General features: G+C 39.0%; 2 protein-coding genes across 7 annotated transcripts; both read left to right on the top strand.

The window, feature by feature from the left end:
• Nucleotides 1–7801: 7801 nt before the first annotated feature.
• sesn2 (sestrin 2) lies at nt 7802–21276 on the top strand. 2 transcript variants are annotated; one of them, XM_057827270.1, is made up of 11 exons: nt 7802–8647; nt 10160–10225; nt 10395–10583; nt 13990–14172; nt 14259–14486; nt 17705–17837; nt 17962–18077; nt 18156–18239; nt 18336–18442; nt 20784–20928; nt 21013–21276. In XM_057827270.1, the coding sequence occupies exons 1-11, from the start codon at nt 8330–8332 to the stop codon at nt 21097–21099; spliced, it is 1656 nt and encodes a 551-aa protein (XP_057683253.1). In that variant the 5' UTR covers nt 7802–8329; the 3' UTR covers nt 21100–21276. The 2 variants fall into 2 exon arrangements, with proteins under 2 accessions (XP_057683253.1, XP_057683255.1); XM_057827272.1 differs by lacking the exon at nt 7802–8647 and adding an exon at nt 9404–9468.
• Nucleotides 21277–21433: 157 nt separating this feature from the next.
• On the top strand, nt 21434–98089 carry yrk (Yes-related kinase). 5 transcript variants are annotated; one of them, XM_057827267.1, is made up of 13 exons: nt 21733–21838; nt 51518–51564; nt 57905–58179; nt 63330–63432; nt 63505–63603; nt 63671–63774; nt 69671–69820; nt 70039–70203; nt 84894–85073; nt 90217–90293; nt 90361–90514; nt 93142–93273; nt 97387–98089. In XM_057827267.1, the coding sequence occupies exons 3-13, from the start codon at nt 57936–57938 to the stop codon at nt 97593–97595; spliced, it is 1617 nt and encodes a 538-aa protein (XP_057683250.1). In that variant the 5' UTR covers nt 21733–21838; nt 51518–51564; nt 57905–57935; the 3' UTR covers nt 97596–98089. The 5 variants fall into 5 exon arrangements, with proteins under 5 accessions (XP_057683247.1, XP_057683248.1, XP_057683250.1 ...); XM_057827269.1 differs by having other exon boundaries at nt 21821–21838; nt 51518–51598; XM_057827268.1 differs by lacking the exon at nt 21733–21838 and adding an exon at nt 37032–41220.
• The last annotated feature ends 8930 nt before the right edge of the window (nt 98090–107019 follow it).

The following is a 107019-nucleotide window of genomic DNA, read 5'->3' on the forward strand; positions in this document are numbered from 1 at the left end:
CAGTAGTACGTATTCGTTATTTTTCATGTGTCGAAAATGCAGCCAGAATTAGCTTGGCGCGGCAGCCCTGTTTGATGCTGCGTGTGTCAGTGACGCTATTCCAGCAAACCCAAAAACAAGCACTCCAAACGCAAGGCGTAAATTCTTCAATTTATTGATCTCTCAAATCGTGGTAACTGAAATATACCAAAAGAATACATTTAAAACGTTGTACACTCGTATTTTTCCACATGTGAGTAGCTTCAACAGTTTAGCTTCATGAAAAAGTTCGTCAAAAACAAAACACACATTTTCCTTTCAAATTCAATACACAAAGTTACTAAAAACTTACAAAGACGAATGATAGGCAAGGCTTAGCTATGACAGCAACTTCATTGAGGTTAATCACAGCCGCTGAGAGAGAAACAAGTTTGTATGCGGGGAGGAAAAAAAAAAGCGCGTCAAAGATCGCTAATTGCGAGAGATGATCTTGTACTAAGCACAAATTCACATTCGCTGGAGGAGGTAAAGTATCACTCCCAATTGTTTTTAGATGAATGCATTTTCCAGCATATTGAATTTAGTGAGTAATGGTTTTCGTTTTCATATTTTGTGGTATGACAAAGTTACTGCCGTTCGTTGCAGCTTGCGTTGAACACTGCCGGAGCGTCCGGTGAAAAAATAGCTCCCGTTAAGGTAGCGTCAAGCTTTTGTATTTAACGGTAATATAAAAGCAGTGTTGTCAATAACGCGGTATCGTAATGCGTAACTAATCTGATTACTTTCTTTCAGTAAAGAACAATCTAACGCGTTCATTTTTCTAAATCAGTAATCTGAGTAAAATTACTTTCCTTGATGCCTGTGCGTTACTATTTTGTTATTGCCGCATAATGTGTGTAGAATGAAGAATACTGTAGTCATGGGAGTGACATCACATGTCACATTTTTTAATCGGGGATGGAACAAAAAGGGTCTCGTGTATTACCATGATGCGTGAGCGCTGGGAGTTTGCGGCCAAAACAACATAGCCTTGCTACCTCACCAGGATGCAATGAAATAGGCAGGAGATATACTACAAACGGCTGCATTTGCACACTGGAAACACAGCCATTACTTCACATTTTTGTCCAGTAAAGATAACAAAAATATCCCCGTGCGCTGCAAACTTTGCGCTGGCTCAAAAAGACTGTCCACCGCTATAAGCATCCAATTCAAGCACCACTTGGAATTACAGCACAATAGGTAACACGACAGCCAGGACTTTTTGATACTGCTCGTGCTCAATCCTCGGTTCAAGCTCAGTTGTTGTTGAGGGTTTTGAAAGCTTAGGTTTAAAGAAATTCTAAATATCCATCTTGCCTCCTCAGCTGTAGTTTTGGCTAAGCAATGCAAACGGCTGTCTCTAAGGTTCTATAGTCACATGATCTGTTCGAAAAATAATTTGGACCCATTATGAAATACTTTGAAGGATTCCTGTTCATTTTATTCATTTGTTTTGTTTGTTTTATTGCTCTAAAACTTTTATAGACAACATTTTAAGGGCCATATTCAATGGTCTTTATTTTAAAGGGGAAGTTCAGAATTTTTTACATTAGGCTTAATCTTTGAGTTAGCCGGGGTTTAATTAGTCATTGGAAATGATTTGAACAAATTCTGTGCAGTTTGACAGTTATTTGTTAGTTTCAGGGCTCCGGAGTGGCTAAGCTAGCGCGAGTCAATGGTGGTTGAAATCAACTCCTTCAACTAATTAAACCCCCGTTAACTCGAATATTAAGCCTTATGTAAAAAATTAAAATGGTCAAATTCGCCACATGTAGGACGTTTTGCCGACGGCGGACATTTTGTGCAGAACGCCGGAACATATTTCCTCCACACCTTTCTCACCTTTTTAACCCCTGACCCATTTTCATGCCTGTCTCTGGTGTCCTACGACCAGTGTTGTCAGTAACTGTAATCAGATTACTTTCTTTCAGTAACGAGCAATCTAACGCGTTAGTTTTTCCAAGCCAGTAATCTGATTAAAGTTAGTTTCCTCAGTAACTGTGCGTTACTATTTTGTTTTAGCCTCATACTGTATGTAGAATGAAGAATACTGTAGTCATGTCCGAAGAGCATTTGAATAGAAAATACCGCATTTGAGTTTGGGAGTGACATCACATCTCACGTTTTCTCATCGGAAAAAAACGGGTCACGTGCAGTACCATGCTGTATGCGCGCCGTCTGCCACATAGCCTGGCTACAGGATGCTAACAGTAAAGGACCCGGAGAGATACAACAAACGGCTGCATTTGCTCACTAGAGATACAGCCATTACTTCACATATCCGTCCAGTAAAGATGACAAAAATATCTCTGTGCGTTGCAAACTCTGCGCTGGCTCAGATGGACTGTCGACCGCTATAGACCCTACCCACCGACGTCACAAAATCACGTGATCGCTGTATTGTTCCGCCCCATTGTCCGTCATTTTGTGTCTGTATTATCAATGGTCTCAATTGATCGAGCAATTTATAATGACTACGTGACGTCACAACTCCGCCCTCCTGACTGGTGCCGCCCAATTGTCCGTCAACACATCGTGTTTACCTGTTACGGCTACGTACATTCGTCCTATTTACGGCGTGTTTTTCTGCTCGTTAACATTAATAATCAAAATGGTGAAGGCGTGTGTGGCGGTCGGTTGCAATAACAGAGAAGATTGACAGAGAGACTTGAAGTTCTACCGGATTCCGAGAGACCCGGAGAGAAGAGAGCGAGATGGGCTGCTGCAATTCGACGAGAAAACTGGGCTCCAAACAATTACCACAGATTATGTAGTAGTCATTTTATATCTGGTAAGATGCATTTAATATATATTTAGAGGGTTTTGGGCTGACAACCACAATTAAGATCATTGCTAGGCTAATCGCCGAAAACATACACGTATGTATGTAGTGAGAGTGTTATCGCTAAACCATATAAACATTAAAAGCCCTAGCTCCATTGACAAATGACATGAAATACATTAGACTTGACAATGGATGTTAGCAAGAGCAAAAGATTTTGAATTGAAAATTTCGTAACTCACCTTCCCGAGCACAAGATTCCTGCCGAATTTTCGTGTACGAGGACCTGTTTCACCCAACCAGCAACGTAGCATTTATAAGCCTCCAAGCTCTTAAAGTTTTTCAAACTTTCATGAGAATAGGCTGATTTTGTGTGGACAAGATAGTTGTAAATATCAGGGTCAGGCAAAGACGGCGAAGACAGCGGGTCGAAAAACATCGATTTAGTCATCAAATATGGATCTGGCGAATGGATAAACTGAAGCTTTTCCACATAACGCCTTTTATGCAACGCATCCAGTGAGTTTACGGCATTCGAAAGCACCGGGTCTTCCATGAAATGCATCATAAATTGCTCGATCAATTGAAACCATTGATAATACAGACACAAAATGACGGACAATGGGGCGGAACAATACAGCGATCACGTGATTTTGTGACTTCGGTGGGTAGGGTCTATATTCGGCTCGAGCGTTTACGTCACAGCAGCACGGGATCGTGCGAGATTTGCGACAACGCAGCCATTTCGGAAGCACGTCTGCATCACGGGACATTTAAACTTAATGGCAAATACAATTCAACTACAAGTGCCAAAGATGGAAAAATGTAGGGAAAACTTGCCAGTTCGATACAGAGACAAACTTGTTACCACGGCGAAGGACAGATATGTGAGCAATTTTAAGGATGTGAACAATGTTGACCCTCACGAGCAAGCCGAACACAAATGGAATAAAGATGTCGACAAGCTTCCACCACTACGCGAAATGGACATCATGCTGTATTTAGTGTTTGGTGTATGTTACTACACTCATCAGCAATTCCGAAACCACAAATCGCTACAAAGCTACGAACAGTTTTGCTGCGGATGGGTGCAGGATCTGCACATTATGACCATAGCAAACGGCAACACCATCTTTCTAGCAAAGGTAGGCAATGTGTGTTTACATTAGTCTGTGACCACGGATGTACAAATTTTTTGTTGCAGAAAATGTAGCCTGTGTACAAATTCTTTGCCACTCTCTCACGTCAAAATTTACAGCTTTTTCATTTAGCAACGACAGGAATTATGTCTTATGAAGACAATGCACATGTATGCATGCTAGTTGTTTAGCTGTAGCTATAGACCCTACCCACGTGACGTCACAACTCCTTCCTCCTGACTGGTGCCGCCCAATTGTCCGTCAACACATCATGTTTACCTGTTACGGCTACGTACATTCCTCCTATTTACGACGTGTTTTTCTGCTCGTTAACATTAATAATCAAAATGGTGAAGGCGTGTGTGGCGGTCGGTTGCAATAACAGAGAAGATAGACGGAGAAGACGGAGAGACTTGAAGTTCTACCGGATTCCGAGAGACCCGGAGAGAAGAGAGCGAGATGGGCTGCTGCAATTCGACGAGAAAACTGGGCTCCAAACGATTACCACAGATTATGTAGTAGTCATTTTATATCTGGTAAGATGCATTTAATATATATTTAGAGGGTTTTGGGCTGACAACCACAATTAAGATCATTGCTAGGCTAATCGCCGACAACATACACGTATGTATGTAGTGAGAGTGCTATCGCTAAACCATATAAACATTAAAAGCCCTAACTCCATTGACAAACGACATGAAATACATTAGACTTGACAATGGATGTTAGCAATAACAAAAGATTTTGAATTGAAAATTTCGTAACTCACCTTTCCAAGCACAAGATAGTTTCCTGCCGAATTTTCGTGGACGAGGACCTGTTTCACCCAACCAGCAACGAAGTATTTATAAGCCTCCAAGCTCTTAAAGTTTTTCAAACTTTCGTGAGAATAGGCTGATTTTGTGTGGACAAGATAGTTGTACGTATCAGGGTAGCTAGCAGATGTCAGGCAAACACGGCGGAGACAGCGGGTCGAAAAACATTGATTTAGGCATCAAATATGGATCTGGCGAATAGATAAACTGAAGCTTTTCCACATATCGCCTTTTATGCAACGCATCAAGTGAGTTTACGGCATCCGAAAGCACCGGGTCTTCCATGAAATGCATTATAAATTGCTCGATCAATTGAGACCATTGATAATACAGACACAAAATGACAGACAAGGGGGCGGAACCATACAGCGAGCACATGTTTTTGTGACGTCGGTGGGTAGGGTCTATAGCTAACAACAGGCCGATTTAGGGCATAAAGTTACTGAAATTTGCGTAAACAAACGAAATTAACTTACCGGAGTGGAAGTGCATAGAGCAAACTGTGTGTAACTGGAGAATCAAACGTTATGTCCTTCCTTCTGATCGAGGCCACCCATGCCATTCTTTGACGTTTGGTCAGTTCAGATATGACCTTTCCCTCGCCTTTTCTCCATTCTCGACATCCAATTCAACAAGGAAGGACTTGGAATTTCAGCACAACGCGTAGCGAAAAAAACTCACAACAAGACGACAGGTGACGAGACAGCCAGCAACTAGCCTCTATAATATGTGTAATTATGTACATTTTATAGTTAGAGTTTGTAATCGTAGGCGGAGTTTTACATTTGTGGGACTGGGGGGAGAAGCATGGTGAAGACTGAAACGAAAGTCAAAAGTTTGGACACACTTCATAATTTTTGCGTTTGCGTATATATTTTCACTGCTAAAACAGGGTTTGTATTCTACATTCTTCAAAGTATCCACCTTTGAGGTGTCTCCAAACTTTTGGCCAATACTGTACAGTATATATATACTGTATATATACAGTGGGGAGAACAAGTATTTGATACATTGCCAAGACAGTGTATCAAATACTTGTTCTCCCCACTGTATACACACACACACACACACACACACACACACACACACACACACACACACACACACACACACACACACACATCTTGATACTGTTCGAGTTCAATCAGCTGTTCAAGTTGTTGTTGGTAGCGTTTGAAAGCTTAGGTTTCAAGAAATTCTAAATATCCATCTTGCCTCCTCTGGTGTAGTTTTGGCTAAGCAAAGAATAGTCTCAAGGTGCTAGTCACATGATCCGTTCGAAAAATGATTTTGACCCATTATGAAAACTGTACGTTGTAGGATTTTTGTTCATTTCATAAATTTTTGTTGTTTTATTGCTTTACAACTTTTATACACAACATTTTAATGGCTAGGTCTTTATTTCAAAGGGGAAGTTCAGAATTTTTTACATTGGGCTTCATCTTGGAGTTAGCGGGGATTTAATTAGTCGTTGGACTTTATTTAAACACATTTCGTGCAGTTTGTCAGTTATTTGTTAGTTTTAAGGCTCCAGGATGGCTAAGCTAGGGCGAGTCAATGGTGGTTGAAATCAACTCCATCGACTAATTAAACCCCCGCTAACTCAAAGATGAAGCCTTATGTGAAAAACTCAATTACACGTGATGAAATGTTTGTTATTTTTATGTTGAGGCAGCAAAAGGAGAAAAATTGGTAAAAAGTAACTGATAAGTTACTTTTAAAGTAACTTAGTTACTTTGATAATAAAGTAATCAGTAAAGTAACTAGATTACTTTTTTGAAGTGTAATCAGTAATTAAATTACTTTTTTAAGTAATCCGCGACAACACTGCCTATGCCAGCTCTTTGGTCTTGGCCATAGTGGAGTTTGGAGTGTGACTGACTGAGTTGTGGACAATTGTCTTTTATACCGATCATGAGTTAAAACAGGTGCCATTAATACAGGTAACGAGTGGAGCCTCGTTAGAAGAAGTTAGACCTCTTTGACAGGCAGAAATCTTGCTTGTTTGTAAGTGACCAATTCTTTAAAAACCAAACAATGTGATTTTGTGTTTTTTTTTTTTTTTTCCCACATTCCGTCTCTCATGGTTGAGGTTTACCCATGTTGACAATTACAGGCCTCTCTAATCTTTTCAAGTAGGAGAACTTGCACAATTGGTGGTTGACTAAATACTTATTTGCCCCCACTGTACCTCACTTTTTCTCACGGCACAAATTGTTCTGGTTTGCATATTAACCCTCACGAGTCTAATGATCAAGCTAACGTGATCAGTCACATGGCGTCTTAAAAGTGCTGTCAACAAAGCTCGAAAGTGAGGACTTTATTCTTCCAGTTTTTTATTTGGCACCAATATACCAAAGTAAACCGGAGATATGATCGTTTTAATTTGATGGTCAAAATGTCTTTATCCATGCATGTCTGCGCACTCCACACTAGAGGGCACTCATGCATGACGTTGCACTTAGTAAATATGTATTTTCTTGTATTTTGGTGAAGTGTTAATTGTCCAGTTATGAATTAGGCAGGACAGATACATATTCTAGTTTAAAAAATTATAGATATATTAAAATTAATTGCTGATAATTATTGTTTTTCTACGTGATTATGGCTTATTTCACTCAAATGTGGACCTAATTAATTTTGAGTCAAATAATAATCATAATAAAAATTACTTTTCACATCCAAAAAAGAACTAAAGGGTGACTGTTATCGGAAGCGTGCCTGTTTTTTCAGCAAGTTGGGAACCCTACGTAGTGGTGGAGGGTAATGAAGGATAATCATTTCTAATATCCACACAAATGTAAGCGCTTTACTGTTTTCTGACGATTTTAACCATTCTAAACCAACAACCGCTGGCTAGTGTAATGCTTTGAAATACTAGTATATAAAGGTATGGTAAAGTTAAATTAGCACGTGTCGTTAACTTTTCAGAAACATCAGTGTTTACACGTACACTTTTATTCTGGAAAGTTCCAGGCAGGTCACAGTGACGTCACTAGCGAGCGCTGGAAAGCGACAGCTGAGTGAAACAGAAAAAAAAAAAAAAAAGCAGAGTGAAACAGGCAATTTGAGTTAGTTTCTTCGGCGTCAAATTATCTCTAAAACACCTTAGTTATATATATATTCCCCCCCCCCTTTTATTCATTTTCCAATTTGTTAGTTTAGGCCCCTCTTCGGGCTTTAAATCAGCCGGTCCACCACAGAATTTAACGGGATTTTTTCGTCATTCTTTCACGTTTAAAAATACTTTTTTAAAAGAGCATCACTGGTTAGCTTCATTAGCTTAGCCTAGCTTAGCTTAGTTTAGCTTAGCCCGGCTGGCCGTAAGTCAGTTTTGCTCCGGGGATGCGCGGAGGGATATCAACCTTGCGTCAACGTTGTCCACCGCCGCCGGTGGTAATCATTAACGAAACCGGGGGTTACGAAGTACACTGTGACTGAACCCGGTGCGGAGCACAATATCCGGCACAGACGTTTCGAGACCAACGAGAGCCCCTTACGGTTGTGCGGAGCTATCGGCGGCTAGCCAGCCAAGCTGCTCGCTCGACTACCAGAAAGCTGCACGGCGCCAAATGGCCAGCGACACCGAAAACGGCTTCAGCTGCCGGGCAAACGGAGACAGCGCGCCGGGGCCGTTGTCCGACCCCGGGGACGGCGTTGGAGGCAGACCAAGCATGAAGACTCTCGCGCGGCTGTGTAGTAGGGACGAGGAGGAGCGGGCGGCGGCTCTGGAGGAGCTCAGCCGAGGGGTTCTGGTGTGTCTGGGTTTGGACCGGCCCGGTTCGACTCGGCTGGGGAAAGAGACGCTTTTGTATTTGCTCAGGCTTGCCCGCTCGTGTCCGTTGAGGGAAGTTCGAGCCCGGGCCAACGAGCTGCTGAGGGCCGCCCAGGTGAGTTCACCTTCCCGGGTAAAAATATAGGACCACAAAATGTCAACTAGTTGAGATTAAATTACAAAATGGTCTGAAAAGTATTAGTTTAATTTTAGTTTTGTTAAAATAATAATAATAAAAATACCTGTAGACATTTCAAACATTAATAAAATGGAAAAAAATGTTTAAATTTATGCCAATTTATTGTCATAAATGCATTGCTAACCACACAGAACATTTAATTTACCGTTTAATAAGAGTTTGGCACGTCAAATTACGATTTACTCGTGTTGAAATCAAATGTGGGGACTATTTTTGAACTACAGAACAATTAAAATATGTGACTGTTTAAATGTAAGGCATATGAGCATGTTTGCCATTTTACAGTGTTAGAAGACCAAACAACTATATCCATTTGATACAAAACGGGATCATTTTGACACTCTTATCATAACAAAAGGAGAAACATAACCAAAAATGAAGAGCACTTGACACTCCAGCTAAAAGTTTAGACTTTGACTTTTTTTTTTTTTTTCAACATAATGACCATCAGACTAATCAATGAAGTTTCCCAGATTAAAAATAAATTCTAAGGTCCATAGTTTCTGATGGTTTCATCAGACGTAAGGAGGTGATGCAAGACTCCTGAGGTGAGTGCCACGCCCCCTTTTGGTCACGCGTGCCACTGGCCACGCCCCCCTTTGGTCATTGCTCGCTCACTTCCCTGTGCAGCGAGGTTCACGCCCCCACCAACTCTAGATTATTTCTGACAAACAAGCTGCACTTTTCATTTATGTTACAAGAAGTAACACGGAAGGACTTTTCCGATGGAAATGTCGGTGAGTTTTTTTTCATTCATTTTTTTTTTTTTTAATTTATTTTGAACCATTTAAACGTTGTGTGCCAGCCCATCTGATAGGAAACATAACCAGTTTTTAAAAGCAAAACAAACAATATTCAATGCGTCATTTAATTTATTTAAATGTGTATTAACATTCTAAAGTCATTTTAAGATGGAAAAAAACGGTGAGGTGCATTGACAAGTGCTAGTAGCCTCCAAGAAAAGTATACAATTTTTCTCTTTTTGCTATGTTAAAAAAAAAGGTGTTATTACAATGTTTTTTTTTTTTTTTTTGCTTGATATGACTGAATAGAGAACCCACTCTGGGGCAAAAACATTCTCATTAGGGATTAGTTCCCTCTTGCTTTACATATCCGGTCAAAATATACAAATAGTAATACTTTAAATATAGTTAGAATTAGCTTTACCTAAGTCAAACACGAACTCACTTTTAGGACATGTTTGTGTCACTAAACTCCACATAAACAAGTCAATAGACTTGCCTGGACTTTAATACACGTTGTCTTAATTGACCCAAAACAAGACTGACTTTGGCATGACTCATTTTGATGCGTTAGCACTTTCACAATAACTCTTCCCCATCGTCTATGTTGTCGAGTCACTAATTCACCGCAATTTCCTAACTCTACATTTTTAACCTGGCAATTTTGCATCCCTTTCATCGACAGGAGCAAGGGATTGAAGTTCCTCGGGCGCTGGCTTCCGGTCCCAGTGCCTTTATTCCTGCTAAACAGGCAAGTTGTCTCCATTCTCGCTAAATTTGGGGAGTTTTTACACACTGTAAAATTGCGGTTGCGAGTGACTCATTTGAGGCTTGAAGAAATGTGTCAGCAAATGTCCGCCTTTCCCAAAAATTCCATGAACTGTTCTCATTTTAGGAAGTAACACCTGCTCTGGTTTTAGATATTGAAAGACGGGCCGGACCAGGACATCCTGATCGAGTCTTTCCTGTCGCTGGGCCGCGTGGACCATGTTACCATGGTGATGGCACTGCACCCCGCCTACCTCAGCTGCTTCCTGAGGACCCAGCATGCCTTGTTGGAGATGGACGGACCCCTGCCTCGACATTGGAGACACTACATCGCCATCATGGTGAGAAATGCTTCACCCTTAATTAGAGGTTGAAGGAATCTGACCCTCTAGCCAGACTGCTGGAATCGCGCCAGCCGAACCGCCGGACACGCGCTGGCGCAGCTCCAACGACCCGGGCCGCGAGATACCGACAATCCAGCCAGAAGGCCAAACTCCGCGTGTTCACCTTAGTCTTATCCCCTTGTACTGACTCCATTTTGAAAGGTTTAAAGAAGGCTCACTGAAAACAAGTTCACAATTTATTCAGGTCATCAGCGATCAAAATGACAAGGCGAAACAGAAATACTCAGACGGGGAGGCAAGGTCACCCTATTACACGACAGCAAAAGGTTCCAGAGAAAAAAATGACAACACTTAGTTAAACATTCGGTCTTTTGAAGGCTCTCGCTGGGCGGCCCGTGGTCAGGAAGTGGTCAGGGTGTGTTTAAGATTATTGTCTGTTTGTGGATTGGACAGGAGGATTCGGGAGTTACTGTTGTCAAGGCAACGAGGGTTGTGGATTTTGCCACCTCAGGGTCAAAGGGGCTCTTGGAGTCTTGTCAGACGTGTTATCAGTTGGCTATCGGGCGTTCTCCGGTGTTCCTTGTGTTGAGACAGGGCGTCCCGCCATTTGTTCTGGACTGTCTGGGAGAACTGATTGCGAGAGTTGGTGGTGCAGAAGTTGGCTTGTCAGCGTCAATCTTGCTCAGTAAGTTGCATGACGCACACGTTGGGCTTCCGTGATAAGAAGGCGTTGTTTTATGCCCTATAATCTTGGTGTTTTCCCTAAACTATGGTATAAGTGCTATTTATTGTATATTGGGTGTGTTAGAGTAATTCAAAAGGTCGATCGGTGAATTCGAGAAAAGATACCAATCTCTGATTGATTATATTAAGTGTGTTAGAGTAATGCAAACAGACGGTGCCCACAAGAAAAGGTTGCCTGGTACACCAGACTCAACGCTGTTCCAGCTATTGAGTCTGGCCACCATTCCCACGGATACAATTTCCAGGGCGGAGCAAGCCACAGCAAACAGACAGCGGAGTGGACCAATCAGCAATGGGCAGACGTGACGTTATTAACTGACGACGGAAGCACGAGGGACTTGCGCGCGGACGTAAACATACGAAGAGAGCGGAGTTAATTCAACATGGCTAGCGCGAGACAGACTATTGTCAATGACTCGTGTCGATGTGTTTTCGGTAACTTAAAACAGAATTTACCGCGGATTGGAACATGTTCTCGGTTATCCTGTTGACCATCTGTGTTGTGGAGACGACTTTCGACGCGCAAGAGTGACGTTGCTCGTGAAGAACACGTCACGCAAATAAACGAATCTGATTTGTCGATTGATTTTGTACCTGCTCGAAAAGGCCGTTAATGGGATGGTTCCCAGACTATTTCTCTCAGTGTTTGAAAAATACAGGGAGAATAGTTTGGCAGAGCCAGGCAAAAGAAAAGGTACTATCCCCTTCAGGGTGTGACCGTATTTCAGATGCAACGATTAATCGATTAACTCGAGTATTCGATTAGAAAAAAATATTCGAATTAAATTCTGTTGCTTCGATTATTTGTTTAATTAAAGTGGCGTTGTAATGGTTTATTTTGAAAGTGTTTGCATTTAGTTTGATTGATTAGGGAGGATACACTGCCCCCTGGTCTGCCTCTTTTCACATGGCTGAATCCAACTGCTCCCTGTTAAGACCAACGTAAGTTTTTGTTTGAGCTAATGTTTTTTAATGCATTCATAATTTAGTTTATAGCCATTTTTTGTGGGAATATGGGTCTGTACCATTTGTTAAGAGCATTGTAAAAAAAAAACTGCATTTTATAGAATTTAAGCTAGCAGACCTTTTCTATGTAAGTTAGCCAATTGTTCTTTTGTTGTACATAGATCAGCATTTAAAAATAAATATATACCGTTTGAGGCTCAGCTCAGGTATTTAAATTTTTCATGTTCCTTATCCGATTCCTCGATTATTCGAACTAACTAGTCCATCGATTAATCGACTACTAAAATATTCGATAGCTGCAGCCTTAGACAACATATCGAAAAAGTGATACTGTATATCACGATACTTTGTAGCCCAAAAGTTCGATATGATCCCACCTAGAATTGATATTTGTTTTTGAAAAGGTGTCACTGTTAAAAAGAAGAAAAAAGGAACAAAAGGTTGCTCCCAAAATCTTCTATAAGAATAGTGTCTGTCTACTTCAGTCCAATGGCACTGAAACCAGAGCGTTCACAGCCAGTCTTTCGTGGGTATTTACAGTTCACTTCCTATTTATTTGAGGACATTCTTGAGTCACTTCCTTTTCAGTAACACCAAATCAACAGGAAGTGACCTGTAAATGCCCAAAATCAGCAGGAAGTGACCCATAAATGACCTAAAAGAAAAAGGAAGTGACTGAAAATCAACATGAAATGACGTTAAATGCCCCAAAAACTAGCTGATTGCCTGGCATTGGCTGCCACAGACAGCCATAGACGTCCAATCCCTTGGAAGTGGGAGGGGTGACAGCGACTGAACATCAAATGACAAACAGATTGGATGTCTACTAATGATAAATTCATTCCAATTAACAGCAGAAGGATTAAAACAGCTTGTTTTTCCTTTTCTTTAGTTGTTTTGTACAATATCGCAGTGGTGGATGAAGTACTTGGGTAAAGTGTTGAGGTGGTTGCAGCTCAACGTTGCATTCGTAGAAAGAATTGACGGAGAATAAGTTGTCTTTTAGCCAAAACTTGGCGTGTTTAATTTCCATCGACATGCGGATACATCCTCTCTCATTGCTGTCTTCACAGGCAATCCCACAAATCAAAGTAATCAAAGTCAAACACAAAGAAGTAATAAAAGTAGCACTTTAGACAATTAAGTCCCATCCTGCCATCTTGTGGCGAAAAGATAATACGTCAATAATAACAAGCAATAGGAACATTATTTCAACATCAACTGAGGACACATTTATGAATACAAAACATTTCCTCCACCATTTCTCTCAACATAAAGATATAAGTATCTCAGGAAAAAAATTACTCAAGTACAAAAGTACTTGTAATAAATGTATTATCTCCCGATGCAAAAATGTAGTAGCGATCCTTCGTTTTTTGCGGTTAATGGGGACCAGATAAGATGATAATAATGATAAGAGAAGAACCGTGAAGTAGCGCCCCCCCCCAAAAAAAATATATACTATATACAAGTACATACAGTATATATATATATATATATATAATATTTGGTAGAGAAGAAAAAAATACATAAAAACCTGGCGTCCACATATGTGGATATCACATTTTGGGGCACGTGTTAATTTACTGTATATTTTATTAATGACCAAAAATTGTCACTTGCCCTATAAGGGGTTTAAAAGAAACATCAACCCAAGCACTCCTGATGCAATTCAACCGGTTTGTCCCCTCAGGCCGCTGCGCGCCATCACTGCTCCTACGTGGTTCAGCAGCACAGCGCCAGCTTCCTGCAGGCCGGAGGAGATGAAAGCTGGCTGAGCGGACTGCAGAACGCCCCCGCCAAACTGAGGAGCCTGAACGCCCTCAACAAGCTGTTGGCCCACAGACCTTGGCTCATAACACAGCTCCACATCCAGGTCTGTGTTTTGCCTTTAAATTTAAAAGATTTAAAGTTTGTAGAGCTTTGTTTTTCAAATCCATGAATATGTTCTGTCCTTCACAGGAGTTGGTGTACCCAGGCGCCGAGCTGCGCTGGTCGCTGGCCGAGCTGATCCACGCCGTCATCCTGATGGCTCACGCCCACGCACTCTCATCTTTCGTGTGGGGCTGCGGTCTCAACCCTGAGGCGGACCACGTTGGCGGCCACACCTTTCGGCCGCCTTCACCCGGACACCCCACCCGTAGTCCTCGCAGCCCCCACAGCCCCGCGTGTGAGGACGGACGGCAAGAGGTATGAATTTACTAGGGATTGATACAAATGACTGAAAACAGAAAGAGCAAAAAATAAATTGCATTTGGGGACTAGGCATGTCCCGGTATGAGATTCTGACTGAATGATAACAAAGAGCATACGACATGAGAAAAAAAAAGTCTTAAATAGCATTATTATGTGAATTAGAATCATATTTTGAAAGAATTCGACTATATACAACAATTTAGGAAAGCGCAGATGAGGAGAAATTAGTCTTTTAATCTGCCGGTTAGCCACGCCTACCATTATAGGGGTCTAGCGTCGCCAACAGGTGGATGACGTCAGCAGGAGACTGGGCTCATCGGTTTTACTATTCAGCCCATTGAGGGGGAATTATTCAGAACGAGGAAAACGCGACGGAGAGAGCCGCGAAATGTCATTGTTTCAGTCTCTCTACTCCAATATTTTTACAGGATATTCTTTTTATCCAAGTATTTTCCCCAATTGCTAAATAAATGGCATGGTCATGCAAATAACAGTCTTGTGCTAAATTGAATATGAAATAATAAAAATGCACTTATTCAGGACGACATGGCAAAATTACTCCATAATGGTCAAAACTGTCAACTTCACCTTTACTGCCACACCTCCCGAACGATATTTTGTGACACCTAAATCGGACGTATGTCATTTCCCTTCCCCGGCTTCGGAGAATGTAAACAAACCAAGGGGCGTGACAGCTAGCCGACATGCTAACTGGAACCGAGTGATGTTTCAAAGTCTTCAAAGCGGAAAATTACACATAATTATCCTGGATTATTCGACATGACGACTAGGTTGTCAATTGTCTTCGCGGATCAGCAAACCGCCCGGCGGAGAGCAATTTACTGTTCGTTCACCGGAGGAGGGCGGCTGCAGTTGTTGTGCAGCTAACGAGCAGCTAATGTGCACGATGAGAGCTTTTTACATGCCTATCAATGATCAAACGTAAGTAGTCCTTTATTTAAAGAAAGTTTGTAGTGTTTACTTTGTAATCGTTGTATTAATATTTGACATAATACAAAACAAGATTTTTCCTCACTCCCATGTAAGTCCAATAGTTCCGCAGTAGTAGGGCTTGGCCAATATCCACGGTGAATGGGAACCTTTTGAAACTCCAAAAAGGCGCACACGCCTCTCCCTCATAAAGCAAGATTTTTCTGCAGCCGTTTGGCTGGCGTGATGCGAAAAATAAGTTGAATCCCTAGTCCTCATACACAACAGTACAGCTGTTTAGTGAAGAGGACGCCTTCACCCGTACATGTCACAGCGCCCTCCTCCGCAATGCGAGACCGAAGCCGGAAGTCACTCATTTTCATGGTGCGGGATTAAAAAAACTAAATAAATATAGCGATCGCTTCCACACACATCCAAGCGGTCCATATCATTCAGGAGCATAAAATACCGCGTGTATTATGAAATAAACATGCTTTTTCGTGTCACATGCACTTTAAACCAAAATATCACGTTATTGCAATTACAGCTCCAAAATGTGTTACTTTTAGATATCTTGGTTTTAAAAAAAAAAAAGCAATCCATTGAACTGGATTTTTATTTTTCAAAACACATTAACAATTTGGCACATATGTATTTTGTTAAAATTTTAAAAATTAGAAAATATTCTAAATTAAAATAAATGCAGTCCTTTTGGTGAGCCTAAACCCACAGCCACAGCTCAACATTATTACTATCAGAAAAAAAAAAGTTATTTTCCATAAAAAGCATGTGTGTATCACTCGTATCATGTTTACATGATGGACTCCAGTTCTTCACACTATTCTGTGGTAAACTTTAGGCCTTTTAACTGAAAACCGAAAATGAAATTTGAGCTATTTTCGGCCGAATTTTCGGTCACAGCTGTAGTATTTTAATTTAGTGTTGCACCGACAACCATTTTTTTTGGGTCCGACACCGATACCTGGCTGTGCAGTATCGGCCGATACGATACCATTCCGATACCACTCTGTTTGCAAAAAATATATATGAATATACTGTATATGTATGTATAAGGGATGCAACGATACAGTCAAGTCACCGTTCGGTACGATTTTCGATACAATTCAATACATTTAATGCTCTGAAACAAAATACAACAGTTTATTTTTTTTGCTAACAAGCAAATATAACAATGCCATCATATAAACAAGCATTTTAGTGCATAATATTTATGTGCTAACTTCTTACTGAGCTGAAGAAAATTTTGATAAAAGTGCTGAGAACAATCTTTACTGTTTGTAATGTGAGGTGTGGCATACTGTTGATTGCTGCAGCTCTCTTAGCACCTATATTTACCACATGAGCAAAACATCCTTTTCGTGGTCCCGAGTCCATCACGTACTGAATTAACAGTATTTGCAGCATTATCTGTAGTCACTGGTATGGATTGATTTGGCCAGCTTAACTTCCATTCAGTCATGGCAGTTTTTAATTCATCAATGTAGTATTTGGGCTACACGTCACTCTGGGCTCACGCAGCTAACGGCATTGGCATCTAACGTAGTACATCTAGGTTGCTATATAATGATATCTAGTGTGTGCACGCAAGAGCTGGCATGGGATGTAATGTAGCACATCTAGGTTGCTATTTGATGACATCTAGTGTGTACGCGTGAGTGTTTTCCTGGAAATAAGAAAGTTGGCATACGTCACAGAAGTCGCTTCTGCTCATTACTGCACAACACCAGCATATGACAATCGACTTTTATAAACAGGACGAGTTTGAACTATGGCGCTCTTAATTTGCCACTCATCATGAAACTGTGAGTTTGCTTAATGTCACACGGTCTTAACCTTTCTTATCCCAACATTGTCTCAACAGCAGACGCTAGTAAACATTTGCTAACAGATTGTAAATGCCATGTTTGAATGGGCAGCGTAACATCGCGGATTTGCGTTTTTGTGAACACATTTATTACTGAAGGTGAATGTGTTCATTTCATTTGGTAAATTAGAGACAAAATCATGTCATGTCATTTCATGCATAGGGATTTGGGAATTTAGCTCACTTAGGGACGACAGTACAGTTGCGTTCAAGTGATGCCAGTAGATGGTATCGGCGCCCTAAATGTTGGTACTCGTTGATACCGATACCACCAATTCGGGCCGGATCGGCACCCCCTGCCGATACTGGTATCGGTATCGGTGCAACTTTATTTTTATTGTCCTCAAAAGTAGTTTAGTTTATTCCAAATGGGCTGATTATTGAAATTCTGTTGCAGGTGGACGGCGCTGTGGAAGTGGAGGTGCTGATGAAGAGGATGGTGGAGCTGCAGGAGCAGCAAGAAGAAGAATGTACACAAGAGGAGATGGTCACGCGCTTTGAGAGGGAGCGCAGCGAAAGCATCCCTACTGGTACTTCCTCGCCTTCTGTTACACATGAACAAATACAAATGAAGCCAAGTAGCGGATCGAGAATTGACCCCTGTGGGACTCCACGTAAAATTTGTCTCATTTTACATTTGCGCTTTGGCCGTAGCGGTGGTACGAGGGGCGCCCCCGGAGAGGCTCCTTCACTTGATGGAGGATCCGAACTTCAGATACGAAGACTTTGCACCCAGAGGAGAGCAGGCTCCGCCCACCATGAGAGCCCAGGTGGTGGCCTGTTATTTTTTAATCTAGATGACATCCAATGTGGTTTTTCGCTTGACGTGGCATCGTTGTTGTACGCAGGACTACTCGTGGGAGGACCACGGCTACTCGCTGGTCAACAGACTGCTGCCAGATATGGGGCAACTACTGGACGAGAAATTCCAGGTACCTTCTTCTCACCCCACCCAACCTTAAAATGTTTACTGAAAATATTGTTTGTTGTGTGGTCATAATAAAATGGGGCTGATTTTGTGTTTTGAGGTGGTGAGCAACCTGACCTATCACAGGATGGCTATGCACGAGGGCGTTGACACCCACACGCTGAGGAAAGCCTTGTGGAACTACATTCATTGTCTTTATGGAATAAGGTTGTTCATTTTTTTATGAATTTCAACCTGTTTTGTTGTACAGCTTAGACAAGCAGAATGCAAAGTCTCGATTCCTTTTAGTGTTGGAACAGTTGCCTGCCTTTAGAGGGTTTAAATTTAAATTTTGGCAAGAAAGTCGATGCATGATTGACCTTTTACGGGGCACACAAAATGATGTGGTGACACGAATGTGTCCCCCGGGCTGCCAGTTTGACACCTCTGGTTCGGGGAGACAGGAAAAAAAACATGGGGAATACAGCCATACAAAAACATGATTGAATATACAGTGGTACCTCAACATACTATCGCTTCGACACGTGATCTTTTCGACATCCGACATAAAATTTGACTCGCCATTTGTTTCTACATCCGATGACATGCTCGAAATACGACGACATGACAGCACTGCAGACGGACGCACGGCTGATTTTCTTCTGAGACAAGTCAACACAGGTTTCAAAAAGGTTGGTACAAGTTGTGAAACAAGGAAAAAGGTAACGCTTACCATGAAAATGAAGATGCAAATTATAGAAAAATATGAGCGTGGGGTGCGCATCTGTGATCTGGCTCAACAATACATCTCCATGGTCCTCCTCTGACCACCGTTCGCCAATCTTACTTAAGTCGACAATTATTTTTGTGGTGAAATCGCCAGCTTCGTCAGTTTTTTAATCATTTATTTCAGAATTTACCCAACACAAATTGCAGACTGTCCGCCGCAGTTGACAGTGTTCTCAAGAAACATTGAAAGCAAAAGTAAACTCAATTGCACCGCTCCCGCTCTCTGTCACGTCATTCATTTTCAGGTACAGAAAAAAAAATTCTGCCACATTAGAACCCGATTCGTTACATTATTAGAGGAATTATTTTTATTATTCCGATTTTTATTCAGAATTTATTTGTTTTGCTATGTGTAATTGCCATTTGTAATAGTACAAGCACTATTTCTTAAGGATTTAGTGTAGGTTTTAGGGCTGAAGAACGAATAAATGGAATCATAATGTATTCTTATGGGAAAATCCTGCTCGACATACGACCATTTCGAATTACAAACAAGGTCCTGGAACGAATTAACTTATGTGGAGGTACCACTGTATATGCATATGATACTTGCAGAGGTGGACAGAGCAGCCAAACACTTTACTCAAGTGTAGCATTACTTCCAAGTAATATTACAAAAGTAAAAGTAGTCAACCAAAAAAATTTACGCGAGTATAAGTAAAAAAAGTATTTGTTGAAAAGAATACTGGTACTCATTGAGTAACATTGTGAGTAACTGCTTACAATGTCAAGATTTTTTAAAAATGTTTTTTTCTCAGCACAACTTAATCTACAGTATATGAACTGTTATTATTATTATACTGTATTATAATATAGTGGTACCCAATCTTTTTTGCACCACAGACTGGTGTGATGTGGGCCTTTTTTCACGGACCAGCAATGTGTGGTAGAAAATTACAGTAAATATGAAATAACACGACGGGGCTTAAAACGAACATTAAGTACAGGAAACATTTAACTCACTGTATGCTGAATCAACCTATTTTTTAACAGTGGCTTCTCTTAAAACCTGACGGGAAATATTCTTGGTCACAGGCATAATAATGTTCTTCACCGATCGTGTAAAGTTTCTGGGCTTTAGCAATATGCCATGAGGTATCATACTCTCGGTGCATTCGCTTTTGTTGCCTCATTTGCTGGCTTTTAGCCACATATTATGCAGAATGGTCTGGCTCAGCAAGTAGCCTTTTCCCTGTTTAAAAAAAAAAAAAAGCTGTCTAAAGACGTCGTCGCCCGCAGTACACAGCAAACAGCAGCTAACGTTACTGTTTACATTGACTGACACTGAGATTTGCAAACACCCCAGTAATGGCGGCCAACCACTAGAGGGAGAATCTTCTCGGATTAGTCAAGAGGCACAGGCCAGATTGCCGTCGTTAATTTCTCGGTCCGGTAGCGGATCGGTACTGATCCCTGGCCCGGTGGTTGAGAATCCCTGCCTGAGCCAATTGCATGACCGTATTATGTCAAAAAGATGACACAAAAATCATCAAACGCAGACCAGAACACTATGACTATGAACCCTTACCCATCCAAAGAGCATGAGTGCCCAGTCTAGTGGAATAAAAACCTTGTTCTCTCTGAATGGTGTAATGGAAGTCAGGCGCTTAATTTTGTAACAGCTCATTCGGGGAACTGGTAGTGTAGCCCAAAGTAGCGGAGTAAGAGTAGTGTTTCTTCTTCACAAATCTACTGAAGTGAAAGTATAAAGTGTTGTGTGGTAAAACTAAGACCTAAACCAGCGTATGGAGGGATCAACCTGTCGCGTTTCACGGCACAGATACGACGACTACGACTACGGTAGCGTCAACGTCCTGCTGGAGCGATCCTTGAAGGTTTTTGTCAAAACGATGGCCTGCCATCCCGAGCAGACCACCGCGCGCATCTATCACGCTTTCTGGAGGCACTTCAGGCACTCGGAGAAGGTACACTCGCACAACTGTTTTTCTTCTGACTTGTATGAAGTTAGCATACCATAGCGGGACGCAACAAGCATGTTTGTTTTTCAGGTCCACGCCAACCTCATCGTGTTGGAGGCTCGCCTGCAGGCGGCGCTGTTGTACACGCTGCGAGCCATCACCCACTATATGAGATGACCACCCAATAATACCTGAATGTTTGCGGATACTGAGCCAGCTGTGTTATTCTTCTTCAAAATGTTCTTTCTCCTCGCAGCCAATGCTTGTATTTTACATATCTTGTATTTCAGTGTTAATCATGTCCCAGCGACATGCCTAGATTCATATTTAAAGTTTTTTTTTTTTTTTTTTTTTTGCACCAAAAGTCCATTTCGAGTTGGCAGAGTCTCCAGTTGAGTCTCCCGTTCTGAATGTTTTTGTTTTTGGACAGCCTTTGTTGATGGCGCTCTTCGTCAAACACGACTACTTTACGCTCACTCCACCTCTCGTGTCCTTAAACACACTTTGCGGACTGAGATTAAAAGAAAATGACCCAAAAATACCCTTGTATTTTTTTATTCAATAAAGTGGCTTGACACCAAATGAAAAGTGCTTGCTGTAATAGTTGAACGGCCGCTAGAGGGAGACAAAGTCCAAGAAACGAGTCGGAATTTTCAACTGCTTTTAATCCACTTCCAATCAAGCAATAAATGCTTTTATCGTGTCGTCAGCAGCCCTCAGAGCCCATCATTGCTCATTCCTCAAATGTTGCGCAAAAACTGAATGCTAGTGGCGCCATCTCCCCTCAGGCTGGTGTGCGTGAGTGCGTGCGCGCTCCAGGGTGGGCTGGACCGCTACTTGGTCGTCTTCCGGTCCAGCACGTCCAAAAGTTAGGCAGCAAGTGGACACCCGGCTTCAAACACGACAGCGTCCACTGGTAAGTCCATAAATTTGCCATTTCTGTCTTTTGAATTATTTTAAATTCATTCCAAATGCTTGTTTTAGATTTTCGGGAAACCTCATGAAGCCCTTGCATAACAGTCCAAATGAGAATTTGCTGTTTCCTGTCTTGTTTGGTGGACTGCAATTTTTTTGTTAATTGTTTTACCTTTGATTGAAGTCAAGTATTATGTTGATAGGACGTTTCCAAACATGCAGTCATGTTCTAAATCTATGGGAAAGATTATTAAATTTAGTTTTATTAAGTTTAGAATTCAAGTATTAACTCATTGACTCCATTGGCGGTGATCATTCGCTGCCAGCCCCTCCCAGTTGAAATGAATCTATCGCCGTCAATTGGCGGTGAAAACATGACAAAATTAAGTTTATGTATAAAAACTATTTAAAAGTAAAGAAAATGTGAATATTCGGTTCATTTTATTTGTTAGAATATAGAATTGTGTCAAAGATATACCAAAAAGGAAAACGGTAAATAAATAATATAGTTAAATTTTTTTTAAAAAAAATCCCTTTTTGATTGTATATTATTATTCCATATTTATTTTTTTAAATCTATTTTTCCAGTCACATAATCATAAATATGCTTGTTTTTTTTCAAAATATTTTCAAAAAATATATTGTTTTTTAAATTTTAATATATTTATTTTTTTTTGTTTTTGTTTTTGAATAAACAAAAAATGAATGTGTTATTTGGTACAATATGCATGTGTATTTTTTATTTAAAAAAACGAAACATTTCAATAAATTCTTTAATATTTTCGATTTGAAAAATGTATTACTTCATATAGAATTGTATTAAATATAAAGGAAAACGGCAAATAAGACTAAATTTTTTAAAAATTGCTAAAACAGTAAAATTTCATTTTCATTTAATATTTTTTAAGTTTTTTAAAAAGGAAATAAGGGGCAAAGTTTTTTCATGCGTTTAATCTTAAATTCCAAAAATCTCTAATTTTAAATTGACTTGAGTGTTTTGTTTAAAAATAAATATTGTGAATATATAAACTAAAGAAAAATGAAGTATTTAATTTGACAACGCATTTGTAATTTTTATCTAAAAACCAAAAATTTGAAAATATTTTATAAATATTTCAGTTTTACTAAATATTTTAAATGTAAAAAAAATATTTCCTTAATATATATATATATATATATATATATATATATATATATATAATATATAATTGTCTTAAATACACAAAAAAGGAAAGCTTTAAGACTAATAATTTTTTTTTTTTTTTAACATATTTTGTTAAAGTTAAACGGTGAAAAAGCCTTTTTATATTTTTGATTTATTATTTTGTATTTTTTTTTAAAAACAATATGGGGCAGTTTTTTCACTCTTCATCATAAATGCTATATAAAAAGAGGAAAATATGTGTTTTTTAAAATTACATATTCTTTATTTTCTACTGAATTGTAGTGTTTTGTTTAAAACATAACATTGTGAATATATAAACAATAGAAAATTTTATTTTATTTGATACAATATGCATCTATTTTCATTTTTTAAAAACGTCAGAAATTTTTAAGTTTTGGAAAATATTTTTGATGAATTGCAATACTAATCAGTGAACAGTCGCTTCTCAAAATAGTAATTGTTTGCAACCCTAATGGCCAAAAAGGAGCTGTTTATATTCCCAAAATGTGTGTTTACGCATATCAGTGAGTCACTTCAGAATGCTGACAAGAAGACAAAAAAGGAAGTTGAAAAGAAGTGAGAACACCCACCCTCAATTTGTATTGAAAGTTGAAAGGTGAAGCAGGGATGGGTCGCTTCTGAATCACTTCTGTCGGAATTCAACTCCCCCGCAGGAAGCCCTCCGAGACGGCGCGCGTCGCTCTCTTGGAATTTTTCCATCGCGGAAAGGAATTACTGTTTTTGCTCATCCCGGTGTTTCCTGGGAAATCAGGTGGATGTCACACCTGTGCAAGGGGGAGAGGGTATTTGTCTGCCGGTTTCCGTGGCAACCAGCTGTCGGAATGTTAAAGCAAGGGGGGGAGTGTGACGACACGGTGCGGAAACGCGGCTTTTCCTTTCCACCTCCCTTCCTCCCCCTTGACCGTGTACCTTCTGTGCGAATGTGTAAGACTTCCCATTGTCCTATCATCCTGCACAGCCGCTTTCGGCATCCTGTGGGGGCTTCCTGGGAATGTGCCCGTGTGGCCAGGCACCACAAAGCGAGGTTCAAAAAGAGGAAATGCACAGCAGAAGAAGAACTTGCTGTGCGAAAGTATACGACGACTTGGTAGTGTTCTTAAGAATTGGCTTTGTCTGTTTTGAGAATTCCCCAGTGAAAGCAGCTTATCTGCACAGTTGTCCATGCAGGAAAAGGGTGTGTCGCTCTGATTTGCTTCTTTGGCAAGCATGGTTGAGCAGAGCAAGCACACGAGCTGATGTTTCGTAATACTCTAGTAAGATGATGACGAAATAGTCGCACTGTACCAAAAATGGTATGGTGTTGTAACCATGGACATCGCCTGACATAGTTCCTGGGGCATTTGCCCCAGTATTGATCTGCAGTGCCCCAGTATAAATTTCACCCGCTAAAAAAAAACCCTTTGGAGTTTTAAGTCTACATGGCATAATCTAAAGAATGTGCCTATTTAATATGATTCATAGACTTCATAATGTATTGACAGGGCGTGGGGCCGATTCAAACGTAAAACAGTCTGGATTCTTTGTTTGAAGCAACAACAACAACAACAACAAAACAAGCAGTGAGCATTTATTTTATGTAAATATTGCGAACTATGATGCTAGTCAGTAAGAAAATTAGCGGCCGCCTAAGGTAAACAAAGCTTTTTCCATTGAAAATTCTTGTGAATAAATGCTTAAGTCCCTGAATTCTTTTTATATATATATATGGATGTAAAACGGTCTCAATTCTTGGTTAAAAGCAAATAAACGTGCAGTTAGCATTTATTTTGTGTAAATATTACGAACTATGATGCTAGTCAGTAAGCAAATTAGCGGCTGCCATATGTAAACAAAGAGCTTTTTCCGTTGAAAATTCTTGTGAATAAATGCTTAAATCCCTGAATTCTTGATAGATATGGACGTAAAACAGTCTGGATTCTTGGTTTGAAGCAGCAACAACAACAACAACAAAAAAACAAGCAGTGAGCATTTATTTTATGTAAATATTGCGAACTATGATGCTAGTCAGTAAGAAAATTAGCGGCCGCCTAATGTAAACAAAGCTTTTTCCATGGAAAATTCTTGTGAATAAATGCTTAAGTCCCTGAATTCTTTATATATATATATATGTATGGATGTAAAACAGTCTCAATTCTTGGTTAAAAGCAAATAAACGTGCAGTTAGCATTTATTTTGTGTAAATATTACGAACTATGATGCTAGTCAGTAAGCAAATTAGCGGCTGCCATATGTAAACGAGCTTTTTCCGTTGAAAATTCTTGTGAATAAATGCTTAAATCCCTGAATTCTTGATAGATATGGACGTAAAACAGTCTGGATTCTTGGTTTAAAGCAAAAAAAAAAAAAAAAGCAGTTAGCATTTATTTTATGTAAATATTGCGAACCATGATGCTAGTCAGTAAGAAAATTAGCGGCTGCCTGATGTCAACAAAGTTTTTTCCATTGAAAATTCTTGTCAATAAATGCTTAAGTCCCTGAATTCTTCATATATATGGACATAAAACAGTCTTAATTCTTGGTTAAAAGCAAATAAACGTGCAGTTAGCATTTATTTCGTGTAAATATTACGAACTATGATGCTAGTCAGTAGGCAAATTAGCGGCTGCCAAATGCAAACAAAGAGCTTTTTCCCTTGAAAATTCTTGTAAATAAATGCTTAAATCCCTGAATTCTTGATAGATATGGACGTAAAACAGTCTGGATTTTTGGCTTAAAGCAAAAAAAAACAAAAAACAAGCAGTTAGCATTTATTTTATGTAAATATTACGAACTATGATGCTCGTCAGTAAGAAAATTAGCGGCCGTCTAATGTACGTAAACAAAGCTTTTTCCATTGAACGTTCTTGTGAATAAATGCTTAAGTCCCTGAATTCTTCATAGATATGGACGTTAAACAGTCTTGATTCTTGGTTAAAAGCAAAAAAAAAAAAAAAAAAAAAAAAAAAGTGCAGTTAGCATTTATTTTACGTAAATAGTGTGAACTATGATGCTAGTTGGTAAGCAAATTAGCGGACGTCATATCACAAAGAGCTTTTTCCGCTGAAAATTCTTGTGAATAAATGCTTAAATCCCTGAATTCCTTATAGATATGGACGTAAAACAGTCTCGATTGTTGGTTAAAAGCAAAAAAAAAAAAACACGTGCAGGTCGGATTTATTTTACGTAAATATGTCGAAGTACGATGCTAGTCTGTCAGTCAGTAGCCACGTTTACATGGAGCCAAATATTCCAATTACAATCGGTTTAGATGTTCAAACCGAATAAATGTGTTCCATATAAACACCTCATTCGGAATGAACAGGCCCAAACCGAATGGAATTTCATTCCGTTTCACAGGGGTGGAATATTCCTTTTCCCAAACCGATTAGAAGTAAAATTATATCATGTAAACAGGGAAGCGGAATGGTGTCTGGTTGCGTTCTTTCTGCACATGCTCCGTACTGACATGGTGACGTCACTTGGTGACTTAAGTAACGTCACTTGCAACATGGCTTCCAAGCACAGCGCACCTAATTGGAGTCCGGCGGAAAGATTGTATTTAATTCAAACTTTAAAAGAATTGAATATAATTGCTCGCTTAGACGGGCGTAAAACGAGGAACAGTGAACTATTTAAAAAGTTCACGAGAGGTTACACGAAGCCGGAATAGACCGGAGCGTTGACCAGATTAGAAACCGGTGGAAAACGCTGAAAACCGGCTACTACAAGGCAAAAGAGCAAAACAGCAGAAGCGGATACGACCCCACAAACACAACAAGTGGGTTAAAGTTAAAACAGCAGCACTCTGACGATCGATCTCCATGTTTTGCAACGTGACGCTTTGTTTTGATAAATCTGCGCATGTCAGACGGCAGTTGTCAAACGTCCTTTCGGAATAAAGGCAGACACATGTAAACGCTGGATCGGAATAGATGAAGTGACATGTAAACAGCTGATCTGAAATTTCCATTCGGAATGATTTGAATCGGTATGAATAAAAGTCAGCATGTAAACGTGGCTAGTGTGGCGGCCGCCATATGTAAACAGAGCTTTTCCGTTGAAAATTCTTATGAATAAATGCTTAAATCCCTGAATTCTTGATAGATATGGACATAAGACAGTCTCGATTCTTGGTTAAAAGCAAAAACAAAACGGTCAGTTAGCATTTGTTTTACGTAAATATGTCGAATGTGCTGCTTGTCTGTTAGTCACTGTGGCGCCTCCCTTAGTACAACAAAGAGCTTTTTGCGTTGACAATTTTTGTGAATAAATGCTTCAATCCCTGAATTCTTTATAGATATGGACGTAAAACTGTCTCGACTCATGGTTAAAAGAAAAAAACGGGCAGTTTGCAGTTATTTTACGTAAATATTGCGAGGTATAATGCCATTGCGAAGTAAAATCCCAGTGATTTTTTTCAAATCAAAAGTTTCAAAATGCAGGCTTGGTGCGAAAAATATAATAATTAACCTGAATCCTCGAACAAATCACTCCTGAGACAATCCTTCCTGTTTGTATGCAGTACGGCTTTCGTACTTTTTCAACCTAAATCCGGTGTTAGATCGCCTGTGGCCGAAAAGTGTCATTGCATGTAATTGTCTTTCCTATATATGATTTTAAAATTAAGAGTTTTCCGGTAAAATATTGTCTTGTAATGTTGTAAAGCAATAAAATAACAAAAATGATATTTTTATATTGGGTCAAAATTATTTTTCGAACAGATCATGTGACTAGCACCTTAGACAGTCATTTGATTTGCTTTGCCAAAACCACTCGAAGAGGCAAAATGGATATGTGTAATTTTTTCAAACCTAAGCTCTCAAAAGCGACAACAACTACTGAGCAAGAAACAAGGATTCAAACTGTGGACCATGAAACGCCAACGAGCACTGCCAAAATGGTGAGCGGAGTTTCAATTTGCCCCACCAAAGACGCTAATTGTACAACAGCGGTGCCTTGCCAGTGTAGTTACCCCAGTCAAAAATTGTATCCCCTGGCCGCGGGAGCGCACACACACATTATTATTATTTTTTTTCTTATTATGAATTATGTCGACTTATACAATTAATTGAAGCTAGAAAAGAACCACAGTTATATATTTTGGACAACAATCTTATTATACTGGAGAAACTCCATACAGGACTTTAATTACAGTCATAACAGTTATCGGTCATCCTACACGTAAAGTAAAACTTTTTTTTTTTTTTTTTTTTACATTCAGTACGCATGTTACGTTATACGACAGAAGAATGTTTTAAAACCTCGTAGGTAACTACATCACCAAAACAGGGAAATCAAGCAAATCTGTGCGGCGTAGTGGCTCCCCCCAGGGGATACAATTTTTGACAGGGGTAACTACATTGGCACGACACTAGCGGGCTTATCGTTTTCAATGGATGACGATCTTCGCGAAAAGTATAGCTTTCCTAAGCAGCCTGATTTAGAATTCCCCTCAAGAATGATGAGAAACAAAAAACCGCTCATTTTCAACTTAATATTATAAATATTCGTGTTAATTCGTGTCAAGTTAATTTTATTGCAAGAAAATAGTTCTGATGTGTTGTGAAGTCATATTGCGGGATAAAAGCATTGCTACACAGAAGAGTAGCCTATTTCAATGATCCAACGATAAAGTGTATCACAAAAGTGAGTACACCCCTCGCATTTCTGCAGATATTTACCTATACAGTATCTTTTGATGGGACAACACTGACAAAATGACACTTTGACACAATGAAAAGTAGTCTGTGTGCAGCTTATACTGGACTGTCTCAGAAAATTAGAATACACAATATTCTAATTTTTTGAGACAGTCCTGTGTATATATACAGGACTGGAAATTAGAATACACAATATTCTAATTTCCTGACTGTCTCAGGAAATTAGAATATTGTGTATTCTAATTTCCTGAGACAGTCCTGTATATATACACAGGACTGTCTCAGGAAATTAGAATATTGTGTATTCTAATTTCCTGAGACAGTCCTGTATATATACACAGGACTGTCTCAAAAAATTAGAATATTGTGTATTCTAATTTTCTGAGACAGTCCAGTATAATAGAGTTCATTTATTTTCCCCTCAAAATAACTCAAAATATAGCAATTAATATCTAAACCCCTGGCAACAAAAGTGAGTACACCCCAAATAAACTATACGTACATCCCTAAATATCCAAATTGAGTACTGCTCGTCATTTTCCCTCCAAAATGTCATGTGACTCGTTACAGGAGTACTGTCAGCATTGCTGCAGAGTTTGAAGAGGTGGGGGGTCAGCCTGTTAGTGCTGAGACCATACGCCGCACTCGACATCAAATTGGTGTGCATGGGTGTCACCCCAGGAGGAAGCCTCTTCTGAAGACGGTATACGAGATAGCCTGCCTGTCTCATCAAACCATAGGACATGGTTCCAGTAATCCATGTGCTTTGTTGACATTTGTCTTCAGCAAACTGTTTGCCGGCTTTCTAGTTCTGCATTGTGTTCATTTAGGCGTGTTAAGAAAAAAGAACGTATTCTGTTCCGCTCTAATGCATGATGGGAAGTTGGGCAACCATGACTGTCAATAGTGGCTTCAAATGGTATATAGTATGTTCTGCGTGGTGTTCAGTTAGGCGTGTTAAGAAAAAGATCGTCTCTTGCTCCGCCTAAATGCATGATGGGAAGTTGGGCAACCATGACTATTAGTAGCGGCTGCCAAAGCTTAAGCCAATAAAAGGCGTGGTCCAATGAACGCCTGTGTCCACTCGCATTTCTCTGCCATTTCGCTCTCAATGTGATAAAACGCCGTCATCGTAAACTATTTGAGGCAACGCATGAACGGGTCATTCCGTGCAAGCGTAAATTGCGTCAAATATTTTAACGTGATTCAGTTAAAAAATTAATTACTGCCCGTCAACGCGATGAATTTGACAGCCTTAATCGTGATATTTTGCATCCCAAAAAGGCCTTACAGAGAGAGGCCTGTAATCAATGTCAACATGGGTAAACCTCAACCATGAGAGACAGAATGTGAAAAAAAAAAACAGAAAATCACACTGTTTGATTTTTAAAGAATTTATTTGCAAATCATGGTGGAAAATAAGTATTTGGTCAATACCAAAAGTTCGTCTCAATACTTTGTTATGTACCCTTTGTTGGCAATAACGGTTGCCAAACGTTTTCTGTAAGCCTTCACAAGCTTTTCACACACTGTTGCTGGTATTTTGGCCCATTCCTCCATGCAGATCTCCTCTAGAGCAGTGATGTTTTGGGGCTGTCGTTGGGCAACACGGACTTTCAACTCCCTCCACAGATTTTCTATGGGGTTGAGATCTGGAGACTGGCTAGGCCTCCACTAGTCATTCACTAGGTCCCCCCGTGTGGTTCTTGGATTTCTGCTCACCGTTCATGTCATCATTTTGACACCACGGGGTGAGATCTTGCATGGAGCCCCAGATCGAGGGAGATTATCAGCGGTCTTGCATGTCTTCCGTTTTCTAATAATTGCTCCCACAATTGATTTCTTTACACCAAGTGTTTTACCTATTGCAGATTCAGTCTTCTCAGCCTGGTGCAGGTCTACAATTTTGTCTTTGGTGTCCTTCGACAGCTCTTTGGTCTTGGCCATACTGGAGTTTGGAGTGTGACTGACTGAAGTTGTGGACAGGTGTCTTTTATACCGATAATGAGTTAACAGGTGCCATTAATACAGGTAACGAGTGGAGCCTTGTTAGACCTCGTTAGAAGAAGTTAGACCTCTTTGACAGCCAGAAATCTTGCTTGTTTGTAGGTGACCAAATACTTATTTTTCACTCTAATTTGGAAATAAATTCTTTAAAAATCAAACAATGTGATTTTCTGTTGGTTTTTTTTCCCGACATTCTGTCTCTTATGGTTGAGGTTTACCCATGTTGACAATTACAGGCCTCTCTAATCTTTTGAAGTAGGAGAACTTGCACAATTGGTGGTTGACTAAATACATATTTGCCCCACTGTATATATGCTCATGGCTAGAATAGTGATGTCATTTTAAAAAGGTGTCTACGTTGCCACCAAAATCTTTGACCTTAACCCCTTAATGCCTGCAACATGAAGCAGTTGTCAGAGAATCCCAAAACTTAAAAAATAAGGTCCTGATTGTTTTTTTTTTTCAAATTTGTAGAAAAAGAAAAATCAAAATGAATATGTGTAATAAGCGCTCTAATATCTATAACCCTAGCTAAATCCAGATTTTTTTCTCTCATGGAACCTGCAGATGCATGTGTTGACTTGCATCCATCTTTTTTTTTTTTTAATTTCAAAATTCTAAATTAGTCTCAAAATAATGTAATTCTGAGTGTATCAAATGTGATTCACTAGGCTAGAAATGGTTAATAGTGTCTCAATTAACCCAATGGTTGCCATTGACGACGCTCGATGCACAATCCATTAAGATTGGGAAGAGCGAATGAACGTTCGTTCATTCGAAACCAGAGCATTCACAGTCTCGCTTTCCGATCTTCGGGGCATTTACAGGTCACTTTCTGTTAATTTTAGCACATTTACAGGTCACCTCCTGTAGAGTTTGAGTCACTGCCTATTCATTTGGGAGCTTCCTGGGTCACTTCCTGTTCTGTAACCCAAAATCAACAGGAAGTGACCCATAAAATGTCCCAAAATCAACCAGAAGCCTCAAATGGCGCAGAATTACCTCATTGCCTGGCTTTGGATGCCACTGACGGCCACAGAAGTGAGAGGGGCCCGTTTGAAATGGGAAAAGTTCATTCGCTGCTACCCTCCCAGTTCAAATGGATTGGACAGTGATAAACTTACAGCAGAAGGATGAAGCTTGCTAAATGTTGTTTTTCCTGTTCATCAGTTATTTTGAAGAATATCCTAGAATGATTTCCTAACTAATGTATCAATTATCGTTGTATCACCATATCGTTAGATCATCGTAATCGTGAGCTTTGTATCACAAACCGTATCATGAGATACCAAAGGGCTCCCATCCCTAGTGATATTTCCCCATTCCTGTCCAGACAAAGTAGAGCAGCAGAGGTGAAGAAGTTAATGAGCATGAGCAGAGGTGAATTGAGTATCAACAAGAGATGTCCCAATTTTGATTTTGACTACTGATGGCTGAAAAATAAAAAGAAGTCACTTTTTTTTTTTTTTTACAGAAACTTGTATTTTGGTTTGATTATACAGTGGGGCAAATAAGTATTTAGTCAACCACCAATTGTGCAAGTTCTCCTACTTGAAAAGATTAGAGAGGCCTGTAATTGTCAACATGGGTAAACCTCAACCATGAGAGACAGAATGTGGAAAAAAAAAACAGAAAATCACATTGTTTGATTTTTAAAGAATTTATTTCCAAATTAGAGTGGAAAATAAAGTATTTGGTCACCTACAAACAAGCAAGATTTCTGGCTGTCAAAGAGGTCTAACTTCTTCTAACGGGGTTCTCACGAGGTCTAACGAAGCTCCACTCGTTACCTGTATTAATGGCACCTGTTTTAACTCATTATCGGTATAAAAGACACCTGTCCACAACTTCAGTCAGTCACACTCCAAACTCCACTATGGCCAAGACCAAAGAGCTGTCGAAGGACACCAGAGACAAAATTGTAGACCTGCACCAGGCTGGGAAGACTGAATCTGCAATAGGTAAAACGCTTGGTGTAAAGAAATCAACTGTGGGAGCAATTATTAGAAAATGGAAGACATACAAGACCACTGATAATCTCCCTCGATCTGGTGCTCCATGCAAGATCTCACCCCGTGGCGTCAAAATGATAACAAGAACGGTGAGCAAATATCCCAGAACCACACGGGGGGACCTAGTGAATGACCTACAGAGAGCTGGGACCACAGTAACAAAGGCTACTGTCAGTAACACAATGCGCCGCCAAGGACTCAAATCCTGCACTGCCAGACGTGTCCCCCTGCTGAAGAAAGTACACGTCCAGGCCCGTCTGCGGTTCGCTAGAGAGCATTTGGATGATCCAGAAGAGGACTAGGAGAATGTGTTATGGTCAGATGAAACCAAAATAAAACTTTTTGGTAGAAACACAGGTTCTCGTGTTTGGAGGAGAAGGAATACTGAATTGCATCCGAAGAACACCATTCCCACTGTGAAGCATAGGGGTGGAAACATTATGCTTTGGGGCTGTTTTTCTGCAAAGGGACCATGACGATTGATCTGTGTAAAGGAAAGAATGAATGGGGCCATGTATGAAGAGATTTTGAGTGAAAATCTCCTTCCATCAGCAAGGGTATTGAAGATGAGACGTGGTTGGGTCTTTCAGCATGACAATGATCCCAAACACACAGCCACGGCAACAAAGGAGTGGCTTTGTAAGAAGCATTTCAAGATCCTGGAGTGGCCTAGCCAGTCTCCAGATCTCAACCCCATAGAAAATCTGTGGAGGGAGTTGAAAGTCCGTGTTGCCCAATAACAGCCCCAAAACATCACTGCTCTAGAGGAGATCTACATGGAGGGATGGGCCAAAATACCAGCAACAGTGTGTGAAAAGCTTGTGAAGAGTTACAGAAAACTTTTGGCCTCCGTTATTGCCAACAAAGGGTACCTAACAAAGTATTAAGATGAACTTTTGGTATTGACCAAATACTTATTTTCCACCATGATTTGCAAATAAATTCTTTAAAAATCAAACAATGTGATTCTCTGTTTTTTTTTTTCCACATTCTGTCTCTCATGGTTGAGGTTTACCCATGTTGACAATTGCAGGCCTCTAATAATTTCAAGTGGTAGAACTTGCACAATTAGTGGTTGACTAAATACTTATTTGCCCCACTGTATGTACATTAAAGTGCTATTTCTGACCTTTTGTTATAGATAAGTGCTAAAAAAAATATTGCTCGCTCACTAGTGCTTACAGTAGCTGTGCCCGAGTATTGCATTACGTCTAGTGACGCCCCTGGTTGTGACTAGTGTTTCACTGATACAATGAGTCGAACACAAGTGCGTAGGTTTGCATAGGGATGGTAGGAACATAACACTAGCAACTTTTCAGGATGCTCAAATTGTCCCCACCAACTTTTAAGCAACCTTATTTCATTATATAATGAGTTCAAATATAAAGGTAGACTAGATTGTCTTACCATATGTTGTAAGGATAGAATAGACCCGACCATTATTAAGTGAATTATTTTCATTATGTTCAGACTTACATCTATCCCTTTTCACTTGCTGAATATGCAGGTCCATTTTTCCCCCCTCAAGCAAATCATTGGGTGGCTGATGACTTGAAGCCCCCCCGTCCCGTCACAAAGACACACACACACAGACATACTCACACAACCCCGACAGATTCATGTCGACCACATGCCGCCTCCTTTGGAGAGGAGGGATATTAGAATTTTATTTTTCGGCCAGCAGCAGCCACTGTTAGTCATGTAAAAAGACGCCAGTGTTGTGGAGGTCGGGGAAACACCACTAATTTTGCTACTGAAAGTCCGACCTGCAACAGATTTAGCATAAAATTAAACTTGCTAACCGTCAAAACTACTGCGGTCAGGCCAGCCTCCACAAGGAACAACAAAGTCAAGCTACTAGTCCCTTGTTTGGATCATTGTTTGCATTATGTGCATTACGGTAATATCGTACCTACCAATGTTACGACCAAACCTACGCCCTTGGTCGAACATTAGAGGGGGGTTCAGAGTTCCACCTGACGCAGGTCTGATTACATGAAAAAAAATCTTTTAATACCTAAAATATATAGATACAATAAAGGTGTGAAAGTGGCTAGAATTGCTTGCCAGAACTCCCTCCATACACAAGAAACTGATTTCATTCAAAATTGTTATTTTTTTCAATAATGTGCAAAATAACAGTTGACAAAACACCATACTGTAACCCCAACCTCCAACTTCTCTAATTTTTATTTCCCCTAATTTCCTCACATCTAAATGCAAACCCTCAATTTTAACCACTTTAGAACTCGCTTAAGAAAACAATAATGAAATTGAAAATAATGTCAACATTAACTTTTGTTTTTCAAATAATATATAAGTACCATACAGTGAAGAAAATAAGTATTTGAACACCCTGCTGTTTTGCAAGTTCTCTTAGAAATCATGGAGGAGTCTGACATTTTCATCGCAGGTGCATGTCCACTGTGAGAGATGATCTAAAAAGAAAAATCCAGAAGTCACAATGTATGATTTTTTAAAACAATTTATTTGCATGATACAGCTCCAAATAAGTAATTGAACATTTGTCTGTCAGCTCGAATCATGTTTAGAACTTTTGTTTCAAAAAATAAAAAAATTCTGTCTTACCTAATGGAAATGTAGACTCTGACTTTTGCGTTCCGCGTAGATACCCAATTAACTGCCAGGTTTTTTCTAGTCACAGTCACTCACTGTCACTGGAGTGGTGTGGCTCAGTGGTAGAGTTGTGGGTTCGATTCTTTGATCAAGAGATAAGTGTAAAGCGCTCTGATGGATACAGGTCCTTCTCAAAAATTTTTGCATATTGTGATAAAGTGCATTATTTTCTGTAATGTACTGATAAACATTAGGCTTTCATATACAGTTGTGGTCAAAAGTTTACATACACTTGTGAAGAACATAATGTCATGGCTCTCTTGAGTTTCCAGTTATTTCAACAACTCTGATTTTTCTCTGAAAGAGTGATTGGAACAGATACTTCTTTGTCACAAAAAACATTAATGAAGTTTGGTTCTTATATGACTTTATTATGGGTGAACAGAAAAAGTGATCAAATCTGCTGGGTCAAAAATATACATACAGCAACACGAATTAGCAATTTTGGCAAATCATTGACTTGAACAAGTCAGGAAAGTCACTTGGAGCCATTTCAAAGCAGCTGCAGGTCCCAAGAGCAACAGTGCAAACAATTGTTTGTAAGTATAAAGTGCATGGCACTGTTTGGTCACTGCCACGATCAGGAAGAAAACGCAAGCTATCACCTGCTGCTGAGAGAAAATTGGTCAGGAGGGTGAAGATTCAACCGAGAATCACCAAAAAGCAGATCTGCCAAGAATTAGAAGCTGCTGGAACACAGGTCTCAGTGTCCACAGTCAAGCGTGTTTTGCATCTCCATGGACTGAGAGGCTGCCGTGCTAGAAGGAAGCCCTTGCTCCAAAAGCGGCACCTTAAGGCTCGACTGAAGTTTGCTGCTGATCACATGGACAAAGATAAGACCTTCTGGAGGAAAGTTCTGTGGTCAGACGAAACAAAAATCGAGCTGTTTGGCCACAATGCCCAGCAATATGTTTGGAGGAGAAGAGGTGAGGCCTTTAACCCCAAGTACACCGTGCCTACCGTCAAGCACGGTGGTGGTAGTATTATGCTGTAGGGCTGTTTTGCTTCCAGTGGAACTGGTGCTTTACAGAGAGTAAATTGGATGATGAAGAAGGAGGATTACCTTCAAACTCTTCAAGATAACCTAACATCATCAGCCCAAAGATTGGGTCTTGGGCGCAGTTGGGTGTTCCAACAGGACAATGACCCCAAACACACATCAAAAGTGGTAATGGAATGGCTAAATCAGGCTAGAATTAAGGTTTTCGAATGGCCTTCCCAAAATCCTGACTTAAACCCATTGAGAACTTGTGGACAATGCTGAAGAAACAAGTCCATGTCAGAAAGCCATCAAATTTAACTGAACTGCACCAATTCTGTCTAGAGGAGTGGTCAAAGATTCAACCAGAAGCTTGCCAGAAGCTTGTGGATGGCTACCAAAAGCGCCTAATTGAAGTGAAAATGGCCAAGGGACATGTTACCAAATATTAATCACCCAGCAGATTTGATCACTTTTTTTCTGTTCACCCATAATAAAGTCATAAAAGAACCAAACTTCATGAATGTTTTTTGTGACAAAGAAGTATCTGTTCCAATCACTCTATCAGAGAAAAATCAGAGTTGTAGAAATAACTGGAAACTCAAGAGAGCCATGACATTATGTTCTTCACAAGTGTATGTAAACTTTTGACCACAACTGTATTTTAGATTCTTTACACACAACTGAAGTAGTTCAAGCCTTTTATTTTTTAATATTAATGATTTTGGCAAAAAAGTCAAGAAAAAACAAAAATCCCTATCTCAAAAAATTAGCATATCATGAAAAGGTACTCTAAAGAAGCTACTGACCTACACATCTGAATCAAAGAATTAACTCAAAACCCCTGGGAAAGGCTTTAAAAAATTCCCAGCCTGTCTCATTACTCAAAACCGCAATCATGGGCAAGACTGCCGACTTGACTGCTGTCCAGAAGGCCATTATTGACACCCTCAAGCAAGAGGCTAAGGCACAGAAAGAAATTTCTGAGCGAATAGGCTGTTCCCAGAGTGCTGTATCAAGGCACTTCAGTGGGAAGTCTGTGGGAAGGAAAAATGTGGCAGGAAACGCTGCACAACCAGAAGAGGTGACCGCACCCTGAGAAAGATTGTGGAGAAGGGCCGATTCCAGACCTGCAGAAACAGTGGACTGAGTCTGGAGTAGAAACATCCAGAGCCACCGTGCACAGGGGCGTGCTGGAAATGGGCTACAGGTGCCGCATTCCCCAGGTCAAGCCAGTTTTGAACCTGAAACAGCGTCAGAAGCGCCTGACCTGGGCTACAGAGAAGCAGCACTGGACTGTTGCTCAGTGGTCCAAAGTACTTTTTTCAGATGAAAGCAAATTTTGCATGTCATTCAAGGTGCCAGAGTTTGGAGGAAGACTGGGGAGAAGGAAATGCCAAAATGCCTGAAGTCCAGTGTCAAGTACCCACAGTCAGTGATGGTCTGGGGTGCCATGTCAGCTGCTGGTGTTGGTCTACTGTGTTTTATTATGGGCAGGGTCAATGCAGGAGATTTTGGAGCACTTTATGCTTCCATCTGCTGAAAAGCTTTATGGAGATGAAGATTTTATTTTTCAGCACGACCTGGCACCTGCTCACAGTGCCAAAACCACTTGTTTACTGACCATGGCATTACTGTGCTCAATTGGCCTGCCAACTCTCCTGACCTGAACCCCATAGAGAATCTGTGGGATATTGTGAAGACGAAGTTGAGAGACACCAGACCCAACACTGTGGTTGAGCTTAAGGTCGCTATCGAAGCATCCTGGACCTCTATAACACCTCAGCAGTGCCACAGGCTGATTACCTCCATGCCACGCCGCATTAAAGCATATCTGCAAATGGATTCCCGACCAAGTATTGAGTGCATAGCTGATATAATGAATTGAAGGTTGACTTTTTTGTATTAAAAAACACTTTTTTGGATTGGTCGGATGAAATATGCTCATTTTTTGAGATAAGGATTTTTGGTTTTTCATGAGTTTTTTGCCAAAATCATCAATATTAAAACAATAAAAGGCTTGAACTACTTCAGTTGTGTGTTATGAATCTAAAATATATGAAAGTCTAATGTTTGTCAGTACATTACAGGAGATAATGAACTTTATCACAATATGCTAATTTTTTGAGAAGGACTAGTATATTAGTATAACACCATTTACCATACCACCATACCCTTGTGAAACGAATCCTCACCGTGGTCAGTTTTAAAATGGTAGCTTTTGGACTGAATATTCCAGGCAGGAACATTTATAATAATACATTGAAAATGAACTTTTTTTTGTTTCCCGCCATTTTTAGGGGAATTCTTAATCAGGCAGCTGAGGACAACTATGCTTTTGGCCAAATTCAGTGTCCATTGAATATGGTGCACCGTTTTGGCAGTGCTCTCCGGCGTTTCATGGTCCACATCTTCAATCCTTGGTTCTCACTCAGTCATTTTTGTCGCTTTTGAAAGCTTAGGTTTGAAAAAATTAATTCATTATTCATCTTGCCTCTTCTGTCCTTAGGTAGTTTTGGCTAAGTAAAGCAAATGACTATTTCTGAGTCACATGATCTGTTCGAAAAATTATTTTGACCCATTATAAAAATATATATTTTTTTTCTTTTCATTCATTGTTGCTGTTTTATTGTTTTACAGCGTTTATAGACATTTCACCGGCAAAGTCTTAATTTAAATTCATATACACTGTATAGCAGGGGTGTCCAAACGTTTTGCAAAGGGGGCCAGATTTGGTGTGGTAAAAATGTGGAGGGCCGACCTTGGCTGACGTCCTTTACGTAGAACAATATATATAAGGAAATGTTAGCAAGCCATTCTGTGTGTCACATTTGCTTTATTATTTTTTTTAGTGCTGAAACGAATCAATTAACTCCAGTATTCGATTAAATAAAAAAGATTCAAATTAAATTTTGGTGCTTCGAGTATTCGTTCAATTAAAGTGATACACTGCCCTCTAGTCTGCCTCATTTCACATGGCTGAATCCAGCTGCTCAATGTTAAAACCAACTTAAGTCAAGTTTTTGTTTGAGCAAATTTTTTTTTTTTTTTTAAATGCATTCGTAATTTAATTTATTGGTACATTTAGCAGTTGTTTAAAAAAATTTTTTTTTTAAATGGGAATATGTGTCTGAACCATTTGTGAAGAGCATCGTAAAAAAAAAAAAAAAAAAATGGTGTTTTATAGCATTTAAGCTAGCAGACATTTGCTATGTAAGTTAGCCATTGTTCTTTTGTCAATCCTTATTTCTTTTTTATACCGTTTGAGGCTCAGCTCAGGTATTTTAATTTTTCATGTTCCTTATCCGACTACTCGATTATTCGAACTAACTAGTTCATCGATTAATCGACTAAAATAATCAATAGCTGCAGCCCTAATTTTTTAAATTAATAATTTCAACAATCTCGCAACTAGCCTTTGTGGCATTCTCTTTCGACTCTCGGGCTCTTGCGAAATACTGCTGTTATATGTAATGTTATAATGTAATAATGCTGCTGTAAAATTAAACTAGCTTGAAGTTGCTTCAATTTCTCGCTTCTTCCCTGTAATATTTTCGTACATGTCACCGTGTCTTGTTTGGTAATATCGCCTCTGGTAATATCGCCTAACATTGAACTATTTAAAAACAGAGCACTGTCTCTTTGCAAATGTGGCAGACACAGCTGTTGCGTATTTTAGTGAACAAATAGTCCAATTTCCACCTATCCCTGAAGCGTCGGCCGTCGCAGTCAAAAGTTTTTGTTGATTGTCACCATTTTAGAAAATTGGGAGTAAAGGGTCACACGGGGTAATGTTGCTTAGAGTGCTGCTGCCTTTTAGTGGGTAAATGAGGAGCAGCATTGAGTGTGTAAGCTGAAATTTGACCGAGGGCCGCATTTGGCCCCCGGGCCGGACTTTGGACATGACTGCTATATAGGAAAGTCAATTACACGCAATGACATGTTTCGGCCACCGGGTGAGGGGTGGGGATATGCCCCTGACCGCCCCCCAATCTCCGCGTATGTGTCCTATGTATTTTGGAGCATTCCTGAGGCTTTTTTGCGGGTCTACTCATGACAGACATGCAAGGGCGTAGGTTTGGTCTCAACAATGGTAGGGACGATATAATAGTTTTGTTTTCAAAAACTACTAAAAAAACATTTTGAAAAAATTCCGGATTTTAAGAACAAATTTAAATGGCATTATTTGAACATAAATTATATTACAATATAAAATAAATACAAGCTTGTTAATCATCTCTTAACGATCCAGGCATTTAAAAAAAACTTGTCTTAAGACCACTCAACATTGTCTCAATAAAGAATTTAAATATAACTGATAAAAAAATTATTTGTCAGGGAACAACAAAAAAAAATAAAAAAAAAATGGATCTGTCCTTCAGGTAAAACACTACTGCTTTTGTCTGCAAGCACAGCCAAACTGAACAAAAAAATGGAAGCACCCGTGGGCTGCTTTAAGACCACATAAATAAAATAAAAAGTAAAAATGGGGAGAAGGGGGAAGACGTCGGTTCACTAAATTTCTCACAGTTAATTTAACGTTAACAGTCGAAAACACATACAGGAAGACCCTTCTCTTTCAGCAGCTTCCTACTCGTGTTTTGCAGGTTAGCAAGTTTAAACTGTTTAATGTTATGCTAACTCTGATTCAGGTCAGACTTTCAGTAGCAAAATTAGTGGTGGGTTCCCTACTTCCACAACTTTCATGTCTTTTTACATTTCGTACAGTGGCTGCTACTGGCTGAAAAAAAACAACTTCTATTATCCCCGATATCTAATGTGTGTGTGTGTGTGTGTGTGTGTGTGTGTGTGCGTGTGCGTTTTTGTGTGTTTGTTGGGGGCATCAAGTCATCAGCCAATCAAATAAGCGTTTAGGAGGGGAAAAAATGGACCGGCACATTCAGCATGTGAGAAGAGGTACATGTAAGTCTGCACACAATGAAACTTAATAATGGTGGGGTCAATTACAACAATTAAATCATATGGGAAGACAAGCTAAATGACATATAACTAAAGTCACTATATAACGCAAATAAGGTGGGGACAATTTGAGCATCCTAAAAAAGTTGCTAGTGTTTTGTCCCTACTGTCCCTATGCAAACCTATGCCCTTGGAGACATGTCTACCCAGTTGTGTGTCACTAAGTCAAATTGCCTTCGGGGGCTGAACTTTTCAAATCAATAACGAGTATGACAGCAAGGAAGTGTGTGTGTCACTTCTTTGGCAAATGGGAGCTATTGTTTTTGCAAGCGTGTGTTGTTGATGACTTTTGTGGTACTGCGTCAGCTGCTTTGTATGTACTGTATACTCAACAGTGTGTGTGGGTATGTGTGTGTCAGTGCATGAAGAGTGGCATGAGTTTCCAGGAAAAGGGGGGAGCCATCGGAGGGGTGGCCAGGAAACGTGAACATGGCTAACTTCCTGTTGCTCCCTGATGGCGGACCCGATAGTTAGCGTGCGTGTTTCAGAATTGCAGCATTTTCAGCTGCGATGTATTTCATATTTTTGAACAGGACACCCCCCGACTATTTTAGTGGCTAAAATATTTAATATGCCTTTTGCAAGATTGCAAAAAAAAAAATGTGCTTACATTCACGACACGTTCCAATGGATTGGACATTTTTTAATTGATTGCTGTACTCATATTTTTTGCATTTAAAAATAGGTGCGTTTACCAACTAATTAATGAATAATTAATAATAATGATATGATAGTTAATAATATGATTAAAAGAAACAGTAGATGAATAGATAGGAGGAAAGTTTGTATATTGATTTTCATATTGGAAATATCGATAATTCAAATTAGTCTTAGTATTTGAGCAACACTTTAGTATAGTCCAAAATTTAAATAAAATAATTTTTTTAAAACGGGGGTGGGGGGGGGGCTGGGTGGATTTTGTGCATCTGCTACTATCAGGCCTCAGAGAAGTATTTTGTTGAACGATTGCAATCTGGCCTGTGCCTCTTGACTAATTCGAGTAGAGATTTGCGTACGTCGCCTTTTAGTGCTTGGCCGCCATTACTGGGGTGTTTGCACACCTATACCAGTCCAGCGTTAGTCAATGTAAACAGGTGTGTGCTGCTGGCAGCGACGTCTTTGGACAACTTTTTTATGTGGAAAAGGCCACCTGTTGAGCCAGAAGAGGAGCCTGCAACCAAGTCCATTCTGCCTAATATGTGGCTATATGCTAGCAGGAAAATCGGAAAGAGTGGCTGCAAACGCTCTTGTTTCCCAGTCTGAATGGATTGGGCGTCTTAGCACCTTCAATGGCAGCCACTGAGTTAACAGACACACTATTCTAGTAAAACATTTTGCTCCCAACTTGTTTTTTAAAAGCGATATATCGATCCTTGGCAGGAGCATATTCAGTGGCGCCTCCAGAAATTTTTCATAGGGGTGGCCAGATGGGGCCACTTAAAATCTTGGGGTGGCCAAAACTAAAAGCCATAATTTCAGGTTTTCATTATATTATTGCAGTAAAAATGCCAGGGGAAAACTATCAGAAAGACTTAAGGACACGGCTACTGATATACTTTGGTGTATTGTGTAATATTTGATGTTACTAATGATTTAATGTGCATAGTCCATAACTGTCCAGTCAACATTTTGAGTTCCACAACAATTCTGTTTTTATTGTTATGTATATTTTAGGCATAAGGTGTACATTTGACTAGGGCTGTCAAACGATTAAAAATTTTAATCGAGTTAATCACAGCTTAAAAATTAATTAATTGTAATTAATCGCAATTCAAACCATCGCTAAAATATGTCATATTTTTCTGTAAATTATTGTTGGAATGGAAAGATAAGACAAGACGTATATATACATTCAACATACTGTACATAATTACTGTATTTGTTTATTATAACAATAAATCCACAAAATGGCATTAACATTATTAACATTCTTTCTGTGAAAGTGATCCACTGATAGAAAGACTTGTGATTCTTAAAGGATAAATGTGAGTTTTTGGGATTTGTTTTGTAAATTGTGACTAAATATTGCTATCTAGTCTATTTGTTGAGCTTTCAGTATATGATACTGTAGCGACTTAACTGTTCTGCCCAAATGCACGATGGGAAGTGGTGCAACCATGACTGTGTGTGATGGCTGCAAATGCTATATCTTTTCTGCGTTGGGTACACTACAGGGTGTTAAGAAAAAGATCAACTCCTGTCATTCGTCCCCACGTCGCCTCCCACAATATTTATAGTTACTGTGGGAGAGATGACAAAGCTTTTGCCAATTAAAAACACAGCCCCAATGAATGCTTGTATCTACTCCACTCACTTGACACTGCCTCTTATCTCTGTATATAAGTAAAACGGCGCCATTGTAGGCTGTTTGCGGCAATGCGTGAGTGAGTCGTACCGTGAATGCGTTAATTGCGATAAATATTTTCACGTGATTAAAAAAATTAATTACTGCCCGTTAACGCGATAAATTTGACAGCCCTACATTTAACAAAAGAAAATAAATGCATTCATTTGGGATGAAATGCATAACTGATGCTACAACAATCTCACGATATACTGGCAAGCGGGGTGGCCAGTGGGATGGCCAACCAATTTATAGGGGTGGCTGTGGCCACCCCTGGCCACCCCCTTGTGGCGCCACTGAGCATATTGATAACCTTTTGGGATAAAAAGTATCATGATATATCACCTCGGGGTGGGAACCTCTTGGTACCTCACGATACGATACAATTTGCGATACAAAGCTCACGATATAGCGATACAACAATTATCAATAAATTGGTCAGGAAATCATTCGAGGATATTCTACAAAACAATAAATAAACAGAAAAACGTGCTATCTTCACCCTTCTGCTGTATATCTCTAGTAGACGTCCAATCCATTTGAACTGGGAGGGTAGCAGCAAATGAACCCCTCCCATTTAAAATGGGCCCCTCCCACTTCTATGGCCGTCAGTGGCAGCCAATGCCAGGCAACAAGGTCATTTTGGGCTATTTTAGCTCATTACCTGTTGATTTTCAGTCACTTCCTGTTGAATTTGGGGTATTTTATAGGTCAATTCCTGTTGATTTTGGGTTAATAGAACAGGAAATGACCCGGGAATGAATAGGCAGTGACTCAAATTTAACGGGAAGTGACCTGTAAATGCCCTAAAATGAACAGAAAGTGACCTGTTAATGCCCTGAAAATCGGAAATAGTGACTGTGAGCGCTCTGGTTTCGAATAAGTAAATGTTCTTTCGCACTTCCAAGTCTTAATGGATTGGGCGTCAAGCACCGTCAACGGCAGCCATAAAGTTAACTGAGACACTAGTACGGTGGAAAATTTTGGTAGCAACTTCCCAGATAGCAAAATATAACTGGAGCGGACATGGGCCAGATGTACTGCAAATTTCAGCCCAATTTCGTAAAACGAATCTGCCCCAGTGTCTTTTTGAACAATGGCTCAAACTCAGTATGGAGTCACTTGCCGGATCAGCAACCAGTTCTGGGCTAGAACTGGTCCAAATTGGCAGACACTACATTAATGTATGGCCCGGATGTGGCACAAGTTACCCAATCCGGCCACATTTGTATCAAAACAGTGTTGGATATTAAATTTGGGGTCCATTTTGTTCAATGTATAATACTGTATTGTGTTCATATTGCAAATTAAATTATTCTATTAAAAGCAATAATAACACACATTCTTTTTAATACCATTTATTAATGCTAACTTAATAATGCACCATAACAATTCGTTGTTTTTTCACAGAATATTTTAATTGGAATAAGCAACTCCACATTGAAGATGACCTTTTTTTACGAGTCAAAGGTAAACTGGCAGTGGTAAAAAGAGTCCATTGATGATGAGAGGGAGTGGCAGAAAGTGTTCGGTGGGCAGTTTGGTAATAGAACAGGTGAATGGGCAGGCAGGCGTTCTGGCAGCAAGCAGAACAGGATCTAGAGGGAAAAGTGAGCTCAGTATGAGGATTGCAAGATCCTTTGTTAGCTGAAAGTCACGTAGTTGAGTTGTTGATCGAGTGATGATGAAATGCCAAGGACTGGTTTGAGTACCATAATTTTCTGACTAGAAGCAGCTACTTTTTTCCCTCATTTTGAACCCTGCGGCTAATAGTCCAGTCTGGCTTATTTGTTGATTTATTTGGGTGAATAGGTAACACTTTATTTTACAGTGGTGTCATTAGACTGCTATAAGATCATAATAATTGTGACATGACATTATCATGGGTATTAATGAATGCTTATGACAGATGTCACTATCATCCGGCAAATTATGTCTGTAACACAATTTATGTCCAGCTCGGATCTTTTGCATCTATTCAAAAGTGAGATAATTTGCTGGATGATACAAAATGACATCCACCATAAGCATTCATTAATGCTCATTGCAGTGTCATGTCATAATAATTAAGGGTGTAACGGTACATGCATTTGTATTGAACCGTTTCGGTATGTGGTGCTCGGTTCGGAACGGAGGCGTACCGAACGAGTTTCTGACGTAATGTTATGTATCCCTTACTTTTCGAGGCTGTGAGTCGATTGGGTTACAGTTTATTTGTGTAGATTATATTTACTCCGTATTCTCTACTACAATGAGGACCAACACGGTAGGACAGAATAACCCAGAAACGTCAACAGCGCGACAACGTGGCTGCCGCGAGAACGCAGTGAAACGTGGCCGTTAAAGTCAATCAGCCAATGCACACCAGTCGCAGTGCGGCCGCGTGTTAGACGCGTACCAGAAGAGGCTCAACACGATGCACGCGAAAAGAATGGCAGAGTTTATTATTTGACGCGAGACGCGACCCTCCTGCGTCAATACAATACCGGTAGCTAGGATCGGGACGACCGGAAGTCACTCGTGTAAAAATACGTTGGATCCGGTCGATTTTCAAACTAATATGCAATCGTAATCCACTTTTTGAGTCCATCAGATCTCTTGAGTGGTAGATCGGGGCACAGTTGACTTGTCTTTGTTGATTTACTGCTGTCTTCTCTGCTATAATAATAACCAACACGGCCCCGTGTTCAATACAAAACCCTCCTACCGCAACAAAACAAGTAGGAACTAATATTCACATACGTAGGTACTAAAGTTATACAACATAAAATATACAATATAAATGAATACTACATCACATTTGTAAAATATAAACACATAGTAAAATAAATAATAGCCCATTTAAATAAAATATATTGAAATGAGCTAAAACACCTGTAATTAAATAATAAGAATAATACACAGATCCTGCTTACACAATTAATTTATTAATTTCTGTGTGGCGCTTTATCTTGAGAAAATCCACCAATAAAGCTTTTGAAAACCGTTCATAAGAAAAAAAAATCATTGAGGCATTTCATTTGTAAAATACATGTTAAAATCTTTGTCATTGGGATTGCTTTTCTCTTTAGCACAGGACTTCTTTTTTCTTTCTTTGAGAACGAAAGCTGACCAATACACGGGGTCTGAAAGGCAAATTGTTGTTGGATTATCTTTAAATACCCGCTACTTTTTGAGCAGAATTCTAGCTTTGTGTCGGCTAATGTTGCTATTGTTGAAAGCACAAAGGTGTGTAATCAACAACTAGCACATTTATATTTTGCATTTTGTTTTCTTACTGTACCGAAAATGAACCGAACCGTGACCTCAAAACCGAGGTACGTAACGAACCGAGGTTTTTGTGTAATAATAATGATGGTCTTATGACAGTTTCATGGCGCACTATCAAATAAAGTGCTACCAAATACTAGATATATTAATTGATGAAACAACTGGAAGAGTAACTGAAGAAATTATTAGCACAGAACATGAATTTTGACTGTTATTTACATCTGTAGCGCTGCAATGAATGCTAGGAGGCATGTTGGACGACAACAGTGTTGTCAGCAGAGGTTGACTGTCTCCCCCAAGGGAGCACTGATGGCCAAATGAAGCTTCCTGAAGCAATGAATTCATGGTGGTTCATTTGGTCTTTTGACAGTGTTATGATGCTGCTGTCAAATAATGTGTTCCTGGTTAATACCTTTTGATGTAAACATCCAATAATACAATTAAGACAGCTGCGGCTTATAATCCAGTGCGGCTTATCACTGAACGAATGCCGTTTTCGTGTCAAATTTGGTGGGTGGCGGCCTATAGTCAGGTCCGCCTTATAATCCGAAAATTATGGGCTCACCCATCTGTGCAATAAAGGTAGTGACACAAATACACAAACACAAGGAGGAGGGGCTCAGTCTGAATAATAGTATTCAAACATTGAAACATTTACATCAACATAGCCTTCTTCCTCCATATGTTGCCATGCAACACATTTTGATATACTTAACTTGCAGACATGGCAGATCACTTGAATACACCAGCCATTTTATAAACGCTAGGTTGAATAACTTTTTTAACAGTCAAGCAGTGACTTCCTAACTCGATTATGACTTAATAAAGCACTTACCATACAAATTTGCCGTCCGCTGATGTGTCGTGACCGGTGTTGTTAATCTTACTTTAAAAAAGTAATTAATTACAGTTACAAATTACTTCTCCCAAAAAGTAATTGCGTTAGTAACTCAGTTACCTGAATGTGAGAATAATTAGTTACTTGGCAAAGTAACTGGTGATAATTTTCATGTTTTTTTTTTTCTCAAAAAAAAAAAAAAAAAAAAAAAAAAAAAAAAAAAAAAAAACAGAAATAGGTCACACAATGTGAAGTTTAAAGGGTTTTTTTTCGGGACAATTGGCCCTAGCCCAATTCTTTACCCTAAACTTAACTAGACACAGGGGGATTGCGGATATTGCGATAACTAAATAGTAACCTTTGCTATGTGTGGAAGTCATTTAATGTTGTGAATCAACCCTTAAAGTTGTTGAAATTGCTCCCACTATTTCATTAGTTCCCTTCTATTTTCGACATGTGTAAGTTTTAAAACTGTTTCATCATTTAAAGATGATGATTAAGTTTTGCCGATTTAGGAGTATTTTAGCTATAAAGTTACTTAGGTTCGCTAGGAAGATTCTCTACAACAGAGCTTTCTTGAGAAGTTTACTGCTTTAAAATGGCGGCTGTTTACTAACGCATCTAGTTCTTTATAATACTTGTTGCTAATGCCGCCGTGTCTGTCATTTGCATCTAGTTCTGTATATATGTGATATCTACCGAAGCATCATGTGGGCGTAGTTTGAAGGCTATCGGCTCCAGTCAGGTATTATTGGAGCCACCTAGCATAGTAGCATCGCGTTTGCAACGGCGTCACACTCCCTTGCCTCCTCCCCACTCCTGCTCTGCCTTCTCGTCTCCGTGAGTCCGTCTTTTTCAGACTTTTATCGCGTCAGTCAACCAACAACCTTTCCCGCCTCAGTAACGGTAACGGCGTTGCCAAGATGAGAAAAGTAATTAATTAGATTCCTCACTACAGAAGAAAATAACGCCGTTAGTAGTGCCGTTATATTCTAACGCCGTTATTAACAACTGGTCGTGACTCCTGCGTGCTCTTCTGTTTAGTTGCCTTTCAGGTGTGCGCTGACAGTGACGTCACATGTCGACCATTAAATTTCAGATATTGAACGCAAGCGGTCTGCACGGTCCGCCCCGGAACAGTGCGTAACCTATCACTTGGACTGTCATAGTGCTAATCCAGGCCACATCTGGCGGACTGACGTTAAGCGGGCGTGATTGCTATGCGGATCTGGCGAGCTGAGGCCGGATCCGGCACGCAGTCGCCAGCTATTGGCGTTGTTGATTCCGTGTTTTTTTTTTGTTTTTTTTTTAAACAGTGACGAGTAAAAGTAAAAACAATACCTCGATTCTTGGCTTGAGCGAATTGATAACCATTTAAGATGCAAAGTATCATGATATATCACCATTTGGATATTTTGCCACACCCTTCTAAGTTCATATATGTCATTAATTTTAGTGCCAAATGAATACATTTTATTCATCCAATAAATTGTCAAAATAATGAATTTGTAACTTGTTTTATTTTTCCAAATAGATTCAATCCAATTGGCATTCATCCAAGCACCAACCTTTTTAAGTCACATCAAAAATTAATATAAAATACATACTGTACTTGCAAAATGAATGAATTAGCTTATTTTAATGGTTAATAAAGTGGTATGAAAAAGTATCTGAGACTTTTGGAATTTGTCACATTTCTGCAAAAAATCACCATCAAATGGGAGCTGACCTTTTTGTCAAAATCGCACAGATGAAAAAAAAATGTCTGCTTTAACTAAAACCACCCAAACATTTATAAGTTTTCATATTTTAATGATGATAGTATGCAAACAATGACAATGATGAAAAATAAGTGAACCATCACATTTAATATTTTGTGCCCCCCTTCGGCAGTAATAACTTTAATCAGACGCTTCCTGTAGCTGCAGATCAGTCTGGAACATGGATCAGGACTAATCTTGGCCCATTATTCTCTCCAAAACTGCTGTAGTTCAGTCAGATTCCTGGGATGTCTGGCATGAATTGTCGTCTTTGGGTCATGCCACAGCATCTCCATGGGGTTCAAGTCTGGACTCTGACTTGGCCACTCCAGAATGTGTATGTTGTTCTTCTGAAACTATTCTGAAGTTGATTTACTTCTGTTTTGGATCATTGTCTTGTTGCAGCATCCATCCTCTTTTCAGCTTCAACTGTCTGACAGACAACCTCAAGTTTTCCTGCAAAACATCCTGATAAACCTTTGAATTAATTCTTCCATTCATGATTGCAAGTTGTCCAGGCCTTGAAGTAGCGAAACAACCCCAAATCATGATGCTCCCTCCACCATCCTTCACGGTGGGAACGAGGTGTTGATGTTGTTGAGCTGTTCCATTTTTCCTCCACACATGAGTTGTGTGTTACTCCCAAACAATTCTACTTTGGTTTCATCAGTCCTCAAATTATTTTGCCGAAACCTCTGTGCAGTGTCCAAGTGCCAACATTAAACGAGCAACAATGTTTTTTTTAGACAGCAGTGGCTTCCTCCGTGGAGTCCTTCCATGAACACCATAGTTTTACATATAGTTGATGATATTGGACTGTGCCAGTGATTTCTGTAAGTCTTTAGCAGACACTCTAGGGTTCTTTTTTTACCTCTCTGAGTATTCTGCGCTGACATCTTTGCGTCATCTTTGGTAGACGGGCACTCCTTGAGAGAGAAGCAACAGTGCCAAACTCTCGATTTGTAGACAACTTCTCTGACGATTGATTGATAACACCCAGACTTTTAGAGATGGTTTTGTATCCTTTCCCAGTTTCATTCAAATCAACAATCCTTGATCGCAGGTCTTCAGACAGCTCTTTTGACCAAGCCATGATGCACATCAGACAATGCTTTTTATCAAGACAATAGTTAGCTGGGATAGGCTCCAGCACCTCCGCGACCCTCGTGAGGAAAAGCGGCATGGAAAATGAATGAATGAATGAATTCTTACCAGGTGTGTGTTTTATAGTGGGCAGAGCAGCTTTAAACCACTCATCAGTGCTTGGGCACACACCTGACTTAAATTGTTTGTTAAAATTTGGTTTCAATTGCTCTTTATGTCTCCTTAGGCAGAGTCAGGCATTGTCTGCATGCTATCCTCATCAAAATACGAAAATCTATAAATGTTTGGGTGGTTTTCGTTAAAGCAGACACTTTTTTTCATCCGTGTGATTTTGACAAAAAGGTCAGCTCATATTTGATGGTGTTTTTTTTTTTGCAGAAATGTGAGAAATTCCAAAAGGTTCAGATACTTTTTCATAGCACTGTATATTCTTTGTACCGTAATATATATGCAAAAAAGGATGGAATTTTTACTTTAATTTAAAAAACATTTATATTGTTTTTTATTGGTTTATTTTTAAGCAGTTAATTAACAAGGAAAAATATATTTTAAAAAACAGTAAAATGTGAAATTTTTAATGAGGCCTGCAACATATACAATGTCTAATAAAAGTCTTTTATGCGGAAACACTCGACTTGTCTTCCATGCCTATATCATTAAGTGTCCGGATGCAGCGTTGACTTTTTGGTACCCGTTGTTATGACGCAAATCATTTGGCGAAACTTTTCACACGCCGGCTCGGACATTAGCAGGTTATTACAAAACGCTCTCACTCACACAAGCGAGGATGACACAGGCATCCTTTTTCGAAATGGTGAGACCAAAAGAGGATGTGGCCAACCTCGCATGTCTATGTGTCTTCCTTATCTGCTGTCCTCTTCTTCTCAAAACCTCTTCTTTGTTTTTTTCTCGGACCGCATGCAGCGGCGATGCTGATCGACAAATGATCTGACAAAGGACGGAAACATCACGTGAGTTTCTCCGAGTCTTCAATCTATTGAATAGGTATAAACTTGTAATAGTAGTGAAAGAAGTAGTAGTGTGTATTGCTACTGCACAAACAGAGTTGTTTTTAGGATATATATCTATACTAAGTAGACGTCGACCGATATGGGCTTTTCAATGCTGGTGCTGATATCTAAAAAAAATTTCAGCCAATTGCCGATATCCAAACCGATTTTTTAAAACGATTTGAGGCCGATATACTTTTTGTTTTTAAAGCGCGTATATTATGAAAGGCAACAATTTCCTTTTATGATTATACACACTCAGATGGTACATTATTTTCAAATAATTAAACAAACCAGGATGTAACGACAAGACGTAAACACGTGAGAGTCAAGAAGATTCTCGCCATGAAAGCTAATGCTACGCTAATGCTATGAGTTACCGTAATTTTCGGACTATAAGACGCTACTTTTTTCTACAGTTTGAATCCTTCAGTTTGAATCTTATAGTCCAGTGCGGCTTATTTGTTGATTTATTTGGAATGATAGGTAACACATGCCTCCTAGCATGCATTGCGGCGCTACAGATGTAAATAACCATCAAAATTCATGTTCTGTGCTAATTATTTCTTCAGTTACTGTTCCAGTTGTTTCATTAATAGCTTGTTTTTGTATTTTATAACACTTTATTTGATAGCGGTGTCATAAGACCGTCATAGATTAATTTAGTAGTCGATTAATCGATGAACTAGTTAGTTCGAATAATCGAGTAATCGGATAAGGAACATAAAAAATTAAAATGATTGACCTGAGCCTCAAACGGTATAATAAAACAAATAAATGAGGATATATGTGCAACAAAAGATGAAATTGACTAACTTACATTGCAAAAGTCAGCTTGTTTAAATGCTATAAAATGCCAAAGTTTTTGACAATGCTCTTAACAAATAGTTCAAACACATGATCTCACAAAAAACGACTAAATGTACCTTTAAACTAAATTACAACTGCATTAAAAAAACAAACTTAGCTTATGTTGGTCTTAACAGGGAGCAGCTGGATTCAGCCATGTGAAATGAGGCAGACTAGAGGGCAGTGTATTCAACCAAATCAATGAAACTAAATGCAAACACTTTCAAAACAAACCATTACAACACCAGTTTAATTAAACAAATACTGGAGGCGGCAAAATTTAATTCGAATATTCATTTTCTAATCGAATACTCGGGTTAATCGATTAATCGTTGCAGCACTATAATTATGACATGACACTATCATGGGCATTACTGAATGCTTGTGTCATCCGGCAAATTATGTTACTGACTCCATTTATGTCCAGCTCGGATCTTGTACATCCATTCAAAATGGAGATAATTTACGGGATGACACAAATGATATCTGTCATAAGCATTCATTAATGCTCATGGCATGTCTTGTCATAATTATGACTGTCTTATGACAGTCTTATGGCGCCACTCTCCAATAAAGTGTTACCAAATACCTTAACTAGCAATTAATGAAACAACTGGAACAGTAACTGAAGAAATAATTAGCACAACATGAATTTTGCTTGTTATTTACATCTGTAGCACAGCAAGGCATGCTAGGATGTATGTTGGACAACAACAGATTTGACAGCAGGTGGCAGCTGAAGTTGACTCTCTCCCCCCAAGGGAGCAGTAATGGCCAAATGAAGCTTCTTGAAGCAATGATGGTGGTTCATTTGGTCTTCTGACCGTCGTACGATCCCGCTGTCTAATAAAGTGTTCCTGGTTAATATCTTTTGGTGTTAATATCCCATAATATAGTTAGCACAGCTGCGGTTTGTAGTCCAGCACGGCTTATCCATGAACAAATACCGTTTTCGTGTCACATTTGGTGGGTGCGGCTTATAGTCAGGTGCGCCTTATAGTGCGAAAATTACGGTACATTTACAGTTTAACAATCACTCAGTAACAAGGGCGTAAGTTTGGTTCTTAATATTGGTAGGGACGATATAATAGCGTAACCTGCATTTACACTTTTTGCTGGGGACGGGACATTAATTAGACCAAACAGATTGGGTGAACCTAATTACCGTATTGGCCCGAATATAAGACGGTGTTTTTTGCATTGTAATAAGACTGAAAAAGTGGGGGTCGTCTTATATTCGCGGTCTAGACATTATACCCATTCACGACGCTAGATGGCGCCAGATATCATTGAAGCGATGTTCTGTCATGACAGATCTAAGCTTCTCTCAAGTTTAACCAGTTTTCATAATTTTATTGCAATGTTTTTCCTTATTCAGATTTGTTTCAAGACTACAGTTACAGTTAGACTTCACTTTGATGGTTAATGCAGTTATTGCAATTTTGTTGTTTGGTTTATTTACATTTCGAAAACCAGAAGCCATTCATTCACAAATGTGATTGCACTTTAGTTTACATATTTAAATGTTCAGATATTAAGATTTGAATGAGGCAAAATAACATGTTTTTTCTCTCAAATATATTGTTATAATCATTTGTTTCAGATGTACTGTAATTATTTTCTGTATAAAAATGAATTTGGTGTTCAGAAAGTCTTTTTTTCAAACGTGAGTCTTGAAAAACGGGGTGGTTTTATAATCAGGGCCGTCTTATATACGGGCCAATACGGTAATTAGGTTCACCCAATCTGTTTGGTAAATCTGTTAGGTAAATGATCAATGCAAAATAAATCTGTATTGACTTATACTAACTTTCACACTGCAAATGTATAACGTCTTAATCTGTTAATTTTTCTTAAATCTAGTCGAATAATTTCCTCCATCTTGTTTTGAGTATTAAAGACTAGTTAACAGATTAATGCATCAGATCGTGCCACTTAAATTAGGTAAATATTACTATTTGTTCTTATTAAGCCCATACATATAAAATAATTTCACCTAAATCAAGAAAAATTTGTTTTCAACTAATGTTTTGAACCATATCTATTCTTGAATTAAGAAAATGTATGACAAAAAAAAGTTTTTTTGTTGCTTAAAATAAGTGTGTTAAGATTATTATTATTATTATCAACATCAGCTAGCTATTTTCTTTTTCTTTTTTATTGGATTGGATTTTATTAGCCAATTTAAATTGCAATATTTTATAATTTATATTAACATGCACAAGAAATACAAATTTATTAATCATCTCCTAACTATCCAGGAATGCAAAAATATACATTTGTCTTAAGACCACTCAAAATTGTCTGTCTAAATACAGTGTATTACAAAAGTGAGTACACCCCTCGCATTTCTGCAGATATTTAAGTATAACTTTTCATAGAACAACACTGACAAAATGACACTTTGACACAATGAAAAGTAGTCTGCATGCAGCTTATATACCGTATTGGCCTGAATATAAGACGGCCCTGATTATAAGACGACCCCCTCTTTTTCATGACTGAAGTTTGAAAAAACACTTTTTGAACACCAAATTAATCTTTATACAGAAAATAATTACAGTACATCCGAAACAAATGATTATAACAATATATTTGAAAGAATAAGCATGTTATTTTGCCTCATTCAAATCTTAATATCTGAACATTTAAATATGTAAACTAAAGTGCAATCACATTCGTGAATGAATGGCTTCTGGTTTTTGAAATGTAAATAAACCAAACAACAAAATTGCAATAACTGCATTAACCATCAAAGTGAAGTCTAACTGTAACTGTAGTCTTGAAACAAATCTGAATAAGAAAAAACATTGCAATAAAACAACGCAAACTGGTTAAACTTGAGATAGCTGAGATCTGTCATGACAGAACATTGCTTCAATGATATCTGGCGCCATCTAGTGTCGTGAATGGGTATAATGTCTAGACCGCGAATATAAGACGACCCCCTCTTTTTCAGTCTTATTTTAATGCAAAAAATACCGTCTTATATTCGGGCCAATACGGTAAAAGAGTTAATTTATTTTCCCCTCAAAATAACTCAAAATATAGCCATTAATATCTAAACCCCTGGTAACAAAAATGAGTACACCCCTTAGTGAAAGTTGTCAATATTAACATATGTACAACATATCAACTGTCAATATTTTTTGTGGCCACCACTATTATCCAGAACTGCCTCTTTGACTCCTCCATGACGACGTTGAGGAGCTGCCGTATATTTGAGACTTTGCGCACCTCCACCTTCCGCTTGAGGATCCCCCAAAGATGTTCTATTGGGTTCAAGTCTGGAGCTTAGCTTAGCCAGTCCGTCACCTTTACCCTCAGCCTCTTCAGTAAAGCAGGGGTCATCTTGGAGGTGTGTTTGGGGTCATTGTCATGCTGGAACACTGCCTTGCGACCCAGTTTCTGGAGGGCCGGGATCATGCTCTGCTGCAGTATTTCACAGTACATGTTGGAGTTCATGTTTCCCTCAATGGAATGTAACACTCCAACACCTGCAGCACTCATGTATCCCCAGACCATGACATTCCCACCACCATGTTTGACTGTAAGTGTGACACGCTTATCTTTGTACTCCTTACCCGGTCGCCGCAACACATGCTTGAGACCATCGGAACAAAACAAATTCATCTTCGTCTCATCAGACCATAGACATGGTTCCAGTAATCCATGTGCTTTGTTGACGTGTCTTCAGCAAACTCTTTGCGGGCTTTCTTGTGTATCTTGTATCACTGTGAAGAAGAGGCTTCCTCCTGGGGTGACAGCCATGCACACCAATTTGATGTAGAGTGCGGCGTATGGTCTGAGCACTAACAGGCTGACCCCCCACCTCTTCAATCTCTGCAGCAATGCTGACAGCACTCCTGCAAGGATCTTTCAAAGAAAGCATTTGGCTGTGACGCTCAGCACGTGAGCTCAGCTTCTTTGGACGACCAACCCGAGGCCTGTTCTGAGATGACCCTGCACTTTTAAAATGCTTAATGATCTTAGCCACTGTGCTGCAGCTCAGTTTCAGGTGTTTGCAATGTTCTCGTAGCCTGGCCATCTTCATGTAGCGCAACAATACGTCTTTTAAGATCCTCAGAGAGTTCTTTGCCATGTCGTGCCATGTTGGAACTTTCAGTGACCAGTATGAGAGAGTGTGAGAGCTGCACTACAAATTTGAACACACCTGCTCCCTATGCACACCAAGTAACACTAACGAGTCACATGACATTTTGGAGGGAAAATGACAAGCAGTACTCAATTTGGACATTTAGGGATGTAGTTTCTAAGGGGTGTACTCACTTTTGTTGACAGGGGTTTAGATATCAATGGCTATATTTTGAGTTATTTTGAGGGGAAAATGAATTAACTATGAAATAAGCTGCACACAGACTACTTTTCATTGTGTCAAAGTGTCATTTTGTCAGTGTTGTGCCATGACAAGATATACTTAAATATCTGCAGAAATGCGAGGGGTGTACTCACTTTTGTGATACACTGTAAATATAACAATAAACATCTTAGTCAGGGAATAACAAAATTAAATATCAGAAATGGGGCCGTGCTTTAGGTAAAACAGTCTAGGGCTGTCAAAATTATCACGTTAACGGGCGTTAATTAATTTTTTTAATTAATCACGTTCAAATATTTGACGCAATTAACGCACTTGCCCAGCTCAGACAGATTTAAATGACAGTGGAGTGAAAGGCCCACTTGTTAATTGTGTTTTGCGGAGTTTTGCTGCCCTCTGCTGGCGCTTGGGTGCGACTGATTTTATAGTGTAAGTAATTATTGCCATCAACAATGGCGGGCTACTAGTTTATTTTTTGATTGGAATTTTTACAAATTTTATTAAAACGAAAACATTAAGAGGGGTTTTAATATAAAGTTTCTATAACTTGTACTAACATTTTTCATAAAGAACAACAAGTCTTTCTTTCCATGGATCACTTTAACAGAATGTTAATAATGTTAATGCCATCTTGTTGATTTATTGTTATAATAAACAAATACAGTCCTTATGTACCGTATGTTGAATATATATATATCCATCTTGCGTCTTATCTTTCCATTCCAACAATAATTTACAGAAAAATATGGCATATTATATAGATGGTTTGAATTGCGATTAATTATGATTAATTACGATTAATTAATTTTTAAGCTGTAATTAACTCGATTAAAAATTTTAATCGTTTGACAGCCCTATAAAACACTAATGCTTTTGTCCACAAGCACAGCCTAACTCAACAAAAAAATTAAGGCTCCTTTGAGCTGCTTTAAGACCACATAAATAATATTAAAATGAAAATTGGGGAGAAGGGAGTAAACCTCGGTTCGCTACATTTCTCAGTTTAATTAACGTTAACAGTAGAAAACACAAGAGATTGATGTCATAGTTGTACTAAATTCATTTTGTTCATTCATTAAATTCATTTTTTTTGTTTCTGTACATTGGCTGAAGTGCGTGTCCAGACAGACGCCGGCCGTCGACGATGGGTTGCGCTTGCTGCAAGCACAAGAAGTCGGCAAAACTGGAAGCGGCCGCCTTGACGGGCGCCGCTGACGCTTCCGTGCCGTCACCCGTCGAAAGCGACGGCGCCTTATCCTCGGGGGTGCCGCCAGTGGGACGATACTGCCCGGACCCCACCCAGGCCATACCGGACTTCAATAAGGGATTCTCAACCGCTGCCATCTTCCCAAACTCCAACACGCAACATTGGGCCACTGGAGTCACAAGTAGGGGTTGCTTTATATTTCAAAAGTATGTTTTAAAATGCATTAATAAATAACTTATATTGAAGCTATTTTGATTAACAACAGAGATTAATTTAAATGTAAAATGATTAAAAAATGAATTCGTCTGGCAGCTGATGTCAGTCACTAACACCAAGATGATAAAGGCAGTACTTAAGGTGTTCAGTTTCACTTTAAAAGGACCGACAACACGTAGTAACTCTGTGTTTTTTCAATGTATTAAACAAGATTTTTTCTGGGACGCACATCAACGATGATGTCTGTCCCTTTAAGAAAAATCTTTTTAATCCAAATAGAACTACTTTGTGTTTACTCCACGTATTCATTCCATGATTTTTACCTCCGCCAGTAAGTGAAACCTTCGGAAGGCGGAGCTTATGTATTAGGATTCATATGTCTGTATTATATATGTATATATATTAAGGGTGTAACGGTACATGTATTTGTATTGAACCGTTTCGGTTCGGGGTCCTCGGTTCGGTGCGGGGCCGCACCGAACGAGTTTCTGACGAAATGTAAAATGCTGTCAAATTTAGCGCGGTAATGGGCTGTAATTATTTTTTTTTTTATTAATCACGTTAAAATATTCAACGCATTTAACGCAAGCGCGGAATGCCCGCTCATGCTTCCCATAATCCCACTGTTACGTCCCACGGACGGCTGCTAAGGGTGTAACATAAAACGAGACACGCACACAAGTTGCAAGTGGACACAAATTTATTGACACAAGTCGAACTCGCAATGAACAAAATATACAAAATGCGGAAGAAGCTGGCTTCAGCGTAAGCCCAGGCCAAAACAACAAACAAAATGAAACTACGCTTGAACCCCACCCGCTAAGTAAACCCTGATCGTAAAAAAGAAAAAACAATACAGCCACTGGCACTAACCTGGCTTCTACACAAAACAAAACGGGTTGAACGAAAACGGCAGTTTACCTCTACTGCTGCGGTGATCTTATTTACAGTGGTGAACACAAACGATCCAATAACGAATGAACACAAAAGACCTCACCGAAAAAGCGGGAGTGTAACAAAATAGCGATCAAATGCACAGGTGAATGAATAGCGAGCAAACAGCGAGCGAGGAGGGACGCGGCACGTATGCTGTCAAATGCGTAGTTGCGAACTCGGAGTGTTGACTGTAAAATGACGAGCGGTCAGATGACTTTTGTTAACGCTGCCTTTATTTGGTTAACAAGACTCAGGCACAATACAACACACACGCGGGTATGCATGCTCAAACAACGGCCAAATAGTATTACCCAGAGCCGTATTACCGTGTATCGGATTAGCTGCCGTCAAGCAAGTGTCGTTATTGCCGCAAATGTAAACAAAGCGCTGCATAATGGATACATGTCAGACAGCGGCTAGTTCGGGTGGCCCGTCAGCGGCGGTGACGTCGTCAGCCCGTCCGGCGTCAATCAGAGTACGCCACGTTGGGAGGGGAGGCAGCCAGCTGGCAGATGCGGCGATCAGATGACTGACAGTCTCAAAAAAGATAACAATTAAACGGCCAGGGCCGTCGCACCACATACAGTAGAAGTGCAGTGAGCAGCGTGGGTAACGGTTATATGTTAACATGGAAGATGGTTGGCCCTCTGGGTGGGGAACTCAAATTAAAAAAGAATATAGATGGAACAACTCTTCACTTCAGTGTTGCAACTGTTCAACTTTGCACATCAGATATTTATTTTAAAGAAAAAGTCTTAGCCAAAGTTATTTTTTATTTAGTTTTTCATAATATCTACATTTCAGAATATTGTATTTTCTATTATTGAGCAGAATTCTAGCTTTGTATGGACTAATGTTCCTATTGTTGAAAGCACAAAAGTGTGTAATAAACAACTAGCACATTTATATTTTGCATTTTGTTTTCTTACTGTACCGAAAATGAACCGAACCGTGACCTCAAAACCGAGGTACGTACCGAACCGAGATTTTGGTGTACCGTTACACCCCTAATATATATATATATATATATATATATATATATATATATATATATATATATATATATATATATATATATATATATATATATATATATATATATATATATATATATATATAAAACACACATATATATGCATATATATGTGTTCATGAACCACACACGTTTGTGACCTTTGACCTCATTACCCCCAAATTGAATCATCTCTTCTGTTCATATTACAAACATATCCGGCGAGTCTGATAATAATTTTATATATATATATATATATATATATATATATATATATATATATATATATATATATATATATACACACATATATATATATATATATATATATATATATATATATACATATATAAATATATGTGACCCCAAAATTGAATCACGCTTCTGTTCATTTTGCAAAAATATCCTGTGAGTTCCTTTTTTTTTTTTTTCTTTTTTTGGTCGTCTTTGAGTTATTCTAAAGAAAAAATTGTTTCTGACCTCTGAGACTTTTGACCTTTGACATAATGACACCAGAATTTCACCTCTTCTATTTAATATTTTACATATGTATATGCCTGTATTTCTGAGTTTTGGAAAATTAACATCTTTGCGACTTTTCACCTTGTTACCCCAAATTGAATCACCTCTTCTATACATGTTACAAACATAACCTGCAAGTTTGATTATAATCCCTTTGGTCGTTTTTTGCCTTATCTTAATGAATAAAAATCTTTCTGACCTCTTCAAGTTTTGACCTTTGACATCACGGCACAAGAATTTAAATGCCTCTTGTGTTTTATAGGCGTTCAAATTCTCAGCTGACTTTTGTCTTTATGAACATACAAACATATCTCGCAAGTTTGATAACTATCCCTTTATTTGTTCCTGAGCGATCTTGAAGACAAAATTGTTTTGACCTCTGTGACCTTTGACTTTTGACCTCATGACACCAGAATTTAATCGCCTTCACTGTTTTATATTTTATATGTACTGTATTTCACTATTTTTGTGTTCATGAACATAAACATGTTTGTGACCTTTGACCTCATTACCCCTGAATTAAATCATCTCTTCTGTTCATATTACAAACATAACCTGCAAGTACTGGACTGTCTCAGGAAATTAGAATACACAATATTCTAATTTTTTGAGACAGTCCTGTGTATATATACAGGACTGTCTCAGGAAATTAGAATACACAATATTCTAATTTCCTGACTGTCTCAGGAAATTAGAATATTGTGTATTCTAATTTCCTGAGACAGTCCTGTATATATACACAGGACTGTCTCAAAAAATTAGAATATTGTGTATTCTAATTTCCTGAGACAGTCCAGTATTACAACAATCCTTTTATTCGTTCATTAGGTATCTTGAAGACAAACTTGTTTCTGACCTCTGTGACCTTTGACCTCGTGGCACTAGAATTTAATCGCCTTCTGTTTTATATTGTGTTTATATATATATATATATATATATATATATATATATATTATATATATTATATTTATTATATATATATTAAGGCTGTCAAAATTATCGCGTTAACGCGCGGTAATTATTTTTTTAAATTAATCACATTAAAATATTTGACGCAATTAACGCACATGTCCCGCACTGCCCCATGTCAGACAGTATTCTGCCTTTTGGTAAGTTTTACAGCAAGGTTTTTTTTGTGCTGTCTAACAGCGAACTCTTGTGGTCGCTTTGCGACATGGTTTATTGCTTTCTTGCCAGTTCAATATGGCTGCATGACGTCTCGGGCTGACGCCTACGTTGTAATGTTGTGCTTATATGATCCTTGGACAAGATTTGTCCGTAAGTATGGTTGTTGTCAAGAATGTACATATTATGTTAGTAAGCAAAATGTTATATTTTTTGTATGAGATGCTTTTTGTTTATGTTTAGTGAACCTGTATAGCGTGCTAAGTTAACGTTGTTGCTTATGCAATGCTTGTGTACTTTTTTTTTGTAGTTTCACTACGGTCTAAAGAGGACAATGGTTTGAGGCCATTTTATTAATAAATCAGATGAAAAAGGAAGAAGTCTGATTATTAAGGCGCCGTTCACTAGCTGTTTAGCTTTGGAAAAAGTAGACGCTTCGGAGTGAGGACAGCATAGACAGATTTAAATGACAGTAGAGTGAAATGCCCACTACAGTCCTTATGTACTGTATGTTGAATGTATATATCCATCTTGTGTCTTATCTTTCCATTCCAACAATTCATTTTACAGAATATACATATAATTTACAGAAAAATATGGCATATTTTATAGATGGTTTGAATTGCGATTAATTGCGATTAATTCCGATTAATTAATTTTTAAGCTGTAATTAACTCGATTAAAAATTTTAATCGTTTGACAGCCCTAATATATATATATATATATATATATATATATATATATATATATATATATATATATATATATATATATATATATATATATATATATATATATATATATATATATATAAAATTCTTTTTGTGTTCATGAACATAAACATGTTTGTGACCTTTGACCTTATTGCCCCATCAAACATATCCTGCAAATTTCATAACAATCTTTATCTGTTCATGAGATATTTTGAAGACAAACTTGTTTCTGACCTCTGTGACGTATGACCTTTGACCTCAAGATACCAGAATTTAATCGCCCCTTCTGTTTTATATGTATATGTATATAATATATATATATATATATATATATATATATATATATATATATATATATATATATATATATATATATATATATATATATATATAATGTCTTTCTTTTTGTGTTTGTGAACAAAAAAAAAGTCCCTTCATTCATTCTTGAGTTATCATGAACACAAACATACAGAAAAATAGACACACGGAATCAAGTACATAACTTCGGCCTTCGTTAAGTTTGAGCTACTGACAGAGGTAAAACTAAGACTGTATTTTATGTACGTAGATATAAATAACAAACATGCACAAATGCATTTAAAGCCAATAGTGAGTAGCAATTTTCTGTAAGTACAATACATGTTAAGACTTTACAAGCTTGCAAGAACAACATTTCTCATAAAATTCGACCCAAACAAAAGATGACGAAATCTAACTTCCTCTTGAAATGTAGTAAAAATCCCAGTTATTGTTGATGGAGTCCCAAAATAGTGGCTTTTTTTGAGGGGGTCTTTTTTTGCACTACAGGCGGTGGCGTCACGCTTTTCATCGCGCTTTACGACTATGACGCTCGCACTGAGGATGACCTCACCTTCCAGAAAGGAGAAAAGTTTCAAATCATCAACAACACGTGAGTGCAAACGCAGTCGTTCTTTGACTTTACGGTCCAATTCCTTACTTGACAATTTTGTGTTTGTTGCAGCGAGGGCGACTGGTGGGAGGCTCGTTCTTTGGACACGGGCAACGCCGGCTACATCCCGTCCAACTATGTCGCTCCGGTCGACTCCATACAGGCCGAGGAGTGAGTACGCGCGGCCGCCCGTGAGCGCGTCTTTGTCCGTTGTGACCGAACGTTGCCGTGGCGACAGGTGGTATTTCGGAAAGATGGGGAGGAAGGATGCGGAGAGACAGCTGCTGGGCCACGGCAACCAGAGGGGGACTTTCCTCATTCGCGAGAGCGAGACTACCAAAGGTTGAGTGGCCACACACGTGCGCACACACACGCTTCATTGGAACTTACTGATGAGAACACATGTGTCAAACTCGTCTTCTTCACAACCATTATTTCATCCAATTAATTGGAATTTTTTTTGAAAGTTTATTCTTTGTTAGAGACATTGTTGGGGGGGGGTGTTTTTTGGGTGCGTCTTAATAGCAGGTGTTCTTATTATTATTCATTTCGCAGTTCTATTTTTCATTAAAATAATTAAGAAAGCCCTGCGATTGGTTGGCAACCGATTCAGGGTGTACCCCGCCTACTGCCCATCGTTAGCTGGGATTGGCTTCAGCACCCCTGCAACCCTAGTGAGGATAAGCGGCTCGGAAAATGAATGAATGAATGAATAAATTAATAAATAAGATTTGGGAAAAACAGTAATTTATCTTGAAATGTTTTTTATTTGAAAAAAACTATTCTTATTTATGTTTAATGTACTTTTAAATATGCTATTAATTATATTTTAAAAAATCAAACTTTTTTTCTTTTTATTTATTTTTCAATTTTTTTTCTATATAAAATCACTAAAAACGGAAAACAAGTAGATATTCTCTTATTTTTTAATGTTTTTTTTTTTTATTAAATAGGGAAAAACAGGATTTTAAAAAAATTGTTATTTATTGTATTAAAATTTTAAAAAGTGGAAAAAGCAGTTTATTTTAAATTTTCAAAAACATCTGAAGATCTGTAATCCTTGCTCTTTCAATAAAGTGCCTGTGACAGGATAAAAAAAGTCTTAACCCTTAAATACCTGCAACATGAAGCAATTATCAGAGAATCCCAAAATTTTAAAAATAAGGTTCTAATGAAACCTTTTTTCAAATTTGTAAAAAGAAAAGAATGAAAAAAAAATGAATACGTGTAATAAGCGCTCTGATATCTATACCCTTGCTAAATCCTGTTTGTTTTTCTCATGGAACCTGCAGATGCATGTGTTGACTTGCATCCATCTTTTTTTTTTCAAAAAGAATTGTCAAAATTCTGAATTAGTCTCAAAATCATGAAATTTTAGGTGTATCAAATGTGATACGTTTGGCAATAAAAAGTTAAATAGCATTATTATGTGAATTAGAATCATATTTTGAGACGATTCGACTATGTACAACAATTTGGCAAAGCGCAGATGACGAGGAATTAGTCTTTTAATCTGCCGTTTAGCCATGCCTACCATTATAGGGCTCTAGCGTCCCCAACAGGAGGATGACGTCGGCAGGGTCATAGTTTCGTCTGATTTAGAATTCACCCCACTGAGAGATAATTATTCAAAATGAGGAAAATGCGACGAAGAGAGCCGCAAAATGTCATTGTTTCAGTCTCTCTACGCCAATATTTTTACTTTGTATTGAAGTATTTTTCCCCAACTGCTAAATAAATGGTATGGTCATGACAAATAACAGTCTTGTGCTAAATGGAATATGAAATATTAAAAATGCATATACGACGTGACGAAATTTACTCCATAATGATCAAAACTGTACACGTCTTCCACCTATATTGGCCACCGGAGTTAGTCCGGCTTTTGTCATTTCCCTTCCGCGGATTCAGAGAGCGTAAACAAACCAGGAGGCGTGACAGCTAGGCGACATGCTAACCCGAACAGAGTGATGTTTCAAAGTCTTTTTCTCGGCTTTCGAAGCGAAAAATCACACTATCCGGGATCATCTCACACGGCGGCGGGGTTGTCGATTGGCTTCGCCGATCAGCAACCCGCCCAGCGGCAGGCAAGTTGCAGTTCGTAACTTGTGACTCATTCCCCTGCTGCGGGCAGGAGAGCCAGGGAAGCAGCTGGCCAAACCGGCCAACGTCGGAGGAGCGCGTAGCTGCCACATGGTCAATACCAGTGTTGTCAATAACGCGTTACTGTAATCTGATTACTTTTTTTTAGTAACGAGTAATCTAACGCGTTCATTTTTCTACACCAGTAATCTCATTAAAGTTAGTTTCCTTAGCGTCTCTGCGTTACTATTTTTTCATTGCCTCATAACGTATGTAAAATGAAGATTATTGTAGTCATGTACGAAGAGCATTTTGAATAGAAAATGCTAAAATAAAAGGTTCCCGGTACGTGTTTCCATGACAACCTCTTAGCTATTTCCTGTTTTGGTCTCGTGTCACATGTGTTGTGGGACTGAAGGCGTGGGCCAGGCGGGTGGACATTGGAGGCGAGTGTTGACACGTTGTGAGGGAATGTTGACCTGTGGACATCCATGAATGAAGGTGAGTATTTTTCCTTCATTCTGGAGGGTATCAGCAAAAGGTTGGACTTCCTACATGCGCGGCCGTTCCGTAGCTTTGCTGTAGCAACGACGGGCAGTCATCGCTCCAAGTTGGCAAGCTTTGTTTACATCATATGCGTGTTGCACATTTATGCCGTGAGGTGATGTGTTCGTTTAGCATCTGTGGGATGTGTTGTAAGTCCGATTGAGTGTAAAGTGCTTAGTTGCCACCACGTTTTGTGGCCAAATTGACCGCGTGTGTGTTGAGAGGAGTACTTCCGGGTTGTGGACGCGCATCCGCGCCCGCCACCACCTTTGCAATTTTGTGCAGTCAGTTTGCATTGTTTTACATTGGCACTGATATGCTGTTAACCATAAATTCAGAAGTTTCGACTTTAGGTTTAATCTTCGAGTTAACGGGGTTTAATTGGTCGGTGGAGTTGATTTCAACAAATTCCAAGCAGTTTGTCAGATATTTGTTAGTTTCAGGACTCCGGAGTGACTAAGCTAGCGTGAAATTCTGATATTCCCCTTTAAATTCAATCATCGGAAAGTCAATTACATGTGATGACATTTTTCTGTTGTCAGTCTTATGTTGAGGCGGCAAAGGGAGAAAAATGAGTAAAAAGTAACTGACAGATTACTTTTAAAGAAACTTAGTTACTTTGATAATGAAGTAATCAGTAAAGTAACTATATTACTTTTTTGAGGCGTAATCAGTAATCAGTAATTAAATTGCTTTTTCTGGTAATCTGTGACAACACTGGTCAACATGAATATGGAGTAAAATAATACTTTACTGCACAGCGAAGACGTAAACAGTGAGAGAGCTGGCGTGCAGTTTTTGTGCAGCTAACATGGCATTATGTGTCTGAGGAGAACTTTTGTACTTGTCGTCAAACGTAAGTAAATAGTCCTTTATTTAAAGAAAGTTTGTAGTGTTTACTTTGTAATCGTAATGTATTCTTAGCTATTTTTAACACAAAGTTGAAATTTCTGATGGGGTGGAAAATTTGACAGAACACCGGGCACACGAAAAGGGCAATAAGCAGAGTACAGTGCTGTCCCGGCGGGGGGTTGTGCGACAAGTTCCCGGTCGTCAGCCAAGTGGCATTCTCGGTGGACAAGGAGCATTGTCAGCCACAAAATGCAAGCCACCTCCGTATTAAAACGTGTGCCATGATCCCAGTATTTGACATAATACAAAACACGATGTATTTTAGTCCGTATTTTTCGGACTATAAGTCGCGTTTTTTTTTCATATTTTGGCTGGGGGTGCGACTTATACTCAGGAGCGACTTATGTGTGGAATTATTAACACATTATGATATAATTTCACATGTTATTTTGGTGTTTTGCAGTGACACTGATGGTTTTGTAAAGTTGTTAGCATGTTCTTATGCTATAGTTATCTGAATAACTCCTTATAGCTATGGCCACGTTCTCGTTCTGCCTTTGGCAGTGTATGTTCAATTGTATTATTGATAGGGCTGTCAAACGATTAAAATTTTTAATCGAGTTAATTACAGCTTAAAAATTAATTAATCGTAATTAATCGCAATTCAAACCATCTATAAAATATGCCATATTTTTCTGTAAATTATATATATATTCTGTAAAATAAATTGTTGGAATGGAAAGATAAGACACAAGATGGATATATACATTCAACATATGGTACAAAAGGACCGTAGTGGGCATTTCACTCTACTGTCATTTAAATCTGTGTATGCTGTCCTCACTCCGAAGCGTCTACTTTTTCCAAAGCTAGACAGCTAGTGAACGACGCCTTAATAATTAGACTTCTTCCTTTTTCATCTGATTTATTAATAAAATGGCCTCAAACCATTGTCCTCTTTAGACCGTTGTAAAACTACCAAAAAAAAGTACACAAGCATTGCATTAGCAACAACGTTAGCTTAGCACGCTATACAGGTTCACTAAACATAAACAAAAAGCGTCTCATACAAAAAATATAACATTTCGCTTACTAACATAATATGTACATTCTTTACAACAACCATACTTACGGACAAATCTTGTCCAAGGATCATATAAGCACAACATTATCAGCCCGAGACGTCGTGCAGCCATAATGAAATGGAAAGAAAACAATAAACCATGTCGCAAAGCGACCACAAGAGTTCGCTGTTGGACAGCACAAAAAGTCTTGCTGTAAAACTTACCAAAAGGCAGAATACTTTCTGAGCGGGACATGTGCGTTAATTGCGTCAAATATTTTAACGTGATTAATTAAAAAAATTAATTACCGCGCGTTAACGCGATAATTTTGACAGCCCTAATTATTGACTATTTTATCTTGAAATGGATGCATTTAGTTTGTGGCGCTTTCACGCCCACGTGAGGGCGCACTCGCACTTGTTTACGTGAAGAAGAGTGCTCACACGCCAGAAGAAGACGGACAGCTACGTAGCTCTGAGTGAGTAAGTGAGTGAGTGGGCGAGTTAGCGAAAGAGAATAGACGGCTGCGAACCTACTTTCATTGTTTATGCTTTTAAATCATCTCTACAGAGGCAACGCCTGCGTGTATCATCTTTTCTGTTGTTGTTGTGTGTTTTCCACCCGCGATCGGACACTTAGAGCCAGTTGTGTGGTTGTTTGAACGATGTGCTAATGATAGCGAACGCATGCTAACCTGTTACTTATTACTAATAGTACCTAATTATCATTTATTTACGTTGATGCGAACCTGTTTTCTATCGAGGACCAAATTGATTCAGCAAATTATACGGACGTCCAGCATTGTCTTTTGGGAGTTCGCTGTATAGCCAGGACCGAGCCGTAACGTAGGACAGTATATTCACATTTCGTTGTTCATACACTGTACACTGTACATTTATTTAGCATGTTGTTCTCTATTGTATTTTTATATTAAAATGCCTTTCAAGATGACATGTCTGTTCTATGTGTTGGATTTTATCAAGTAAATATCCCCCCAAAATTCGACTTATACTCCGGTGCGACTTGTATATGTTTTTTTCTCTTCGTTGGGCATTTTATGGCTGGATCGACTTATACTCAGGAGCGACTTGTAGTCCGAAAAATACGGTACTCACTTCCTTGTAAGTCCAATGGTCCCACAGTTGTCGCACACTTGTCTTGGCCGATCTCCGGGTGAACGGAGACTTTCTGAAACCCAAAAAGGCTCTCACGCCTCTCCCTGGTGCAGCTACAAAAGCCTGCAGCCATTTGTCTGACGTGATGTAAGAAATAAACAAATTAATTCGCAAAATCAGCTGAATCCGCAGTCCATCTGCATGCTATACAGCAATGCCGTATTGTAAGATGCTGACCCGGGTGACGTCACATTCGCATTCCTCCTAAACCCGAGACTAGAGCCAGAAGTTACTAATTTTCATGGTGCGGGATTCTAAAACTCACTTCCACACTCATCCAAGCGGTCCATTTCATTCAGGAGCATAAAACACCACGTGAAATATGAAATAAACATGCTTTTTGGTGTCATACGCACTTTAATAAAAATATTTCATTCATTCAGATCTTCAACATGCTACGCTAGTGTTCCCTTAATTTTTTTTCATCAGTGTATTTATCTGTTGAATCGTGTTTGCAAAAATGAGCAAATAAAGCATTGTGTGTTATTTAAAAAATTTTTTCCATTATGTCTCATTCAGGCGCTTACTCGCTTTCCATCCGTGACTGGGACGAGAACAAGGGAGAGCACGTCAAGCACTATAAGATCCGTAAACTGGACAACGGCGGCTACTACATCACCACCAGGTCTCAGTTTGACACCGTGCAGCAGCTGGTTGCGCACTACACAGGTACCATTCGCAAAGTTATTGGATTATGCTTTGAAAATATTTTCCTTTGCCTTCTTATTCTCTGTTTGTAACGTCAAACGTTGACTTTTGTGCTCGTTTGTGCATAGTTGACCCTAAAGTTGTTTTCCACTGTACAAGCAAACATGTTTTGCTTGGTTTTCCCTTCATGTGTTTTTGTTCTACTTCCTGTGTGTTTGTCCCGCCCCCGCCGGGCTCAGAGCGAGCAGCGGGGCTTTGCTGCCGCCTGATTGGCAGCTGCAAGCGGGGCATGCCCAAGCTGGCAGATTTATCGGTGAAGACCAAGGACATGTGGGAGATTCCTCGCGAATCCCTGCAGCTGATTAAAAAGCTGGGCAACGGCCAGTTTGGAGAAGTCTGGATGGGTAGGACGCATGGGGAGGTTGGAGTGGAAGGGGATCTCTTGGAGGGTCTTAGGAGAAGCAGACCTGGATCAGCAAATGGAAATAGTTTTTGTTGTGTGTGTTTTCTGAGCGTATGAGGACAAAAGTATTCGGATGGACTTGAGATCAATGCTAAAAATGTCATATTGTTTAATTGTTGAATTTTGACATGAATCTTAACATTATATTAATTAAACAAGATATAATTCACTTTAATACAAGATGATGTTGTGATCCGTTACAATATAAACCAAGTACGATATATGAGGTCGATACAGGTAGTCCCTGGGTTACGACGTATCCGACTTACGGGATTTCGACTGATTATTTTTGGCTTGCTGATATCCCCTATCTCTCGCATCTCTCTCATGGTCTGGAATGGTCCAGAACGCCGTTCCAGTATAAAATTCAGGGGCAGAACGGTGCTTTGATCCCAAAAATATGACGGCAGCTGTCAACATCCATGTTAAATAAAAACTGCCAGGCTGCACACACGCATCTCCAAGAAAACAATCTACTAAATCAGATTTACATACACAAATGTTAACAACTAGCCTAATAAAATGCTTGTGTAGCGTCATCCGTTTCAACCGCGTGTGAATGAGTTCGAAGAGACAGCCAACTCGCGTTGATGTGCCGATGCGCGCAACAAACAACCCTGGCTGGACTCCAGTTGTCCATTCTATTAGCTGACATACTTACATATGATCAGCATGGATAGTTAGCTCTGAAATGAACATGTTTTCTGCCACAACGAAAAAGAAAAAAAAGAACAAGCTTGTTGAATTAATTCGATACAAAAATTCATTGCAATGCAATGGAAAATTGATCAGATCTTTAAGAAAAAGCAAAGAGTTAAATAGGCTTATTTATTTTATTTGTCTGATGGGGAGGTTCAAAACAGCTTCCATGTTATGAACAGAAAACTCTGATGTATTTTTTTTAGGGCTGTCAAAATTATCGCGTAAACGGGCGGTTATGAATTTTTTAAATTAATCACGTTAAAATATTTGACACAATTAACGCACATGCCCCGCTCAAACAGATTAAAATGACAGCAGCAGTGCAATGTCCACTTGTTACTTGTGTTTTTTGGAGTTTTGTCGCCCTCTGCTGGCGCTTGGGTGCGACTGATTTTATGGGCTTCAGCACCCATGAACATTGTGTAATTATTGACCTCAACAATGGCGGACTACTAGTTAATTATTTGATTGAACATTTTACAAATTTTATTAAAACGAAAACATTAAGAGGGGTTTTAATATAAAATTTCTAAAACTTGTAATAACATTTATCTTTTAAGAACTACAAGTCTTTCTATCCATGGATCGCTTTGTTTAGAATGTTAATAATGTTAATGCCATCTTGTTGAGTTATTGTTATAATAAACAAATACAGTACTTATGTATCGTATGTTGAATGTATATATCCATCTTGTTTCTTATCTTTCCATTCCAACAGTAATTTACAGAAAAATATGGCATATTTTATAGATGGTTTGAATTGCGATTAATTACGATTAATTAATTTTTAAGCTGTAATTAACTCGATTAAAAATGTTAGTCGTTTGACAGCCCAAATTTTTTTTTATTTGAAAGCTTTACAGTGTATCACAAAAGTGAGTACACCGCTCGCATTTCTGCAGATATTTAAGTATATATTTTCATGGGACAACACTAACAAAATGACACTTTGACCCAATGAAAAGTCGTCTGTGTGCAGCTTATATAATATAGTTAATTTATTTTCCCCTCAAAATAACTCAAAATATAGCCATTAATTTCCAAACCCCTGGCAACAAAAGTGAGTACACCCCTTAGAAACTACGTCCATCCCTAAATGTCCAAATTGAGTACAGCTTGTCATTTTCCCTCCAAAATGTCATGTGACTTGTTACAGGAGTGCTGTCAGCATTGCTGCAGAGATTGAAGAGGTGGGAGGGTCAGTTTGTGATTGCTCAGACCATACGCCGCATTCTACATCAAATTGATGTGCATGGCTGTCACCCCAGGAGGAAGCCTCTTCTGAAGACGGTCCACAAGAAAGCCCGCCTGTCTCATCAGAGCATAGGACATGGTTCCAGTAATCCATGTGCTTTGTTGACATGTCTTCAGCAAACTGTTTGCGGGCTTTCTTGCGTATCGTGTATCGTTGTGTATCCTAGCATGCGTTGCAGTGCTACAGATGTAAATAACAATCCAAATTCCTGTTCTGTGCTAATTATTTATTCAGCTACTCTTCCAGTTGTTTCATTAACTGCTAGCTCTGGTATTTGGTAACATTTTAATCAGCAGTGGCGCCATAAAATTGTCATAAGACCATCATAATTACGACATGACTCTGCCATAAACATTAATGAATACTTATGACAAGTCATTTTGTGTCATCGGGCAAATCTGAATACAGTACATGTAAAAGATCCGAGCTGGACATACAGTGGGGCAAATAAGTATTTAGTCCACCCAGGCCTGTAATTGTCAACATGGGTAAACCTCAACCATGAGAGACAGAATGTGGAAAAAAAAACAGAAAATCACATTGTTTGATTTTTAAAGAATTTATTTCCAAATTAGAATGGAAAATAAGTATTTGGTCACCTACAAACAAGTAAGATTCCTGGCTGTCAAAGAGGTCTAACTTCTTCCATCGGGGTTCTAACGAGGTCTCACAAGGCTCCACTCGTTACCTGTATTAATGGCACCTGTTTTAACTCATTATCGGTATAAAAGACACCTGTCCACAACTTCAGTCAGTCACACTCCAAACTCCACTATAGCCAAGACCAAAGAGCTGTCGGAGGACACCAGAGACAAAAATTGTAGACCTGCACCAGACTGGGAAGACTGAATCTGCAATAGGTAAAACGCTTGGTGTAAAAAAATCAACTGTGAGAGCAATTATTAGAAAATGGAAGACATACAAGACCACTGATAATCTCCCTCGATCTGGGGCTCCATGCAAGATCTCACCCTGTGGCGTCAAAATGATAACAAGAACGGTGAGCAAAAATCCCAGAACCACACAGGGGAACCTAGTGAATGACCTACAGAGAGCTGGGACCACAGTAACAAAGGCTACTATCAGTAACACAATACGCCGCCAGGGACTCAAATCCTGCCCTGCCAGACGTGTCCCCCTGCTGAAGCCAGTACACGTCCAGGCCCGTCTGCGGTTCGTTAGAGAGCATTTGGATGATCCAGAAGAGGAATGGGAGAATGTGTTCTGGTCAGATGAAACCAAAATAAAACATTTTGGTAGAAACACAGGTTCTCGTGTTTGGAGGAGAAAGAATACTGAATTGCATCCGAAGAACACCATACCCACTGTGAAGCATGGGGGTGGAAACATCATTCTTTGGGACTGTTTGTCTGCAAAGGGACCAGAACGATTGATCTGTGTAAAGGAAAGAATGAATGGGGCCATGTATCGAGAGATTTTGAGTGAAAATGTCCTTCCATCAGCAAGGGCATTGAAGATGAGACATGGCTGGGTCTTTCAGCATGACAATGATCCCAAACACACAGCCAGGGCAACAAAGGAGTGGCGTCATAAAAAGCATTTTAAGGTCCTGGAGTGGCCTAGCCAGTCTCCAGATATCAACCCCATAGAAAATCTGTGGAAGGAGTTGAAAGTCCGTGTTGCCCAACGACAGCCCCAAAACATCACTGCTCTAGAGGATATCTGCATGGAGGAATGGGCCAAAATACCAGCAACAGTGTGTGAAAAGCTTGTGAAGAGTTACAGAAAACGTTTGGCCTCCGTTATTGCCAACAAAGGGTACATAACAAAGTATTGAGATGAACTTTTGGTATTGACCAAATACTTATTTTCCACCATGATTTGCAAATAAATTCTTTAAAAATCAAACAATGTGATTTTCTGTTTTTTTTTTTTTTTTTTTTTCAGATTCTGTCTCTCATGGTTAAGGTTTACCCATGTTGACAATTACAAGCCTCTCTAATAATTTCAAGTGGTAGAACTTGCACAGTTAGTGGTTGACTAAGTACTTATTTGCCCAACTGTAAATGGAGTTAGTGACATAATTTGCCGGATGACATTTAATGACGTCTGTCATAAGTATTCATTAATGGCCATGATAGTGCCATGTCACAATTATGACGGTCTTATGGCAGTCTTATGACGCCGCTGTCAAATATTTCTGTTAATATATAGTACTTTTTTTCTCAAGTCAAAATTTACATTATCTACAATTCTAATGTACTGTACTGTACAGCCTATATTCTTAAGTAGTTAAAATTGAGGTTTTGCATTTAGATGTGAGGAAATGAGGGAAAATAAGAATGAAGAGATGGAGGTCGGTGTTATTGTATGGTGTTTTTGTTAACTGTTATTTGCACATCATTGAAAAAAAATGCAATTCCGAATTAAAATCAGTTTCTTATGTATGCCTTGTTACTGTAAGTGTAATACAGTAGCCTAATTCATGTGTAAAACCTATTGTGTATTATTGTGTGTTATAGGTATAACCACTAAAAGCAGTTTTCTTTGCATTTCTGTGGTTTTAGGAGGTTTGTCTGGCTCCGTGGTAATCTTCTGGCCACTCTCACCCCTGTGTATAATACAGTACATGTTTTTGGATTGTTATTTTGAGATTTAAAGGTTATTTAGGGGTACTTAAAGGGTTAATTCAAACTTATATGAAAATTCGGGTGACATCGCCAGCATAGGAACGGAACTCGATCGTAACCCGGGGACTACCTGTACTCGCAGCATGATGATGTTAAATATGACCTCAAAAACTCCATGTTCCAATACTTTTGTCACGTCATATAATGTCTGAACTGTTTTTGAAAAACGTAAATCCAGGTGTGCGCCTCCCTCCGTCATCGCATGTGCATGTATCATCACCCTCTCATCATTCGTCTTTGTCACCCTTCTTCCCATCCTTCCGTCACTCCATCCCTCCATTCCAAGACACTAATGACGGGCTGTGCTACTACCTGACCAAGGTGTGTCCTAACAGCACGCCGCTCACCTTGGGCCTGGGCCGGGACGCCTGGGAGGTGCCCCGGTCCATGCTGTCCCTGCAGAGGAAGCTGGGACACGGCTGCTTTGGGGACGTGTGGATGGGTGAGACCACACACATAAAAAAACACCACAATCAGCTCATTATCAACATTTGTAGAATATTCATTCTAGAATATTTGACAAAACAACTAATAAACAGAAAAACAAGATCTTTTCATCAATTGGAATGAGTTCATCACTAGTAGACATCCATCCGTTTAAACTGGGAGGGTGGCAGCGGATGAACATTCGTTCATTCGCTGCCACCCCTCCCACTTTAAACGTCTATGGCAGTCAATGGAAACCAATGAGTTTAATTTTGAGGCATTCACGGGTCACCTCCTGTTGATTTTGGAGCATTTACAGTTCAATTCCTGTTGATTTTGGCTACCTTAAAGGGAAGTGACTCAAGAATGTCCCCAAATTAATAGGAAGTGACTCAAAATCAACAGGAAGTAACCTAAAAATGCCCTCAAATGAATATGAATACTCTAGGGCTTCAGCTATCACTTATTAAAGTAATCAATCCATTGAATGGTTGGTTCGAATACTCAAGTAATCGGATAATGAACTTCTAATATGTAGCGGACTAAATTTTAGGGGATGTAAAGCAAAGTGTTTATGCTTGCGATGATTATTATGGCTTGCTAAGATTGCACTTTTAAAAGAGCATTTACATGCGGCTACAAAAAAAAGAAGTGTTTTTCTTCAAACGAAGCAGAATTGCACTGTCATTTCACAAGAGCAATAAGTGCATTTAAAAATGAAATACCTGAGCTTAGCCTCAAATTATATCAAAAAATAACTAAATGTGGATTGAAGTACAACAAAAGAGCAATTGGCTAACTTGCATAGCAAGTGTCTGCTAGCTTACATGCTATAATAGGGTGACCAAATGTCCTCTTTTGCCCGGACATGTCCTTTTATTACGTGCTCTCCGGAGGGTCCGGCCGGGTTTCATAAATTCATGAAAATGTCCGTTTTTTAATGATTTTTCACGGGACCAATTTGAAGAGAAAACCTCCAGCCGCTCAGAAGCAGCGCCTGCCTGCGTTGATGTGGCTCTGACTTGTAGGGGCGGGAGAAGGAGTACATCTTCTTGTTTTTTGTTGGCAGTTTACCCTTTGTTTCATGTGGAATTACCACCATCTAATGACGGTTGACAGTTTGGAAAGAAACCAGACTACAGCAAGGAGTTTTAAGACATGGCTCCATACACCATTCTGCAGGTTTCTCTCCTGTTAATGTCGATCACGTTATATGTGTAAACAGAGATGCAGTATATTGTATTAGTCTTGTATTAATTGTTCTGTGTTCGTGTATTTGGTTGAATGTTAGTATTATATTTTAAATAGGAGCGCCTGCCCAGTTGACAGTTTTTTACGATAAATAGGAATATAATGGCAACTGTTGACTTCTGTCGGAGATTTGTACTGGCGTAATCTGTAAAATCCCGTTTGGTGTCGCATTATTGCGCTGCCGATGATTGTAAACTTTTATAGCAAAGTTTGATTTTGCCTCGCCCAGTACTCGCTAACAGGGTAGCTATCAGTGCGCTCAGCCGCTCTAGGCATTATGGGCTATGTAGTTTTAAACTGCTGCATTTGGAAACATGCTGGTTGAATAGCTTGTCAGTTTATTTCGGTTACTGTTTGCGTACAATCTAGAACACTGAATGAGAATAAAAATTGAGTGGGAATAACAATTTGTCAACGACAAATAGTGATAGTAATTTATAAAAATGTTGAGTTGGCACGATATATATATATATATATATATATATATATATATATATATATATATATATATATATATATATATATATATTAGTCATTATTCGTTTTTTTTTTTTAAAGGTTTGATTTTTTTTTTTTTTTTTTTTGGAAGAATAAAGCGTGTTGGGTAAAAAAGATATTTCCATATAGTGTATAACATACTGGACTGTCTCAGAAAATTAGAATACACAATATTCTAATTTTTTGAGACAGTCCTGTGTATATATACAGGACTGTCTCAGGAAATTAGAATACACAATATTCTAATTTCCTGAGACAGTCAGGAACACAATATTCTAATTTCCTGAGACAGTCAGGAAATTAGAATATTGTGTATTCTAATTTCCTGAGACAGTCCTGTATATATACACAGGACTGTCTCAAAAAATTAGAATATTGTGTATTCTAGTTTTCTGAGACAGTCCAGTATACTATATGGCAATAGGCCTGTTTTTTTTTTTTTTTTTTTTTTTTTCTTAAATAAAACTGAATTTTTCTAACCAGACGGAGGAGGCACACTTTAAATATATTAAAGTTATATAGGCATCTTTGAGTGGACTTCGGGTAAAATTCAAGTATCTCGAGGCCGGGCCGGGTGTCCTCTTTTTTGGAAATCAAAATATAGTCACCCTGTACTATAAAATGCTATTTTTTTCCCAAACTCTTAATAAATCGTTCAAACACATATTCACACCAAGGAGTGCTAAATATACTTCAAAACTAAATAACGAATGCATAAACAAACATATTAGCTCAAACAAAAACATACCTTATGTCTATTTTAACAGGGAGCAGCTGGATTCAGCCATATTACACCTCATTTGCGATTGTGTACTTGTGTGGAATTTCCAATGGAATTCACATTGCATTGATGCCATTGACGGCCATGTATGTTGAATCTATTGGTGCCAATGTACTTGGATTCCATTGATGCATATGTAAGTCACTGACGGCCATGGAAGTCCAAATTTCCCATTCATTTTCAGTGGCAAAAAAACAACAACAACAAATATCCCCAAATCAACAGGAAATGAACAGGTATCAATAGGACGTGTCCCCCAAATGTCCCCGATTCCATTGACACATATGAAAGTCGATGCCTTTGATGCCCATGGACATGCAAATTTCCTATTCATTTCCAGTGGCATTAACATTGCATTGAGGCCAATTTAGACAGATGCCACTGACGGCCATGTATATCAATTTTATTGATGCCAATGTACTTGGATTCCATTGACGCATATTGATGTTGATGCCATTGACGGCCTTGGACGTCCAAATTTCCCATTCATTTCCAATGGCAATTACTTTGTTTAATGCCATTGACGGCCATATTTGTTGATTTTATTGATGCCAATGTACTTGGATTCCATTGACGCAAATGTAGGTGGATGCCACTGACGGCCAAGGACGCCCAAATTTCCCTTTCATTTTCAATGGCAAAAAAACAAATGTCCCCAAATCAACAGGAAATGACCAGATATCAATAGGGTGCGTCCCCAAAATGTCCCCAAATGACCTGATATGTCTAGGACACGCCCCCCAAATGTCCCCAAATGACCTGATATGTCTAGGGCACGCCCCCAACTGTCCCCAAATGACCTGATAGACCAGGATGCGCCCCTTAAACTCTTCCCAAATGACCTGATATGACCAGGACCCAAATCAACAGGAAGTGACCTGATATTGTCCCCGAAATGTCCCCGAACCAACCTAGGTGGTGCTAAGATCTGTATCTCCACACAGCAAAGCTCCAGAGTAATTTCTCCAGAAATTGCAGTTTCTAGTTAGTCATATTTTAGTCATTTCAAAATGCGTTGGTCTTCGTCTAGTTTTTGCTGATAAAAACTCAGAATAATTTTGTCTTGTTTTGGTCGATGTTTACTCGATATTTCATCTGTAATATTTGAAAGTTTAATTCCAGAAATAAATAAATTAGGGCTGTCAAACGATTAAGAATTAATTAAAGCTTAAAATTAATTAATCGTAATTAATCACAATTCAAACCATCTATAAAATATGCCATATTTTTCTGTAAATTATTGTTGGAATGGAAAGATAAGACACAAGATGGATATATACATTCAACATACGGTACATAAGTACTGTATTTGTTTATTATAACAATAAATCAACAAGATGGCATTAACATTATTAACGTTCTGTTAAAGCGATCCATGGATAGAAAGACTTGTAGTTCTTAAAAGATAAATGTTAGTACAAGTTATAGAAATTTTATATTAAAACCCCTTTTAATGTTTTCGTTTTCATAAAATTTGTAAAATTTTCAATCAAAAAATAAACTAGTAGCCCGCCATTGTTGATGTCAATCATTACACAATGCTCATGGGTGCTGAAGCCCATAAGATCAGTCGCATCCAAGCGCCAGCAGAGGGCGACAAAACTCCATAAAACACAAGTAACAAGGTGACATTGCACTGTGCTGTCATTTTAATCTGTTTGAGCGGGGCATGTGCCTTAATTGCGTCAAATATTTTAACGTGATTCATTTAAAAAATTAATTACCGCCCGTTAACACGATAATTTTGACAGCCCTAAAATAAATGTAAAAAAGGTTTTCCAAGTTCCACTATTTTGAATGAACATTGACAGATGAACACATATTGCAGCATCTACAAATCTATCATGTGATAATACACACTCAGCTGGAAAGTTGTACAATACTTTAAATTAATTATACCCACCTGGACGCCACAAACTGTAAGTAAAAAAAAAAAAAAAAGTTGTCCGAAAGTTTAAGAGGACGCTCGCCGTTAGCAATAGCCAAAGGCTAAAGCGAATGTGATGCTAACGCTACGGATTACATTTAGTGTGTGATGATCACTCAGTACAGACCTTTAAAGGTGAAAGCAACATTGCATATTCTCTCTTGCCAATATAAAAAGACAAATCTTACTGTGAGTGTCTCAAAACAAGCAACTGGAAGACTGGAGAGGACACTAGCGGACACAATCAGACACTGCTACGATGCAAGCTAGCGACAGATAAATCTCCCACTTTGTTAACATGTGAAGGAAACTATGGCGCATTCTTGTCTTGTCAGACAAAAACTGCCATTCGTGTCGTTATGTTTTAGTCTCCCAAGACACGTTCTTAGCTCGTGATCATCTCGACATTGTCATGAAAAAAATTGTTCGTCAACGAAATATTTTCGTTATAGTCATCGTTGACAAAAACAACACTGCCTCGAAGAGGCAAAATTTGATTAAAAGGTTTTTGGTTATCGAATTACTCGAGTTAATCAATTAATCGTTGCAGCACCAGAATGCTCTGGTTTCAGTGCCATTGGCGGCGCTAGACATCTAATTCATTTTGACTGGACTGCTAGCGCCGTCAATGGCAGCCAGTGAGCTAACTTAAACGTGATTCTAATAGAGAAATTTGGTAGCAATATGTTAGTTCCTTTAAAAAAAAAAAACAACAAAAAACAAAAAAAAAACCACACTTTTTTAAAACAATATATCAATTCTTGGTGGTAGCATATCGATAACCTTTTGGACTACAAAGTATCACAATATATTACCTTTTCATATATTGTCACACCCCTACTGTATAATGGTGTGTTTTTCAAGATAAGAGTCAGTTTCTAATATTGCTCCAGCTAACTTGCTAAAATAATCCTTGCCATCAAATATCAACGTATCATATGTTTGAATTACAGTATACTGCCTCCTCCTGGCCAAGGTGGACATATGATGAAAAAAGCAGTTTGCATTTGGTTTAAGTATGCTATTATACTAGTATATTTTCGATAAAGTACTGTAATGCAGAGTAATGTTTTTTCTTCAAAAACACGTTGGGATCATTTCTGTTTCTGGTTTGTGAGTGACTGGAAAAGATGAGTGATTTTTCAATTCATTTCAAAATTATTTGATTCACCAATTACTTCAACTTGTAAGTCAATGTACTCTGTATAGGACTTTTGCATCAAATAATTACTCATATTTAAAAGTTTTTTTTAATTGTTTATCTTTAATCAAAAACAGTATTTGCCCAAATACAATCAAAATAAATATGAATGCAGATAAGAATCATCGATAAACATGTTTCCATTCCATAAAATTATTAAGTGAAATTTAGAATTTTCCAATATTTTAGGACATTTCAATTGGTAATATACTCAATTTAATAATAATCTACTAAAGCAATCTCACTGCTTGCGCTGCTATTTATAAAGGACTATATTTTCAATGTAAATGAATATTGAAATTATCATACTTATAATAATGAATACTTATACTTGCTTGTAATACTTGTAAAACTACTAACTAATACTTATAATTAGGGCTGCAACTAACAATTATTTTTTTATAATCGATTAATCGGGCGATTAATGAAACGATTAATCGGATAAATGTCACTTTTTTTGATTACCTTCACAAATTATCTTGAAGTTGTCTTCGTCATGTTGTAAGTAACAGTGAAGACAAAACGGATGACTATTTCCACACAAAAATGTTTTATTACAGCTTCCTGACTTTAACTGTACTGTAGTTCACAACAGTAATGTTTTAAGTACATAAAACTTGTTAAAGTTGTTTAAAAAGGCTCTGAGTACAAAATATGATCAGAATTTCTCAGTACACAAATCAGACAAAAGTACTGTTCATTCAAATAAAAACGTGATGTTGACATTTTTTTCTTGTGGACAAATTGCTGATATATAAATTGTTTCTATGACTCATTTATTTTCTTTAAACAAACTAAACAGCAAAATCAAATAAGGAGGAGGCAGACTGTATTGAATCCGTTTCTTTATCAAACAGTTTTCCATAAATAAAATCCAAATCCAATTTCAAAGGACACTCTTTTGTATGACAATTTACAGTTTGATGTGTGTGGTTTCTTTCTAAAAAGAAATGAGACAACTTTACTTTCTATCAGTAACACAAGTGCTTCTCCAAAACACAATACAAACTGACACTTAAGACACTAATATGCATAATCGCTAACTAGATTAGCGCTCCGTGCTAAGTAGTAACTTCTCATCAAGAATAAAAACAATACAATCATTTACTCACCTCTGACGGAGGCACACTGGATCTAACAACACAAAAGACAATCTAACTCTCAATACTTCATAACATTGATTCAGCAACCCAACAGCAGCAGTTGCGGCAGTGAACTCTCTCTCTCTCTCTCTTGCAACAATTACAGTGCCCTCCATAATTATTGGCACCCCTGATAAAGATTTTTTGTTAGCTTCTAATATTTTTTTTTAATTCAAATAATATGGGACCTTAATGGAAAAAAAGAGAAAAATCCAACCTTCAATACAAGTGCATTTATTCAGTGGGGAAAAAATCCCACATAAAGAAAAAATTATTTGACATCAAATAATGTGTGTCACAATTATTAGCACCCCTGGTGTTAATACTTTGTACAACCCCCTTTTGCCAACAAAACAAGGTCTGGGGACTGAGATGGCCATGGGAGGAGCTTGATTTTGTGTCTGGTGAACAATTTCTGTGTAGATTTGGCCATATGTTTAGGGTCATTGTCTTGCTGAAAGACCCAGTGACGACCCATCTTCAGCTTTCGGGCAGAGGGCAACCGATTTTGATTTAAAATGTCCTGGTATTTCAAAGCATTCATGATAGCATGCACCCTAACAAGAGTCCCAGGGCCTTTGGAAGCGAAACAGCCCCACAGCATCACTGACCCACCCCCAGACTTCACAGTGGGTATGAGGTGCTTTTCAGCATGCACATCTTTCGTGGCACGCCAGACCCACTTAGAGTGTTTGTTGCCAAAAAGCTCAATCTTGGTCTCACACAAAAATATACACGGTTCCAGGCTTTAACTGGGACCGTGTCCTTTGGTCAGATGAGACCAAGATTGAGCTTTCTACACAGAAATGGTTCACCAGACACAAAATCAAGCTCCTCCCATGGCCATCCCAGTCCCCAGACCTTGTTTTGTTGGCAAAGGGGGTTGTACAAAGTATTAACACTAGGGGTGCTAATAATTGTGACACACATTTTTTGATGTCAAATAATTTTTTCTTTATGTGGGATTTTTTTCCCCACTGAATGAATAAACTTGTATTGAAGGTTGGATTTTTCTCTTTTTTTCCATTAAGGTCCCATATAATTTGAATTTAATTTTCAGGGGTGCCAATAATTATGACGTGCGCACGTGCAGCCTTACATTACACAGAAACAAGGACCCAAATGGGACTGCTCATAGCTGCTGGCAAAAATCGATGATCAAATTAGTTGGCAACTAATTTATTAATCGATTTAATTTATTAGTTGTTGCAGCCTTACTTATAATAATGAAATTCATACCTAAAAATAGAGATAGATGTAGGTAGGTAGGTAGGTAGGTAGGTAGGTAGCAACTAATCGATTAATAAATTAGTTGCCAACAAATTTGATAATCAAATACTGCCGGCAGCTATGAGCAGTCCCGTTTGAGTCCTTGTTTGTGCGTGATGTGAGGCTGCATGTGCACGCCAGTGATTAGAGCAAGAGAGAGAGAGTTTACTGCTACACTCAGGTTGGGTTGCTGAATCAATAATATTACCAAGTGTCGAGAGTTAGATTGTCTTTTGTGTTGTTAGATCCAGTGTATATCCGTCAGAGGTGAGTAAATGAAGCCAATTGTATTGTTTGTGTTCTTTGTTGATAAGATGTTTCTAGTTAGCGATTATGCAAATCAGTGTCTTAAGTGTACTTTTGTGTTGTGCTTTGGGGGAAGCATATGAGCACTTGAGTTCTTGTTAGATAGTAAATTTGTCTCTTTTTTTTTTTCTTTTTTTTTTTGATAAAGAAACCACACACATAACCCCATCCATATAACGGTCTCCTTTTAACACAAACTCCCATTCAAGCTAAAATTGTCATACATACCTTATTCGATTTTTTTGTTTAGTTTGTTTAAGGAAAATAAATGAGTCATTGACACAATTTATATCAGCGATTTGCCCACAAAAAAAAAAAGTCAATCAGCAGCACTTTTGTTTATTTGAATGAACAGGACTTTTGTCTTCTTTGTCTACTGAGAAATTGTTTTCATGTGTTATACTCCAAACATTTATTTAAAAAGTTTTATGCCCTTTAAACAGTACTGTACCGTAATGAAATATTATTTTTGAAGGAAATAGTCATCTATTTTGTCTTCATTGTTACTGACAACATGCCTAAAACAACTTCAAGTTAAATTGTGAAGGTAACTGAAAAAAAAGTGACATTTTTCCGAATAATCGTTTAATTAATCCCCTGATTAATCGATTACAAAAATAATCGTTAGTTGCAGCCCTAATAGATAGACAGAAAGATAGATAGAGTTAAATTTACAGTAGTAAACTTCAAAACATAATAATAATAACAGTTGAAGTAAATAAGATTGGAAAAATAAATACAATACAATACAAAATATAGGATGTCACATTTGATTATTTAACTATGCATTTATTCATTTAATGTTAGCCGTCCTGGTCCTCCATAAAAAGATTCACAAATATTTTTTTTATTTGAGAAAATATCTTTTGGTGTTTTCATTTTACTGAGAAGTAAATAATCATTGAATTGTTAAAACAACTAATTAATCTGTATTTTTATTTCCAAATAAAATCTTATGTGGTAGTTTTAAAAAGCTGATATAAATAAATTAATAGATATTTTATTATTTCATTGTTATTTTATTTTCATGACTTGACTGCGCTGACTTTGTGTGTCTAGTCTCTCCTTAAAGCCAGCCAAGTACTGTCCATGTAGCTCAGGTATTGCTTTGCATGCATGACAACGTGCATGTGCATGATCATTCATATTTTCTGCACGTTGACTGATCATATGTGCTGTTCTATATGCGTATGTACTGACGTTAGATGCATCTGCATGCCAGGCATGTGGAACGGGACCACCAAGGTGGCGGTGAAGACCCTGAAGCCCGGCACCATGTCCCCCGAGGCCTTCCTGGAGGAGGCTCAGATCATGAAAAGGCTGCGCCATGACAAGTTGGTGCAGCTGTACGCCGTGGTGTCGGAGGAGCCCATCTACATAATCACCGAGTTCATGAGTCAAGGTGCGCGTTTATACAAGGGTTCTCCACCGCGAGAGCCAGTTTGATACGCCACGATACAAAACTTCGATGTTACGCAATACAAAGAATTTCACCCAATATTAATTTTCCTTCTTTAAGAAAAGTTTTTTTCCAAACAGATAATTTTTTCTTTTTTAAAATAAAAAAAAGAAATTGGAAATATTTACTATTTTTAACTTTTTTTTATTGGCAAAATAAAAGCAGCTTTAATGAGTTTTTAAAAGTTGAATATTTACTTTTTTTATTAATGTAACTGAATAAATGTTTAAAAAAAAAAAAAAAATATATATATATATATATATATATATATATATATATATTTATATACTATATACCGTGGGGAGAACAAGTATTTGATACACTGCCATTGTCAGTGTATCAAATACTTGTTCTCCCCACTGTAGATATACAGTGGGGCAAATAAGTATTTAGTCAATCACCAATTGTGCAAGTTCTCCTCCTTGAAAAGATCAGAGAGGCGTGTAATCGTCAACATGGGTAAACCTCAACCATGAGTGACAGAATGTGGAAAAAAACCCAGAAAATCACATTGTTTGATTTTTAAGGAATTTATTACCAAATTAGAGTGGAAAAGAAGTATTTGGTCACCTACAACAAGCAAGATTTCTGACTGTCAAAGAGGTCTAACTTCTGCTAGCGAGGTCTAACAAGGCTCCACTCGTTACCTGTATTAATGGCACCTGTTTTAACTCATTATCGGTATAAAAGACACCTGTCCACAACCTCAGTCAGTCACACTCCAAACTCCACTATGGCCAAGACCAAAGAGCTGTCGAAGGACACCAGAGACAAAATTGTAGACCTGCACCAGGTTGGGAAGACCGAATCTGCAATAGGTAAAACGCTTTATGTAAAAAAATCAACTGTGGGAGCAATTATTACAAAATGGAAGACATACAAGACCACTGATAATCTCCCTTGACCTGGGACTTCATGCAAGATCTCACCCCGTGGCGTCAAAATGATAACAAGAACGGTGAGCAAAAATCCCAGAACCACACGGGGGGACCTAGTGAATGACCTAAAGAGAGCTGGGACCACAGTAACAAAGGCTACTATCAGTAACGCAATCCGCCGCCAGGGACTCAAATCCTGCACTGCCAGACGTGTCCCCCTGCTGAAGAAAGTAAACGTCCAGGCCCGTCTGCGGTTCGCTAGAGAGCATTTGGATGATACAGAAGAGGACTGGGAGAATGTGTTATGGTCAGATGAAACCAAAATAGAACCTTTTAGTAGAAACACAGGTTCTCGTGTTTGGAGGAGAAAGAATACTGAATTGCATCCGAAGAACACCATACCCACTGTGAAGCATGGGGGTGGAAACATCGTGCTTTGAGGCTGTTTTTCTGCAAAGGGACCAGGACGACTGATCTGTGTAAAGGAAAGAATGAATGGGGCCAAATATCGAGAGATTTTGAGTGAAAATCTCCTTCCATCAGCAAGGGCATTGAAGATGAGACATGGCTGTGTCTTTCAGCATGACAATGATCCCAAACACACAGCCAGGGCTCCAAAGGAGTGGCTTCATAAGAAGCATTTCAAGGTCCTGGAGTGCCTAGCCAGTCTCCAGATCTCAACCCCATAGAAAATCTGTAGAGGGAGTTGAAAGTCCGTGCTGCCCAACGACAGCTCCAAAATATCACTGCTCTAGAGGAGATCTGCTTGGAGGAATGGGCCAAAATACCAGCAACAGTGTGTGAAAAGCTTGTGAAGAAAACAGAAAACAGAAAACGTTTAGCCTCCATTATTGCCAACAAAGGGTACGTAACAAAGTATTGAGATGGAGTTTTGGTATTGACCAAATACTTATTTTCCACCATAATTTGCAAATAAATTCTTTAAAAATCAAAAATTGTGAGTTTCTGTTTTTTTTTTTTTTTTTTTACACATTCTGTCTCTCATGGTTGAGGTTTACCCATGTTGACAATTACAGGCCTCTCTAACATTTTCAAGTGGGAGAACTTGCACAATTAGTGGTTGACTTAATACTTATTTGCCCCACTGTTTATATATATGAATTAATTTCCTATCTTGAGGTACAACGGTATACGTATATACCGTTGTACCTCAAGATATGAAATTAATGCGGAGTTGCTTTTATAGCTTGAGTTTTTTGTATAAGGAATCGCGTTTTACATGCAAATCACATAATTCGTTCCAAGCTCTACTAAAACACCCCATTAAATTTGCTGTCATGTCCTCTGATTAACTGTCTTTATTTGTAATGCAACATAGTGTAACTAGTTTGTTAGGTTACAGCTCATCCTACAGACGTTATCACATGACTACTTGACTACCTTTGCTTGCTATTTCATTTCGCTGTTTGTGCCTTGAAAAAGTTATATTCTTTTGTATCATTTACCGGTACATGAACATTGTGTTGCAAATTGTGGAGGGTATATTTTGGTTGTTCACATTAATAGTCAAACGTAATTACCCGGGCTGTCAAACGATTAAAATTTTTAATCGAGTTAATTACAGCTTAAAAATTAATTAATCGTAATTAATCGCAATTCAAACCATCAAATATTCATTCATTCAAATATGCCATATTTTTCTGTAAATTATTGTTGGAATGGAAATATAAGACACAAGACGGATATATACATTCAACATATGGTCCATAAGTACTGTATTTGTTTATTATAACAATAAATCAACAAGTTGGCATTAACATTATTAACATTCTGTCAAAGCGATCTATGGATAGAAAGATTTGCAGCTCTTAAAAGATAAATGTTAGTACAAGTTATAGAAATTTTATATTAAAATCGTTTTGATCAAATTTGTAAAATTTTCAATCAGAAAATAAAGCAGTACCCCGCCATTGTCGTTGTTAATAATTACACAATGCTCATGGGTCGCACCCAAGCACCAGCAGAGGGCGACAAAACTCCAAAAAACACAAGTAACAAGTAAAGATTACACTGTACTGTCATTTTAGTCTGTTTGAGCGGGGCATGTGCGTTAATTGCGTCAAATATTTTAAAGGGATTAATTAAAAAAATTAATTACCACCCGTTAATGCGATAATTTTGACAGCCCTAGTAATTACATTATGGTTATGACGTACCCTATTTACATGATTTCGACTATACGACCAGGAGTGGGAACCTCAGGGCACCTCACGATGCGATACGATTCACGATACAAGGCTCATGATAACGATTATCTCACGATATCACGATACAGCGATTATTGATATATTGGTCAGAAATTTGATAGATGATATTCTACGATATAACTGTTGAAACGAAGAAAAAAAAAGATATTTCAAAATAGAAAAAATACTGTTTAAGTCATTTATTAAACAGTGACACCTTTTCTGTGCAACATTGGTGTAAAATATGAATCTACTGCAAATTGTGTACCTGCACATATAGAGGAAACAAACCACAACCACTGATATCTCTTGGAGAGATCATGATGAATGGCACCCTTAATTTCTTTAAAGTTTTAAATCTTTAGGAAAAAAAAAAAACAGTGGTGTAGGTGTCAGTCAGCAGTTGAGCTTGGAGTGGGGCAATGATAAATTTGGTGGGTCCTTTCTTCGTATCTGACCTTCGATGCCAAAAGCATTGGTTTGAGCAGTTCCACCATCTGCTTCAGTATTTGAGATGTTGGACTCACAATTTTCCTCACCTTAAAAACAACAAACTAAAACAAAAAATATTAGTTACTTAATAGCTTTTGAGTTGAAATCCTGATTTTTTTTTTGGTGTTGGAAGTATTGAGTGAATTAAGGAAATATGAATTGAATGTATAGAAATTAAAAATGCAATAATTACCTATTTTTAATATGTAGGCTACATTAATTATCATGCACATCACCTTACATATCTCGGAAGCTATTCAAACCATTTGTATAGCTTTTTGCATCAAAATGGCAGTAATAACAGTTTGTGTTGTAAACTAGATGGAAAGTGGTTCTCAAATAATATCACATAAATCAGTAAATTCATGTAGGCTTCTTCGATATTCATTTTCATCGAGTTTAGGGTCCTGGTTTATTTTAAAACACTCAACACTAAATGTCATCAAAATAATACATGTAAATTAAAAAATCAATTACATTGCAAAACTTTCTTTACCTCAAGTGATGAAAGCGAAGGAGTGAAGAAATCCGTGTCCACTTTGTCACCAGATGCCAGTGAACCTTATTTTTCTTAGACAATTCTTGCATACAGCAAAGTCCGTGTTCACCTTACTTCCTTTCTTGTTGGTGTAAAATATAATGTGTGTCCACATGTGTGATTTGTAGCAATATTTTTGTCACTTTTTCCTCCACCGTTCCCACAAAGCTTTTTTCTTTTTTTAACCCACTTGGAGCTTCCTCTCCTCTTCTGTAGGAGACTTGTGCGCACTTTACCTTCACCACCACTCTTGAGCGACCCTAGTGGACCGCCAAGGAACTGCTCAACAAACATTGAGCAGTTTACAGCGTCCAATGGCACAATATGTCAAATAAAAGTATCGATACTTGGCGGGTTGCAAAATATCGCGATATATCGCTGTATCGAGATATTGTCACACTCACTCTTATTTACGACGCAAGAGTCTCAACCACTATTTTGTCTCCTGTCGTCTTTTTTTTGTTTTGTCTTATTAGTCGTGGAGCAGTGTCTCGTCCACCATTTTGTCGCCATGTTTTACTTTATTTTATGAATATGATGTATAGTACACGTTTTTTGGATAATAATTTTGAGATTTAGGATATATTTAGGGGTAGTTAAAGGGTTAGTTTTGACTTACATGGAAATTTGGGTAACGTCGGTAGCGTAAGAACGGAACTTGTTTGTAACCCAAGGACTACCTGTATGTATTACAGTGTGTATAATCTTTCTTAGGATTATCATTTTTCACAATATGAAGCAAAAAAGCTTCGAAAAACCTTTCGTAAAATGAATTTTTCTTGTAGCGAAGCTTTCGTATCCTGAGGTACCACTGTATATAATCTTTTAACCCTTTCAGGGACAGCATTCACTGCATTGGACAGGTATTCAAAAGTTTATACTTAAATTTTGAGGCAAAAAAATTTCAGTATTTCTGATCCTACTGTCCTAAATCAAGATTCAACCATTCCTGTCTGTCTGGCTCCTTACAGGAAGTTTACTGGATTTCTTAAAAGATGGCGAGGGGCAAAACCTTAAGCTACCCCAGCTTGTCGACATGGCGGCGCAGGTCATTGACAATGAAATAAAAAACGAACATGTATGTTTGACTTTATAATAAGAGTGCGGGATTTCAGATCGCGGCCGGTATGGCTTACATCGAGAGGATGAACTACATCCACAGGGACCTGCGTGCTGCCAACATCCTCGTCGGAGACAACCTGGTGTGCAAGATTGCAGACTTTGGTCTGGCCAGGCTCATCGAGGATAACGAGTACACTGCTAGACAAGGTAAGTCTAATGAGAACGTGAACAAGTGTGTGTATTGGAGAGAACAAGAAATAACTGGGTGTGTTTTATTGAATGTGTGCATGAGATCGCACATGCGTGATTGAAAGAGAGTGTGAGACAATGTGGCAGGGAAATAACAGCAGGTCAGATCCACAAAGCGATAGGGCAAAAGAATACTGGAATATTGTTTTGAACGTTGATATTCCCGTGTGTGTTTGAAACCTCCGTGAAGTTGGCCACCCATACGACGCAAATTTATACAGACAAGTTTCCTAGGCGAAAATTGGACGGCACAAGCTTTGACCTTTTCTACTCCGGACTTCCGGTTAAGACAGAATGAAGTGTGGTTGAAGTAGACAAAGTTTTAAACTGCCGAATCAAACCAGAGGAACCCACGTAATCTCCCAAAATGGATTCAGCACGACGTAGATGAGACGCCGGGACTTTCTGTGCTGTGCTTGGTTGTGTGAACTCCTGGAAGCGCCTAATAGATGCTTGGAAGTGGAATATTTTGAACTGCGTCCAGCTTCAAAGCGCCAGTGTGGCTCTACCTTGCCATGCGCCTTAAATCAAGCAGACAAGAAGTTATCGATGTGCTTTAAAGCTAAACGATTCACCTAAAAGATTGCATGTTTGTTCTTATCACTTCGTTGATCATTCGTGGCCAAAATTCTCACAATCTGATCAGCCTGTGTTAACATGGGGTGTCGACTAATGCGCTGGACACTTGAGTGACCAAAATTACAAACAATGTTATAGTTGCCGAATGCAGAAGGGCTGACACAGATTTTATTGTTACAAGGAAATACTATAACGGAATTTTCATCTAGTTAGGTTATAGTTATGGTACTGTATTTATCGCACATGTACATACAGTGTGAAAAGTATCTGAACCTTTTGGAATTTCAAACATTTTTGTATAAAAGCACCATCAAATGTGATCTGATCTTTGTCAAAATCACACAGATGGAAAAAAGAGTGTCCGTTTAAACTAAAACCACCCAAACATTTATAGGATTTCATATTTTAATGAGGATACCATGCAAACAATGACAGAAGGGGGAAAATAGGAAGTGAACCATCACATTTAATGTTCTGTGCCCTTTGGTAGCAATAACTTCAACCAGACGCTTCCTGTAGCTGCAGATCAGTCTGGCACATCAGATCTAATCTTGACTAATTCTTCTCTACAAAGCTGATGTAGGTCAGTCAGATTCCTGGGATGTTTGGCATGAATCACTGTCTTTAGGTCATGCCACAGCATCTCCATGGGGTTCAAGTCTGGACTTGGCTACTCCACAACGTGTATTTTTCCTTCTGAAACCATTCTGGAGTTGATTTAGTTCTGTGTTTGAATCATTGTCATGTTGCAGCATCCATCCCCTTTTTAGCTTCAACTGTCTGACAGACGGTCTCAAGTTTTCCTGCAAAGCATCCTGATAAAGTTTTGAAATCATTCTTCCATTAATGATTGCAAGTTGTCCAGGCCCCGAGGTAGCAAAACAGCCCCAAGTCATGATGCTATCTCCTCCATGCTTCACGGTGGGGATGGTGTTGGTGTACTGTTCCATTTTTCCTCCACACATGACGTTGTGCATTACTCCCAAACAATTCAGTTTTGGTTCCGTCAGTCCACAAAATATTTTGCCAAAACTTCTGTGGAGTTTTCAAGTGCCTTTTTCCGAACATTACACGAGCAACAATGTTTTTTTAGGCAGCAGTGGCTTCCTCAGTCGAGTCCATGAACATCATTCTTAGCCACAGTTTTACATATAGTTGATGTGTGCACAGAGATATTAGACTGTGTCAGTGATTTCTGCCTTTAAGTCTTTAGCAGACACTCTAGGGTTCTTTTTTTTTTTACCTCTCTGAGTATTCTGCTCTGAACTAAGCCTGAACGATATATCGTTTAAACATCACCATCGCGATGTGCGCATGCGCGATAGTCCCATTGCAAGGACGTGCGATAGATTTTTTTTTTTCCCAATTCACCAGCCTTTGTTCTGCTCCATTCGCTGCACAGCCTCCCCCACCCCCTCTCCCAGCTCTCAGTCACTGCGGCACTTGCTTATTAAAGTTAACGATGGCTTTGATCTGGCCAAAGAAGCCGGGCAGCAATCTGTCAATCATCTTTCAACTTGTTAAACAGTTTCTGCAAGGAAGCGTGTGCTGGAATGAATGTGTGTGTCCGTGGGGATGTTCGAGACATATAAAATAAACGCCAGAAGTGATTATGAGGAGTTTGTAATTTTTACATGTCACTCCAAGAGTCACAGCCATGCAGATAGCTGATAGATAGATAGCTGCAAATAGCAGGGTGCTCGAATACTTATTTTGTTCACTGCATTTAACGTAAATCGTATTGTATCGTGAGCTACCCAGAGGTAGCACTAGTTCTAATCCTGGAAAACCCAAACAAGGGACTCATCCCGTTCATCTACTGGAGAGTAATTTAGTATCTGTGTACAATATGGACATTCCTATCAGGCATCAGTTGTAGCTCCAGAACCACTTACCGATCAACAGAATTATATATGCGCACTGACTGTATACTCTATGTATACAGTATATAGTGTATATTTAGTAGATAATTATGAAAGCATGCTGCCTTGTTGCCATGGCTGCAGGAGCCAAGTTCCCCATCAAATGGACGGCTCCGGAAGCGGCGCTGTACGGACGCTTCACCATCAAATCAGACGTGTGGAGCTTCGGCATTCTTCTCACTGAGCTTATCACCAAGGGACGCGTGCCCTACCCAGGTAAAAAGTTTCAAGTACACAGCCAGAAGACACTTTATTCAGTACTGTGTATCTATCCAGGGTTAGGTGGTAGAAAAAGATTCACACTTTCTTTTCAGAAGTGTCACTTCAAAACTATCTGAAATGAAAGATTTAGAAACGTACTTTTTAGCTGGATTAAGGGAGCAATACCTTACAGTTGCAACGTGATTGAATATAAAATGTTACGATTAGTGCTGCAACGATTAATCGATTAACTCAGGTAATTCGATTCGATAGAGGGATCACACTCCTTAGCCTCCCCGGTAAAGTCTATTCAGGGGTGCTGGAGAGGAGGGTCCGTCGGGAAGTCGAATCTCCGATTCAGGAGGAGCAGTGTGGTTTTCGTCCCGGCCGTGGAACAGTGGACCAGTGGACCAGCTCTACACCCTCGGCAGGGTCCTCGAGGGTGCATGGGAGTTCGCCCAACCAGTCTACATGTGTTTTGTGGATTTGGAGAAGGCGTTCGACCGTGTGCCTAGGGGAGTCCTGTGGAGGATGCTCCGGGAGTACGGGGTACCGAGCCCCTTGGTAAGGGCTGTTCGGTCCCTGTACGACCGGTGTCAGAGTCTGGTCCGCATTGCCGGCAGTAAGTCGAATTCGTTCCCAGTGAGGATTGGACTCCGCCAAGGCTGCCCTTTGACACCGATTCTGTTCATAATTTTTATGGACAGAATTTCTAGGCGCAGCCGAAGCGTTGAGGGTGTCCGGTTTGGTGGCCTCAACATTGGATCTCTGCTTTTTGCAGACGATGTGGTGCTGTTGGCTTCATCAAGCCGTGACCTCCAACTCTCACTGGGGCGGTTTGCAGCTGAGTGTGAAGCGGTTGGGATGAAGATCAGCACCTCCAAATCCGAGACCATGGTCCTCAGCCGGAAAAGGGTGGCATGCCCTCTCCGGGTCGGGGATGAGATCCTGCCCCAAGTGGAGGAGTTCAAGTATCTTGGGGTCTTGTTCACGAGTGAGGGTAGGAGGGAGCGGGAGATTGATAGGCGGATCGGTGCAGCGATGCGGACTCTGCACCGGTCCATTGTGGTGAAGAAGGAGCTGAGCCAAAAGGCGAAGCTCTCGATTTACCGGTCGATCTACGTTCCTACCCTCACCTATGGTCACGAGCTGTGGGTCGTGACCGAAAGAACAAGATCACGGATACAAGCGGCCGAAATGAGTTTCCTCCGCAGGGTGTCCGGGCTCTCCCTTAGAGATCGGGTGAGAAGCTCGGTCATCCGGGAGGGGCTTGGTGTCGAGCCGCTACTCCTCCGCGTTGAGAGGAGCCAGTTGAGGTGGCTCGGGCATCTGGTTCGGATGCCTCCTGGACGCCTCCCTGGAGAGGTGTTCCGGGCATGTCCCACCGGCGGGAGGCCCCGGGGTCGACCCAGGACATGCTGGAAATTTTTTTTGAGACTATGTCGCTCGGCTGGCCTGGGAACGCCTTGGAATCCCGCCGGAGGAGCTGGCTGAAGTGGCTGGGGAGAGGGAAGTCTGGGCTTCCCTGCTGAAGCTGCTGCCCCCGCGACCCGACCCCGGAATAAGCGGAAGATAATGGATGGATGGATGGAATTCGATTAGGAAAAAGCTTCATATCAAATTTTGCTGCTTCGAGGATTCGTTTAATTAGAATGCATGGTAATGATTTGTACTGCCCTCGAGTGGCAACAGTGAATATGACGTAACTCATCTAACATGGCTGAATCCAGTAAATAAATAAATAAAATTCCTGAGTTTTAAAAAATTACGCAGAATTGCACTTTCATATAAAAATAAATTAAAATACCTGAGCTTAGCCTCAATTAACGAATGAGGATCTAAGTACAACAAAAGTACAATTGGCTAACTTGAACAGCAAAAGTCCATTAGCTTAAATGCCATAAAATGGTAACTTTTTTGCAATGCTCTTAACAAACTGTTCAAACGCTTATTCACACACACACACACACACACACACACACACACACACACACACACACACACACACACACACACACACACACACACACACACACACACACACACAAAAACGGTTAAATATACCCATAAACTAAATTACGAATGCATTAAAAAAAAATTAGCTCAAACAAAAACTTACCTTATGTTGATCTTAACAAGGAGCAGCTGGATCCAGTCATGTTAAGTGAGCTATGTCATATTTACTGTTGCCAATAGAGGGTAGTATATCCACCCAAATCAATAAAACTAAATGCAAACACTTTCAAAACAAATCATTATAACGGCCAGTGGCGGACTCAGCAATTTTGGGGCCTAAGGCGAACATATCCAGGGGCCGTCTTAATGGGTCAGGGGTTAAAAAGTTGTGGAAGAAATATGTTCCGGTACACTAGGGCTGTCCTAAACAACAACTTTTCTCCTGATTAGTCAGCCGACTAGTTTTACGTTTAGTGAACTAATCTAATGATTTTCTTTGTTTTTATTTTTATTTTTTTACTAATTTAGCAATGAAATTTTAGTTGACGCTTTACAAAACCATTTTGTAACACTTAAATTCTTTATTAAAGTACAAATTATCATGTAAATAGCAATAATTAATCACAAATAAACAATGAGGTTAAATGCTGATAGCATTTACTAGTGCAAAAGAATCGAAAGTAAACAGATTCAGAACACTGACTTTGCCTTTCCAGCATTATTCAAAACAATTCTTAAAAAAAAAATTCTAGCACTGTTAGTATAGTATACTCTTATATATAATAGTAGTATAATAATTATACATTGCCAATCATATTTGTCATAAAGGGTGTCATTTGAAAGCTATTCTTAGTGTAGAATCTGTATTCTGTAGTATTTACTCAACATATTATAATATTAATTCTGAAGTATGTGGGATTAACTCCAGAAATCGTTATTTATATGACGATCATGACGTGCTTTTATTTTGAATTGTTCACCGGAGGTACGTTCGCTAAACCGCTAACCGAAAGCTTTTCACTCCGTAAAAAAACATTTTCGTCATTACTTGAGGTGTCACTAATAGATTTAATTTTTTTTTCGTTAGCAAATGCTGTTTACCAGCTGTTCAATGTTATTTTATGACTGATTGGAACTGTACTGCATTGTTTCGCCACAGGGTGTGCTGTCGTGTATTTTATGTTCGGTGTGAAGAAGAAGAAGAAAGTCAAAAGAGGCATTAGCGGCCTGTTCTCAACTTCTCCCTCACTGCACTTTGGCTCTCATGGATAGCACGTTCGCTCATGTGTTCAAAATAAACGATAGCCGACGTGCAAAGTAGCAAGTGAGCTGTAAAAATAGCGAGCTTAGTGGCGTGAAAACCGCGGGAGAGCTAAGTGAGGCTAACAAACAGCTAAGCCGAGCTAAGCGATGCTAAACGGCGCTAAATGAAGCTACGCGACTGATACTCAGTCCGTCATAGTGGAACAGTCCATTGTAGTGCGTGGGGGGAGGGGGGGGGAATAATATAAATGCAGCATTCAAATGGCTTTCTTTTTTGTTTTGTTATTTGTTTGTTTGGAATGCTGACATAATTATACATGACGAATAGTTGGGGGTGCAGCTGGCTCCGGTGGCCCAAGCCCTTGCTCGTTGGGGCAAGGGCAGCTGGTTTGGGGCCCCCTAATGGTTGGGGGCCTAAGGCAATCGCCTACTTCGCCTGAATAGCAGATCCGCCTATGATAACGGCACTCTAATTAAACGAATACTCAAAGCAACAAATTTGATTCGAAGCTTTTTTGATTAGTTAATGGATTAATCGTTGCAGCACTAAAATAGATGAATGAATAGACAAATAAATGAAAATATAAAAGTATGTTTTGTCATTGGCTTGTACTTTTGGTCATTGAAAATCACAAATGGAAAAAAACAATGGCAATTTTTTTCTTTGCCTTCGCCTTTTCTATTTTGTTTGTCATTGTCCTTGCCTTTGTTTTTACCGAAAGGAATGGTCCGTACATCAAATAAACAAACTGTGTCCTTTTCGATCAGGTGAAAAATGCAATATTTTATCATTTACAATTGGTCTTAGCTTTGTTGAACTTTTGTATGTGATCTGATTAGGTGGTGTTCCTGTCACAACGCAATTTGCTTCAGTTCCTTTCCTTCTGTTCCTCCTCAAATCTCTTGAAGGCATGAACAACCGCGAGGTGCTGGAGCAGGTAGAACGAGGCTATCGGATGGCCTGTGCCCCGGGCTGCCCCGCCTCGCTCCACGAGCTCATGCTGCAGTGCTGGCGGCGCGAGGCCGACGAGCGGCACACCTTCGAGTACCTGCAGTCCTTCCTGGAGGATTATTTCACCGCCACCGAGCCGCAGTACCAGCCCGGCGAGAACCTGTGACCGCGCACGCAAACAAAAACACACACATACGAAGAGCAAAAAAAAACATAACACGATGTGGCCTTTTCCCTGCAACCTTTCGGGACGGGCGAGGAGCTCGCTTGGACCTCGGCTGATCGGGCCCTGCAGTGATGTTGCTTTACTCGGTAACCATGACAACAAGGAAGAAGATGTAGATGGTCGGGGAGGAGGGATGCGACTTGGCACATGATCCTCGCATCTTTCTCAGCCGCCATATACTGTTTGTTCCATTCATTCTCGCATTTTTTGGCACCTGATGGTCATGTTGTGTCTGAGCAAACATTAGGAAGCCTTTGGGGTTGGTGTGTGTGTATGTGTGTAGAATCTAGATAATCTATCTATACTAAAGATGGATTAAAACAGGGGTTCTCAAATTTGGGTCTTTAGACAATAGTTAACTGCAATGAATTGTCACGGTGATGAAACAAAAAAGCAACAACTCCTCCCGACTCTGATATGATTGTGATGTATCATTACATAAATCTAACATCGTTGCATGAATGAAGTATTTTTTCCCCTTGTAGATGTTTGAGAACCCCTGGATCAGAATTTACATATTCAAGAGGATGTACTTGTACGGTTACATTTACTTGAACAGATCAGTCAGTTCCAGTATTAAAGTTATCCCAATTCCATGTAAAAATGAGCAAATAGTGTCCGTAAGTCAAGAGAGAGAGTGATGGTGATTGAATAACTTGGTTTGTATGAGTCGTCTCTTTTAGTTGTTTTAATTTAACACATCACAAAGAATATATATCAAAGTCAGCATTTATTCATTCATTGGGAGGGCAGGGTGAAAGCAAAAAAAAGGGAAATGTCATATTTCAGAACTTTTTTACTGTACCCTTCTTTATGGACTTTAACCCTGTCATCATGTAATAAAGATAAGATATATTTGGATAAGCTCCCTTTAAGCTAAAAGTAGTGGTGATTTGTTTTGTTGTTCACAGTGTTGTTTTCGACAATGATGACGATAACGAAAATATTTCTTCAACGAACACTTTTTTTTCATAACGAGGACGAGACGATAACGGGCTAAAATTGTGTTAAGGAGACTAAAACATAAGATGAATGCCAGTTTTTGTCTGACGAGACAAAAATGCGCAATAGTTTCCGTCACATGTTCACAATGTGTGACATTTAATATGTAGTTCGCCTGCATTGTAGCATTGTCTGGTTGTGTCACTCACGACATGCTGCGCCCCCCACCGTCCCCGAATCACCAGTGTGTCATCTCCGGTCTCCATGCAAGCTTGCACACACGGTAAGATTTGTTTTCTTATCGTCGAATATGCATTGTTGCTTTATTTAGTCTTTATTATAGATTGAAGGAATCTGACCTTCTAGCCAGACCACCAGAATCGCGCCAGCCGAACTGCCAGACCCGCCCTGGCGCGGATCCAATGGCCCAGTCTGGCAGGACCCGGCAATCCAGCCAGAAGGGCAAACTCTGCGCGTTCACCATAGTCTTAACTAGGGTTGTTCCGATGATGTTTTTTTGCCCCCGATCCGATCTCGATCGTATTAGTTTGAGTATCTGCCGATCCCGATATTTCCCGATCCGATTGCTTTTTTTTTTTGCTCCCGATTCAATTCCAATCATTCCCGATAATTTTTCCCGATCATATACATTTTGGCAATGCATTAAGAAAAAAAAAAAAAAAAAAACTCGGACGAATATATATATTCAACATACAGTACATAAGTACTGTATTTGTTTATTATGACAATAAATCCTCAAGATGGCATTTACATTATTAACATTCTTTCTGTGAGAGGGATCCACGGATAGAAAGACTTGTAATTCTTAAAGGATAAATGTGACTTTTTATATTGTGACTAAATATTGCCATCTAGTGTATTTGTTGAGCTTTCAGTAAATGACACTGTAGCCATTTAACTGTTCTGCCCAAATGCATGATGGGAAGTGCAACCATGACTGTGCATAGTGGCACCAATTGATATATCTTCTCTGCGTTGGGAAATAATATAGTGTTTAGAAAAAGATCAACCACTACCTTTGTTCCCCACATTGCTTCTCACGATATTGCTAATTGTTGAGAGAGGGATTTTAAGGCTTTAGCCAATTAAAAAAAGGCTCCAAAGACTGCCAAATTCACTCTACTCATTTTACGCTTGCTTTTACCTCTATATATAGATAAAACGGCGCCATTATAGATTGAACGCGACAATGCATGAGTGGGTCGTGCACCACATGCGGTAATTACAGTTAAATATATTAACGTGATTTATTTTTGAAAAATTCATTACCGCTGTTAACGCGATAAATTTGATAGCCGTATTTTAAGCCAAAATTAAAGACTCTGGATGAGTGTAAGACATTTTGTCTGTAACGTTAAATACAATTAGAAAACAATTCAATTAAAAAGTATATATAGATTAAAAATATATATAGATTAAAAAAAGGTATGTCGGATATTTTTTTGCCGATTCCGATACTTTGAAGGTGACGTGATCGGACCCGATCGCATCTTTAGTCTTAACCCTTTGTACTGATTTTGAAAGGTTTAAAGAAGGCTCACTGAAAACAAGTTCATAATTTATTCAGTTCGACAGAGATCAAAACGGCAAGGCGAAACAGAAACACGGGGGGGGAGGCAAGCTCGTTCCAAATATCAGAAGTCAACAAAAGGTTCCCGAGAAAAATGACAATGATTAGTTGAACAGTCAGTCTTTTGAAGGCTCTCGCGGGGCGGGCCATGGGCAGGAAGAAGGGTGTGTTTGGGATTATTGTCGGTTTTTGGATTGGATAGGAGGATTCGGGAGTTATTATTGTCCGGGCAACGAGGGTTTGTGGATTTTCCACCTCAGCGTCAAAGGGGCTCTTGGAGTCTTGTTATCAGTTGGATATCGGGCGTTTTCCTGTGTTCCATGTGTTAGGACAGACCGTCCCGCCATCTGTTTTGGACCGTCCGGGAAAACTGATTGTGAGACTTGGTGGTGCAGACATGTGCTTGTCAGCGTCAATCTTGCTCAGTTAGTTGTAAGACGCATGCGTACTATCGCCAAGATCTGTGCTAAATGATCATAACACACTTAAACGTTCACTAAAACTAGATGAAATTAGTCTTTAATTTTCGTCAAACACATTTTGAGATGGCTGAAATCTGACTAAGACTAATAAGTATTATCGTCCAAAAGACTTAAGACGAAAATTAATTAATTAAAAGGGCTGCCAAAAACAACACTGGTTGTTCACAACAGTTGTGTGGTTAGTTACAATATATATATATATATATGTTTTGTATTTTTTAGTTATTCACTTACAGAGGTGGGTAGGAACACGTTACATTTACTCCGTTACATTTACTTGAGTAACTTTTCTAAGAAAAATGTACGTCCTACAAAAGTTTTACCACACCATACTTTTTACTTTTACTTGAGTAGATTCATGATTCACCAGATGACTTAGTTCTTTTTGAGAAGACTGGTGGATAAGTATGACCACATTGTATTCATTAGAGACGATCTGATCACATGATCGCTGTGTTGTTTCCGTCAATGATGATGATAACGAAAATATTTCATCAACCAGCAATTTTTTGATGACAATGACATCACGATGACAAGCTAACAACATGTATTGGGAGACTAAAACGTTACGAGATGGATGCCAGTTGTTGTCTGACGAGACGAGATGAAAATTCGCCATAGTTTCCATCATAAATTCACAATGTGTGATATTTTCTTATGTGTAGTTGGCACGCATCTTAGCAGTGTTTGGTCGTGTCACTCATGTGATGTGCTGCGCCTCCCCCGGCCCACACCATTCCAGGCTCCTTTTGTTAAACATGTGTCAGGTGCTGCTTGGTAAGTTTTGTTTTCTTATCTTGGTTATGCCATGTTGCTTTAGCCTTTAAAGGTCTGTGCTGAGTGATCATCACACACAAAACTAACTTGTAGCTTTAGCATAGCATTAGCATTTAGCGTGGTGACTCTGTGTCTTCTTAAACTCTTGGAAAACTTTTTACATACAGTTCGTGGGGTCCGGGTGAGTTTAAATAATTGCAAGTAATGTGCTGTTTTCAAAGTTGTCGCTCTTTGGACAGGTAATGGGTGTTCTGGTCTGAATTTGATGACTTTTGTGTCTTTTTGGCAAAATACAGTCATGTTAGCTGTCAGCCAGGGATCCCCAACCACCTCTGTAACCCTAAACCTGCTACCAGGCCCCAGGAAAATAATAAATAAATTGTTAACCCCCGCAATCTGGCCTGTGCCTCTTGACTAATCCGAGTTGAGATTTGGTACGTCGCCCTCTAGTGGTTAGCCACCATTACTAGGGTGTTTGCAAACCTATAGCAGCACAGCGTCAGTCTGTGTAAACATTAACGTTACCTGCTATTGGATGTGTGCTGTGGGCAGCTATGTCTTTGAACAGGTTTTTTTTTAGCCACCTGTTGAGCCAGAAGAGGAGCTTACAACTAAGTCTATTCTGCATAATATGTGGCTGTAAGCTAGCAGGTTGGGGACCACTGGAGTATAGTACTGTATGATAATAACAGTTTATATAGATCAGTACTTTTCAAATAGCTTTCAAATAGTGGAGCGATCCACCTAGCGTAAAGCTTTCAGGCGTGTAAAAAAGCAGGTGTGTCATATCACGGTATTTTGGAAGGAAAAGTACAAAAAAAAGGTAGGTGAGCCATAAAACCCTAAATTAATTAATTCGAGGATGAATTAGCTTTTTGAAAATGATTAACTATAAGTAGTAGCTATGAGTTGCCGTTTGTTAACTTGCAGGAATTCCATTTCTCTGTTCTAGTAATACATTTTAAAAAATTTACTCCCATATCTATGTAAAGCTTTAATAAAATGTTATAACGATAATACAGGGTTTTTGAAGGTCATTAAAAAGCATCAAAAGTCCTTAAATGGATTTTGCCAAAATCCAGGCCTTAAAAAGCATTAAATTAAATGTTTGAAGCATTAAAAATGACCAATTTTATTGGTTAAACAGCCCAAAATTACCTGACAGTTTAAAAACTTTTTAAAACATTATTTATTAGTGTTGTCTTGTCTGATACCATCGGGTATCCACAGCAAGAGAACATGAGATAAGATCATTACGGTATAAGAGAGCCGATAGTATCGGCTACCTGGTAATATCGGCAGATAAAGGCCTTTTAAAATGATATCGGATAGTATTCATATTGGATTTTCATTTTCGCTTTTGGGCCAATATGCAGGTTGCCTTCATAGTGAATGTAGAAGCATTCAGCCTTTGTACAAGGGCTGGTCACAGCTTAGCACAACATTTATGCTTATTGACCATTAGATGTACCCAAACCAAGATGCATGGGATTTATTATGTGAGTAGACCATTTGTATTCATGGTGCAAAAAAATTAAATGAACAATAAGTGATCCAAAAATAATGAATTATAAACTCATTAGATACCTCATTCACTGTTCTGATGCTGTGTGCCTTTGTTATTTTGAACCAGAAGCACTGTATGAGCCATATGTGATATGGCAGTTCCTTATTGGTACTTTGCACTTGATCCAGAAAACTGATGTTTGCACTATTTTGATTTCAACAATAAATATAGTGGTACAATATGGGCATTTTCCCCACAACTTAAGGTGAAGTTGTTCTTTTATTTTTTACAGTATGCTTTTTGAAAAAACCTTGAAGTTGTTACATTTGTCATTATTAAAATGTCCAGTTGGGCACCACAATTCAATTACCGGGTAGTCATAATATGTTAAGCCCACGACTGCATATATTAGTATCAGTTTGATACATACAGTGCCAGCCAAAAGTATTGGCACCGCTGCAATACTGTCAGATATTGCTCAATTTCTCTCAGAAAATGACTGCAATTACAAATGCTTGGTACTAATATCTTCATTTATTTTGCTTGCAATGAAAAAACAAAAAGAGAATGAATTTTTTTTAAGTCATTATCATTTTACACAAAACTCCCAAAATGGGCCAGACAAAAGTATTGGCACCCTGAGCCTAATACTTGGTAGCACAACCTTTAGACAAAATAACTGCGAACAACCTCTTCCGGTATCCATCAATGAGTTTCTTACAATGCTCTGCTGGAATTTTTGACCATTCTTCTTTGGCTAACTGCTCCAGGTCTGTGAGATTTAAAGGGTGCCTTCTCCAAACTGTCAATTCGAGCTAACAAGACTCTTAACATTGCATACCACTTCAACATATTCAATAGTATTTAGTTTTCATTCATTTTAAATTAATATTCTGTCCGAACAAGCTTAACAGAGAATCCACACCGTGCCATCACACATCAAGCAGATGAATATGTAACTTTTTCTCCGCAGTGACAAAAAAAGCTGACTGTGGCCCCAGTAGGTAGGCTACATATGGAACAATGAAATTAACAGTTCACCTGCTGTGGCCTGAACGCAGTCTCACACTTTCCTCCTGGTGTGCATGGACTTGAATTGCGTGCCCGCTTGTGCAGTCCCTCTTTTTTCACCTCTTTTATCAACACCATCGTCGTTTTGGGGCTTTTTGAAAAAACTTCGGACACTCAGTTGCCTTGACATTTTTCAGAGTAAGGCCAACGATGTCATGCATCAAGAGAGACAATAGCTAATTAATATGCTCACTCGCCACCCTGTGGTCTGTGGTGTGAATTGCAACCTGTCAAAATGACAGATGGACTTCAGTTTTTTCCAACGACGGAAAATATTCTGTTAACGCGACCTCTGCTTCACAGGTATCTTTGGGATTCAGGTCAGGACTCATTGCTGGCCACTTTAGAAGTCTCCTGTGCTTTCTCTCAAACCATTTTTGAGTGCTTTTTGAAGTGTGTTTTGGTCATTGTCCTGCTGGAAGACCCATGACCTCTGAGGGAGACCCAGCTTTCTCACACTGGGCCCTACATTATGCTGCAAAATATGTTGGTAGTCTTCAGACTTTATAATGCCATGCACACGGTCAAGCAGTCCAGATCCAGAGGTAGCAAAGCAACCCCAAAACATCACGGAACCTCCACCATGTTTGACTGTGGGGACTGTGTTCTTTTCTTTGAAGGCCTCGTTTTGTAAACTCTATGCTGACACTTTTTCCCAAAAAGCTCTACTTTTGTCTCATCTGACGAGAGAACATTCTTCCAAAACGTTTTTGGCTTTCATTCAGACGCCGACGAATACTACGGGTTGACAGTTGTACCCTCGGACTGCAGGACAGCCTGAACTTGTTTGGATGTTAGTCGAGGTTCTTTATCCACCACCCGCACAATCTTTTGTTGAAATCTCTCGTCAATTTTTCTTTTCCGTCCACATCTAGAAAGGTTAGACACAGTGCCATGGGCTTTACACCTATTGATGACTAGGGATGGGAATTGATAGGATTTTTACGATTCCGATTCCATTATCGATATTGCTTAACGATTCGATTCTTTATCGATTCTCTTATCGATTCTAATTTGGGGAAAAAGAAGAACAAACGTTTTGATTGGCATCGAGTTTGTTTAATCAGAGGTCACAACCTTACAAACTCACAACGAGATCAAAAGAGGCCCAAAGCCTCAATGTTAACTGTGGCAATAAGTGGCAAATACACAAGAATGTGTAACATTTTACTGAAACATTTATCTAATAGAAATAATAAAAATTGGTATATATTGGCAGATAGGTTGTTGTTCTGCCTTTGGCAATATGTGTTAAAGCAGGGGTCCCCAAACTTTTTCCTGTGAGGGCCACATAACTTTTCCCTTCTCTGATGAGGGGCCGGGGTCAGTTTGTAACAGAAAAAGTGTGACGATTGCAGAAGTGCATAAATGTAAAAAATTATTGTTTTTCAGAAAGCCACAATCAAATAAGCCTTTCTGGATTCTTCACGGAATGAAAGTAAGTAAAATAAAAATAATAATATAATATAATAATAATAATTAATAATAAAAACACTATTAATTAAATAGATAATAACCAAATAACCCTCTCTGAATTCTTCAAGGAAAAGGCCAGGAAATAAATAACACGATTGAGAAAAAAAATTTTTCAAAATGGCCGGACCAAATGTGGAGGCGGGCCGTATTTGGGCCGCGGGCCGCAGTTTGGGAACTGCTAGGTTAACGTGTATTATTTAACATTACATTGAAATGCATGCCTTTTAGTTTTTGTGGCGCTTACACGCTCAAGTGGGGGCTCCCCTTGCGCTTCCTCACGCGAAGAAGAACACGCTCACGTGAAGAAGAGTGCGCTTACACCCGAAGAAGAAATGCCACATCCAAGTGAGTGAGCGAGTTGGTGAGAGAGGGAAACACTTCTACGAGCCTACGTTCTTTGTTAATGTTAATATCTACAGAGGCAACGCCTGTATGTATCATCTTTTGTGTTGTTGTTGTTGTGTTTCCACTCGCGATCGGACACTTAAATCCAGTTGTGTAGTGGTTTGAACGATGTGCTAATGCTAGCGAACGAATGATAACCATTTGTTATTACTGTTATTAGCAGCTAATCCTCGCTGATTTACGTTGATGCAAACCTGTTTGTCATTGGGGACAAAATGGATTTGTTGCATTTCTATTCTTAGTTTTACTCTTCAAGTGATGGTTGAATAAAGTCAGCAAATTATACCAACGTCTTCTGCATCGTCATTTGGGAGTTTAGCTAGCTGTATAGCCAGGACTGAGCCTTAGCCTCTCTGTGAGGACAGCGCAGTCGTATTCCCTCCCGATGCAGTTATCTCCACCTTGCAATGACTGCAAGTCGCTTTGTTGTAATTTTTCCTCGTGAAGTGAAGACACACTTTCGAGCCTTTGAACCTACGTGCTGTCATTGTTATGGTTATGGCTGCAATGCTCATGCTTACCCGTCATAACCTTTCATTTTCACACTCTTTCCTGGTGAAGTGTAGTCAAACTTTGGAGTGAGTGGTTCTTGGCGCCATGCTAGTTTGATGCGTCTGGACAACAACACACGTCACGACGCAATACATGTCTTTAGGAATCGTTAAAGGGATCGTTAAGGCTTTTTCATTGTGATGTCGAGGCCTCGAAACACTCGGAACCGGTTCCGAATTGGAATCGGATTTCGATTCCCATCCCTATTGATGACACTGCGCAAGGTAGACACAGGAACATAGGTCTTTGGAGATTGCCCATGCTTCCTCACAATTTTGCTTTTCAAGTCCTCAGACAGTTCCTTGGTCTTCTTTCTTTTCTCCATGCGCAATGCGGTAAACACAAGGACACAGGACAGAGGTTGAGTCAAATTTAATCCATTTTAACTGACTGCAAGTGTGATTTAGTTATTGCCACCAACTGTTATGTGCCACAGTTAAGTGACAGGTGCTGTTAATTACACAAATTAGAGAAGCATCACATGATTTTTTTAAAAGGAGGCCAATACTTTTGTCCAGACCATTTTTGGAGTTTTGTGTAAAATGATTTTTTTCCATTCTC

Source organism: Corythoichthys intestinalis, chromosome 22 (genome assembly GCF_030265065.1).
Source record: "Corythoichthys intestinalis isolate RoL2023-P3 chromosome 22, ASM3026506v1, whole genome shotgun sequence".
NCBI lineage: Eukaryota > Metazoa > Chordata > Actinopteri > Syngnathiformes > Syngnathidae > Corythoichthys > Corythoichthys intestinalis.

What these genes read in the sequence shown, in the direction of transcription:
- sesn2 (XM_057827270.1), top strand. Translation starts at nt 8,330, where the DNA reads ATGGCCAGCGACACCGAAAACGGCTTCAGCTGCCGGGCAAACGGAGAC. An exon ending in CCTTTATTCCTGCTAAACAG is followed by an intron (nt 10,226 to 10,394) that starts GCAAGTTGTCTC and finishes CTCTGGTTTTAG; the next exon opens with ATATTGAAAGACGGGCCGGA. An exon ending in GTGAGGACGGACGGCAAGAG is followed by an intron (nt 14,487 to 17,704) that starts GTATGAATTTAC and finishes ATTCTGTTGCAG; the next exon opens with GTGGACGGCGCTGTGGAAGT.
- yrk (XM_057827264.1), top strand. Translation starts at nt 21,612, where the DNA reads ATGCTTTTATCGTGTCGTCAGCAGCCCTCAGAGCCCATCATTGCTCAT. An exon ending in AAACACGACAGCGTCCACTG is followed by an intron (nt 21,839 to 57,904) that starts GTAAGTCCATAA and finishes CATTGGCTGAAG; the next exon opens with TGCGTGTCCAGACAGACGCC. An exon ending in CACCGAGTTCATGAGTCAAG is followed by an intron (nt 85,074 to 90,216) that starts GTGCGCGTTTAT and finishes GGCTCCTTACAG; the next exon opens with GAAGTTTACTGGATTTCTTA.